Source organism: Stegodyphus dumicola, chromosome 5, assembly GCF_044657685.1.
Source record: "Stegodyphus dumicola isolate Sdum_Otavi_A_Nest chromosome 5, ASM4465768v1".
Classification (NCBI taxonomy): domain Eukaryota; kingdom Metazoa; phylum Arthropoda; class Arachnida; order Araneae; family Eresidae; genus Stegodyphus; species Stegodyphus dumicola.
The window spans coordinates 82819729-82941624 of NC_140772.1; the positions used below are offsets into that span (position 1 = coordinate 82819729).

Consider the following 121896-nt stretch of genomic DNA (forward strand, 5'->3'; position numbering starts at 1 on the left):
CTGGATATTCCCGTGTCGACCAGAACCATGTCCTGTCAATTGGTTGAACGTGGCCTGCACTCACGGCATCCGTTAAGAAGACTGCCATTGATCCCACAGCATAGACGCCAACGTTTAGAATGGTGCCCGACTGGAGCGATGGGGATGACAGAATGGCGAAACGTCGTGTTCTCAGATGAGTCACACTTCTGTTTATCCAGTGACAGTCGCCGCATACGTGTGTGGAGTCGACGTGGAGACAGATCTAATCCGACAGTAACTGTGGAACGCCTCACCGAGCGACAACGTAGCATAATGGTTTGGGCCGCTATTGCCTACGATTCCAGGTCACCTCTAGTTCGTATTCAGGGCACTACGACGGCCCAACGATACTTGGATAATGTACTGCGGCCGGTGGCAATCCCCTACCTTCAGGGGCTGCCTAATGCAATTTTTCAGCAGGATAACGCCCGACCACACAGTGCTCGCATCTGCCAACATGCTCTGCAAGGTATACAGATGCTTCTCTGGCCACCGTACTCTCCTGACCTGTCACCAATCGAACATGTGTGGGATGGGATTGGACGCCATTTGCAGACTCTGCCCCTGCCTCGTTCAGAAGACGAACTGTGGCAAATGGTTGAAAGGGAATGGAAAGCCATCCCTCAGGACACCATCCGCGCTCTTATTGACTTTAACCCTAGACGTGTTTCTTCGTGCATCGCTGTCCGCTGTGGTCCTGCATCCTACTGAGTCGACGCCGTTCTCGCTTTGTATTCTGACTATCATTTTGAAATAAAGATCACTTATTGCTGCTTGCTGTCTCTGTCTTTTTTCCTAATTTCATCACTTTCTGACCATTCCTTCTTGGTGTTGCATTTTCAATGTCGAGCAGTACAAAGTATTCTGAAATAAAAAATTGACCATCTTTCGAATTTTAGCTATGCGGAAAACCAAAGGAAAATTTTTCGTTATTTCACCAAGTCTTAAATACATACTTTAAATTTCATTTATTTACTTTAATAAACAAAAGAGTACCACCACTTCCTTGTATTATTTGGTTTTGATCTAGCAGTTCATATATTTTGAAAGTAATGGTTTAAGACATATTAACTTTTTCAGAAGAAAGGTAAAATATTTCAAGCAGTGACTTTCCGAGTGTTTTAAAGAAGAAGTGTTTTACACGATAGTTTTTATAATAGTTATTTTATTTTTACTTCCACTTTTTCCGTTTTCATTTTTCCCTAGATGTCGAAAAAAAAAAAAAAAACTATTTGAGTATCAGAATGTAATGAAAAGAAAGTGAGAGGAATATTTAATGAACCAGAACTTTAAAATTACTCAGTTTTTCCACAACCCCAAGAATACCCAAGCTTACACTTCTAGCACTAGTTGACCATCAACGTCTCAGCTACCATTGAAATTAGCAAAATAACTTAATAATCAGAAAGAGTTAAAGGTGGTTTGCATTCGTTAGTGGTCAGTTGTTAGCGGTAATGACAAGTAACCTCGTTTGCGAAAATTTTTCAAGAAAACGTTTTAGTGTCTGTGTTGTGTGGGATACTGATTAATAATTTTCGAATAAATTATATTATTAGAAAGAATATTTTAATGATATTTATTTTGCAACAGGCAAGGCTTAAAATAGAGCCAACATAGTATGTTATAAAAAAATTGAGGTCTATATGTTTCAGTTTTCAGTAGATGGTCTATGCCAATAACGTCTCCTTTCTGCAGGGCTAACGCTTCACGCATGCGCAATGATAAGGCCCGTCCACACGAGGACGCTCCCGACGTAGTTGACGTAACTTTTTTGACGTCCACAGCCAACTCTATAATGGCCTTGAAGCGCAAAAGTCACGTGATCAAGATGGTCGATGTATTTTTGTGGTAGTGTGTGGTTGTGAACCCGTGGTCGTAGATTTTTTTGGATGTATATTTTGCTATTAAGTGATTTTAAATCACTTATGCTAAGGTAAATAATATTTTTATCTATACTTTGTTTTATACTTTTTTAATTTTTAGATTTATTTGGGAAAATTTGTAACTATTCTCAATCCTATTCAAGTATTTCGTTGTAACATAACATCGAATACATTAGTTTGGACGTTTCGCGTAGTGTTGTTTTGAATATTTGTTTGGAATAGTACATTAGGAATTCCTTGTTTTGATTATTTCTTTCTAATAGCATATTTGACATTCTGTCCCAATAAAAGAAACTTTATCACCACAAACATTTCAGGCATTAATAACAACTACAGATGCATTCAATTGATTCCATGTTTGTTTCAAAAGTATGAAGCTGAATACATATTGTTAGGAAAATTTCAATGCTCCTGAATCACGTTTTGAAATGTATCGGCAAATGTCAGGTTCAGATTATCAAATAAATGACCTACAATTATTAGAAAATGAGAAGAAGCTTCGTTTTAAAAACAATATTATAATTTCATCATCAAACATGAATATCCCTTTTACCAGATTATGATAAGGATTCTATCTTTACTTTTGCGAATATTAATTGATTATTCAAATATACCAATTAATGATTTTTTTATAGAAAATGTTTCTTCTGATATTTTAGCAGTGCTAGTTTATGTTTCAGGTTATGATGCTATGAAAAAATTAAGGGTGATAAAATGCAATATTTGACAGGACTGGTTGCAAAGTATTCCTTCAGTAGATACAGCAGATGATATTCTTGGTTTTCTTAAAGAATTAGATAAGGGGGAAATTAAAATTTTTCCATCTGAAGTTACTCTATTAAAATCTTCAATTGTATATTTCTTGTTTGGTGAAATTCTTAAAAGCATGAAAAATACATTTCTTATGCCAGGAAAGCAAATGGATATTTTATATAAGTTATCTTGCATACAGTTAGTACACCATACAGTTACTTTAACAGATTCTTGCACTTGTGGGATGACTTTACAAACTCGGTTAGAAAATATGTTTGATAACTTGTAAAATAATGTTAAATAATTATGCAAAATATAAAAATGACAAAAATCAATATAAAATGTTCATATAAAAATGTTAAAATATTTAATTAATTTCAGTTAATGACTCAGTTGTTTATTTTGATTTATGCTTTGTTTTTGCATAGATTATGTATAATATGTAGCATGTATGTATATGGTACAGCTTCAAGTTTCATGAATTTATTTTTAATAGCGGAATAGACCTGTAATTTGGAGAAATCACTTTAAAAAAACCAAGCCTAATCACTTACCTCTTGGATGGTTTGGAAAAAGTAATTTTAATTGGAATTTGATTTAAATTGGAACTAGTACAAATAGATGGCTGTCCTTTTTTATGAATGCAATTAGCATTTAGTTCTTTGATATTATCTTGAAAGATTTATTTATAGTACAGCATGCATGTAAGTTCATCTTTATATTCAAATTTTCTAGCATTTAAGGAATTTTAATTCATTTGCCTGTTTTGATAAAATTGAGATATGCAGATTTTATTAGTGAATGGAAAGAAGAGAGATGACTATGGGTATTTGTCTTTTAAAAATTTATATAGCTGATGTGATGGTAGCGGCATGGAGTTTTACAAAATAATTCTTCCCTTAATATTTATTTTACTAGTATGAGAAATCTAAAATTTACATTCATAAATCTATTGAATTCCCCCTTATGTGGATTTTATATTATTTTGACAATAAATTTGATTCAGATTACATAAATGGATTTCATTTTTATCAAAATTACATAAATAAAGTTCGCATGTGGTGATTCTCAATGATATTTTTAGTTACGTAAGCGAAGTACAAATTGTTTTAAAAATTATTGAAGATATACATTTTTACCGCCTTTAAAAATATTGCAGTATGAAAAATTAAATGTAAATCATACGACCTACTCACGTTTATTAATTTATATTTATTTTAAGACAAACTATTATTTTCGGTAAACTCTAACTCCGGGATTATGGTAAAGAGAAAGAGATCGACTATTTCGATCACGTGACCTTTCGAAACTGATTTCGCTTCAAGGCCATGATACAGTCGGCTGTGTTTGACGCCGGCGTAAATTCGCAGGACGCAGAAGACGTTAAAACTGAGTACGCTCCTGTTCAGCTTTTTCGCCCGCGACTCGCGCGTATAGCCAATAGCCGACCCGAGTTCTTATCACGTGTCATAATCAGAAAACCTTCTTGCTTACCCGTTTCAATATAGCGTCAGAGCCACACAGAGATGAGTTTTTGCTTAGAAATATAACTGTATACAGCAATAAAATAATCAGCATTGTTCACGCCATCTTCAGATTTCTCAAACCGTACATATAGGTATACATTTAAAATTCTCATTAAAGGGGAATACTGTATACTTATTAAGCAATGATCCGACCAGTATATCCATATGCTTCACCTATTTATAACAACGTAAGTAATAGGAACCTAAATAAATTACAGTTTCTACGAAATCAAAGTTTCTGCCTTACAAAATTCTCCTTAATTATTATAAATATTGGCTATATCATGTGTAATAAAAAGCTCTATAAATATCCAAATATTAAATACACCAAAAACTAACTTCAGCAATATAATAACTTCTAAAATAAAGCAGTTGACTGTGAAAGAGTATTCAATATAATACAATTATGAAATTTTGGAGGAAAGTTACAACTTGTGTCATACAGCAATCATTTATTGAAGTTTAATTAAATTACCTTTGCAGCTATTTCTACTTGTTACATTATTTTTCACAAGCACAGTTATCACAGATAGCTGAGTGGTTAGCGCGCTCCTTTGGTGGCGGGGGAAGGGAAAGGTGGCGAGTTCGAACTTCACCCGTAGACGGTATGTAATTCAATTAGCTTTTCTCATTTTGAAACGTGTTTCTTATATTTAATCGTGAATCATTATATTCTTATTTTACCTATTATTATTGTTTTCATTTCTTATTTTATTCATTACTATTATTGTTTTTAATTTAGTTTAAAAATGTGCAGTGCAAATAGAAATCCTTATGTAGTAATATAGCTGCATCTCTTTATCATATATCATCTATAAATTCTCTCTTTATTTTTACTTTATTGCATATTTTATCATGCACATAATTTCTCATAAACTGTCCAAAGTTTGAACCTCATTCTAAATTAAATAAAAAGAAAAAGAAAAACAAAAGACCAAGGGAGAGCGAGTTAAAAAAATATGAAGTTGGTTTTATTATATGGTGGATGGTGTATATAAAGAGAATTACGTACGATATAGAATCTGCAAGTCTGTCAAATTGGTCCATACTCATGCCTGAAGGAATTAAAAAACAAGTAATATACCCCCCCCAAAAAAAAATTAAGTCAATTCCTACTTAGGTCCACAAAGAAAAGTTTAAAAATACAAAAATAAATAAATAAAAATACAAAAAGAATTTTTTTTAATTAAAAATTAAAGAAATTTTAATATGTGAAAAAGCTATATTAACATGAAGTGTCATTCAGTACAAGTTTAAAAAATTGTATTTGAACTTGAGTGGATGAATAAAAAGCATTTTATGTACTGAAAATTTGAACAAGATATAACGAGAGTGTGAGCTAATAGTAGGAATTTAATAATTCCCGATATTCCTTTCGCAAACAAGGCAGTAAAAAAAAAATCTCTTTGAACAGGTCGCTCTAAATAAATCTTTCGGACCCATTCTTGCCATTTTTTGCGGTTTTGCCTCTGCTTAATAATTGTACATAATAGTAAAGTTTCAGCTATAAAAAAAATCATCTGATTCGGACAACTTGCCGCAAACATACAGAAGAACAGCGAAGTAATAAGATACGGCTCTGTTGACGCTATATTACAGCGTCACGTGATTTTTGCCCAAAATAATTCTATTGGTTAAACGCACTCTTCGCAAGCGTACGTGTTTGGACGCTTTTACGCTAGTAACGTAAAAGCGCGTTCGTCAGTTACGTTTCGAGCGTACTCGTGTGCCTATATGATTCACTAGCGTAATAGGCTGGCATCTGTTATACACTATTGGCGATGTATCATAATATTGCGATTAAAGTTATTGGCGATTAATGTTGTTCCGTTAAATATTGTCACCGCTAGAGTTATCCCTGACTTACCGGTTTACTTGTGTCTTGTATTTAGTGTGATTATTATTTATAAATTTGAGTCACTAAACTAAAAGATTTTTGTAAATTTGTATATGTAGACTGAAAAGTTCTTCAACATAAACAACACTCATTTTCTTTCGCTACTTCCAGCTATTGACAGAATACTTCAAATTTTATTTCATAAGAGCATTTTGAAGGGATGACAAAAAAAATTGTATTGAAATGTACTATTTATGATTTGTACAAGGGCAACTCACATTATTTAACAAAGTTATGTTGATTACGGAAAGTACAAAACCAAGTGCTATTGTCAATGAAATTTAAAAAATTGTGAAGAAAAATGGATGCAACATTTCAGTCATTTCAAAGAAAACACATTTCATTGCACAGGGCCACTTAAATGATAGAATACATTTTCAAGCATGCGATACACACTGGCAGCAATCAAAAGAATATTGCCAATTGTGGGCATCATAAAAGAATTGAAGAAAGAGGTAAACTGGTTGAATAAACAGTAAAAGCTTTGATAATCTGCAAAATTAATAGCCATTTAAATTGCAGTGAATTTTTTCGATACTGTTAAAATTAGCAAAGTTCACACTAGCGTTAAAAACACTAGACACTAATAGTAAATACTAATGAATAATATATTGAGTTACTAAATATTTATTTTAACTCGTTGTTATTTTTTGTTAATAACTTCTTTATTTAGGCTTTTCAATCCTTCTTTATTTTCCTTTTTTCTTAGTAGTTGCTTTTTCCGGTTTCATTATCTGTGCAAGTATTTTCTCAAAATTCTTCTGGTTTGAGCAAAAAATATCATGGTAAGCCTAGCCATTACAGGAATACTTCCATAGCTTCGTTATTTTCGTCAAGAGTTTCAAAACTGTTATTTTGGGGAACATCTGGTGGTAATTTTTGGCTGTTTCCTTTGGAGTTTGCCAATCCTTCTGATTTATTTTTGCTTTATCATCTGTTTTAGAATTTGCGAGCTTCGGGGTGTTCTGAATGATTGCTAAAATGAACTGATTTTGTTGAATTTCTTCTTGTAACTTTGAACGCATTTCTATCGCTGGTGGGGAGGTTAATGTCTTCATAGACTCAATACAGTTTAATTTATCGGCGATTTCGTTTTCTAATTTGAGTGAGAGATCTTTTGGGTTAGTCGGAAGCTGAGTATTAAGATATTCTTGCGAGATAGCTTCTGTTAAATTAGGAAAAACCTTTCTGTGTTTGTAAACTACTGCTTCAAAATTTGAAGAGGAGAGTTTGAATTTTTTAGTATTATCGGCTATTTTCTTAGGACTTCCTGCGGGGTTCTTTTCTTTTCTCTGGGATTTACTTTTCTTAGCAGAAATTAGAGCAGCAATTATGCTTTGAAGTGCCGGGTCATCTGAAGCAATTACAGGCATCTCTTTGGATGTAGTCGATTTTCTTGGATCATTCGAATAAGTAGAATCATTATCGCTATCATAATCGCTGAAAATAGCACCCCCAAAGAATTTTGCCTCTATCAGGTGGTTCTCTATTACTGGCAATATCGAGAAGAATAAGCAAAAATGATATTTACCGAAAATCAAGAAGAGCAGTCGTCATCGCAAGAAAGAAACTACCTCATGATGACTTTTTCTCGTTCATTTTTTAACTCATAATCTCATATTGTAACTCAGAATGCGTCCCATTTTTTAACTCAGAATGCACAAAATTTCTCTCATATTATAAATCAGAATCTCATTTTTTAACTCAGAATCTCATGAATACAATTGAACATTTATCGAAGCAATTTATAATGCGTACCTGAAGTCTACATTCGTCGCCAATCCACGGAGGTCGCCGTGCTGAAAAAAAAATATGTGTATTGCGCGTGCGTGGAGTGTTAGGCTCGCAGAACGGAGACGCTACTGCCTATGCCAGCGGTTCTCGACCTTCTTTTTGCCCCATGCACCCCTTTTACCATTGCTGAAAGATTATTTCGCTCTTTCCCTACCAAAACTTGAAAAATACTCGTACACATTTATTTAGATTTAAATTATTTTATAACACGTTTTATAAATTAAACAACACAAAGTATAAAAAATGCTGGCAAATACCAAATCTTGAAAAAAGGTAGTTTTGTATATTATTCATAAATTAAAATTAAATACTTCATAGATAAACATCCCTTGGGGAGAATTCTTTGATTTGATACGAAAGTGATTATGCAAGGTTTCTACTGCGGCAGCAGTACTTCCCTGCAACCTGAGATGTTTCCACAATTCATTCGAAAAATCACGGAAGTGCCCTGGTTGATGAGGATTTACACATCTAAAATTGGAAGAAATCAAAACGCACATCGGACATATTAACAATAACTTTTTCAATAAAGCGATTAGCAACGACACAGTTCATATTGTCGATAACTTTAATTATAAGTATGAACTCTTAGTAACACCCTCACATCTCCTGCAACACAATAATTACAGGCAAGGGCCTATATTTTTTCTCCTCCACCTAGTTCAACCCATTAGTGGCAATCCGAATAAGGTCTCGTACAGTTGGAATCCCTGTTAAGGGGGCACCTGAGGTGCTGGAAGTTCGCGCTGAGACAGTACCTCCTACAGACCAGCCTAAGTAACAGTATCATAGTACAGTTTCCACAATGGGCATGGTGATGAAGTTTACATGAGTAGAACCCAAGATGGGACATCAGCATTCAAAAGAAAGAAAATGACCCAAAAACATAGCTTGGGGAAGTGAACAATCTGCTGGAGATCCTAGAGAAGACCAGTACTTCCAAAAAGTCGTTACCCACTGAATATCGAACTGACGATCTGCGGATCTGTATGTCTATGCTCTATCCGTTCGGTATTCTGTTGATGCTCGATGCTTGTGAAAATATGAAGTGACTAAGAAGCAGATCAGGAACTTGTGTGGAGAAAGCGTCCAAAGTCCGACGTGGGATGAGAAAGTTTTAGCTGTTTTGACTTAACATATTAAAAACATGAGCTGTGAAGGGCCGAGCAAAGTAGTCATCATCGATTATTACACAGTTTAACACGTCAGAAAAATCAGCAAAGTGGTTATGAATGGCTTTTTTGATAGAAACTTTCGTTCAATTTGTTGAGGTGGGTCTTAACGTAGTCGATGTTCAGATCTCTATGAAGATTTTTGTTCCTGATGAAGTAGGGTGCTTCAATAATTAGTCGTAAAAATTTATTTTGAATGGTTTGCAGTTCTTTAATTTCGTTGCGTTTTGCATTTGCCCAGACAGGCGAGGCATAAGAAAAGATGGGACGGAGGATAGTGGTATAAATACGCTTTTTCCTGGTCATGCTGAGTCCTGAATTTTCTGAGAGTAGAAAATAAAGTTTCCGCATGATAGCGTAGATTTTTCCCATGGTAGTAATGATGTCCGCTGACCAAGTGAAGGATCTATTAAAGGTGACTCCCAGATATTTGGCAGTGTTTACAAAAGGAACTTGTTTTCCGAAGAGATAAACAGACTTATCAATAGTATCCCTGAGCTTGTATCTTCTGATGAGCAGGATCTGTGACTTACCAGGAAAATTTGGTACGATTTATGTTTTTGGTAGGATTTATGTGTGTATTCTCCACGTCCGACACCAATTTTCTACTTCTGCTATTTTTCGTTGTAACTGAAGGATTGCGTTGTCCGGTTTTCTTGATTTTTGGATGAGCGCAGTGTCATCTGCGTAGCATGCGAGCAGGAAATTGTGATTACTGGGAAACTTAGGAAAGTCGTGCACATACAATCCTACAATGCAACTTGCTGAAACAAATTTGGTCCGCTGTAGAATTGCGATGTAAGAAACTAAATATTGTTCGTTCTTAAAACAGTTTAGATTGAACGAAAAGTAGAACATTAAAAATAGAATGAAGTCTTTTACATTATTATATCTATTTCTATAATTTCATTATTGTAATATGGATTTTTTTTTGTAAATCAATAAAAAATCAATGCGTGAATAAGAGGACGAGCGTCTTGGTTACACGAATGGCGGCATACACATGTTGGCAAGATGTGCTTGAGGATATTACAAACCGGTGTAGGAAAGCGAAATCGCTCTTACGGTTTTCTAAATTAAAGAATCATGAAGACAGGGTTGAATTTTGCTTGAGAGATGATATTATTCGGTAATTTAAAGTTCTGTTTTATATGTTTAATTTTTCATGTAAATACACTGTCAACTGTTATTTCTGTGCTCTGCAGAGAATAATTACATTCAGAAATCATTTTAAAATTTCTGATTTATGCTGATGTAGTTTGAGTTTTCGTTATTTCTTTTAGACCATGTAGTTTCCTATGTATTTCTGAAGTAAATCTTTCGGGTGAACATTCATCCCCTTTATAATAGAATGTAACTAAAATTTGACGTAACGTAAATTTTCTGTTGATCCATTGTCTTGTTTTCAGGTAGAAATATAGGACAAAACTGATCGATACTGCGTTTCAAATTGTTGTTTATTAATGAAATATAGTTTAAAATTGGATTTGCTGAGTTCTGTTACATTTATTGTTATGCTTTGAGTAGTTTAGGTTATATTTGTTGCATCTTTCTAAAATAAATAAAAAGTTACTTTAATTTTAAAAAATTGTGCATTTTTATTGCAAAAATGGGAATTTAAAGTTCATTTATTGGAAATCATCTCAATACATTGATGATCTTAAAAGCACTAGAATGTAACATAATTTCAATTCTTAAAATCATTTTTATCATTTGGAATATCTTACTCATTAGATATTCTGATTGAGAAAAATGGTTAAAAAACATTTTCATGCATCAAAATAAATATGCTAGAAATTATTTTTTATTTAATGTAAAACATTTTATTTATTTGCACTCAAACATTTTATAGATTGAAAAAAGAAAATTTAAGCCAGTGGAATGAAAATGACTACTTTTCTTTTATTGGGATGGGATTCTGAAATGTGTGTATGTGTATACATGCATACCTACCTACATACATATACACATTTGCATTATGTATGTGTAAACTGTGCTCATATCTACCTACCTACATACACATGTGTACATTGATGCATTTCTGAATCCGATCATGATAACAGAAAAGTACATGAAATGTACAGTGGCTCACATTTATTTTCAAACACTTAGGTTTTCTACAGTGGTGTAGCGAGGGGGGGAAAGGAGGTGTATGATGCCCGGACGCCATTCGCAGAAGGGCGCCAAATGGTCTTCAAATCACATTTTCATCATATCACTGTGTTTTTTCGGGGGCAGGGGCGCCAAAAAGGTATTTTGCCCCGGGCGCCAGTTATCCTTGCTACTCCACTGGTTTTCCAGTTTTGTTTGCAGATATCTATTATTAAATACTAACTAAATAACATTATATTTTTCCCACGTATGCTACTGATTATCTTTTTTTAAAACTTACTTGGGGGAAAGTGCAGAATCACCCACTGGCTTGGCACGTTTTTAAGAATTTCGCAAACTTGGTATCCATGAACACATCGACCTATTTTCACTTAAAAAAAAATCACAGAATTGCCCAAATTTGGCATTGTGCACTCCCTTGACTATGTCCATGTACACATCGATGTATTTTCACTGTACCCATCCCTTTGCAATTTTTCATTTAATATATACTTTAAAAACTTTTGATTTACTCATATAACTTTCAACTTATTCCATGAATTCAGAAAGTTGGTTCCTATACAAAAATTACCAATTCTTGAAATTCCAAGCTTGATTATCATTATCCTGACACTTCAAGACTGTTGATTTAATCTTTCATATAACCTTTTTCCATTTATCCTCCTGTGTTGTAGAGATGAATGAAATGGATATAATTAATTGAATCATCAGCCCTGGAGATGTTGATAGTGGGTTTGATGTTGATTTTGCTATCTCTATCAACACCCCAGTGGGTGTTGATAGAGATAGCAAAATATGCTCTGTGAGAGAAGAAAAAGCACACAAATGAATTAGCAGAAGTCAAATGTCACTTTATTACCTTATTTACTTTCAGTGACTAGTATCAGTAGGCTACTACAGGTATTAAAAATGTAATCTTCTTCCTCCATAGATTCTTTTAAAATTCATTATTATGATCATTAAATGGTAATAAGAATTTGCAGATTAAGTACGATCATGTAACTTAATGAGAAATTTTACTTTTATTCCTAATGCAAGCGATGGATAACAACTTTTAGTGTAATAAAAATACCGTAATTTCCGGAAGAAAGGCCGCATCAGCGTAAACGCCGCACTCGAGAAAAATGGCGGGAAAAAAATTAAAATTACACAGAAACGCCGCATCAGCGTAAACGCCGCAATAGATTAAATTGCGCGTGACATCGTCGTGGGGGTATAGATGCAAAAACTCAACCTAAGTCCTGATATATGACATACCAGTTAAGAAAAATGCATGAAATGAAACCATAACTAAAAAATAAAGGTAAGAAATGTATAGCTTCTGTGCCGTTTAGAGACATTTTCAAAAATTTTCCGCTCCCTTCTTACTTAAAAACTATCCAACAAGTACTTGTACCCAAACTGATGGGATCTGTATTTGGCAGAATGCCAAGAAAAATCCATTCATGCTGAAGGGGAAATACGTCAGAGTTCGTTATTGCGAGGCAGGTGGAATCGTGTCCGCCTTTGAAAAAAATTGCAGAAAAGGCAGGGGTGGGGAGAGGATGGGTCCTGGAAGATTCATCGAATGGCAGAGGAGAGAGACTATTCGAACTGATGAGAATGTTGATTTGAAAGGGGGAAGAATGTTATTGTTCTGAGATCTCGTTTAGGGTGAATAAGGCATGTAGGTCCGTTCAAGGAAAGAATGTAAACAAAATAACGTTCGCAAAAAGCAACTGAGTGGTCTTTTGTGTGGGAACAGCACCAGTCTATGCACAATGACAAGGCCATCCAAACTATGTACAATGACCATCATAGGAAATATTTTATTTTTAGTGCACCTAAACGCCGCATGGGTAGAAACGCCGCACCCGCTGAAAATTTAAGTTTTAAACACGTAAACGCCGCGGCGTTTCTTTTGGAAATTACGGTATATATACATATATATATATATATAATTTATTTCCTAAACAGTATTGATTAATTGATTATATTATCTCCTAAATATTATTCTTCGTGATGATTTAACTCCAGTCCCCGTTAAAACATTATTAACATTTTGCTTTCAAATTATTTCAAAACATCTTTCAAAATATAACTTACCAGTATGGATGCACACTTTTAAAATAATTCTACTTTAATTAAACTTAGGAGATAATATAATCAATTAATCAATACTGTTTAGGAAATAAATTATTATTAACTAACTTTGCAGCAATTGCGCAAGTAATAATAACTTGTATTCGCACTAAATGGATTTAAGTTCATACAACATATATATATATATATATATATATAAAAGAATATTGGAGCAGTAACTAATGGTAATATCAATATATCCAAATTAATGCATGTTTAAATATAAAACTTTTTCCTTCACATCTCATGCAACATTGGTATACATTGCTTAATATTCCCCTCTTCATTTTCAAATGGTACATATTAGTGGGAAAATTATGCATGTATGGTAAGTTTTAGTAACAAAGGTTTTCTTTTGATAGTTAGTTGTAAATAGTGCCTTCTTAATATTATTTCGCAATGGATTTTTGAAGTCATGCATGTATTGGTAAATAATGCTTTCTTAATATTATTTTACTATGAATTTTTGGTAATCATGTGTGTATGAACTTCAATTTTTATTTATTTTTTAGATGGTAGCACTAAAATTGATTGTTATTTTAATAATTTATTTTTCCTGCCAGTTTATTGTGCATTTGAATTAGAAAATGATTTAATATAATATAATGGCACCATCTGAGAAGTAACTAGCTAATTAAAAGTGGTAGATTGCATGATTACTGAATTTTTTATCGCCATATCATTACTGTTCCTGCAAGGCTAAGCAAGAGAGTCTAGCTTCCCCACCTCTATAAAGGAAAGAAAGCACTTGAAAGGAATTAGAGAAGTCATTAGAAGGAATGCAGGTGCAACATATTTTTTCTGAATTTCTGAAGTAGATTATGTTGGAAAAGATACTAGGATTTCAGCCACATTGATCCATAAATCATGAAGATAAATATATTCAGAAATTAGCCTTGATTCTTTTAGAAGCCCACCATGGTTTGAGAGGAATTTTAATCCTTGTTCAGAAGTGAGCAGAGATGCTTGTACATTTAAAAATCATGTATAATCACGGGGGATTTTGCCAGAATGCTGTGTTAACATGAAAGAGCTCAGTGCATCCTAAAACTTTAAGAAGATTCTGTACATTGTATGCAGACAGATCCAAGAGCAGATTGTCATCTCATTAGGATATCTTTCTTTGACTATTATTAAGAGTGGCAAATGATAAGTGGCAGTTCATCTACCACAGTATGTCACTTTTATTATGCTGTGGATTATAATGTATTAACCACTTTTTAAGTTGCCTTTGACACATTAGTAACATACTGCCAGATTATAATGGTACACTGGATATCATTTATAGCAGAGTGATTAGCATGATACTGTTTTTTCTGATGGAATCATGATTATGTTTAAGCAAAAACAATGGTAGCAAATATGTTCAATGCAGTTGGGAAGATGATTATTCATGCATGTCATACTATGTCAATGTGGAACGTTCTTATGTGAGTTGCCATTGGATCTTCTGAGTAGATCACTTCTCATAAGAGAGTTTGAGCCTCTGTAAAGAGAGCTAGATACTGCATCAGTGACATTCTGTGACTAGTTACACTTATGTATTTGCAGCGTCTCTCTAACTTTAATTTTCTAGTAGGACGGTGCTACTTGTATTGCAGCAATTGTGGGAACCTCTTTGGTTACCTTTACCAGCTGATATGTCCTCCATCAAGAATGTGCCCTTTTCTTACTACATAAGAACAGGAGGAATTTGCTTTTCTTATGTAAGAATAGTAAGAAGAGGAAGATAATCCATTTTGGCAGTCTTCTAGCAAATCTTGAATTCTGGTGACAGTGCTGCTTGGATGGTTATTCCTATGGCACCATTAAAACTTTCATAGCATGTTGAGCTAGCAGTATGATGTTTGCTTACCTGCCATTGCATTGAATGAATATAGAATACTGGAGTAGATAGAATACCAGAAGTGGTGCATAGAATATTAACTATCAGTGCACATAAATTTTTTTTGAAATATTAATAATTTGTTCTGTATTGTTTACATATCTTAGAAAAATTAAAATTTTAATTTCACTTCTTCCAAATGTTCTGTTTTATAAGATCAGTTCTCTGTTTTATGAAACAAGTTCTAAAAATTTCACATTAAAATGCTAGTGTAGTGATATCATTAAAACAGTATGTATATCGAAGTAGATCTAGAATTTCTTGCATATGAAAGAAAGTGCATTTAATGATCATTGAAAATAATCTTTTCATTAATTTAATTGCATTTTTAGAACTTTCAAGTGATAAGGTAATTATATTAAAATTTTAATATTTATATTTGATAAATTTAGGAATAAAGTGCAGCAATGGCTGAATATAATGTGCTCATCCCGCCATAAGAAGTACTGGGAGAAAGCTTCCGAGTTAAGAGCCGAAGGGAATCTGTGTTTTCAAGAAAAAGAATATACAAAAGCTGTTGAGTTCTATACACAGGTTTGATAATTTGTATGACATTATCATGTGATTCTTTGTATTATTTTCTAAATTCATTTTCACTTGTTTTTATTTATTGTATTTTAATTTCATAAATTTTGATCATCTCACCTTGTGCTTGGTGCATCATCATCACCTTTGGTTTTGCGCCAAAAACCCCACTCACTCACTCTAAATTCATTTTAAAACTATAATTTTTCAGTGTTGTTTAATAATAGTTTTGTTTCATTTTCTCTTAAAAAAGTATTTCTTCTATAATCAATTTATGATTCTTCTATAATGTAATCAGCATAATAACATATAATTGTTATATTAAGTGTAAATGTTTTTAGAGATAATGGAAATAAAGCAGTGGTTCAGTTTTTCTTGAATTATATTATTCTCATTAACATGTTTTGTTTCTCATCAGCTACAGCGATATGGGTTTGTGACTGCTTTTCTGAGTTGTTGCTGTTATTAACATTGATGATATTATTATAAATTTGCTTCAAACACAATGATAAAAATTTAAAGTATAATAGGGTTTTATCAACTTTACTTAGCAAAAAAATATGTTACATTAAAATTTGTGGCAGTCTTAACTCAGCTATTGTCAATAAAATTTTACTAAATTTATGTCTACTTGCAATGCTACCACATAAATTCTGCATGGTACGAGTCCAAGTGATGTTTCATAGTGCATCTATGCTTCTTATTTCACAGATTCCCAGAGTCTATCTATGGTTTGCATATGAGCCCCAGTTTTGAGATCCACAAAGTAATGCTGATAGTTCAATTTCATTTATAATATCAGCAGCCAGTATAAGCCACAGTATTTTAAAACATTGCCACCTATTTATAATATCAGCTGTCAACATAAGCCAGAATTTGGTGTGGTGCATAAGTGTTGCCATATTTGGCTTTATGACTGATAAGTACCCACATTTTTACCCCTCAATTTAACTGCTTCCCTTACACATTTTTTTGAAAAACAAATTGCAAAAAATCATCAATTTTTTTTATTTTATTATTAAATACAAGGAAATGAAACACAACAAAATATGTAGGTTTTAAGTGGAATTTTAAATTTTTTTACAGGTGTAAAAGCATTTAGTTTTAATTAATAGGTGTAAAAGCATTGTTTACTATCCCAAGTTATCTCGGGCAAATGGAAGAAAGTTAACTATTAGTCTTTGTATGATAGTTTTTGAAACAAGGGACAACACAAAATGATTTTTGAAACAAGGGCAACACAAAATGATACCTGACATTCTGTACACTGGTATCTGGTCTCTTTTTCTTACTGGTTTACCTCTGGAATCTCTTTTATGGGAGCACACAGTAACACTGTCTCGTTGGATTTGATTTTTTTTTTCAGTAGCAAGAATAACATTTGGAAAATGCTGAGGTTAACCTGAGTGGTGAAGGACTAATGCTGGGTCTTCCTGATGTCGCAGAAAACCCGTCATGATGATTTTTCTGAAATTAGTTTTTCAATCAGTTCCATTCGAAATTGTTTAGGTGATCGTGAACCTCCTGCTTTACAGTACAAGATGTAGGAATTCCACAAGCCAAAAAATCGCCAAGTTACCATAATCCAAAGATTAACCTTAGTTCCCTTCTCATTGTATATAATGGCATTCCACACGTACCCACTCTTAGATTTGCATAGTAAAAATTTTATTCCAAATCGCACTCTCTTCAAAGAGATGTACTGCACCCACCCGAGTCTTCATTATAAAGAAATAAACTTTCATCTATAGTTATATCTCATTCAGGTATAATCAAACTCTGAAAATTCTCAAGTAAATGTTGCAGAATTGGCCATAACTTTAGTTTTGGACAAGGATGTGTACTTGCATCATATGCCTCATTGTTGCTGAAGTACAAGTTTTGCTTTATCTGACAAAATCGTCTGTATGACATTGTTTATGCAAAAAAATGGTGTATTCAGCAACTGATTTTTACTCCAATAATCTTGCAGATCTGGTTTTATTTATAACACCTTGGAGAACAGTTATTCCCGAAAAAACTCTTTTTAATTTTGAGAAGTAAAACACCATGGTTTTGAATGCAATCTACGAGCACGCTCTTCCACATATAGCTTTTTTTCTGTTGTAATAATGCCAATCAATTCATTATAAAAATATTTATAGAAAAATTCCAAAACATTACGGATATCAATATTGAAATTCATACCTGTGTTGGCAGTAAAAAGCAAAATGAGCAGGTGCATGTGGCAACTTCGTTTTTTGAATTGTACACCATTGACGAGCTGTTGGCAAATCGTCTGAATCCAAATCATTTGAACTGTCGTCTTTAGTAAGGCTACATACAGAAGAATCTTTTCCTATATTTTCAATGTCCACCTCTTCATAATCACTATCTGAAAAATCGTTGCTTTCGCTATCTTGCATCATCGCCATTATTTTACTTTTCTTCAATGCAACCATCCTTCTTTGTACATTACTAACCCACAAGCTGCCGTATACTATATGATAGGGAAACATGTGACCAATCCCGCCAAAAGAACCGCAAAACCAATGAAACTTGGCAAACTGCTAGTTAAAGCTGAATATTTCCTTTCATTTCTTCCAGGCCGAGTAAAACCTTGATAAAACAAATTGTACTGACAAATTCTGCTTCACCCGAGTTTTCTCGGGATAATAATTAGCTGCAATATATACGAACATAAGCATTTTATTAGGAAAACAGAATTGTGTGTAATTAATATTTGTATCTTATATAGCTGGTGGATACTGTTTAATGAAATTACCATTAAATATAAAGCATGTAAATTCACCTACTCAAAAACATGTATGTGTTACACGCACATATAGGTTATTTATTGTCGTATGCATACTTAGAAATATGTTAGAAATGGGTAATTTATTTGACCGAAAGTTTAAAGGAAGGGAGATAATCATAAAGTATCATAATTTTTTTCACTGCTCGAGCACTTGTCGAAGAATATTGGAAACCAAACGCTCTTTCGGTCATGCAAGAATGACTTCTTCCACAGTTGCGTTTGAAATGCATTTCTGTTGTCTTCCTGGAGGTACACACAACTTCCCTAGCTTTTTCAAATTCAGTAATCATCTTTTGCAAACCCTGCCTTGATGTAGGCCCTTTTTCTAAGCCTTTCAAATGCCAATATTCTCTGTGCAATTTGAAAATTACTGCCTATTCTGATAAAACTGCTTGGTCAGTAAAGCTTTATGTTTCTCTAAAGACATAGTGAAGAATGATTTAATGGCACTGAATACTAGCTTTTTAAAATGCTCTAATTTTCATAATTTCATTTATGCATTGCATGAAAAGTGTGATCTAGTGGTTGAAATTTGAACAATTAGTTTTTATTGCAGATGTCTTTTCTTTGCAGTCCATATACCATATATAAATAAGTTTCAACAAAATAGGTTTACCAGGGTGGGATCTATGCAATTCTAAATAGGGTAACTTGAGTTATGTATATTTTGAGGTTACACACACATATATATACATATTAAATGCACAGACGTGTGTGTGTACATATAGGCAATATGGTGAAAACAAATTTAGAGAAGTACTCATGTAGGAACACTGCGATGTAGAAACGCCGAAATTATGATTATGAAGCACGTAGATGGGATATTGAAGAGGAAGAATTTTGATTGTGTAGAATGTGAATCCAGAATGAATAGGAAACTTGGCAGTTGAGATAGATTAAATTTCATTTTTATTTAAATTGACATTTGTGGCCACATTTGACTTGTCACTCTAATCGTGCCTATTTCCAGAACATTTACATTTTTTAATGCTATTGCAATAGGAAGAGAGCATAATGAAATGGCATCCAAGCAGCAGCAGAGATACAAGTAAATTGTGCTTTTATCCAATATGGAAGATCGCCAAGAGGAAGGTTTAGTTAGAAATGTTTTCGTGTTCAAAATTTTGAGTTTAGGTTCTGAATTGCCTATGTCACAGATTTTATGGAAGTATTCCTAATAATCTGTTAGTATCAGGAAACATCATGATGCATTCAGCTGCAATTATAACATATAGTAGATGGACAGCATAGTATATTATAGCCTTTGAATGCACAGATATGTTATGAAAGTGGAAAAAATATTATATATGCAAATGTGTGTTGCTTTTTTAAATATGTAAAAAAACCAGTGTTCTTATAACAGATGACCTATTCTGTATTTGCTTTTTGTTATTGTATATGAGTCACATGATGCATTCACCTGACAGTAAATCATCAAATGAATTTTATAGATTCTGCTGTGGTGCTAACGCTCAGATCTTAGAATCTCTGCGGGGTCATCTTAAATAAATAATTGTATGGAATATAAGAGAAAAAGCATCCTTGATGTTGCATCATCTGGGTGAATTGTGAAGGTGATCTGTCAATAATGGTGACTAATTTTTTTACCATGTTGAGAGACATTAGGCAATGTTTTATGAGAATGAAAAATAGAGATTACTATCAGTGCTGTTTTATATCTGATTATAATAAATTGAAATAATTGAAAATATTATAATAATTGAAAATAAGGACCATTAAAAAATGTGAAGGAGGATCTCTTCAAATTGGGAGATGCCAAATGGGATTGTCTGGACTTTCCTTTTAAGCTCTGACTAGCAAGACCATACATATATGACACAGAATATTTTAAAGAAAATATATGTTCATACATCTTGAAATATGTCCAAGAAATTAAGGCAATTTTAGAAAAACCTTGTGTTGATCTTCCCCATGTGTAATGTGTATGCAAGCAGTTTCTTTTAGAAAAACCTCCACAAAAGCAACCCTTCCCTTAGGCAGATAGCCCTAGTATGCTTTGCCATAATCTACCAAAACAAAAAACTAAAAAACCCTGTGCTGATCAGAGGGTTAACAATGCACAAATAAAATGATAATCATCAAGGCATATGATAAATTCTCACCAGGATCATATCAGTGCATTCTTCTAATAATGTTATGTAATAGATACTTTAATTAGAATTACCATATGCTTTATTACACTCACTTTCAAAAGTTAAGCACGGAGAGAAAAATGCTAATTTCCAGAAGCCAATCAGAATTGAAGAGGATGCAATTCACTGCAGAGGTAGATGGAAGTATGCAAATATGTAATCCAATCGCGCTTTTGTGTCAAGAAATGTGCAAAAAAGGCAGTCTTATAAGAAGCCAGCTTTATGAAGGGTTACAGAAGTTGATTGTAAGTTCTGATAGAAGGTGTTTAAAACTTTCGTACAATTTGTTTTCAAGACATACGTGTTTCTATGACTTCCAGAAGACAAATGGAAGATTCTGAGCACTGGCGTGCTGTGGGGTGCATTGAAGGAGGACAGTCGATCACAGATGTTTCTCTTTTCTTCGGCGTTCATTATTATGTAATTTCACGTTTATGGAAACAATTCCAAACCACACAGACAGTTGTCTGATGGTCCGTAGTCAGTCGCCTAAGGGTTACAACCCCCGCGGAAGATCGATATATTGCTATTGTAGCCAAGCGGAATCTATGGTTAGAGTGTCCATTGGTAAGGCGATATCTGCAGCTACTGTACAGCGAAGATTACATATGAGTGAACTGTACTCCCAGGTACCTCGAGTTTGTGTTCCTCTATCCGTCCAATCAGAGGGGCACGATTACAGTGGTGCCAGGAACATGTCAATTGAAATGTGTCTGACTAGGGCAATGTCATGTTTACTGATGAGTCAAGATTTGCTCTGGAGCCAGATGACAAGCATATAAGGATATGGCGTGAACAAGGAACATGCAATCAGTTCCAAAACATCACCGAACATCACGCATTTCAAGGTGGAAGTATTATGGTGTGGGCAGGGTTGATTTTTTTAGTCTTATTTTGCCACATACTTGCTCAGTCTAGAAGTGTAGTAAATACCTAATAAAATTAGGTATTAAATAACCTTATCATTATAGATTTACATGGCCACTACAGTATAAAGGTCCTCAGGGGCTCACTTTTGTGAGTACGGGTGTGGCAATCCCGAGGTACCCTAGCCCTTCAAGGGATCACTTTCTTGGTGAGACGGGGGTCACGATCCTGGGGCCCTTAGTGATCTTTCCTCCCTTCCTTTTCATCTCTTCTTCTCTCTACTATATTCATTTTTTTCTGCCCTTGTGGTTTTCCTTTTCGGAGGTTCGGGCTCAAAGTGGGATCCTGTCACATCTCTATGTTTACAGCTTCTCACAGAGAGAAAACTACCTACGCGTTTGCCGTGCATTGTGACCCGTAAGGCTGGAAAGGAGGGTCCTGGTAGTTGAGGGGCAAGGTACTTTCCCCAACACACTGCTGTGGCCTCTGCTTCAGATTGAAACGGGAGGTACTTAGTTGTCCCCACTAGTGTCAATCGGCTGGTCACTTGTCCTTAGGGTCAGTGGCTTGGAGATAAGCTTTCGGGAGAGCTGACTGTGGGGGCTTCAGATTGCGTATAGACCCGGTTAATCCTGGCGCAGGTTTCTGCGTTCCCTTGTTGGGCTCCGTGGTGGATGGGGCTGCCGGGTCCGAATCATTTTTCATCTTCAATATGGCTCTCTCAAATTTTCAAACTTCATGAGAACATAGTTATGCATCAAAAAGAGTGAAAACAAATGAAAATGCCAATGCTATTCAATCCAAGATTCAACCACGTTTTGTTGTTATTAACGATCCAACAGGCGAACTGAAAAAAATGTCACCATTTCTAATAAATAAATATATTCAAGGAATTGCTGGAGAACCAAAGTTTATGAAGTGGCTACGATCCAGTGATCTTTTAATAGAAACTATATCTCCTATTCAGGCTGTAACACTTCTTGGCATAACAAGACTTGGAAATCTAGATGTTAGTGCTTCAGCGCACAAAACTCTAAATCACTGTCGTGGAATTATCTTGGAACTGGATCTTCTCTCTGTTTCAGAGGAAGAATTCGCCACAGAACTCTCCAGTCAGAATGTCTGTGCTGCTAAGAGGATTAAAATGTGTAAAGACGATCAGTTGATATATACCAAACACGTTATCCTGACCTTCAGTTCGGCTGATCTGCCCAAAAGTGTCAAGGCCGGGTATCTTCATTGTCCAGTAAGACCGTACATCCCGAACCCCATGCAATGTTTCCAGTGCCAGCGCTTTGGTCACTCCAAAATATCTTGTTGAGGTAAGCCCACGTGTGCACGCTGCTCTGTGGAGGGCCCTTGGACAGTGATAACTGTAACGCTGCACCACTGTGTATCAACTGTAAGGGGGAGCCTACAGCATATTCACATTCATGCCCAAAATGGAAAGCCGAGAAAGAAGTACAGGCATTGAAAGTTACTAGAAACATCACCTATGCAGAGGCTAGAAAAATTATTGCTAGTACACAGCCACATTCCAATGTCTCTTATGCTAATGTTGCTGCAAAATCCATTAAATCTGTTGCAATACAAACCAATCTAAAAAAGAAAATAGTGAACCAGTAAACTCAGATAAAAACAAACCTATACAGACAAATTATTAAATATTAAATAAAAAAATACAACTATGGAAAACCTTTCTATTACAAAGAAAAAACAGGAAGATATTCAAAACATTGAACCTGGGAATCAAAGTTACACCTCCCTCGAAAGTATGAGCTCGGATTGTGATGATATGGAAGTTGAGGCGGGATTGGAACTTCCAAAGAATCTCCTTCCGCGACAGACAAAGAAGCAGCATAGGCAAGACAGACATTCATAATGGCCACCCTTATTTCATGGAATTGTCGTGGTTTCCTCCAGGGTCTCCTGAACATCAAGAACATGATCAATATTTATCAACCAGTCGGCTTCACTTTACAGGAAACGTTTCTAAAACCTGATAACCAAGTCAGGCTTAGGAGGTATTCCTTTATGAGAAAGGACAATGTTGTTAGTGAACGCGCCTGTGGTGGTGTAGGTCTTCTCACCTCACATGACTATCCGTCAACTGTCCTTCTGTTAGCAACATCCCTTCAAGTGGCTGCTATACAGGTTAATATCAAAGGATTAGTTTCCATCTATCTGCCTCCAAATGAAGCCATTGATCAGAAAGAGCTGGATGAGTTGGTAGACCAGCTGCCAGAGCCGTTTATTATTATTATTGGAGACTTTAATGGACATAGTCAGCTTTGGGGAAGTAGTGATACAAATCCTCGAGGTAGACAAATTGAGCAGTTGATCGACAATCATTGCCTTTGTCTCCTCAATAATGGTCAGGATACATACTTCCATGAGCTGACAAGGACCTTTCATGCCCTTGACCTTGCCATTTGCTCACCATCTCTGTTGCTCTTCTGTACGTTTAGTGTTGGAGATGATCGTCACAATAGTGATCATTTCCCTATATTTGTTACATTTACAAGTGAAGGAATGAATCCCGTCATAAGACCCTCACGTTTTATATTTGAAAGGGTGGACTGGGAACTTTTCTCCTCTCTTGCCCACATTACAGAAGAAGTTGTGAATGATGTGCCGGTCGAGAACGCAGTGAAAGCCGTTACTGACATTATCATCCAAGCGGCCACAGCCTCTATACCTTTGAGCTCTCCAAAACCCCCAAAATACCCAAAACCATGGTGGAACCATGAATGCCAGGAAACTGAGAACACAGAGGAAAGCCTAGAGACATTTTCAAGGATGCCCCACTCTATCAAATCTTATTGCTTTCAAAAAAGGTAAAGCAAACGCCCGAAGAGTGCGATGGCAGAGTAAGAGGGATTCCTGCATATCGTATGTGTCTGGTATAATGCTTTCAACACCCAGTAAACGAGTATGGGAAAGAGTAAGAAAAGCATGTGGAATAAATAATGAGCACTCATTTTCCATCCTGGAAAAAGATGGCCAAGCGATCAGCACTGCGGAAGAAATTGCCAACACACTTGGTGAAACATTTGCTGCAATTTCTAATGGAAGCAATTATTCCCAATCATTTCTGTCTGCTAAGCAGCGCGCTGAAAAGATCCACATCAAGTTCAACTCTGACAACTGGGAACCTTATAACTGTGAATTTTCCCTCCTGGAATTAAGAAGAGCTTTGTTAGAGACACATCTGTCATGCCCTGGTCTAGACGGCGTTAGTTATGAAATGCTGAAGCATCTTTCCTGTAAATCATTGAATGCCCTTCTCGCTCTGTATAATCGGGTGTGGAAGGAGCATAATTTTCCCAATGTATGGAAGAAAGCTGTTGTCATTCCAATACCTAAGCCAGGGAAAGATTCGAAGAATCCTAATAACTACAGATCCATCGCCCTTACAAACTGCGTTTGCAAGCTTTTTGAGAAAATGGTGAACTGCCGCTTGGTCTATTATTTAGAAAAGAACAATGTAATTTCCCCCTATCAAAGTGGTTTCCGTAAAGGTAGAACGACTATTGACAATATGCTCCTTTTGGAAACCTCCATTCGTAAAGCCTTTGTCAAAAAGAACCATCTAGTATCTGTGTTTTTTGACATAGAAAAGGCATACGACAAGACATGGAGGCATGGGATTTTGCACCATTGGTTTACGCTGCAACTTGCCAATATATCTGCAAAATTTCTTGAAGGGTAGGAGTTTTCAGGTGAGAATTGGCTCTGTAGTTTCCATGGAGGTAGGAAGTAAGATGGAGTCGCCCTAAACAAGTTTCTCCCGTACCCTGGTCTGAAGCACCGGCGATCCCTACGTGGTGACCAAAACACTGGGTCATTTACCATTGAGTTCTATGGGATTTGACGTGTTCGGATGTAAATATTTTGTAATTACGTCGTAAACGTACATATAAATGTATATATTTTCTTTTTCTACAACACTTCAGAGTCCTAAGTATGTGAAAACAACATATTTTTAAACAACATTTCATTCTGAACGGAATTAAATGCTATACTTTTCACAGGACAGTTTTCTCAGAATGGTTTAATTTGAATGAAATACTTTCTCATGTTTTCGTTAATTACAGTAGCCAAAAAAAAAAAAAAAAAAAAAAAAAAAAAAGGTAATTCGATTTTATTCGGTTCATTTTAAATTAGAGAATTATTAGGAATTAGCGAAATACTTCTTTAATTAAATAGGTATTAAATAGTAATTGACTTTCTCTGAACATTTCTGAAAGGGAACAAAATAAGTTTTTTTTTTTTTTAAGTATTATTTAAAACTTGTAACTGAGTTATTATAAAATGTAAGGGGAATAATTCTTTTAATTATACTTATCAGATTTTTTTTTTACTCTTCATTTCAACAATACATATTCCAAAACTCTTTATTACGTTCTTAAGTGTGCATCTCATAGCATATGCTTTACAATACCTTTTAACAGATTGCTTTCCAATACGAACATTTCTTGCTTAAATAGTTTTATAACGTATTTGTCAACAGGATTTCAATTTATGTTTACAATTCAATATTAAGGTTATTATATATTTAGATAACATTTATAATCATTATAAATTAGATACATTTAATAATTAGATTTCTTCACAGTACTTTCACAGTTGTTTATAAGTGAATAAATTCTTCATTTCAAATACATTTATAAATAATTTAATGAATATTTAAGTATTTTGTCAAAGGCAGATACATGCTTTTTGCAAGCACATGCATAAATACCCATACATATTTCCTATTTTTCATTTCCGGCATGTGAAAATCTTTAATTTCTGTGCATTCACTATATTTTTCATGTAAAGTAATTTACACTAATTTAACATACACCCGAAAGTTTTACATAAAAAATATATATGAATATAATTTGAATGAAAATTATAAGTATTATTTTTAATACCCACTCAAAGGTCAGTTTTCTTCAAAATTCCTCCACGATGGCATCTCTCTCTTTAAGCAAATAGTCCTTGCATGCGTTACTCTACTTAATAAAAACTTAATCTGACCTATGTGCCTAATTACAAATATTTTAACATACATAATTTTATATTTATAAAACGTGTAAGCCCAAAGTGATTATTTTTCAGATATATAAAATTAAAACGATGGGTTTAAAATGAGCAGCAGTAAAGCCTCTCCTCTAAAAAATTTTAAAAGGTACATGTTATAATAATATATGGATATGAAAAAATTTTGTTTTATTTAAAACATTTTGACGTTTGGAAAATAAAATTAAAGTAGCGAATACTCTATCAAGGGTATCGAAAGACGTATACAATTTTAAATCCACCGTAAGGTATTTTTCATTCTTTAAGCATAACATTTTTCTTAAAATCTATACTTTTGTAGTGCAACAGCTTATAATTTTATAAAACAAATTCATAATCAAAATCGCTGTTGTTAGTTATCGAAAAATAACCAAGATGTGATTTTTGCGTAAATGTCACTAAACTATACAAATTGCTATTATCCATCACACTATGAATGTTTCTTTAATGCGAAAGTGTCCCTTTTTTTATTTCTATGGAAATGTCGTGTGTCGAAATACTATCAGAATCTTGTCAAGCGAGCTTCTGAATGTAAACAAAGAACACCCCATCTGGTGACCCAAGCTTCAAAGCAGTGCTTCACTTTTAGCGCAGATTGGCCCCTCCTCCCTTTCCTACCTCCATGGTAGTTTCAGATGTATTCTCTCAAGAAAAGGGTGTGCCTCAAGGCTGTGTGCTAAGTGTTACTTTGTTTAGCTTAAAAATTAATTCTGTTCTGAAAGAACTTCCTCCTACGATTTCAGGTTCTTTATATGTTGATGACCTCCATATATGCTGTCAAGGTGCAGACATGAGATATATAGAGAGGCAGCTGCAAATCACTCTTAATAGAATCGATCATTGGTCAAAAAAAGAAGGATTTATTTTTTCAAAACAGAAGACTGTATGTGTCCATTTTTGCAGAAAGCGTAACCTTCACCCTGACACTGAACTATATATTGGAGAATCAGTGATTCCAGTGGAATCTAAAGTAAAATTTTTAGGAGTGATGTTTGACCGAAAATTGACCTTCCTTCCACACATCTTATAACTAAGGAAGTAGTGTTTGAAGAGACTGAATCTTTTAAAAGTCCTGGCGAACGCCTCCTGGGACACGGACCGTTGCTCGTTACTCTGGGTTTATAGAGCACCTATGCGCTCTAAACTTGATTACGGGTCAGTTGTTTATGGTTCTGCAAGGCCTTCCATATTACTAAAACTAGATCCCGTTCATCATCAGGCACTACGTATATCTTCTGGTGCGTTTAGAACATCTCCAGTCCAGAGTCTCTATGTCCAGAGTCTCCAGTCCAGAGACTGCCACGAACCTTCGCTTCGGTTAAGATTTGAGCAGTTGTCTCTCTGCTACTATTTCAATGTTACGTCACTTTCTGACCATCCAAACTATATTTCTTCCTTCGATGACAGTTACAAACTCTTGTTTGAGGCTAGACCATCCCATATGCCTTATTTCTCACTTAGGGTTAACTCTCTAATTGAGAAATACCACATGACAGATCTCTCTACCCAGGCAGTAAAGCATTTCGAAATCTCACCTTGGGAGGATGCTCGGATTTCACTCTTAGACCTTTTCCAGCATTTTGGCAAGCAAGATACTAACGAGTTTGTGTACAGACAACTTTTTTCTGACCACAGGTGCAAATACAATAGTTACGTCCCTGTATACACAGACGGATCAAAAGCAGCAGGACATGTTGGTGCATCCTTTATTATTGAAGACCACATTGATGGTAAAAGACTGCATGACGCCTGCTCGGTCTTCACCTCAGAATTAAATGCTATATATTATGCTCTTTTGTTTATTTCTAAGCAATATCGAAGACAATTTATTATATATACAGACTCGTTTAGTGCTTTGAAATCCTTAAATTCAAGTTATAAGGCTCAGAATACCAATGTTGTTGATATTTTGAGCCTTAACCTCAAATTAAGAAGCCGTGGGTATGATATTCTTTACTGTTGGGTTCCAGGACATGTGGGTATTAAAGGGAACGAGCTAGCAGACATCACAGCCAAATCTGCTGTTCATCTTGCGCATCACCTCGTCCTGTTTAATGACATCCGTAAAGTCATCAAGGACAAGTTGTTGTTTAAATGGCAGGAAATCTGGAATAATCAGCCAGCAAATAAGCTGAAAAGTATCAAACCAAAAATTGAATGCTGGGAGCCAACTAGGAACTGGAAGGAGGAAGTTTTGCTGACCCGTCTGAGAATCAGTCACTCATATATTACCCATAGTTATCTGTTAAAAGGTGAGAGTGAACTGGCGTGTCCAAACTGTTCTGCTGTAATGTCAGTTCGTCATTTCTTATTAAAATGTCCAAATTTTAAAAATCTTCGTTTGAAACATTTTAAGAAACGTGACTTGCCTCTTGACCATATCATTGGAAAAGAGGTCAATCCAAATTTGTTTCAGTACCTGAAAGACACAAGCATGTTTTATTTAATATAATTTGATTTTGTTGTATTACCTTAGTGTTTTTAATAAGAAGTTTTTTTAATAAATCTCATGTCAATGATTTTAGTCTTGTTTTTGTAATTGAAATAATTATGTGATGTGTGTAATAATTTATTTCAAACATTTTATCATTGTATTCATTAGCATTGTAGATAACCCCATCATTGTATTTTAAGCTATTCTTGTGGTTTTTATGTTATCTGTTTGTGTATATGTCTGTTGGTGTTAAAAAGTTTCTTGACATGTGTTCCGGCGCAGATAACCATTGAGGTTTTGCGCCAAGAAACCCACCATCACCACTACAGTATAAAGTCTTTAATCTGGACGTCCATAATCTGGAATGACCTATAATCCAGACCTCAAAGCTGCAAACTTTCTGCGCATGTGTAAACACATAATGCGTTTACACATAATACGTTTACGCATGCGGGTTTAATCTATAACGGACGGTATTAGGTAGTTAGCTAGGCTAAAATTATCTAATTATCTATTTCAGCTAATGTTGTAGATTGAGTTGTTCCTTAATCTTCTAATTGGATTCGGCTTGTTATTTTTTGCAGAGTGTTAGAGCAATTTTATAAAAAGTAAGCTTGAACTTTCGATCATGTTAAAAAGAGTTTCCAATTCTGGAGCTGCCAAAGGATCTACAAAGCAAAAGCATGTTTCGATGTCCATTAAACAAAAAGTGGAATTGCTGCAAAAAATGGATAAAGGCATGAAGAAAGTGACAGAGAGGTGATTTGTTTCTCTAACCATTCCGAAATCTGTTTATCAATTTCACGCTGCTCTGCGGAAGGGGGAGGGATGTTGCAGCGAGCAATTAACTGGAAGTTGACCTGTCAGCACTATTCTCATCTTCAGCGTAGATGTTTTTATTTTATTCAGCTTATAATTCCTTACTAAATGTAGTGTTTCATCTCGATGTACTCCGATATGATTTAAATCAATTTTATCGTCATTATAAATATCAAGAATATACATCAAATAGTTTTCTGGTTGCAATTTTCTAATTTCGACTATGTGTAATGTATGCTTTACACATGCGCGTGTTGAAAGAAATGTTTAATAAAGTAAACAAATAAATATTAAGCTTTTTTTTTTTTTTTTTTTTTTTTTGTAAATTTTAGTACCCTTTAGATGATAATTGCTCTTTATTTCATAAATTATGGTTTCATATTTTTAAGTGTATAATTTTTGCATGCCATCTTACCAGATTTAAATTGATGATCTATAATCCGGAAAAACCCCTAATCTGGAATTGCCGAAGTCCCGACGAGTCCGGATTAAAGACATTGTACTGTATCTTGAAATATACAATACAATACATTAATATGATCAGCAGTGAGCTCAAAACAAGAATTCCATTGTGCTGGTTAAAAGTACTGTGAAAAGTTAGATTCTTTTTCAATTCAGTTTGTTAACAACAATAAAAAGATTAAATGTTCCTTTTTAATTTTATTCTTTTAGGGTAATAAAGTGAGTTTAGTACTTTAATTTTTTTCTTTTGTATTTTCTTTTACAGAGTATTTTGGCTGCTCCTTTTCCAAAAAGTGAAGAAGCTATTAATCATGTTGAAGAACTAGCCCTAGGCTATGGGAACAGATCTGCTGCTCTATTTCATCTACTCAAAAATAAGGTAATAGAATTTTTTCATGCTTCATTTGTTTGTTATCTCTTCATTATATCTCAAAATGTTGTTAATAATATTCTAGTTGCGTGAAATATTCTATGTTTCTATGAAATGTATTTTTTAATTATTATTTATATGCTCACATTATTATTAGTTATTACTCATAATTATTATTACACTAGTTATTTGCTCATTTTCTCACTCTTTAAGATTCTCCCTTTTTTCATGTGTACTTCTATTATATGTTAATAAAGTAAAAATTCTGCAAAATCACCTCTAGCTATAATTTTTCTGGAAACATCTGGAAAGTCAGAGAAATATAAATTGGTGAAATAAAATTGGACCCCCCCCCCAAAAAGAAAAACATCAGCAGAATTTAAGGAAAAATAGTTCAATCTTCTGGAATAAATGTTTTGTTTCAAACAGCAGATAAAAATTCAATAAACAAAACAAAAATTGCTCTCTATGAAGCAAATGAAGGGTTATTGTAAACTTTTAAGTTTTCCTTGCAAAAATATATCATATTTGATGTAATTTTATCAACCCATATCAACCTGTCCACCATTCTCTTTAGAAATGTAACTATTCATTGACTTAATGAATGTAATTTCATTAACTGTAATTCTTTAACTTAATTAATCTAACTTTTCTTTAAGACTTTGTTTAATTTGGTGTGATTCTTAATTCCCTTTTTATTTTAAAACATCATAGGAATAATGTTTATAATGAGTGATATATTGTTATAAATTTCTTTTATAGTATGAAAGTTTTTTTCTATATTTATTTTTCTAGTATTTTGTTTTGTTTTTGTTAGTCCAAAAGGGGCTTTGTCCCTGAAAGATTATTGTTTTCGTTTTGCGATTTTGCGTTGAATGACTATAAATGTCCGTTTCACTTTTCAAACTGTTGCCCCAAATGGTAGAGTCCTGCATTATATTTGAAGAAATTAAATAATGAAGTATCTGCATAAATATATGTATTTTTCTCCCATTGTGATAAAAAAATGGTACATTCAAGTTTTGAACGATGTAATCCTACTACGAATACGGGCATATAGAAGCCCAAATTTAAAATTTGGAATTTGTTTTATTATCAATTTCATATTTTGTAAAACTTTAACAAATTTTTGAGTAACAAACTCAACGATTTGAAAGCGAGCAATGGCAACACTCTTCTGGGGAGGGGGAACCTTTTTATCCCCAGCGCCCGGAACTGTATATCCGGAAATTCTAAAGACTTGCTCATTTTAAAATTGTTTTGCGATATTGCTGTTAAATTGAATTTTATGGGTTAAGTGCAAAGAACATTTAATAGATAAAGGTAACACACAAAAGGTTTAAAAAAATGTTCCTTTGGGCGTAATGTAAAACCTGAAAGATTTCAGATTTAAAAAAAAAAATGTTTTTAGTTATTTTGATATATTTATAGTTAAAAGCATGAAAGTGTTGTTAACACGTAATTTGATTACTAGTTGGCCATGTTTGATCAGGGAAATTCAAAATGGAATTTTAGTGAAAAACCTGAAAAATTTTTTGTTTATATTGATAATCTTTTCATATTAATTGAAATTAATATGAAAATGAGCAAGCATTTAAGTAAAATTACTTTGCATTTTGTTAGTTATGGGAGAAAAATAAATTTAAGCAGTCATTAGTTGAGCATTTATTTGGAAGGAAAAGTTGTGAAAATCAGATCCAAATTGTATGCTATTTTTGGGAGTTAATCACCTTCATTTTCTACTGTGAGCCTTTGGATTTCTGAATTTAACCATGGCCACATTCGCACTACTCAAAATGTCAAGAACTGGCTACTAGACTAGAAATTGTGGATTAAGTCCATAAGTATGTTTATAGTACGCTCTTGTATAAATGTTTATGAAATTGAAGAAGCTGTGGCATCTAATATGTATGAGTAGTTCACTGTTTACATAAAGACTTAGACTGAAAAAATGCTTTTTGCAAGATGCATTTCATATTTGCTCATTCTCGAGCAAAAATGCATTCGAGTCTAAATTTCAGCCAAATATTTGGCAATTTTTAAAAGGAATCCCACAGGTGCATCAAAAATAAACTGCAGTATTTTGGTCTGATCTGCAGTTGCTTTTGTCCCGTCCTTCTTGGAAATGTTTAAACCACTCACACATGCACTTCAAGGTAACAGCACATTCTTTGTAAACAATTGTCAGCATTTCATGAATCTCTTACTGATTTTCCAAGTTTGAAACAGAACAGCATATTCATTTGCTTATCCAGTTTGAGTTTTGACCACAGGCACAGTGAGCAGATGGCAGTTTTCATGTGGAGATGTTTTTGGTTAACCCCTTAACTGCCGCGGGCGTATGTATACGCCTTGCTCAGCCGATGCGTTAACTGCCCCAGATGCGCAGCCGATGCGTTAACTTTGCGAATAATTTTAGGTGTAAAGCAAAGCAAAGGATAGCAGTTTGGAAGAACGTATATATACGCCTGGGGCAGTTAACGCATCGGCTGAGCAAGGTGTATATATATACGCCCGCGGCAGTTAAGGGGTTAATAATTGTTTCCTATACAGGATCGATTGATCAATTAAGTGGTTCAGTGGTCATTATGTCAAATTATTAGTATTAGTCACAATCAGTATTAATAAAATTAATAATCCACATGTTACAATCTGATGATCTATTTGTTTCCTCAGTCATGTCTCACATCAGTCTGCACGAACACACATAATAGTACCTTCTAGGAATGAACAGGTTTATCCATTCTCCTCACTTAAACTCCCATGGAGTTTCTTTCAAATATTCAGATAATAAATTTAAATTCAATAAAATTATATTACATAAATAATAATCATTAAACTTCTTAAAATATATAAAATAAAATTTATTCAAATTCATATTAGTCATAGTTCGTGAAATGCCAATGGCACAACTTCGTTGATGGCTTGCCTAAAAACACCTGTAGATGACTTGACTGCTACAACTCTCACAAGTCCATCTTTACCAGGATACACTTCTTAGATGCAACCCAGAAGCCAGTTTAAGAAATTGGAGTTGCAGTTCTTCAACAGTACCAGTTGACCAACTTTCAAATTTGGTCGTGAAGTTTTCCATTTAGCATGAGTCTGGAGTTGATTCCGATATTCTGAATGCCATCAGTTCCAAAATTTTGCTTAGATTTTCTTGGAATTGATTCCTACTTGGAATGAAAATCCAAAGTAGTATGTGGTTCAGGAAAAGATATAGCATTTCCTGTCAAAAATGTCCTGAAATTAAAGGTTGTAAGTCATTCAGATCAGAAGAAAGCAGTAATGAGCGGAAATTAGAATGGCTTCTATTTGAGTAATTAAAATGGTTAACTATTCAAAATTCAGGATAGCTGATCTTGTTACCTTTAACAAAATTATTTTTACTGATTCTATGTTTGCTTCCCACAATCTGTCAAAATATGGAGAAGCTGGTGGCATAAAGTTCCATTGGATGCCTTCTTCTGCACCAAGTCCTTGAATTAGGTTAGATTTACAAATTTCATTCCATGCATTGAAAATGCTTCTCATACCTTTGAAATTCGTGGCGTTGTTGCTCCAGATGGCAAATGGTGTGGACCTTCTTGCAATAAATCGTCATATACATGGTATAAAATTAGAAACGACTTCTAAGTACATGGCCTTAATGCAGAAACAGATAAATAATGCAGTATAAGATTTTTAAGACACTTTTGACCTTTTCAAATCAGGTTTTGTGATTATGGGTCCTGCGAAGGCTTTGGAAGGAATCCAAACTTTTCGAAGGCTCTGGAAGGTGTGACTTTGTCTCTAGGTAGATCACCCATGATCTGATTTATCGTTTGATTCTTCATTCGAAAGCAAGTGATGCACTTATTTAGTACTCTTGTAACTCGATCTTGACCAGAGAGTATCCAATATGACTGTCTTATTAAAGATAATGTAGTTTGTATACTAGAATGCAAGGATTTTCTGTGATAATGTTCAATAATTAAAAAAGTGAAATGATGAGCTTTTGGCAAGAGTGTTTGATGTTTCTGAAATTCAGAACTAGCAGAATACTTCAATCTCCCTCTCAATAGTTCATTTTTGTCTAGAAATATGTTCAAAAATGTTATTTTGCTATTTTTTTAATAGATTACCCGTTTTTAAGCCCTTTATTTCCATTCAAAATTTGGTTGATTGTGTGAGTTTTGCTAAAGCTTCAGTAACATGTCTTAATTCAGAAGCACAGATTAAGTCTGTTCTTAAGTCTGGATTCACTTAACAATTACTTATAAATCTTAAACATAAAGCAGTTATCCTAATAAATTTACTGAAAGAGGAGTATCTTGTGATCAAATAGTTTTCAGTTTGGCTATTTTCAGCTGTTGCATTTACAGCAACTGATTTCTTAATCTCTAACTTATTGGTATCTTTTTGGTTTTTTGTATTGATTCTAAGGAGGATGTTCATTCTGTATCATTCATTTTCAACTAACACGTTCAGTGCCACCAGAGCAGGTTAGTCTTGAGCTCATTTAAAGATAAACCCATAAAACATAATTTGGTGAGATTATCGTTTCCTATACAATGATGCCATTCCTTTGGGTTGCTGTTTTTTTGTGTTTCTTTTATTCTTCATGAATGCCTTACATCTATTTGAATTGCGTTATTATTGACGAGTCTGCTCAGAAATACTGAGTAATAGGAAAACTTGTAGCAATTACAATCTTATTGCTCATTCTTGCAGACGAAAGTGCACCTATGAGCTCCAGTCCAGGAAACAAAAATTTTTAATTACAAACCTAGAAATTATATTTCCACCCTTTAATTCTATACATAAGTCTGCAACCATACTTTAAACCTTCTTAGGTGCATCTGGGAAAAACAGTGTAATTGAATGGTAATTGTATCGCTGGGCAAAGAATTTTGAAATAAATATCAGTAAATAATTATTCCCTTTGCGTGTTGGATCTCGTTGAACCATTTATTCCAAGAAATTTCCCACTGTTTGGGCAATTTTTTCATTCTAGTCTAATCTAAATACCAAATTTCCTGTATCAAATATTTAGCTCTAATAGTTTACGGTCCTAAAAAACTTCAGTAGGTCAACTTTTTGATCCAAAAAGTTACTTAAAAACTCAATAGGTCATAAACTCAGTAGGTCAACTCAGTAAAAACTCAGTAGGTCAACTTTTTGGATCAAAAAGTTGACCTACTGCTTGTAACAGGTGCCCTTTTGTGTTAGTTCTTTCTAAAAAGAAATTCTTAGAGATTTCTGAAATCGAAATAAAAACGTACAAGTTCTTTCATCCCAACCAATTCCCAACACTTTTTAAGCTGTCAACTTTTTATCTAAAGTCACTTCAGCTTGATCTACGTGGAAGTTTAAAAGATCCATGCTTGCATCTTTTTGAATATATGCACTCTCTTTACAAGTCATTCGAATCTAACCTTCTGATCTACATTTCTACCTAATCTTATAAATTTCGGAAACTTAAAACATTATTATTATTTTTAATGTGTTAAATTCAGCAAATCGCTCAAATGAGTATTAATCAACATGTTTTTATTTCTGAATCTCAAGTGCTTTATCATAATTTTCATCACTGAAAGCAAATCCATTAATATGTGCTTAGCATTACCACCTAGATGCGACATCAAGTAGTTAAATTTATCAACTTTGCTGAATTTAGGATTGTTATGAATAGACCTTTGAAATGAATCATAAAAAATCTAACCAAACTGAATAATTTCCATAATATTTACTAATATGAAATTTTGACAATTTTACATTTGCACTTTCATTTTCATTATTAATCGAATATTTTATGAAACTATATCAACTTAAATAGAATTAAAATTCATTTTCTTAATTCTAGATTGAAGTTTTGATTTAAAAAAAAAAAAAAAAATTTTTTTTCTTTAATTGGTGAAGTGTAAGATATTTATTTTTCAAATTTAATCAAGAAAATCAGTCGCTTAAAAGAAATGCATTGTCACTGCCCAAAATAAAATGTTTTTAATCTTCCACGGACCAGTATGTTGCCATTCAGCAAGGAATAGGACATTTCAGTTTCCTTTCAAATTTAATCTCGTACTGATTAACAGTCTAAGCAATTTAAAAGCCTGTATTTTAGATAACCTCTATTATTATTAATTATTAGTAGATTTCTCAGTACTATTATATGTTGAAAAAAGTACAAGTTTTATTAAATTTGAAATTAAGTAATTTGAATTCTAGAATGCATATGAATGGTAAAATTTTAAGTTGTTTTAATAATTTGAAATTTTAGAGTCCATTTAAAAGTAATTTAAAACAGATGACGTGTAGTTTTCTACAGTGAAATTTGCATAATTTTGTTAGGAATTTATCGTGTAAAGTTTTGAATTCTAAATTTGTATTTCAGTATTCAGAATTATATTAACTGCATGTGTTGCTGTACATAACACTGCAAATTGTAGCAGTTTTGTAGAATTTAATTTTCAGTAGAATTTAATTCTAAAATATGTTTAGATTTCCTATGCTATCAGATTTTTTTGCTTACTTATTTTAATTTATTCATAGGAATGTTTAGAAGATATTGAAAGGGCAATTGAATTTGATTATCCTAGAGATTTAAGGTTTAAATTATTGCAAAGGAAAGGGCAGTGTCTCATGAAACTGAATCAGCCAGCATTAGCAGTTGAAGGTAATTTTATTTTACCATTATTACCAATAGTTTTAGATACTTAAATATTGTCCCATTGACTGTGAAATGATAACAAAGCAGTGCAGCTGTGGGACAGTTATAGATAGGCATAGCATAGCATGATGTTTATTACTTCTGCATTTTTATGTGATGCCTCTCCAATTGATTCTCAATAAGCCTCTTTGCATTTTTATTAATAAGGATATAAATTAACTACTCTTACTGTCATTCTCTCTTTATATTTAGAAAATTTCCATTTTGGAAAAAAAAAAAAAAAAATTAAAATTTGGGATCTGCCTTCTACAGAACAGCAAGCAGTGAATATTTTTAAAGATATGAAACTTACTATAAACAAAGTGTATATTAATGGACAAGATATGATAATCTGAATATGGCCAACAAAACAGTAAAAAATTGGAACATTTACCTGTGGGAAGTTTGCATTCATATTGTTCTGACTAGAGCTTCTTGTAAAATGGGAGGGCCTTACAAAATAGCAAAAATCATGAAAGCCTTTTTATTAAGAGCAAAAACAAAGTGGCCTAAATATTGATCATTTCTTAAATAAAAAGGCATTAGTTCCTTCAGAATTCTGAAAGAACAATTGGTGCAATCTCCATCAAATTTCATGATTTGATGGTAGCCAACTGTCATGATTGACAGGATAATTCATAAGTCCCTATTTTTAATTATTTTATATGCTTAAAAAAAAAAAAAAAAAAAAAAAAAACACTTACGATGAAATTTGCTCAGTTAGATGTGCTAGTGAACTATTGTAAAAAGAAACTTATTGAATAGCAGTAATAATATAGTTAATATTGTTCTGAATCAGAAAGGTATTTATGTTTATTATTATTTCATTTTAAATTTTGTCTGTTATATGAAAAAAGTCTTTCATATTTTTAAAATACTTATTTTGAAATACTTTTAATAGTTTAACACATTGACTGCCACTGCACTTTTCGGATTCCAGTCCAAGAAGCCAAATCGATTTAATCATATTATATTATTAAAAATTGTAATTATGATTCGTAACAGTCATTAAAAAGTTTACAGGATTTTTTATTTTTATTTTTATTTTTTATTTTTTAAAGGTTTTTACAAATTATCTTGTAGTCAGCTTATGTTAGACAAAGCTCTTCACAGAAGTCCACAACGAGTTGATTCGTACAGACATGCTTTGACTTGTTGCCTCAGTATAGCTAAAACAAGTGCTAAGCGAGTAAGTAACTTGTAGTGGAGCAAAAGTGGAAACTACGAGGTAAATCATATTGGGCGTCCTGAAGAAGAGCGCTAATACGAGTTACCTCGTGTTGGGCAGTCAACGTGTTAATAAAAAAAAAAATTATATAAAATTTACTTATTCTTTCACTAAGCATAATTTATTCAGCATTGTCATTTAATTTTAATATTTTCATCATATATTACAGAAGTTTTTCTGTTTTACACTGATAAGTAATTTAGATTTAAAAAATGTCTCGATAATTGTTTAACTGAAAATGCATACTTTATACTACTTATCATGAGCAGGAAATGTCTTACTTCATAAGATTCCTTTAGTTACTATGTTTATTTTGCTGTGCAAGAGTATAATATGAATGGAATAAACAGATGTGTGATGTTGTGTATTTAATTTGTATACCATATTTACAGGCGTGTTCCCCCTACTTTTTTAATAATTTTATTGCATGAAAATTGAGGAGGAATTATACGAATAATTTAATTTCTGAAGGATGTAGTTACAGTAAGAACATTAGAAATAGTATTCATAAATAAATAAACAGTAATTATCGCAATATTATTTATTTAAAGGAAGCTTGCATTCCAATTAGAATACACAGTATTCTTATTGGAACATTAATCACAGTATTATTAACATTGCAGTTATCTAATAAGATATCTTCTTTACTGCTTTCTTATATATTGAATCTCGGTTAATTTTATTGTTGCCCACTGCTACTCTCTAAGCCTAAAACCATTCAGTGCTGCTGGAACAGCTGTCTGTGTCATTTACTGCACTTTCCAAGTTGTCATCATCTTTTTTCATCATTGATTCTGTCTTCCCATATGCAATAATCTTCATAACTATCTAGACTGCATATGTTTTCTCAAAGCTCTTCGCTAATATACCCCGCCATTCTGATTACATGACTCAAAATCCACAAGCAAATCAGTTAGTTAAGCAAACATTGCTTTATCAGATCCATTTAAATTTTTTTTTTTTTCCAATTTTGCTTTTTAACACCTTGAGGAAGGGAAGCATTGTGTGACTAAAAGTGTTCAGAAATTTGTACTAAAATGCTAATGGGGAAGTACATGATAAAATACGGTATGTTACTAACAGTGTGTTACGCTGTGAATTCTAGAATCAAATAATTTATATTTTTTTTAATTGTAAAATTAATATTAATCAAGAAGCTTTTATATTACAGTGTTTCTATGTATTTAATGTGTTTATTTTGATAATATAAGGATATAATATGTATGGAATCTATATTATTAATATGTATATGCATTTTTTCATAGAATTAACAGTAATTAATTTACTGTTTTAATATTGTATCTTTAACTGAACAAAATCTTCAAGTTTTTTAAATTGGAGTAATCTTTTTTTTTTATTATTACAGTAGACCTTTATTCTACTTTTTCTGAGATGATAATCTCACCATTTTATATATACTATATTTATATTTACTGCATGTGTGTTATTTTCTGAATCAAATCAACTGAACTGTAAATGAATCTCACTTCTAATGTTTGTGCATAAATGATTTTCATCTGGAAATTTCTAGCTTTTGAAGAATCTTTAAAGCTTTTGGATGAAGCTCGATTAGATGTCCGAAGAATAGGTATGAAAATGTTTATGGACTTATGGGCTCATTTTAATGCTTCTTAATTCCTACATTTACGTTTATTAGAAAATGCAGTTTGATATGATATTAACATCTCTCTTAAATAAAATTCTAGTGCCTATTTTTTATATCAGCTATTGATTTTCAGCTCGTCAGAAGAAAGAAATTGAAGCACTCAAAACTGCAGCTGAAGAAATGAAGTTGTATGTTTTCATTTCCTGGCTATTCAAATTTGTGAAATAATAATAAAAGAAAAATTCATGGCACTTTTGCATATCAAACACATTTAATTTCTCAGCATTTATTTTGATTGGTTTGGTTTATTAGATTACGGCAAAGCACTCGAGGGCTATCTGCCTTAAGGGAGGGATGCCTTCGTGGAGGACTTTCTAAGGGAAACTGGCTCGTATACACGTTACACATGGGGAAAACCACGAAAACACCCATGCAGCCAGCCCGTTCGCGGGACTCGAACCTCGGACCGAACTACCAGTGTTCAGCGACGTTACCGCTCGGCCGCTGGTGGGCTCCATTTATTTTGAATGCATGTGCATGTAATAAATAATTTAGAATATTTCATATTTATTTGAATTCACTGCTGTTCCCCCTCCCAACTTTTTTTTTAAAGTCTTACAGATAAATTGAGAGTTACATATGCAGAGAATTTGAAACTTAAATTTCTTATTCATATTTGAATCAGTTTTTATTATCATTGCCATGATTTTTTTTCTCATATTCTGAAATGATTATGCATATTTTTTTATTTATTATATTATCAGCCAGTAGGTATTACTTGTGTTATTATTTTTAGGTAATGTAATTGAAACAGGTTAGGTTAGGTTATTTAATTATGGCAAAGCCTCGAGGGCTATCTGCCTAAGGGGAGGAATGCCTTTGTGGAGGATTTTCTAAGGGAAATTGGCTTATATACACATTACACATGGGGAAAACCACGAAAAACCTATGCAGCCAGTCCGTTCGCGGGATTCGAACCGCAGACCGAACTACCAGTGTTCAGCGACTTTACCGCTCGGCCTCTGGTGGGCCTAGTAATTGAAACAGCGTTTTGTTTATAAATTTATAATCCTTCTATCTGTTAAGGCAGTAACTATAATATTGTTTATGTGCTTTCACATTGTTACTTTTTTTACTTTGAGTAAAGCATGGTTTTTGTTGAAATCTTGTGTTAAGATTTTCGTAACTTCTTTGTTATAGATTCTTATTATTTACCATAAGTAAAGTTTCTGTGATAAATATATATGTACTAATAATTGTTTCTACATATTAAGCTACAAAACATGCAGTAATATCAATATGGGAAATAAATGTAATGTAAAATTAAGAGAATAGACATTAAATTGGCATGTATATATTTTATTTATTTATTTAATAAGTTGTATCAAAAGGCAAGAGTTTCATACTTACATTAATATGAGAAAAGCCGATACAGCCAACACATTCAGTTTCTGGAAAAGACCCTAAAACTTTAATGCACTTGGCTATTGATATTACTGAACTTGAACTAAATTTTTGTTAAAAATTGTTCTGTTTCAAAATGTGTTGCATAAGACATCTGATGTACATAATTATTTTGAGATGTATATGGGAACTCTCCACTAATTCAGCCGGCATTGTTGAAAAGTGGGGGGGCTTTTAAATATGGATTTGCCTATTTTTTTAGCATTTGGATAATCATAAAGCTTTAAAGATGTATATAACTTGCTAGATAATAGAATTAAATAGCGTACTTCCTGTATTACAGTACAATAAAATTAGATAAAGCTTACCTTTAAATTTATAAAGCATGGTAAAATGAATAGTTTGCATCAGATATATAGATTTTAATTATAAATGAAGTATTAGAGTGATTCTTCAAAAAGGCTAAGTAAAGCCTGCATATTTTTTATTTAATGTATATTTGATGACTGGACTTTACAGCTTCTTAAAATTTATAAAAGAGTATATAAGCCAAGATTGTGAATTTTATCTTGGTCTTCCATACCTGCATTCTGTATTTAAAACAGAATGCAGGTATGGAATGGGTTGGAATGAGTATGGGTTGTCTGTATTAAAAACTATTTCTTCTATTCATAGGCCTTCTCCTGGAGAAAATAATGTTGAGGAATCCTTTATCCTTCCCTTAAGTTATGGAGCTCATCCAGCTATAGATTGTGCTTCAGGTGCAATTGATATTAATCATGATAAACAGAAAGGGCGATATGTAGTGGTAAAGTTCCTGCATTTGCATTTTTTATATAACTCCTAAAAGAATTATATTGTAAATGTTATGTATGTCTCAGATATTTAGTGTCCCAAATATTATAATGTAAAATTAAGATTTTTTAATTGTATTTTATATGTATAACAGTTATTAATTAAATAAAAAATATTACAAGATTTAGCTTCCTAGTATTATGAATATCCTGTAAGCTCTTGAATGAGATAGAAAATAAGTTATTAAATAAATTGTTTATGAAAACCTCGGCAATAAGATTTTTCAAAATTGAACTCGCTTGTTAATTCTGCCATAATGTTCTGTGCATGTGCAGTTGGATTAATAATACTGAAAACATGCTAAAACTGAAATTTTGGATTTATTTCAAAGAAAATTTATCTGTTCTTTTGTCATCTTTTCTTTATCGCATTTTCCATTTTTAGTACCAGTAAAACCTTAACAAATATTGTTTGCAAGAATATAGCCTTATTTGCTACTGAAATAAACATGCTTACTCTTTGCAAAGAACATAAACAAATTATGCTTACTCTTTGCATAGAACATAAACTAGCTACAAGTAGCTTACTCTTTGCAAAGAACATAAACAAACTATGCTTACTCTTTGCATAGAATATAAACTAGCTACAAGTAGCTAAAATTGGAATATAGTGTTTGAAAAGCTGTGGACAAATAATTTCTTGAAACATGTTAACCATGTAAATTAAAAATTAATATTGAGGGACAGTGGGCCTCCAAATGTGGATTTATTAAAACCAAAATGCTTGTAGAGATTTATGATTCGTGTTTGCTATTCAAAAAAAAAAAAAAAAAAAAGCATTGGGGCTGGCACATAAAATGTTAAATAACTTAGTAATAAAATAGCTTCTTGAATCAAAATGAACTGGTGGGAAAAATTAAAAGAACTGAAAAAGGTACTTAATATTAATTCTGTTAAGTTGAGCCAAATGAAAAGTGGTTGGAAGCTTAAAATCAGCATTATCTTATAGTCTAGTGGGATTCAGCTTGTAGAGTCACTAGGATATTTTGAAGCAGGAGACATGAAAAAATGAGCAGCGCCCTCGCCAGGGCTCGAACCTGGACCTCTTAAATATATGCCGAGTGTGCTAACCATTACACCATGGAGGCATGCAGAAAGGAGAAAGAAAATACCTTATATGAATGAAGAATCATCATTTACCACCAGAATTCTTTTGGAATGTGTGGAAAGAAGTGCAAGGGAGGTGCTTCAAATTCTGATTTCAAGGATTGTACAAGGTAGTTTGATAAAATTTTCATGCCTGGAAAATAGAACATGTTTAGAAGACATCTGACAGATTGTGAGAAATGACGTGATTGGGAGAAAGGAAGCAGGATAGACATTGATACAAGTCTGGAAAGTAGTTAAAAGTATCATGTCAAGAATCTAGAAGGGTTTAAAGACATTGGTAATATATGCAGGCAATCAGGTCAATGTTAAACACATGTCAAACAGACTTGAGTTATTTGGCAACTATTGCTAGTAGAAATAGACAACTGATGTCAACTCAGACTGCAAGAGAGTTAGCTGCAATTATAAGAACTCAGCGATCCAGATATGTGAGTGATTGGCTGCATAAAATAGGATTGCCTGCAAGGAAACCTGTGGTTTGTGTCCCACTAACTTGGGCTGTGAAATGTGTCCATTTGCAGTAATACAAAATGCTACTGACTGGAGGCGAACTCTCCAATTAAAGAGTTGTATTTTCGTTTAGAAAATGATTTCAAATGTGTTACAATCTGGAGAGAAGAAAATATACACAGTAAGCCTGAAAACAATAATGAAAGGCATTGATATTAAGATGGTGGTTCATGGTATGGGTAGGTATTCTTTTAGAATGATTGCACTGGCCTACATATTTTTACCACTACAATTATGAAAGCTGAAATATGCAAAAATGAGGAACCTTGATCAATTTGTCAAATTGATTAGGGAGGCAATCGATAATAACTTAATTCTAATGGAAGGCAGTGCTTGTGCCCTGTCACACTGCCCTATTTACAGCAAAGAAATCCAGCAAATGGAGTGCCATCATGAATACTTTTTTGTTGCTTAAACGTGTGTATAATCTAATACACAACATGGAAAGTTACTGTAATGCTTGCTTTTTGCTCATACACCTCATCAGTGTTTTCTGTGTATCCCTAAAAGGTTTTAACACCAGTTTTTCCTTATCCAAATTTATATTTTGTTTTCTAGGTTCTTATTTAAATTATTATTATTTCTATAAATAGACAATTTTGCATTTTTAAGAATTGTCAGGCATATCAAAATAAAGGTCTTGCGGGAGTTTCAAATTCTTCACTTTAAAATCAGTCAAGTTACTGGATTTTGAATTTTCCTTTAATTTTTCTCACCAGTTTATGTTATAAATATAAAAAAGTTTCATTAAAAAGTTTGTTTACATATATATACATATAAGAAAAATTACCCTTAAGTTTTCATGCTGAATTTTCTGGAAATTGACGCTTTCTTTCTTTACATCCAAAATTGAGGGCAGATTACTAGAATTCTGCTGTTCTTTAGATATCATCTTTTGGGTCTAAAAATGATGTGGAAGTTTTAAAATTTTGATGAAATTAATTAAATTATTATAATGTTTGGTTTATGGTGTTAAATTGTGAATATATTTATGTATTTTTTAATCATAGAAGTAATATTTTAATATAATTTCTTGATGTTTGCTTTTCTTTTTATCATATATATTCAGGCTAACAGGCCTTTAGTAGCTGGTGACACACTTTTTGTTGAAGAAGCATATGCTTCAGTGCTTCTTCCTGGGCATTACATCACACACTGCCATCATTGTTATGCCAAAGCTCAAGCAGTTGTTCCGTAAGATATTTTTCTATATTTTCATTATGTAGTATCATATTTGTGTACCTTAACATTGTCATATCTGTTGTTTCAACTTGTAATACTTTTCTTAATAATCTTGTGTGTTCAGTATTTTTACATTACTGGCTAGCTACTGGCTAACATCATGAAGAATAAGACTCGTCAGACTGTAGTTGCTGGACAAATAATATAAGATACAGGAGTGAAGAGATTAAAATTACATTTGATATGTGGAACATGGAGAAATCGGTATTTTATATCCACCATCTTTAGCAGTAACTGTTGCGACATGTGTTGGCATTGAAAGAAAGAGGCTTTGTATGTGTGTTTGGGTATGTCAATTCATGATGTTTTCCCACATTTTCAAAGTACATCTGATGTAGCCACAGTTGTTTGCCGTTCATCAACCAGGCATGTTCAGTGAGCAACAAACGGGAGAATGAGTGGGTAAAGACAGCAGTGTTGTCTGAGGAGAGTAAAGAATTGTTGAATATTTTATGCCTCCTGCAATCTTACATTTTCCTATTAAACCTAGGGCCCAGGGCTTATTCTTGCAGTGAGAATAACAGGCTTCAACACTTAAGAGATGTGGTGGCTGTTGAGCGTACCAACAACATGTATTAGATGGATGGAGGAGTAAAATCCAATAGCACCTCAAATTGTTAACTTCAAATGACAAATATATATCACCATGTCATGGGGATATATAATGCAAAGGCTATGATGTCTTTCACTTGCACTCAAATATGATGATCGATGATAATCTAGACAGAATTAAGGTTCTTCTGAAAAGATGTATCATGCTATTTGTTTCAGCATGTCTAGCATTCAACATGCCATAACATATTGGGATAAAGAGTGGGATAATTACATTAATGATAAGGTTTCGTCTCTTTGCTGATACCAAATGATATGTACTGATAAAGGTGGTTGTACAATAGGCAATACAACAGATTGTAATTATTGTATTAGAGATTCTTCTTGTAGAAAACTAAAATTCTCATGATCCATCATTACCATGTGCCCAACATGCATGTCTTTTTGTTCACTGCCATGATCACCCTGGTACAATCCCTTCTCATCAACTGATTTATCCTTCTGAACTGACTAATTCCAAATTCAGATCACTGTAACTTAAGCATAATTACCAATTTCTCAGAAGGATAATCTATCATCTCTATAAGCTACAATTGTTTCTCTGTTAAGGTCAGAAAGCTGCTTTCGTTACCATTGTTTGATAAGACACACTGAAGCTTCCCATGCAAAAGAATAATGGGAAAACTTGCAGTTCTAGTACTTGAACAGCAATCTGTTCTCTCTTTTTATGGTGTTTCTAGGTGGTTTTTAAGATATTACATGATTTGTACATGTAGGTAATGCTCATTCGCATGTCCTATCAAAATTTATGCATGGCGCCAGTATCAAGCATGTCTGGATGTTTCCTTCTAGTTGCTGCATTTTGTATGGCTAGTATGAAATGCTTATTTCATTCTTACAAAATGTTTATTTCGGACAAAAATATTATTAGTTGTTTAGCTGCCTCTTGTATAAAGGAGAAAAGTTATCTATTCAAAGCTGTATCTATCAGTTCAAAACCACTTGCTGAAAAAGGAGGGGAGGAGGAATTCATTAACTCTGATAACCCATGATATATCATGTGAATTTTTTTTTCTTTTAATACTATAGAAAGTTCTTGGAAAATGTTAAAAAAAAAAAAAAATTGTTGGGAAAAAAGTGAATATGTTTGAGATCTGATTTTATGTTTATTTCAGAGTTTTGTAGATATCAGATCATGAATGAAAAATCTTTACCAAAAAAAGGAAGAATAAAATTAGAAAAAGATAGTAAAAGCCAATAATTCCTTTTTGACTTCTCTTATAAAGGAATACATATTAAAAATATTCTTTTATGCAAAAAGATATAAAGCATATAAAAATATTTTTGACGATTTTCAAACATCTGTTTTTAAGTAGTTTGTCTTAAGATGGTCTGATTTGAATCTCCTTTTTCCTTAAATTATACAGAATCATTACTTCTGGATCAGTCACGTAATTTTGTTGTTCTCTGTCCCTCCCTTTCCATCAATATTACTAGCAAGAAACTCATGAATTTATTTAGAATTTGCTACTTTAAAGTGCAAATACCTTATTATTTTTAGTTCTTGTCTTGATGAAAGTTAAAAATTGTGGTGCTTTTCTGTGTAAGGAGAATCAGTTATCGAATGTTAATACTGGCATAATATGTAGCTTAAAGCAGTAGCAGCAAACTAATGATACATTAGTGCACATTACTTCTTGAAAGTATGACTGGTCGAACTTCCTGTACTGCTATTAGAGGCTTAACAGGGCTTGGTGGAGTTATTTAATTAAAGAAACATTGAGATCTAAAACAAGGTCTAAATTAAGGCAATTAAGCAGTAGAACTACCGCCATACTACCTGAAATAACTTTAAATAGAATAAACAACTAAAATATGAACTTAAAGTCTAGGAGCTGGTGAGATTTACCAGGTACAGCAACAAAAGCACATTATTAAATACTTTGTAAAAGATAACATGTTACTTACATGCATAAAAATATGGTACTTACATGTACAAAGAAATAAAGTAACAGAATATCATAAACATTTTAATTTTTCTTAACCTATTAACCACTGGTGTTGCATTGATGCAACGGTCAAAATAAATGCATATATAAATATAACTACTTAGGATATTTTATACAAGCAGATGATTTTGTGTAGGGAATATTATGAATATTATTTCTGTAAAAAATATTTGCCATCAACAATCATTTTATTTATAATAATTAATGTCATACTTTAAGGAAAAATTTTCGACCGGGTATTTTTGCCGAAAATATTTAACGAAAGAATCGCCATCTTTATGAATGATCTATTTTTAGTCAAGGTCACCGTTTATCAGAACATTACATCAATCAGATGTTTATATTTGTGTTGGGAAGGAAGGGAAAACAGGCGTTGTGCTGACAAAACGTCAGCAGGAAAAGGGTAATCTCCTTTTTTACTCATTTCTTTCAATGTTCTGGTTCGTGATCTGGCTGCTTTAAAGATGCCTATAGCGAGGTATCTTACATTAGAAGAAACTCTTCTTCCAAGGTTTTTTGTTGAAGAAACAGATGATGATAATGTTAATAATGGCCAGAATGAAACTGATGTTGTTGTTCCCCCAGAAATTGCAGAAGCTAGTGATGAAGAAGAAGTGAATAACAACGTTTTAAATAATGATAATGATATTGCTGGGGAAGTTCAAATTCACGTAAGTAAATTTCAGCCTTCTAAAAGCAGTGGTAGTCATACAAAAAAGTTTAAAAAGCAGAAAACTTAAAACTTGAAATAGATAAAAAAGGAACCGTCAGTTATGTCTCAGGAAGAAAATAAAGAAAGAGATAGAAGAGAAACTACAAAAGACTAAATACAAGGTAAAACTAGTGGTGGAGAGATTTTTGATTTTCTTTTTGGTTTAGACATTTACTCTTTTCTCATTGAGCAATTACAGACAAATGTATACGCTCAGCAAAAAAAAAAAAAAAAAAAAAAAAAAAAAAAAAAAAAACTCCCAGAATTTATTGCCTATATGGGAAGATTGATTTATAGGAATATTAATGCTTACGGGCTATCCTTCTTTACCTCAAGAAGAAATGTATTGGTCTCTTGATAAGGACATTTCTGTTCCTATTGTACAAGAATCGATATAACATTTGCAGTATAGGAATATGAAGCAGAATTTGCATTTAGCTGACAGTAGTCAAATTGACAATGCTGATAAATTATGTAAGGTAAACTTACTAAATATCATGACTTTCTACTACTTGAAATAAAAAGTCTCTTTTAGATTTCAGGCACGAGATTGCATTATTCCTTTTGCAAATTCCTGTTGAGAGTGTAGAATTAGCCAGAAGTAGATCAGCAACAGGAGGATCTAGTAAATTCAGCATTCAAAAACCACTGCATGGAGATGGTAGATATTTTATCATAAAGTCCGATGATAACAAAAGACTTTGTAGTAAAGAGACCATAGCCAGACCGTTTATAGGTGCAAAGTATGTAATGTAGCTTTGATAGTAGTGAAGCTGTTCATGCTTGAATCTTTCAATTGAAATAATCTGTATTTGTAAAAGAAATATAATGTATATTTCAATATTAAATTAATTGCAAGTTAAAGGGATTTGTAGATTTATAAAACGTTAATACAGTTAAAAAGTAATCCAGTGCTCCACCCAAAGGAAAAATCGCATGAGTACAATCCTATTCACTAAACATCCGTAGTCTTATTCCGCTGACGTTGCGCAAACGCAACACTTGCTTTTTCCACAGGGAAGAGCATTATTTTTTTTTTTTTTAATTTTCAATGTAAATTTATGGTATAAATGCTTAATTTAATATTTGTTATTATTTTCATGAGAAAAGAATCATTCCTTGTAGTTTTGGCAGTTAATGGGTTAAAACAGACATGGAAATTTTAAACACAATCAATATAAAAATTCATTTCATTTACAGATACATATTTTATGAAATTTGACAATTTGAATTTAGTCACTGTATTTTTACTTAGATCCTTTAGAGTATTAAATTTAGCAATATTTGGAATAAATCTTAAAACAATATTTTTCATAGAAGAGCATCTAAACAACAGGTGCTCAATATCAACATTACTCATGCCACATGGACAGGCACAATTTTTAATCGAAAACCTAGTATAATAAAAGTTAAAGTGTCCATGATTAGTTAAAGCTTGATTTAGATACTTTTCACTTGGCATCTTCTCTCACTTACAGTTGAGATTACATTATATGTGAATCTTCCTTTAGAATCTGGGTCATTCCACTTTGCTTGCCATAGAGTCAAACTTTTTCTTTTCAAAAAGGATTTCAAACTGTCAAAGGAGTCTTTACTTCAAAATCAATAATTTGATTTTCAGTGGCAGCCTTTGCCAATCCATCTGCTAACTCGTTACCAATGGTACCAATATGACTCTTCGTACAAAAGAGTTAATTATCTTGATTTCTTGAAAGTATAATAAAGGTTATTTTGGGAAAGTTCTTAAGTGTAATTCTTTTCTCTGAAAGAATTTAATTCTAGATTCTTTATCATTTAGCAACTGCCAATAGATAAAAATCCACCAGTTCATCTGTCAAAATCTCATGCAAAAAGCATTTGTGGGTCAAGATGTTAAGAAATGCTGTTTGGCATATTGTGCAATGTAGAATTACTAATTTTATTAGGCATGTACACATTTTAGCTACTGTCTTATTAAAGGAAAATTGTTAACATTCCAGTTGCTGCTGTGTTACGTGATTAAAACAGGACAGATTTAATCTTTATAAGCACAATTGTATTTAATAACAGTTACAAAAATGATAAGTGACAGACTGTGGTATTTTGTTTCAATACTTAATTAAGAAACCTGTTGCTAATAATTTTGAAATGTTGGCAGTATTTCACAGATTTTACTGTTGACATCTAAGAGGCTGCACAAATTTTAGGTCTTCTAATGTCTTCATATATATTAGAGCAAACAAAATCTACTTGAGTTTTCTGAGGCTGAAGATATTGTGACTCCATTTTATTTTATATGCAGGTCACCAAGGTATTAGTATATAAAATTAAATTCAGTGGGATAAAAATGTTTAATAAAAAGCTCAGGATTTTTTTTTTTTTTTTTTTTTGGTTTGTTTTTGTTAAAATTTTTACCACATTTCTTCTTTATTTACATTGATGAGCCAAAACATTAACACCATCTTGACATTTTTCAGTGAACTCGTCTTGATGACGTGGAGGGCATGTAATTAAGTGGGTGTGGTATTTAACTGCTGCTGAAGAAGGTAAGGAATTATTCTTGCATTTATTTTTCTGAGTGATGGGCAAAGCTACTGATCTAAGGGAATTTGATAGAGAGCAGATTGTAATGGCCCGAAGACTCAGAACAAGTATCTCCAAAACTTCATGACTGGTAGGTTGTTCACGATCTGCCGTTGTTAGTATTTATGCAAAGTGGATAAATAATGGTGAAACCAGCAGTAAACACCAAGGTGTTGGACATCCACTCATCATCAAAGAAAAAGGATATCAGAAATTTCCTGCTTGGTGCAGCAATATTGGTGCCAGATAGTGGCTCAACTGAGAACCCAATATAGTGCAGGTTCAAGGTGCAAATGTTTCGGTACGGACCAAGTTCAGCAGGCACGCCCACGCCAAGCCTAATCGGTGCCATCGTGCAAATGTCTAGCGAGTGCCTTTATGCAGTGATAATATTAAAGGGACATTGCTTATGGTTAACATTTAAAATGAAGCATTATTAGCATAATAATGTGAAAAAACCCCAAAAAGTACATTTTATCTTTTAATTTGTCTAAATATGCAAAAGTTTTATGCTTTGTTAAAACCCACACTCAAACATATATATTGAAGAATTATACATATATTTATGTTATAAAAAGCCGCCCAACCGGTATAGTGGTTAGTGTTGCTGACTGCCGTGCCAAAGGATCCGGGTTCAAATTTCGGAGAAGGCATGGATGTTTGTAAATGTATTGTGTCCATGCGGCATGGGGGCACTCTAAATATGAGAGGCAAAATTCCTCTCGAAAGGTCAGTGGTAGGGGAAGAGGGGTGGAAGACACTCGAACCCGTCTCCCAGAATGCTCTCCATCAAAATTGGGGGCGAAACTGAGCTAAATCGCTCTGTCACCTGTGAGGTGCTCAAGGTTGTTGCCAACGACAAGCGTATCTTGCTTTCCTTGCCACGAGGAATTTTGTGAGCTTGGGATGACTATAGGTTAGACACATGAGCATTAGTCAGCAACAACAACAAAATGTTATGAAAACTCAACACTGTGAGAGAAGTGAAATAATACACTAAACGCATTGGATAGCAGATATATTGCTGAACATCTTTAAACATTAGTATCTTTAAATTAAAAACAAATTAATTTAGATGTCTAATAAGTTTGCATTGAATTGTTTTTCGCAGCGTAGTTTACGACTAGGTTCAAATTGTGATTTCAGCAGAGCATAAGAAATGCTCTACCGCTGATATCTAGGGATATATCCAAAATTCTTTTTTGCACACCGCTATGTTATTGACAACGATGTAGTTTAGAGTTTCAACTGGCAATGCTACATTACCTCCAAACATTTGCAAAAACAGCAGAAGATCTATAGTATTTATATTGCTTTGATTTTTATCAGTTGATGCTTTTTGCAGTTTTTGGCATAAGTTGAGCCGACTTGTAAATATATGTGAACAAAAATATGTGATGCCGATGCGTATGTAGGGGTACAGGCCGGCGCCGTAGACGTGATTGACAAATTGCTTAGTCCTTGTTTTGTGTCTAGTGTTGCAATCTTAGTAATTTGTGCAACATTTATCTTTTTTGTGATTTTTTTTGGGTGGGGGTGATTGATAGTTGTTATTGTTGTTCTACATAAAAAAGGTAAGTGCAGTTACATATTATGTTAAACTTAGGTTAGCTTTTTAATTCAGAAAAGCGACAATTTGTTTTTTTACATGAACCATTGGTTTATAAAGTAAAAATTATTATCTTTCGAGAAGAAAGGTTTGGCATATTTACAAAATACCACTGAATTTAAAATATACCTATCTGAGATTTGAAGAAGTAAAAATACACAAGGTATTCTGAAATCAAAAATTGGCCATTTTTCGATTTTCAGCTATATGGAAAATTGAAGGAAAATGTTCCGTTATTTCATTATGTCTTAAATACATACTTTAAATTTGATTTATTTACTTTACTAAACAAAAGAGTACCACTACCTCCTTGAATTATTTGCTATTGATCTAATTGTTCATATATTTTCCAAGCAATGGTTTAAGATATACTCAGTTTTTCAGAAGTAAAGCAAAATATTTCAAACAGTGACTTTTCGAATGTTAAGAAGTCCGAGTTCTTAAGAAGAAATGATTTACGCAGTAGTTCTTATAATAGTTATTTTCTACTTTTATTTTTACTTCCACTTTTTCTGTTTTTTATTTTCCCCAGATGTCGGAAGAAAACCAGAAAAAACTGTCTGAGGATCAGAATGCGATGAAAAAAAAGAAAGTGACAGGAAGACTTAATAAACCAAAACTTTAAAATTACTTGGTTTTTCCAAAACCCAGAGAATACCCAAGCTGATGCTACTAGTACTAGTTGTCCATCAATGTCTCAGCTGCCATTGAAATTGCCAAAAGAAACTAATAATCAGAAAGAGTTAGTGTTTTCACCCGAGAATAACCTTGAACTTCAATGCAGCTGGTCTAAAAAACACAGAAATACTAGTGAAATCTACACTTTCCGCAGTAGATATGTATTTTCCTGTGCCTGATGATTCCGGATTATGCCCAAGTCCATTATTGCTATCCCGAATGGTCCTGGATATCCTGGTTTCAAGTTTTGGTTTCTCAAAAGACAAAAAATGGACGTAAATTTTTTTAGATGTACTTTTGTCGAATCTTGCCAAACTACGAAAGACTTAAAAGGTTGCTAAATTCTGTTGGAAAAAATTATGTTTATTGTTTTTGTAGCAAAAATTTTAACAGTTTTAACAATGCAAAACTGAGTATTCTGAATTTAATGAATGGAACCACTTAAATGAGCACTTAAAATTTCATGAAAAAAATAAAATGCATTTCCAAAATCTACATCTTTGGTCCGATTTCTTAGAACGATTACGAAAGAATAAATCTGTTGATTCGGAATTTCAAAATTTATTTAAAAAAATAGACTAAGCATTGGCGCGATGTTATTGAAAGAATTATCTACACCATTCAGCCAAACAAAACTTAGCCTTCCGTGGTTCCAGTAACAAGTTATTTGAAAGAAGAAATGATTACAAAATTTGACCCCTATCATGTCTGTATATATTAATAATATCCAAATTTTAAAAAAATGCTTCTTTACCTTGAAGATAAAATTCGAAATGAAACAATTAGCTTATTAAGGGATAATATAAAGCAAAATATTTTAAGTAAGGTCAAACAGGCAAAGTATTTTTCTATTTTACTTGATTGTATCCCTGATGCCAGATATCAAGAGCGGATATTAATTTGTATGAGGTATCTTAATTTAGAAAATACAGACATGAGTATTGAAGAAAGGTTTTTGTATTTTATGTTACAACAGATACGACTGATGAAGGACGAACAACATTCTTATTAAAGAATTAAGAGGATAATGGTTTAGATATTAGTAATTTATGTGGCCAAAATTACGGCAATGGTTCAAACATGAGAGGTTAACAGTTTTCGAGTAATTATGCTCAAATCATTGCTTTTCCGAATTAAAAAGTTAACCTAAGTTTAACATAATATGGAACTGCACTTACCTTTTCTTTATGTAAAAAAAAAAATTACAACAAGCAATCACAAAAAAGATAAATGTTGCAACAAATTACTACTATTGCAGCAGTAGATACAAAATAAGAATTAAGCAATTTGTCGAATACCTCTATCGTTACATACACATGGACATCATGTATTTTCACATTCAAATAAGACAGAAGAGAACACCAGAGATGAGCTCCTGCCCTGGTTATAACTTTCGGTCAAATAAGACAGTGTGCTAGGAAGAAGGGGCACTCGAATCTGGCAATCTCGAGGCTGCCTTAACACAGTTAAACATCTTTCGAGATTCAAGAGGCCGTTAACCTATTGGTCGAGCCGACGAGCTAAGCCTAAGCTGAGTCGATAGGAATACTCAGCAACTCACATTCTACGTCCCTGTTCTGGAGGGATGGTAAAAAATCTGCTATCAACAAGGGCCCCACCCCAGACAGCAGAACAAAGTCATTTAAACACTCAGAGAGACCGGGCCACCAATCCGGCCTGCTAACACTATATCATTGTATATAGATATCGGCTTTAGGAGCCCCCAGGAGGGAACAAAGTAAGGATATGAATATGTAGTTTTGAGCCTCCAGGCGCCCACTGGAAAACACAATCAGTTTAAAGGCTCGTTGAATTCGTCAACTCCAACATCGCCAATAATCTTCCCAACTGGAAATGGAATCTTCACACAGGGCAACGCTCTATGTAACAAGGTCCGAATTATGAGTGGTTCGAGGAGCACAAGGATGAATTCCAATTAATGCCCCGGCCACCTAACTTGCTATATCTTAACCTGATAGAGCACATTTGGGATGTCATGGAGTGGCAGCTCAGAGCTCAAATATCACTATGTTAGAATATCTCAACTTTGCATGACTGCTGTTTAGACATTTGGTACAACCTGTCTTCAGTTATCCACCAAGAACTTGGCAAGGCAAGTAGCAGCTGTTTTGCAGGCCAATGATTGCGCAACTCGTTATTGAGTAGATGGTTTTAATGTTTTGGCTCTTCAGTGTATATTTGCTTATCCAAAGAAAAATGCCGTAAAGAGCACCTAATTTGTTCAACTTTAAATCCACTTCCTTTTATTTGCTAATTCAAAATTGGAACTTTTGCATTTATAATTCAGGTCTTCCATGTAAATTAATTCAAGTTGTTGATACTTTATATTTGTAATGTAAACTGATTGTAGTTTAATTTTTGCAAGACATGTACATATCTGAAGTGAATCTTAATACGTGTTTATCATGTAGTATTTCAAGTGTATATGTATTCTTATTTGCATACTTCTGTTTAAAGTAAAATCATATTTAATTTTAGTTGTCATCAATGTTCCCAAGTTCGCTATTGTAGCCAAAGCTGTGTTGATCAGTCATGGGAAAAATATCACAAATGGGAATGTGGAAATCTAGATTTGCTTCACTCTGTAAGTGTGTTTTTATAATGTTTTAGGATAAGCATCACTCGTTTTTTATTCTTTGGAAATGTAGCTGATTATGTTATGTACCCTGTAAATGTAAAAAATGTGTTGCTATGTAGTATGTTATGTATGTAAATGTATTCTGATCAAATACATCAGTTTTCTGCTAATCATGTATTCTAATTCAAGTTAAGATATAAATAAATTATATTATTTATAAACTAAAAATATTTATTAATATGTCATAAGCAGTTGAAGATGTAAGTAAACATTAAGCAACAGTGATCTTGGAGTACTGGTAGGAAAATCAATGACTGTTTAATATCTTTTGTATAAATCTTGAGATTTAATCTCACAAATATGAAATGAATATTAAGAAAAAGACTTATTTTTACTGTACTTTTTTTTAAACATAGGTTGGTATTGCACACCTCAGCTGCAGGGTTTTGTTGGTGACTGGGCTAGATCACCTTCAAGGTAAAGAATAAACTAAGAAAATATTTATGTCTGATACTGACATTTAAATTTTTGTTAAAACTTTAGGCAAGGACATTGTTGAATTAATTGAAGCTCAGTTATTAAAAGTAAATTTTAATATATATATATATATTTTGTAGATATGATCCTAATTTGTTATTTTAGTCCTAGTTTTGTTTCAGTATTCTTTTTTTGTATGTCTAAGTAGTATATTTTTTATCATTTGATTATTTATTCATTGAATTTGGAATTGTATAAATGTTGTATGTACAAAGAAAAATATGAAATAAATTTGTTTAATTAAAATATGATGGAAGTCCAGTAACCTGTACACATTGCAAGGGTTGTGCTGATTAACAAATTTTTCAGATTATAATAGGCCATGTCTTTCTGAGTTTTGTTTCCATTTTTCCTTTTATAACTTTTATATTAGATCTAGATTGTTTGCACATAAATGCATAACTAAAACACACTCATTTTAAGAATAGTGTCATCAGTGTTTACTGAAATAAAGCTCTGATGTTTTTTAAATATTTATTTGCAAAATAAATCATCTTGGTTCAAGGAAAAAACTTAAAAGTTTTCAAGGAAACAGTATAAACATGTCCAATATCTGCCACTGAAATTTCTCCTGAAGTGATTTGCTTCTGTTTTGATAAATGCTTATTGTGTGCATGCACAGCTGGATTAATAATGCTGCAAGTGCTAAAACTGAATTTTAGAGTAATTAAAATAAAATTTGAGAGCCTCTTTTCTTTATTATGCTTTCAATTTTTAATGCAGAAAGTTCTTTACAGTTTCTATTTTCAAGAATCATCCTATATTCAAAGCTTATGTAAATAAGCTTGCCCATTGTGCAGAATGTAAACACTAAGCAGTGCATTTTAATTTGAAGACAACATCTGAAAAGTTGTGGGCAAATATGTTTTTGGCACATTTTATATAATTTTAAAATTTATTATCCACGTTAATTCAGAATTAATTTTAAAAGAGTAGAATATTCACTCAGTGAGGATTTATATAAACAAAAGTGTTTGCTGATATTCAAGATTTTAGTTTAATATAAAGAAAGTGCTGATGTGGAAATTGCTTGTTTTAATAATAAGATAATTCTTTGCCTTTTTCAATCAAAATTTGTTATAAATATAGTGATTTTATGTTTAACAAGTTTATTTTCATATACATATAAGAATAGAAATATGCGTAGAAGGAAAACCATACTGAAAGTTCTTGGGGGGGGGGAACATTTTTTTGCAGCATTTCAATTTGAATGCAGATTGCAATCATTAATGTGAAGTACTCACAAATTAGATTTCTATTATAATGTTAATGGCCGCTTGCCAGCAAAAAGTATATTGTATGTTTCATGGATATCATGATTAACCTTTTCCCCAAAGCTAGGACATATGTGTCCCAAACTAAGTATACAGCAACTAGGGGCTCGGGACAATTTGTCATTAGTGGCAGGGGTAGGAATTCTAGCACTTGAGGCTTGATGACTATTTTATGACACCCAGTAGAGTGCGTTCTTTTGTGGGATTTCGCGAATGGATTGGGGAAAATTGTCCGTGTTTTGAATTGACATGTCTTGTTGGCAAATTTGGTATCTTCTAGGAAATATTTTGTTGAGAGGAGAAAATAAAAAGAATAATTTGTTACTTCGATTCATACGCATTTGCGTTTTCAGGTTTTTTCCTATGCAAATACGGCTTGGAGGTCAAATATCAAAGAAAAAAAATTTTTTTTGAAGTTCAGCTGCTAAAATTCTTCGGAAATTATTTTAAAAGCTTGAATGTTTTTAAAAATGCATAATTTTATTCAGTTATTTTTGATTAAATTCTTTTTAATTTGGTTTCAATTCGAATTTGAATTTTCTTTTGTTTCATTCTTTTTATAAGTGTTTTTATCACTTTATTCTAATTTTTAATGTGCATTTTAAGGCTGTGTAATAAATATAAATGTTTCAGGTGATGAAAATTTATTTGAATGTTATTTCTAAATGGCATACATTTCACGACTACTGCTTACTTGAGTGAAATTTTGGTTTGTCTGTTCTAAATGATAACTAGCGGTCTTTAATCTGGATTCAAATTCCGATGAACAGATTGACTGCATGAACTTTTCTTGTTCTCTCACATATATAAGGTACATCAGCCAATTTCCTTTGAAGATGCTCCACGATAGCCCCTTTCGCTTAGGTAGATAACACTTTCTTTAAACCGACAAGTAAAAATAAAATTATATTCGAAATAAGAAAGCTAAACTTGTGAGCATTTCATAACTATGTTTAGAAACTCTTCCTTTTATGAATAATTTTGATGACAAAATGAATTTTAATTGTGCGACAAATGAAATACAAATTTTTACTGAAGCAATTATTATGGAACATTTTTTAATTCAAAATTTAAAAAAGTTTCAACTTATTAATTTATCCGTTGTTATATGTTTGCGTCTATAATGTCATATCTATATCGATTCGTTCAAAAGTTAGATACCCTTTAGGTTAATTGAATATGGGAAAGCACACGGAGGCTGCCTACCTAAAGAAAAAGATGCCTTCGTGGAGATCTTTTAGAGGAAATTACTCATATTTACGTTTTACATGGGGGAAACAACGAAAACCGACCATGTGGTCATCTCGATCGCCTGATGTCGAACTAACAGCATTCAGCGGCCTTAACCACTCAGTTGCTAGTAGTGTTCAAAAAGTAATTAATTTTGCATGAGAATTGTGTTTTAGAGGGAATGAAATAAGATATTGGAATACTAAGCATGTATACAGGAATTCAGATGTGTATTACTTTTTAGTTCCCTGAATTTAATTCTCAGTGCGAATCTTCATTAATATTCATCAACTCAGTACGAATCATCATTCCCAGCTTCATTACTCCCAAAGAAAGCAATTGTAAATAGCTTGAAATCTGAAAATTTCGTATAACAATTTGATACCTCAAAGGTGATTTTAGCATTCTGGAAATGTAGATCATAAAAAAACTGAAGAAATATTTCGCTATTCGACAAAGATGTTTACTTTCTGAAATATCAATGTGTTCCTGTATATGCAATTTCGCAGTCAAAGAAAAAAAAATGGTGTAGCAACATAAATCATCGAACAACTATCATACAAAGTAATATCTTACATTGCTAAGTGAAAAAACTAAATTTTTGTTACTGAATACATAAAAACTCAACAAGGATTTTATTTTCTAAAGCTCCAGGGTTTGCATGTGCATTTCTTTCTTGAACCAAAAACTATGAAGCAGTTAAAAAAGATTAAACAACTTATATGTCTGATGTAAAGGCAGATCAACTCTGGGACTGCTTTTTGCAATGCCACATGGAAGAAAAATAAATAAAAAATTTCTTGGATCATGCATCGTAAATTTTTAGTGCAGTACAAACGCAGTGACCAATTTCTATTTCTCCAGAAATGAATATTACCAGAGGTGTAAAAGTAATAACACTCATTTTGGAATCCGGAAATGCTTTTTAGTAAAGTTTTTAGTTTCTTTGTAGTAAATAAACTCTATTTAATTTGCTCTTCAACATCAGAATAATAATACTATTAAAAATGAAAATGTATATATTGTTTGCAGGAAATGTTTGAATATTCTATCTCACTGAACTTTCAATAGGATGACAAGTGAATATATTTAACTTCAATTGCTTCGCTTATTTTTTAGTACATAATCTACATGCAAGTTTAAAAAGCTATTTTAATCATAAAATGGAACACTCTTTAGAACAAAATTTTCTAGTTGTAACATACATTTCATCTGAAGATAAAATAATATTTTTTTTTTTTTTTTCTCTTGGGAAACTGCATTCCTCTACCTGCAGTGTGAAAGCGATTAGAGTGCATCCCGCATTGTAACGCCTAGAGCATTGGAATTGGATTGAAAGGAAATCTGATTGTTAGTCCTCAAGACTCAATTCAATAATTTTTCTCCCTTTCCATAACCACTGAGCCAAGAGCCTCCGTTGAAGGTACACAACTGTTTTTCGAGCTGATGCGAAAAGCTTAACCATAATGATGTTTCAATAAAGCAATAAGAATTCTAGTTTGTGGATTAGTATTTAATTGTTTTAAATAAAATATGTTATTTACATATGTTTTAAATATGTTAAAATGCTGTAGAACTACAAGGATATATGCCTTTCTGTTCAGAATTTTCTATGGAAAACTAGCCGAAATTTAGTAATGCAAAGAATATTATAAAAACCGCTAATATTCTATACTACAAAAAGCATTCTCTTTATCAGGATTGAGATAAATATGCACATTTTGTGGCTTTAACCAATTTAGTCACTGTGGGCTTGTTTTATAATTTTGGATTTATTCTAATGTTTGTCCCAAATAAATAGGCACTATCCCAATTAACTAATGGTTATAGTTTCATAATTTTATATCATGATTTTTAAAGATGTATAAAAATTAAAATGTATATATTTATGTGAAGTTACCTGTCTCTTTCTTTTTTTTTTTTTTTTCCTTCTAAGCATATTCATTTAATATATATGGGTATTTTGTTTAGAATTACGTGAGGAGTTGACCAAATCAATGAATTCCGTATACCCATTTGATTTCCCAGATGGAAGGTATCGAAGCAATTACTTTTCTGTATATCATTTAGTGACACATGTAGAAGATATGAATGTTGAAGATACTTTTCAGTATGCATTAGTAAGTATTTTGTAAATTTGGTTTAATTTATCATGATGAAAATGTTCTGCAGTTTTGAAATACTGAATTGACAGTAGTGCAACTACCATATGTATTTGCATATAAGTCAATCTATAAACCTTCCAAAAACTGTGAATTTCAACTTATAGCACCTTAAAAAAATGCAGCAGTTAATTTTTTAATGTAATTTTAGATATAAGTAACCAGATTATATAGGTTATTATTATAGCTCTGGATGTAATTTCATAAAAGCAAAATGTTAGGTTTAAAACAAAAAGTTATATTTATTATAAATTAACTTTATAAAATGAGTAGAATGTAAACTTTATTTGTATGTGATTCACCACTTTTAGTTAGTTATTTCTTAAATGTAAATGTTATTCACCACTAGTGATGTAGTATGCGATTCATCGCTTTCAGTTAGTTATTTCTTAAATAGTGTCACTAAAATGCTCTTTTTAAACATGAAAATTAAAATAATAATAATAATAATAATAATAATGCAGAATACATAAAAAATTATTCTATTAATTAATTTAATGACCTATTAAATTTAAAAGTATTCCTTTTATGAGTCATTTCGACATATACTTAATGAATGTTGTGCAGCACAGCCAAAAAATAGTTATTACTTTTATTAATGGATTTCCACTGTGGTTCTGGAAGATAATGTGGAAGCATTTATGGTTTGGTGCTCTGTGTATTATGTAGAATCTTTAATTTCCAAATCCATCAGCTTAAGTTTTGTTTTAGTATTTGTACAATTTTCAGGTTTGACAAATTTCTTGTCAGTCCTGCAGATTGTCCTAGTACTAATGGACTGCATACTACTGAAAAAAATAATGTAAATGACAACCAATTTTAGTAACTTTATCTAAAAATAAATGAATAACTAAAAATGATGCATCACATACTACATCATTACCAATCGTATATTAGCAAAGAAATGAAAAGTAATCATCATTCAGAATTTTGTCTTCTTTTATCATTGAAGCCTTATTCTCTATTTTGTCATATGAGGGATCCCAAACATTCAGTGCAGATTTTTCAAATTACAGTTGTATGTCGAATACTATAAAATTTCATAAGCCACATAGTAAAATGCAGCATCAGCTTATATGTGAATATATGACATCTGAGACAAAGAATTCATTTCATGATTCTAATCATCTTTTGGAGTAACTAATTTTAATTCTGAAAAATCCCTTTTCTATGTGTACTGTAGGTTTAATTTGAAAAGCCATAGAAATATTAAAGAATAAAATTGCGTCTTCCATATACGTGACAAACATTTATTTAAGCTATGAAGACGTTGAACAGCAGAGAAGAAACATGATATTATACAGCGCTTAGCATTTCTCGCTTACATGTGATACACACCATTGACTTTGGCTAACTGCGTAGAAAAGTATTACGCAGCAGAGAACTTGCTTATCATGTGCATGTGCTAGTTGAATCAACGGCGGTTGCCAACATACCCCCTTTCGATGCTTATTCTCCTATTCCTGAAAAGTAAAAGAAAATGCATATTAAACAGTATTCAATCCTATAATTGTACAACACTTTTGATGTTTAACAGGAGTCAGGGGTTTGGTTAACACATCAGCTCCCATTTCACTAGTAGATTTGTACTGCACATCTAATTCACCGCATTCATATACTTCATGCACAAAATGATGGCAAATGTCTATGTGCTTTGCACGGGAGTGAAACACTGAGTTCTTCGTAATTTGAGCCCCTTGATTGTCGCAGTATATTGTTGTTGGGTTTTCTATGTTGTAACCCAGCTCTGTCAGGAAATGACGTAGGTAGACAGTTTCTTTGGCAGCCTCAGACAAAGCCATATATTCCGCCTCCGTTGAAGATAGAGCTGCACTGCGTTGTTTTCGTGATTCCCAGGTTATGGCTGAACCACTTAATATATATACAAAACCTGTGTAGGATTTTCGATCATCGACATTTGATGCCCAGTCTGCATCCACAAAGCCTATGAGTGGTTTTCCTGTTTTCGTATAAGTTAGTCCTTGATCTTGGGTTCCCTTTAGATATCAAAGTATTCTTTTCGCAGCATGCCAATGTTCTTTTCCGGGATTGTTGTTAAATTGACTTAAGAAATTCATAGCGTATGTGATATCTGGCCTAATAGCTACTGAAAGGTACATCGGTGATCCGATCAGATTTCTAAATGGAACATTTTTCATGTCAGCGATTTCGCTTTTGTTTTTAGGACTCATCTCTTTTGATAATTTTTTGCTATTATCTATAGGTGAAGACACAGATTTAGCATTTTGCATTTTATACCGATTTAAAATATCATCAACGTTTGAGAAATTTTAATTGAACTCTCATTTTGGTAAAATTCTATGCCTAAGCAATAATGTAATTTCTCCAAGTCTTTCATTTTGAAAGCAGAAGCTAAACTATCGTGAATTGTTTCATACGTTTGCTTAGAATCGGTAAAAACGATAACATCGTCTACATAAACGGTTATAATAGTTTCACTATTAGACGTCTTTTTAATACAGTCAAAAGTCGTTAATCCGGACTCGTCGGGACTTCGGCGATTCCAAATTATCGATTTTTCCAGATTATAGATCATCAGTTTAAATCTGGTAAGATGGCATGTAGAAATTACAAAATTAAAAATATGAAACCGTAATTTATGAAATAAAGAACAATTATGATCTAAAGGGTATCAAAATTTAAAAAAAGAAAAAGCTTAATATTTATTTGTTTACTTTATTAAACATTTCTTTCAATGTAAGTTGCTTCGTTTTATGTGATAGTACTTTCTCTTTAATTCTATTAAACAGACATAATTTCTTGTTTAGTTACAAAGTTTCGCTGTTCAAGTCCTATAATTGCTGTGTTGAGAATACCGACTAATTTGTCAATCGAAATGTTTTCGTTTTCAATAACCTCTGGGTCACTTTCTTCACTATCGGAAGCGAATTATAATGACGAGGAACTTGATTTAAATCATATCAAAGACGGAGTACATCGAGATGAAATACTACACTTGGGTAAGGAATTATAAGCCAAACAAAATAAAAACATCTGTCCGGAAGATAAGGATAGTGCTGACAGATCAACTTCCAATCCGCGGCGTGAAATTGATAAACAGATTTCGGATTTCGAAACATACTTTCGCTTTGTAGATACAAATTGCATATTAGTAAATATATATCGGAAATTCTATTTGACATAATTGAAAGTTCAAGCTTACTTTTATGAAATTGCTCTAACAGTCTGCAAAAAATAATAAGCCGGATCCAATTCATAGATTAAGGAACAACGCAATCTGCAACATTAACTGAATTAGATAATTTTAGCTTACCTCTGTTACACATTACACGCGCATGCGCACAAACATATTCGCAGCCGTAAAGGTCTTACGTGCACTCGTAAACGCCTGTGCGCATGCGTGAACGCAACGCATGCGCAGAAAGTTTGTAGCTTTGAGGGTCCGAATTAACGACTTCTGACTGTATAAACACAATTATCTGAATTAAGAGATTTAAATTTCATAGATTTTAATTTTTCATCCAACTTTTTATACCACTGACGTCCTGACTGTTTAACACAGTCAGGCCTGTTTAACACATCTAATTAGTCCTGACTGTTTAACACATAATGATCTCTTTAAAAGACACACTTTATCTGAATTAGTTTCATCGCGAAAACCTTTGGGAATTTCCATGTAGATTTCTTCAGCTAAATTTCCATTTACATAGGCCATTACAAAATCTAATTGGTAACCTTTGAGACTGTGTTCTACAGCGTAGGCTAAAACTGTTCTTATGGAACTTAATCTAGCAACAGGGTAAAGGTTTTCAGTGAAATCGAGACCAGGGATTTGAGCGCACCCTTTAGCAACTAGCCTAGCTTTGTATTTTTCGACAGTGCCGTCGTGATTGCATTTTAATTTAAGAACCCATTTACTACCAATAACTTTCTTGTGTTCAGGTCTTTTTACTAATTCCCAAGCCTTTTTTTGAACAAGTCAGTTATATTCTAACAGCATGGCATTATGCCAATTTTCAGCATATGGTCCATTTAATGCTTCTTGCACCGTAGGATTAATGTTTTCCTAAACAACATTTTGAGTTTGTTCATTTTTATTTACAACTGTATAGTGATATTCCTTTTTAGACCTTCCTGGCAAACCTGTTTTTATTTTCTTGGGTCGACCAGGCCCCCTTTTAATCAGGATAGGAAGCATTGATTTGCTATCTAAATCACTTCTGCTTTCCTTTTCAGAGTCAAGTGGCGACTCGCTGCCGTCCAGAGGTGATGATTCATCACAACATGTTTTATTTATAATTTTTTCCTCCTGAGCAAAAGGCAGATTTATTTCTTGCTCTGAGTCATAACTACAGCAGTTTTCAAACTCATTAATAAATTTTACGTCTCTGCTTATTATCACTTTACGTGCTTCGGGATCCAAAGATCCTCGCTTTTGATTCATCAAAATAGCCAATAAAAATACATTCTTTAGATCAAATATCAAATTTGCGTATTCCTGGCCTTTTATTTAGTGGAACTGCTTTTTGGACAAAGGTTCTGAAGTGAGAGACAGCTGGTACTCTGCTAAACATCACTTCATAAGGTATTTTTATTTCGTTTTTTAATCCTCGCATTGAGCAGCAATTTTGAATGTAAGCAGCCGTATTGATGGCTTCGGCACAGAATTTCTGAGGCAGATTAGATTGTAATAACAAACATTGTGCCGTTGAAACTAAAGTGTGATTTAATCTTTCCGTGACGCCATTCTGGGCTGGCATATAAGGAGTGCTCATTTCGTGTTTTATTCCCGCATCATTAAGAAATTTATTAAAGTCTTTCCCTAAATATTCTAGCCTGTTATCGGTTCGCATGATTCTGATTTTAGAGTTAAGTTTATTATCAAAAGATGCTTTAAATATTTTTGAAAGCTTCTTTGACCTCATCCTTAGATTTCAGAAAATAAACATGAACATATCGAGATTTATCATCGATAAATGTTGCGAAATAAAATGATCCACCTATTGATTCGGTTCTCATGGGACCACACAAATCAGAATGAATTAGATTTAACAATTCAGTACTTGTATATTCAGATTCTTTGGGAAGGGGGTTGCGGTTTGTTTACCCTGAATGCATACCTTACAAGTAGAAAGAGAGTCATTTTGAGAAAAAGAAAGACCTTTAACCCTGTTATTTATTTGAAGTTTTTAAAGATTTTTTTCATTTAAATGGCCAAATCTTATATGCCACTGATCTATTTCTTTAGCAATTGATACAGATTGAAATATTGGTAGGACAAAATAAAGATCATTTTCGCGTTTAGCTAAAATTACTGTTTCGTTATTAGAATTAATTATTTGGGCACATTTTTCTTTGAAAATTACTGAAAGATTATTTGCAGTTACTTTAGACATTAAGATTAAATTATTTTTCAAATCAGATACACACAATACATTTTTGAGTTCGATATTTTCGGTTTTAGAACCTATACAAACTTTAAATATAACAGTTCCTTCTCCAATAGCTTTAACTATTTTATCAGCAGCTAATTTAACATATGTATCACCTACCTCATGAATTTCTTGAAACAGTTCCTTGCTGTTACACATATGCGATGTTGCACCACTATCCAGACAAAAAATGTCTTTACTATTAGAGTCTTTACTATTTAGAGTTACTATTAGGGCATGCTACGGCTTTTTCTTGCTGCAGACATTGCAGTTTTTCTGATTTTCTTCTGCAGACATTGCAGTTTCACTAAGGTATTTGCTTTTAGTTTCTTTACATTTCTTCCTACATTCCGATGCTCTATGCCCATAAATATGGCAGAAGTTGCATCTTTAGTTAACTGGATACTGTCTTTGGTTTGCAGACTTTTGTGGTTTAGGTTTACGGTCGTTGAGTATACTTCCGATCTTTTGAATGGAACGCATGTTGTGATTCATAAAACGATGAATCTTTATTTTTGCGAGCGTTAGCTTCTTCCAAAAGTTTAATTTTCAGCATTTCTGGAGAAGGCAGTTCATCACGAGATTCGATGGCCATTCGAAAGCTTTCATAAGAGTTCAGTATGCTATATAAAAGCAATATTGTAAGCAGATCATCCGCAATGTTTATTTCCATTTCTTTCAGTTTGTCCACAAGAATGAAAAAATCATTTAGATGCTCAATCATTTGTTTAGAATCACTCATTTTTGTAAAAAGCAATTTTTTTAGAATTGTGGCCTTTCTAGCTGGTCCCTTCGATTCGTAAATAGAATGCAATTTACTCCACAGTTCGTGAGATGTTATACAATTCTTTACTTGTGGAATTTCACTGGGTAAAATGGATAGGATTATATCCGTTCGTGCTTTTTGGTCAGTAGTTTTCCATTTAGTAAATTCTTCATCACTAGGTTCTGGTTTCGGAATTTTCCCACTTACATAGTCCCAATGATAATTTTTAATCAGTATTGCTTCCACTTGCAACTTCCACGTGTCGAAGTTGTCTTTGTTTAGCTTTTCAATTGACACTGTATTAGTCGTCGTCATTTTCATTTCAGTCGACGCAGCTTGGCTTGCCGAAAGAATTTAACAATGGTGGTTGGACTGCACAGTTAAGCGCTGTCTGGGCCAGTAACCTATGAAGAATAAAATGACGTCTTCCATATACATGACAAACATTTATTTAAGCTATGAAGATGTTGAACAGAAGAGTAGAAACATGATATTACACAGCGCTTAGCACTTCTCGCAATACTCACCATTACATGCAATACTCACCATTGACTTTGGCCTACTGCGTAGAAAAGTATTACACAGCAGAGAACTTGCTTATCATGCGCATGCGCTAGGGGAATCAACGTCAGTTGCCAACAAATATATTGCTATTTAATACTTTTAAAGGAACTGATTTTGTAAAAAACTAATATATAAATTGGCTTGAAATATCTTTTGTAGTACAGGTTATTTGAAACTATAAAATACACTCATGATTTATAGATGTTACCAAATTTTTAAGTATGTATGTGTAGTTGTTTAAGTATAAAAAGGAAAATTTATTAAGTACCATCATGATTGCATTCAAAAGGCAAATTAAGATTAATTTAAGTTTATTCTTTGAAAAAGCATATTGTTTTGTATTGTAAAAAAAGTAAATGATATCTTGATTGATAAGAATGAGATTACTTTGTGCAGTAAACTGATTAATTAAATAATTGATTTAGTAACTCAATCTAATATTTTGTAATGTATTCTAAATGTTTTTAGACTGCTTTGCTGTTACTGATGCTGTTGGATCGATTAAATTATTTTGCAACTTTGGAAAGTCAGACTTTGAGGGAAAGGTTAATTAGCTGTAACTTGAATGCTAAAGTTGCATCTGCTCCTTCCACACCTACTCACAAATCTCGTAGTCCCGTCCATTCACGCCTGTCTGTAAACTCTGTCGAAGAAAATGATATGCCTTCAGGTCCTCCAACAATGGAGCTATTTATTGGCGGTCTACTTCTTCGACATATTTTACAGCTTGTATGCAATGCCAGTGCAATAACTGAATTGCAAACAGTGCCACAACCTGGAGGCACAGGTTCAGTTCTCAATCAGAGGCAAGCAAAAGTGGCCACGGGTATTTTTCCAACAGCTAGTCTCATGAACCATTCGTGCAATCCAACTGTTATTTCCAGGTAAAACATCCTTTGGTTTAAAATATTTTATTCTAATTATATTCAAATTTTGCATTTTTAATAATTGATTTTAAAGGTTATTTCTGAAAACCTAATGAGTGATACCTCTGATTAATAATAAAATGAGTGTTGAGTATGAATTTTATTCATATCATTTGAACATGTTTGCAACTACCATTTTAAATTCACCTCTTTTCTGTTAAGTTCCTTCCCTGTTTTCTCTCTTCCTTCAAGAAAAGAACAGTTTCACAATATAAGCATTTTAAATATTCCCGAATACTTTTTCTTAGCACAATATTATGTTTATTTTAGCGAGAAATTAAAAATATAAACTAAATTTGAAAGTATAACTTAATTTTGTGTAGTAATTTATTAATTTAGCAAAATGCTGTGTAAATTACAGGGTTTTTGTTGTTAGTTTTCTGTTTAAGTGCCCATAAGGAGAGTTTTCAAGAAACAGAAATTTTGAAGTCATGTACAAGATATTAAGTCACTTTTCTAAACTAAGTTTTGGAAACTGAACTTTTTTCATGAAAAGATGGATTGCAGTGGAGATTCTTTCAGATCAATAAAAAGGAAGTTTCAGTATCACATCTTGTTAATGTGATTTTGCTGAATCAATAATTTTCATAATAAATAAGCAGTATGAAAAGTAAAAATTCTCCTGAAAAATTATAAATATATCAGTCATGTATTTTTTCAGAAATTCAGATGCTAAATCCTGTATATACAATGGATCCTCTCATGACCATCACCTTGAAAAGTGGTCATTTCTGAGATTTCACTTATTTCTGAGAATATAGAAAACAACAGCATTGTTAATAATAACATTATAATTTGGTTGATACTATTAAATACATTTATTTAGAAATACTGTAATATCTTTATTTTATTAATTTTACTATCAACCTAAAATATTTCAGATATTGTGGAATTTAAGAAATTTGTCTTAATAGGAAAACTTTATTGTAAAAATTAGCACCAAAAGCAGTTCTTTTCTATTTTTGGAGTAACTGCGGTCAGTTATGCATATTTAAGCTTACAGCTCAAGCATGTAGCGTGTATACATCTGACATTCTATTTTAAATTTCATAAATCTGAAGTAATAAACTTATAAAGAAGGGGCTTAGATTAAGTGGCTTACAAAACATTAAAAAAAAAAATGTAATTCAGAAACATGATTAAAATCATTGTAAATACTATTAGGTATCTGTCAAAAGTAATTTAGCAGATATGTTCAACAGATGGATATGGTATTAATAAAATGGTTGATTTGCTCTGTGGAGTTCAAATTGCTTTAGAAAAGGAAATGAATTAAAAAAGAGAAAAATCAGGTTAGCAAACTTCACTGAATGATTATTTTAATGAGTTCACTGGAGGATAAGTCCACCAGCAGTTGAGCGGTAAAGTTGCTGAACACTGGTAGTTCCTCCATGAAGGCATCCCTCCCCTTAGGCTGATATCCCTTGCATGTTTTGCCATATTAAATAGACCAGTCACTGGATGATTATTTTGAGGAATACATGCTTGAAATTACTTCACAAAACTTATGTATTTTTTATTGGTCTTCCCTTTTCAGTTGAAGTTTGTTTTCTGTATTTTAAAACAGTATTTGCCTAAAATGCTTCAGAGAATTAAGTGCTAGATGAAATCTTTGAGTTTGTTTTGGGAGGAGGGCTATATTATTTGGGATATTAAAGAAATAAATTACAAGTAACAAATTATATTGTAGCCTGTACTAAAAATTACTACTAAAAGTAGAGATAACTGATAAATTAAAAATATGAAGCAAGGCTGTTGGATTAATTAAAATATAAATTTGTAAAACATTAATATGCATGCTTGCTTAAAAATGAAATGAAATAAGAGCAAAAATAAGACTTTTTTTATAGTAAAGGATTGCATAATAATGAGCGTATTGCCAGAGTCCAAAAATGTAAGAATTATATTGTCTAAAATTGATAGATAATTAGTAATAGTAATAAGTAAGAAAATAAGGAGCAAATTCCTGCCCTGTTGCACAGGATAGGATGGGTCTGAAGGTCTCCCACCTCTGTTCCCATAATAAATTAAAAATAAAGGCAAAATTATATGTAAATCTTAGGGGGACTAAGACTATAAATAAACTGATGTACTGCATTTCTATTTCAGTCCTTCTTTAATGATATTAAAACAGAAAGGCCTTAATAAACTAAATATGTTATGCAAATAAACTATTGCTATTACCAAGAGGTATCTGCTCTAAGATAATAGGACAGTTCCAGAGATGATTAAAATCCTCTGCAACTGTGAGTGGTTATTCCTCTGGAACTGTAAGTGGCTATCTTAAACTAGGGTTCACTGTGTTTTATTTATAGCATCTATATTCTTAAAGCAAGTTTTAATGTTATTTTTATACTTTTCATTTTTCTTAGTGTCCATTTCTTATTAGTGCAAAACTATCTTCTTGCTTCAACCGTTCAGCTGCTGACGTATACAGTACCACGATATTCAGGAATACTTGACCATTAATTAACATAGGCATAATATATTTCCATGGAATGATTTCTTATAAATCATAATTTAAGTTTCATGTACGTTTAGACAATTAATTATATTACATTATATTTCTGAATGTATGAGAAAAAATCTTTCTTTACATCAATCATATAAGACTTGGCTAAACTGATGTGCAAAGAAGGAGCAAGGAATATACATGTTTCATTTTTAGAAATTAAAATGCAATTTTTTGCATGCATTTAGTTCAAACAAGAAAACAATGTAATGAACTAATATAGGAATTCTTTACTAGAAACTAAATGCTTAGTTTCTCTCTCTCTCTCTCTCTCTCTCTATATATATATATATATATATATATAAGAAAAGTATAGAAGATTAAATTAACAATGTAAATTTCCTTTCTCTATTCTGAAAATAGTAACCCCTCTCTGCACTGCATCATTTCGAGAAAAATCTATGTCTTATGACTCTTACGTAATTATGATGATGTAAACAGAGCTAAAACTCTTAACAGCCAATAATAACTAATTCAGAAGTCAAACAACAAAAATCAGCGTTAAATTGTTGTTTGACTTCTGAATTAGTATTTATTCGGCGTGTTATTGTGTCTTAATTAGCCAATAATAATTTTACAGCAATATTAACCATCCAATCAGAATGCTTTGAGAACCAAAACTAAGTCAGTGTGACTTGAGATTTCATCCTGAACATTATGCACTTGCTTTCTGTGCTTTGGCCTCTCCGGACTGCAGTTTGTCTGCTTCTTCTTTTTGCTACAAAGTTACCAAAAATGTAAGCCTTTTGGATTTAATCTGTAGTTGCCACCAATTTCCTGGTCATTGCTTCTTCTCCTGAATATATTATATATATATATACATACAGGGTGCACACTACAGTCTGGTACCACCCATTTAACTGCCGAATGGCTGCAGCTGTAATCATAAAAGTGGTGTTCAGGTAAGGTGACTATGCGCTAATAGATGAGAAAACTTTCAGTGCCACCTAGTGGAAAACAGTGGAGTTAGCATCTCTATCTTAGAAACGATATCAGATAGAAAGAAAACGTGAATTACAAAGTTGTAGAGCATCGTCAGTTTAGTACGAAAAGATACCTTATGGACATAAATGCTATGAGCAGAACATTTTAAGCACATTAGTTTGTTCTCAATTTCCAAAACTTTGACATCATGAAATGATCTTAGAAAGAAAATAAACAACCAGTTATCACAAGCTACCTTTATTTTTGATGTTTTAAACTTCTCTCCAACAGCTGAAATGCACATCTGGACCCTTGTTAGAACTTCATGTTGCATGTTGTAGCATAGGGAGTGACACAAGCATCTGTAATATGTCACTGAAGGTCCTGCAATATTTGTGGAGGGATCGCATATACCTGCTGTTTGAGTTATTCGCACAGGAAAAAGTCCATTGCAGTCAGGTCAAATGAATGTGGAGGCCACTCTTCGAAACCATGGTACCCAATTATTCATTCTCCGAATTCCTCCATCACCTATTTCTTCATTTGCGACGTCATGTTGGAACCATCTATCCTGGAGTTGAAGAAACGGCAAATTCTCAATGAATACCAATATTACGTCTTGCAGAAGTTCAAATTTTGTGTGCCCTTTAACATACCCTGGCAAAATATTAAGCCAATTAACATGTTATTATAAATTCCACACCAAACATTAATCAAAAACCATATTTGATGTCAAACGTCAGCATAATTTGATGGATTTTCCAGTGTGTCTAATAATGGGTGTTCTGCTTATTGTATGTTACATTCTGCAAAAAGCATACCACATCTGCCCACACTATACCTGCAAAGAATGTTGGCTGGAGCTCTATCTGATTCAAAGCCAAGTTGATTCTTGACTAAATTGCACCATGCGAAACGTCTTTCAGCATCCCTTCCAGTAATGCCTGATTAGGTGTTGGTCGGTGTGGATAAGCACCTAATTCATTTAAAATTTTTCAAATGGGAGAGGCCACAGTTTTTTTTTTTTTTTTTTTTTTTTTTTTAATCTCTGTTGTGTTGCTGTTTGGATATGTCTCATCTCTATCCCTAAACTTTCTTGAGCCAGTGGCTCCCTCTAGTGTGCATCAAGTAATTCACTTATGCAAAATTTTTCTCATTTCTGCTCACTTTTAGTAATTCTGATGAGGAGGTAAATGGTTTTGAACCATAGGAACTCCGTAATTTTCAAATCATTGGCATTGGATATGTGAGTTGGATTGTTGGAATAGGTTTGAATACATCTCAGTCTTACTGCTGTCTGATCTGTGCTTAAGAGATGGAAACCAATCCCCTCTCCCTTGGAGACAAAACTGTTTTGAGACACTCGGCATATTGATTTGATAAACACTCGGTTTCTGATTTGCTTCAGAAACATTTTCACACAGTGGCATCAACCTTAATGTCTTTAACTTTGTAATTAAGCAAAAATTGGACAGTGGGAAGTTTGCAGTTTGGAAGGAATGTGCAACATCCAGTCTCCTTTTGGTATCATTTATCACTGAATAAGGTTTTCCTATTCTTTGCTCATGATGTTCATTTATTTCACACTAACTAAGCTTTTCACATATTGAACCCATTGGCAAATATTTTTCACATCTTTGAAGCAATTACCAATTTTGGGAACAACAAAAATTTGGACTATTCCAAACTTGGGCTGTAAGAAGAGGGAAGCATTTAGTGTTCTTTGGTCATCATGAATCACTGATGCAGGCTGTTCTAATCTTCGCTCATTAAATTTGATCATTTTATCTTTACTACAGCTTTGAAATCTTAAAACATATTTGCAGATTTTTATTACATCCGTACAACAATCATCATAAATTGCTACCATGTGTCTGTGAATTTCAAGTGGCATGCAACTAATTGTAATATTAAAATGTGTGTCTGAATGATGCTGTATGCATAATTCAGAGTGCTGATCATGATTAACCCGTTCATGACGGTGTATCAATGCTGCAGTACTTAGTGCTCTTACGTGACAGCATGCCATTTAGCGCAACTCCTCTTGGAGACGGCATTCTGTTGCAGTACTACGATCCCACAAGTTGAAGTTTTTTTTTTTTTTTTTTTTTTTTTTAATATAATCATTGATACAGAATATTGAGACATTCTGAAAAAATCTTAATTAAAATCTAAATGAAAAATAAAATATTTGACTCAGTTTGATTAAATATTGTACAAAACTCCTCTAAATCTGTATACCTAAACATATGTAAAAAATAATGAAATATATAATTAAATATTATAGCATAAATCATTCAGAAATGAGATAGTGAGTGATAGTCATTTCATTAGTTCTGAAATATATTTTGAGGTTGGGCTTTATAATTATTACCATTAGAATAATTAATGCTATGAATCCTCTCAAGCATATAGGAGTGAACTTTGTTGAATTTGGAGAAGGTGGTTTTTCTCTCATCTTTATCTTTTTGGTCATTGAAATTATTAGTTTCTTCAACTACTACATTCATTAGATCATCGTTAAAAAAAAGTGAAAAAAATCAATTTCAATAACATAGCTTTGAAATAATTTATTCCTGCAATTCCCATAAATTCATATGGCATCATTACTTAACAGGTGAAGTTCATGATGGGGTATCCAATGTTGTGCTGGGTTGTGAGATGGAGGCAAAACAAGCTTCCAGTTCAATCTCTGACAAAATTTTGGTATCTAAATCACTACCCTCACTTACATCTAGAGTGTCTTCTCTGCCAGAATAGGCACTCATGGGCTCATTTACCATTAAAATATACTCTTCTTCTGTTAAAAGTTTCTTTATCTTAAACATTGCAATCTTAAGTTTAATTCTCTTAACAAATTATTTCTCTTAGTATGATAAAAATGTGCATCTACTATCTAAAGAAAATGCAAACCAAATACAAATGGGAATTCCTAAACTACAGATCCAGTTCTGATCTACCCATAGGGAAAAGCAAAAAATTAATTTGAAGAATCCGGAACTGCTCAATATTTATATCACGAAAAGCCTCTTTTCTGTGCACCAGCTGTGTTTTGTTTACTTTATATCTCCCACTTTTACATCTAAACAAATCACTAGAATCAGAAATTACACTACAGACACAAGGTCAACAATGTGTAAGATCAAACTAATTAATTGTAATGGGCTCAAAGCACCATCTAATTATTTAAAAAAAATTTTTGAAAGAATGTGTATGTTTGAAAGTTCATACATGATACACCCGTCTAGTAGATCAATGTAAGCAGCAATGCACCAGTGCATCACCTGGCTGTTAGTGAAATTTGGGATTAATGCATATATGACACGCCCATCTCCAAGGAGTTTTCAGTTCAACAGCATGTCGTCGCAAATGGGTCAAAGAGCACTTTCACTGAAAAAGGTTAGTGAAGGCCTACTAAGCTAACAATGACATGAAACTAGGCTCAGCTAGACTTGACAGTTGCAGCTATCAAAAGCACATGTAGGTGATTTTTTAACTTATGTACTAGCCAGTCATATGGTAGAAGACCTTATGTATTTAAAAAGTGCAGAAAATCAGTAGTGTAGTTAACAAATTTGTTTGGTATTTTGCTGATTTATTACTTGATTGTTAAAGCTATTTAACTGTTTTTGTAATTTTAGTTTTTATAGGAATGTGCTAATAGTTCGTGCGATTCGGGATGTTGAAACAGGAGAAGAAATTTACAATTGTTATGGTAAGGATTTTGGTCTTGTGAGTTTTAATATTATTGATTAAATGCTTTTGATTTTTAATATTCTATCACATTTAATATATTTTTGATGAAATTTCCTTTTAGGTCCACATTTTCGAAGAATGCCTCGAGATGACAGACAGAGAGCTCTTTTAGAGCAGTATTTCTTTATATGTGAATGTGATGCTTGTGTTAATGAAGATGAGAGAGAACAAAGGTTCCAGGTAGATTTTTTAAACTTATTTTTCAGTGCATAATTTTGGAAGGAATATGTTACGTTTTAGGCTTTATTTATCTTTAATATGTTAGCAAAGAAAACTTGCTTCTATAGTGAGCCTGTGAAACAACTCTCATACACTCAGTACAGTTGGTGAAAGATAACTCCAGAGATATTGCCTGACAGTTATTCAAGAAAAGTAGCATGTTTAATTCCTATTCTAAAATTTGAGAATGACATCAAAATCACCTTGGTTTAATAAATCATGTCAGCAACAAGTTTTGCATATTATTCATTAGTATAGTATTTCTTAGTTGATCGTGAGGAATGGGGAAGTGTATTTGCATTTTGATAAGTAAATCCATGTGTGATCATTATTCAAAATGTACAGAGTATTCTATTTTAAATCGGTACAACTATAAAGTCATACTTTGTTTTATGTAATTTAACTAAGCTAGCATTTATTTATTTATATTGTTACATTATTTTCTTCCTTCACTTTCGTATGGGGTTCGTAGATTTGGAGTGAATAACGACGACACTTGGTGAAGTATCGAAAGACACTTTATTTACCAATATTAATCAGATAGCTCCAAAATCACTTTTACAGTCATCAAACTGTTATAAACACACTGACACGTTCAGCGACACAGCCTTCACAGTGTCAGGCAGTAACGGTGGAGACAGCTTCACTGCAAAGCACCAGAGTACAGCATCCGACTCTGCTTAGTCGTTCTCGTAACTCCACGTACTCTCGAGACTCTCCACGCTACAACTCGCAATGCACTCGATGGAACACAACAGTTATAGCGCTCGACTCAGCACAGTCTAAGACAAAACTCGATGATGCACTAATTCGCGATACACTAAAAGACTCGATGTACTTGACAACCAACTCGGCGCTAGACTCAAGACACTTGCTCAATGGCTGACTATCAACTCGCTAGACGAGGCACACACTAACTGACTGCAGACCAGCAGGGTTTATATACCTTTCGGCTTGTGTTCAAGAACATTCTGGGCTAAACCGGTAAGAATTCGTTCCAGAAGGTTCTCCATCCGTCCATGGTATATCGCCAATTTTGTCACCAAATGGTCGATTTCTCGCCAAATGTGGCAACCCTAAAACTGCTTTGCGGGGAAGCCGTCTTACCGCGCCTGTACATTTTGTAACACTGCCCCCTCCCAGAGACTGCACGTCCTGGGCAGTACAATCCTTGGTCAGAAGCATAATTCCATACAAACAAAAGGCAATAGAACAAACAAATAACATAACTAAAGAAACAAACTCTTACACTACATACAAACTTTACACAGAAACTAGGTAAGAAAACTCATGCACAAGAATTAAGGGTGCCACTAAGAATGAGAAGCACTAAGTACTATGGCCATGTTACGAAATGTACAGGTGCGATAAGATAGCTTTCCCGCAAAGCAATTTTAGAGTTGCTATAAAATGGCAAGGAAAGGCAGGGTTGCCATATTTTGCGACAAAATTGGCAATATACCATGGACGGATGGAGAACCTTCTGGAATGCATTCTTACTGGTTTAGCCCAGAATGTTCTCGAAAGCTATATAAACCCTGCTAGTCCGCAGTCAGTTAGTGTGTGCCTTGTCTAGCAAGCTGATAGTCAGTCATCGAGCAAGTGTCTCGAAGTGAAGCGCCAAGTTGGTCGTCGAGTGCATCGAGAGAGTCTTTTAGTGCATCGTCGAGTTTTGTCTTGGACTGTGCTGAGTTGAGAGCTATAACTGTTGTGTTTCGTCGAGTGCATCGCAAGTTGTAGCACGGAGAGTCTCGAGAGTACGTGGAGTTACGAGAACGACCAAGCAGAGTCGAGAGCTGTACTCTGGTGCTTTGCAGTGAAGCTGTCTCCACCGTTATTACCTGACAGTGGGAAGGATGTGTCGTTGAACATGTCAGCGTATTTAAAACAGTTCGACGACTGTAAAAGTAATTTTAGAGCTATCTGATTAATATTGGTAAATATAGTGTGTTTCGATACTTCATCAAGTGTCGTCGTTATTCACTCCAAATCTACGAACCCCGTACGAACGTGAAGGAAGAAAATAACGTAATAGCTGGTGTCAGAAGAAAAACGTAACAATATCCTAAAATTAGCAATATGACCTTTCTTTTATTTCACTGATATTTTCCAATAAAACTTTTTGGAGAACGTCTGGAAGAACAATGAAAACACAATATTTGAATGTTTTACTTCTGATACTAAAATCTTTTTCATAACATTTTTATCTTCCTTTTATTTTCTCTACTTTTCACTAGGCACAAGCATGGAAAACATCAAAAATGCTTCTAATCTTATCATATGGACAGGCAATTATAGAAAAGAATTTTTTTATTAATAAAGAAATTGAAAACTGACAGTTTAAAATATTCATCTAATATGTCTTAATGCATCATACACAGGGCTGGCGCTAGGCATTTCCCCACCTGATGCGATCTCTGTGGATCCTAAATTCTCCTGCCTGGTGCCTTTCTAAATTCTGCTTCCAGTGCCTGTTCTAAATTTTAAAAGTTTTGCCATTTCTAAATTATGTTGCTTGGTGTGTCACTAAATTCTAAAAATTCTGCCACACCAGCTCTGTAACCGAACCAGCTCTGTTACCAGCTCTGTAATCTGTCGGGGATATATATTTCATCTGAATGTTCATATTACTAAAGAAATAAAATTCTATACATTCAAAGAAATAAAATTTTATATACAGCTTTTCTATACATTCTAAATGCATTTAGTTTTTTTAGAAAAACAGAAATCATTAATTAAATCCAAAAATTCTAAATTGAAAAGGAAACGTCGAAGAAAGAAACTGAATACATAAAGAGAGAGAAAGTTATTCTTCAAAGATATGTACAGTTATTATTATGTAAATTACCCAGTTGTTTACAATTTCAGCCTTTACTATAATTTCCCATTTTTGTTTTCTCGCCAGAATGCAGATCACTTAGGCAGTTTTTAAACTGAGGTTTTTGGAGTGTAAGATAAGAGTGTGTTTCTGATCTCCACTTGCTGCCTGCATTAATTCCTGCCAGCTATGTTAATTTGTAATTATTCATATTTGCATTACTATTGCCGATATTTTAATCTGTTATGACAATAAAGTTACTGAGCCAGCTTAAAATGAAATTAAATTAAATTAAATAGTCTTTGACCACTAGTCCATATTTTTAGTTTGAATTTGACTCTTTTTGTTTAATTACATCATCACGAGGTGTAATTGACATTGTAACAATAAGAACATGCCTTTATATTTCAAGTTCTTTTTAAATAAGAAATGTATTTTAATGTTTGTCTGACTCTGTAGTTATTTTCAAACATAGTGATAATTGGCTTCACATCTGTCGGGGATTTTTGGACTATTTAACTTCAGATCAAGTAAACCCTCATAGGTACATTGTGGAGAGGTTGACAGGTTAGGAGATAAAACACACAGAAACTAGTGAGAACATTGTTTTGCGTATTGAGACAGATTTCCATTTGTTAGAAAAGATGCCTAAAAAGAAGGAAATTGACATAAATTAGCCAAAATGTCTGGGAAGGCTTCAATTTAAAAAGACTTATAAATATTTTGTTGAGTGTTGTTGCTACAAAAGATAAATATTTTCTAGCTTTTAATGTGTATCCTAATATCGTTTAAGAATCAGTGTCATAAATTACATGTATTTTAAACTGTGAAATTTAACTAGATTTTAATAGGGTTCTTTTAACAAATATTGTTAAAAAATAAATAAAATTTAATAAAGTCTTCAGTCCGGTTTCATCGGGACTTCAGCGATTCCGGATTATTGATTTTTCCGGATTATAGATCATTAGTTTAAATCTGGTAAGATGGCATGCAGAAATTATAAAATTAAAAATATGAAACCGGGATTTATGAAATAAAGAGCAATTATAATATAAAGAGTATCAAAATTTACAAAAAAAGCTTAATATTTATTTGTTTACTTTATTAAACATTTCTTTCAACACGTGCATGCATAAAGCATACATTATGCATAGACAAAATTAGAAAATTGCAACCAGAAAACTATTTTATATGTATTCGTGATATTTATAATGATGAGGAAATTGATTTAAATCATATCAGAGTACATCGAGATGAAACACTACATTTAGTAAGGAATTATAAGCTGAATAAAATAAAAACATCTGCCCTGAAGATGAGGATAGTGCTGACAGATCAACTTCCAGTTCATTGTGCACTGCGACGTCCCTCCCCCTTCCGCAGAGCAGAGTGAAATTGATAAACAGATTTCGGAGTGGTTAGAGAAACAAATCACCTCTCTGTCACTTTCTCCATGCCTTTATCCATTTTTTGCAGCAGTTCCACTTTTTGTTTAATAGACATCAAAACATGCTTTCGCTTTATAGATCCTTTGGCAGCTCCAGAATTGGAAACTCTTTTTAACATAATCGAAAGTTCAAGCTTACTTTTTGTAAAATTGCTCTAACAGTCTGCAAAAAATAATAAGCCAAATCCAATTAGAAGATTGGGCCCACCAGCGGCCGAGCGGTAATGTCGCTGAACACTGGTAGTTCGGTCCGAGGTTCGAATCCCGCAAACGGGCTGGCTGCATGGGCGTTTTCGTGGTTTCCCCATGTGTAACGTGTATACGAGCCAGTTTCCCTTAGAAAGTCCTTCACGAAAGGCATCCCTCCTCTTAGGCAGATAGCCCTCGTGTGCTTTGCCATAATTAAATACACCAACCAACACCAACACCAATTAGAAGATTAAGGAACAACGCAATCTGCAACATTAACTGAAATAGATAATTAGATAATTTTAGCCTAGCTTATACCGTCCATTATACATTAAACGCATTATGCGTTTATGCATGCGCAGAAAGTTTGCAGCTTTTAGGTCCGGATTATGGACGTCCAGATTAAAGACTTTATACTGTAGTGGCCATGTAAATCCATAATGACTAAGGTTATCTAATACCTAATTTTACTAGGTATTTACTACAAACTATTTACCACACCTCTAGACTGAGTATGTGACAAAATGAGATTTAAAAAAAAAATGAACATAAAGCTAACTGTTAGTAAAACCTAAATAAAATGTCACTTATCTTCTTTCAAATATGCCCAATTATTATAAGTATAAAATATTTAATTCTACTCATAAAGTTTATTTTATTCTCAAACTTAATAATTATGTTAATTAAGTTATGTTTAATAGCCATGCATCCTACTTACGGATCTATTGGGTTGGCAACTAAGTAATTGCACTCATAGATGGCTTCAGTTGAATTTTTAGGGTTGCAGACGTAGTACAAATGTAAAACACATTTTGTTATTTGATAGTTGGCAATTCAGCTGTCAATCAGTAAAAAACGTTTTTTGACCGGTTGCGTAGTTTTCGTTTGGCGTTTGTTGAAAAATGGAAAATCAAAAGGAACATTTTCGTCATATTTTACTTTTTTATTTCCACAAAGGGAAAAACGCATCGCAAGCTCATAAAAAGTTATGTGCTGTTTATGGTGATGAAGCCTTAAAAGAACAGCAGTGTCAAAATTGGTTTGCCAAATTTAGTTCTGGTGATTTTTCACTCAAAGATGAAAAACGCTCTGGTCGTCCAGTTGAAGTTGATGACGACCTAATCAAAGCAATAATCGATTCGGATCATCACAGTACAACACATGAGATTGCAGAGAAGCTTCATGTATCATATACATGCATTGAAAATCACTTAAAACAACTTGGCTGTGTTCAAAAACTCGATACACGGGTTCCTCACAAACTGAAAGAAACGCATTTAACGCAACGCATTAACTGCTGCGATTTGCTAACGAAACATAATGAAAATGATCCATTTTTTTTAAATGACTGATAACTGGCGATGGTTGTTTACAACAATATCAAGCGGAAAAGATCGTGGAGCAGGCCAGGTGAACCAACTCAAACAACATCAAAAGCTGATATTCATCAAAAGAAGGTTTTGTTATCAGTTTGGTGGGATTATAAAGGAATTGTCTACTTTGAACTCTTACCACCCAACCAAACGATCAATTCTGATGTCTACATTGAACAGCTAATGAAATTAAACAATGCAGTTGAAGAAAAGCGGCCCGAATTGACAAATCGAAAAGGTGTTGTATTCCATCATGACAATGCAAGGCCACACACATCTTTGGTCACTCGGCAAAAATTATTGGAACTTGGTTGGGATGTTTTGCCACATCCACCATATAGTCCTGACCTTGCACCATGTGATTACTTTTTGTTTCGATCTTTACAAAACTCCTTGAATGGTAAAAATCTCAATAATGATGATGATGTCAAATCGTACCTGACTCAGTTTTTTGCTAATAAAAACCAGAAGTTTTATGAACGTGGGATTATGATGCTGCCTGAAAGATGGCAAAAGGTCATTGATCAAAATGGGCAATACATTACAGAATAAAGTTATTTAGTTCCATGAAAAAATTGTCCTTGGTTTTCTAAAAAAAATCCGCAATTACTTAGTTGCCAACCCAATATTTTATTTTTAGGATAGTAAGTGAAGTTCAGGCATAGATGATATTTTTAATTGAATTTATTCAGTTCTCATTTGCTCATAGGTCCTTAATTTTTTGTGTTAATGTTCCTTAAAAGTACTTAATTTCCGTGTTCAGAAATGTGTACGAACCCTGGTTCATGAGACCAAGATTATTTATTATCTCGATGATGTATAAATTCAAACTTTATGTAGATGTTTGCTGTTCAGTTTCACAAGCATTAGCTGTCAAATGAAATCAAAATTTTGTGTATGGATGGGCAACTTATTAGAATAGGTGCCAGTTCTCCTTGTTTTTCATCACATCTTGCAGTGTCCTGGTTTTTAATTTTAGCTTTTTACCAAGGAAAATGTTTCCTAGCAATAAATGAAATTTATTCAGTTAATGGAATTTAAATTGTGCAAATTCAATTCTCCCACTTCTAATGATTTTGAGAATAAGTTTTTTTTATTAAATTTTATTTATCTTAATTATATTTTTTCTTATTACGTATTCCTGATCTTATTAAATGTTATTTGGTCTGTGTTTCTTAATCTATCCTAGATATTTTCAGATTTTTATATGAAGATTTAAAAGATCTTTAATCAGTCAATGTTTAATTTCTTTTTACTTCAATATTAGGTACATTACTAAGTTTATCCTCACAAGTACTGTGTACATTAATTATTAATTTTATTTTTATCCTATTGGAAAGTACTTTGCTAAGTAAAGTCTTCCCAGTTCAAGATTTCTCAGTATTAAAGTGTCAGAAAATGTATGAATTTAGCTGAAGAACATAAAATTTGAATATTGTATTAAATGCTAATATATTTTACATCAGAATTGAATAGCAAATAATTCAATAACTTGAACTGTACATAATTAAGTGAATTAAAGTCAGTTGGATATCCTTTGAAATGGTGTTTTCGTATGGTATGAAAACGTCCTGGCTTTCTTGCAAAAATCTCTTGGTTATCAAGCATCATGAATTTTAACTGTATTTGTGATGGATATCCGAAAAATAGTTCAGCCAATGATGCTAAGCATTGCTAGAAGTGTCCTTGAATTTTTAATTATAATAGCAAATGCTGCACATGTTTTATGGTTCATATTTACTCTGCATGTGGCTCCCAAGTTACAACAAATAAAATCATGTAATGCATTGGTTCTAGAGCTATAAATAGAATGGTTAAAAATTACGTTACTAATGAGTGGCAATCCCAAGAATTCAAAGAATATTTTTATTTTTGTTTACGACTAAGTTTGCATCTGTAAGTAATGTAGGAGAAAAAGTATTTTACATTTTGATTCATTTAGTAGTGATAAATCTTTGAAATACGTGGATTTTAAAATCCCAGTCATGTCTGAGATCTAAAAATCTGTGTTTTATAGATGTAATAAAGTTATTTGACAAAATTCTGTGTTGGTATTGGTTTATTAACATTGCAGCAAAATCTGCCCATGAAATATCTAGCCGACTTGTTCCTTATTAAGACATGGAAAATGTATCAAAGAGACTTGTTTAAATGACAGCTATAGTTTGAAATTGGATTGATATGATTTAAACAAGGGAAGAAAACTGAAATTTTAACAGAACCCAGCATGAGGAAATCAATTTACTTGCAGAATGGCCATTCTGTGCATTTACTATGAGAGTAGATTTCGTTTATCAGTAATATATGAGAGTTATCTTCTCATGCAACTGAATTTCATAGTTTTGAGATATTTTATTTTCATTCATTTAGTAATTACTCAGTATCCTAATGTAATCTGATTAGAAAAGAAACCTTTCCTAATCTCTTTACATTAAAAAAAATAATAATGTTTACATCTCGCTTTGTTTCTTTACTGCAGTACAAAGTCTTAAATCCAGATGTCCATAATCAGGAATGATCTATAATCCGGACCTCAAAGCTACAAACTTTCTGCGCATGCGCATAATACGTTTATGCATGCACGTTTAATGTATAACGGACGGTATAAGCTAGGCTAAAATTATCTAATTATCTATTTCGGTTAATGTTGCAGATTGCATTGTTTCTTAATTTTCTAACTGTATCCAGCTTATCATTTTTTGCAGACTGTTAGAGCAATTTTATAAAAAGTAAAGCTTGAAATTTCGATTATGTCAAAAAGAGTTTCCGATTCTGGATCTGCCAAAGGATCTACAAAGCGAAAGCATGTTTCGATGGCCACCAAACAAAAAGTGGAATTGCTGCAAAAAATGGATAAAGGCATGAAGAAAGTGACAGAGAGGTTAGTGAAAATGAAAAAATTTCGATTGACAAGTTAGTCGGCATTCTCGGCACAGCAATTACAGGACTTGAACAGCGAAACTTTGTAACTGAGCAAGAAATTATGTTTGTTTATAGATTTAAAGAGAAAGTATTAGCACATAAAACGAAGCAACTTAAACAACTTACATTGAAAAAAATGTTTACTAAAGTAAAAAAATAAATATTAAGCTTTTTTTTTCCTTGTAAATTTTAAAGATTATAATTGCTCTTTATTTCATAAATTACAGTTTCATATTTTTAATTTTATAATTTCTGTATGCCACTGTAACGAAAATATTATAAAAAAATATCAGAACTACACCGAGACTACCCGTCAATGGTTGTTCTGCACAGGTTCTTAATATATACGTATATAAACCTTAATAATAATTAGACACAGTGAGTCTACTATTAGAATATCTGTTTACAATTTCAATATTTATAGAAAAGGATTATAAGATTTATATCTTATCTACTTGAATTCTGCACGTTTCTTGACGAATAAACAACTTTGTTAACACTTGACATCAGTATTTTCACAGTAAAGCAGGAACTAGGATATTATTCGATAAACGGAACACAAATACAATATAATAATTCAATTCATATCAACATTAAATTCAAAAACACTTCTATCACTAAGCAAACACGGATCAGAAAGTGCATGGCAACGCCGAAAACTGATGCCATTCACAAAAAAAAAAGGATACATAAAACTCGCGCCATTAAACATTAATACATTAAAAGTCTCGTGTTCATTCAATAAAGTTATACATAAAACAGTCTCGTGGATATCTTCCGAAGTTTATTGACGGCATTACGTAACATCCTCTCACCTTGATTTGTCACCTTCGAGGTAAATCAACAAAGTTCAAAAGTTCAATAGCCCAGTCTCTTAGGTATCTTGATTACTCTGCCACTTCTTGATGCCCGAGGAGCTGCTGAAACATCCTTCTGAATTGGAATGTCATTCTGTGATGTTGCTGGTGGGTTATTAGTAGTATGTTGATCTGGTATAATGGGATCGCCAGAAGAATTAACTTCTAGAGGGTAAATTTTTGGACTGGACGAACGAGATGACCAAGTGGAGTTTTGACTTTGACGACTCTTAGATGGCCGTCTCTCCCTGGATACAGTTCTTCAATCACTGCAAGTGGCTAATTAAGTCTCTTTTGGTTTTCAGAACCAACAAGGATCACTTCTCCAACTTTGAAAATTTTGTCAGATGTGCCAGCTTTTTGCACCAACTGACCTAAGTATTCTTTCCGGAATCGTCGCCTGAATTGTTCATGCAGTTCTTGGCAATTACGTTCTCTCTTTACCAGTTTGTTCCTATACAAATGATCAAGATCAGCCGTTCCAATCTCTTTTACATCTCAGAGAAAGTTGGATGGTGTTAGAACCCTCAACTCATCTGCATCGTTGGAGATGTATGTTAACGGGCGGTTGTTAACGGTGGCTTCTGCGTCACAAAGATTTGTTCCTCATACGTAACAGATGACTTACCAAGAACTCGAACAAGTAGATTTTTCACTATGCGAATTAGTCTCTCCCACCACGCTGTGGTTGGGGAAATGAATTCCAGTTAATTGGATTTAGAGTTTCAAGAGCAGCTATCTTTTGCCACTCAATTTGGTTCAGTGCACTAGAGAGACCGATAAAGTTCGTGCCGTTGTCATTATAGATACTGTCGGATGGCCTCGTCGAGCGATGAATCTTCTCAACGCGAGTGCACAACAATCTGCACTTAAGAATGTCACGATCTCCAAATGTATTGCTCTGTAGACTGCACATGTGCAGTCTACAGAGCTTTATTCTTTCCTTAATTAGTCTTTTTCCTAAGAATAAGGGGACCACACAAGTCAATTCCGGTGACTTCGAAAGTTCGAGCGTCCCATACTCTGTCTAAAGGTAAATGAATAGGTATGGTTGAAGGTGACTTTGTTGTGAATCTCTTGCAGGTAATGCATTTCTTGATTATTGATCTAATTGTTTGTCTAGCTGAAATAATCCAATATTCTTCTCTAATCATTGACATGAGCATTTGAACACAGGCACGAGAATTCTTTTTATGGTATTCGAGCACTAGACTTTGCACAATATGATGCTTTGACAGAAGTAGAATTGGATATTTAAATCCAAATTCATCATCTCTTGCGAGAATCTTTGTTTTCACTCTTATCAGTCCTATTTCATCTCTGACAACTGAAAGACCATTTATTACATCTCCAGTCTGAGAAAAACTTTCACGTTAAATTAATAGACTCAAAGTGTTTTTTGAAGCTTTTAACTCGGCTGCACACAAGAATTTTGCTCTATTTACAGATTTTGCTTGACAGCTTCTAATAAATCTTAGAACCCATGCTAAAATTCTTACAATTGCTGAAAATTTAGAATATTTTTCATACCACTTAGACGTATCAGTACTCAAACTAACGTTTAAGACTACAGTTTTCTTTCTGATTTCGGAAGAAATTAATGCCTCATTGGGTTTAATTTTGGCCAACTATCCTTTGGCTTGTTTAACCAGTTAGGACCCTCCCACCATGAATTCTTTAGAATTTGATGAGGGGTACAACCACGAGATGGTATATCAGCTGGATTTAACTGGCTTGGCACGTAAGACCACTGATTATCCTCTGAAAGTGCACAAATCTCTCTGACTCAATTTCCTACAAAAGTTCCCCATTGATCATTGCGCTTGATCCATGACAGAGCTGTGGTGGAATCAGACCAGTAATGTTTTTCAATTTCGTCTAAGGATAATGCCTCTACAACATACTTCACTAGACGTACTCCTAAAACACAAGCTAAAAGTTCAAGACGTGGTATTGTCATCTTTTTTAAAGGTGCAACACAAGATTTTGCGATCAGAAAATTTACATATGTGTCACCATTGTTTTCGCAACGTAAGAAAATCACGGTCGCGTAAGCTCTCTGGTTCGAGTCACAAAAAACATGTAAAGTCCAAGTTTGTTTGTTTCCATATCCTGTTCTGCGGGATATTTTCAAATCTGATAAGATCTGTAATTCACAGTACCATTTCAAAAGTTTTGTTTGACCTCTTCTGACAGTAGAGAATCCCAATCTGCTTTAATAGACCAAACTTCTTGAATCAATAACTTAGCCGGTAATAATGCAGGAGCTAAGAACCCTAGCGGATCGAAAATCCCCTGTGTTAAGGACAAAATCTCTCTTTTTGACAGGTTGTCTAGATTTCGTACAGGCTTAACATGAATAGAAAAGCTATCATCCGTTCTATCCCATAGAATACCCAAGACTGAAATCTGATTCTCAGAAAGAGATTCCGAATTATCATTCCTCGAAATTTTATTAACGTCGTTTATAGGACCGAATGTCCACATCCGTAGGTCTATCTTAGCTTCTGCCAAAATGTCAATTGATTTATCCATAAAATCCTTCAACTCTTCCTCTGTGTCAAAAGACGTGACACAATTATCGACATAAAAAGAATTTCGAAGCTTTTCTGCTACGTGATTTCGCTCTTCATTTTTACCTAAGGAGCCTAAAAACTGTTCCCAAGCAATATCTTCTTCAGCGTTCTTTGTAGAATTACTGCTGGAATCTGAAATTCCTATTGTCTCTTAAGTTCCAATGATCGGATGCGTTTGGGTCCTGAAATGTCAGACTTGCATTCAGAGTAGATATACCACTACTTTGTGTTTCGGAATGCTTCTTAAGTGGACCACAAACAGTCCATCCTAATGTAGTGTCAATTGCAATCAAACCTCCATCAAGCTGTTTTACTTTCCCTGTAAGAATTAAACCGTAAATGTCACTGCCTATTAGCATCTCTATCTTCGGGCAACCTGTTCCTATGTCTGAAAGCCATATCTTTTTACACTTAAGTTCTTTTAAAATAGGGCCCTTAGATATGCATGCTATATTTTCACATATAGCTTCCTGATCCAAAAACACAAATTCCATTTCTTTTCTCATATATGGATTTAAAGAGCGTAGCTCAATCCGATGCTTTTTATGTACGTTCGGTTCAATTTTAACCCCTCCAAAAAGCGTGTGAGCTACAGTTTCCTCGGCAATGGGAGTTAGTCCTAATTCCTGTACCGTAGACTTCAAAATGTACGATTTTTGTGATCCGCAATCGAGAAGCGCTCGTACTTCTCTCGTGCCTGATTTTCCTAACACATTGACTTTAATTGTCATGAGAGCTACCTCCGTGGAACACATCTGTCCCGCCGTAGTTGCCTGAACGGTGTCTGGCTTTGTTGCCTTTTCCTGAGTTTCCTGCATCTGCAGATCCGGGCAGAGATAAATTGTGTGAGCCTTACCACACACATAGCAACGTACAAACTGTTTACATGACTTAGCAACATGTCCAGGCAAAAGACACTTTAGGCAACATCTCTTAAGCCTAATTTTATTCTTTTTCTCATCTAATGACAGAGAGCGGGCTTCGTAACAGTCCTTACTATCGTGTAGTTTATCGCAAAAAATACAATTATTATCTTTCATCGTAAGAAAACCTACCGGCGTAGGGACATTCGTTAACTGTTTCGATTTAAACTTGCTTTTTAACTCTCTTTTCGATTTATTTCAATACTTGTCTTTTTGCCCAAAAATTTCAAATCCACTCTGCGCTAACTTAAGTCTTTCCTCCCCTTCCACTTCGCATCTTAAAAATTTCATCAAATTAGTTAGGCGAGAAATATTCTGACTTTCCTTTATTTCTCCAAAAAGCGGACTTCTTTGCCAGGCTCTGAGGACTTCCTCCGAGAGGCATGATTCTACCATGGGATATAACCAACAAACATTGCTTTCCGTTTTAATATCTAAGGATTCGAGAACTCTTAGTTGTGCTTCAATCTTATCAAATAATTGCGGCAATGGTAATTTTTCACTACTGCCTGTCTTAACATTCGTTACAATCAACTTTATAAGCTTTCTCACATATACCTCAATTAATAAATCCTGATTCCCGAAACGTTCCTTGAGAGCACTAATAGCTTTTGAATAATTTTTCGCAGACATTGGGTAACTGTCAATAAAGTCTCTAGCACGTGTCCCTTGTTTCATGCTTTGCACAAGATACTGAAATTTGTCATTTTCGTGCAAATCAAGGTCCTCGTGTATTTTTTCGAACTGAGACCAAAACGGAAGCCAGTTCAATAATTCTCCATCAAACTTCTTAAGCTCTATTTTCGGGAGCTTCAACGATCTAGTATTAATTACGAGGTGAATTACTAGAAACACTACCTTGCGACCTAGTTTCTAAATTTATTTGTTCTAAGACACCTAACTTCTCACTAACTAAGCGAGAAATGGTAATAAAATCATTCTTATATATATCTCAGCTTTCCATTTCATCGTTAACTTTTTCAGGCATTACATCAGTCGAAATTATATAATTCAAAATCTGCTCATTGAGTTCCTCAATATCTTTCTGTAACATTTGCAACTTTGTAAATTTATCTTTAATTATACCTGCTGAAAAATCATCCTTACCAATTTCGCTTTTCAAAACATTAACAGTCTTGGTAAAGGAAGAACGCAATCCTCCGTGTTTTGCAGTTAAAGGATTCATAATAAAACGATGAATGAAACCAGCTTTACTTCACAAAATACCATTCAACAAAAGAATTCTAACAGAAACCTCACTGCGTCTTGTCGCGGACGCCACTTGTAATGAAAATATTATAAAAAAATATCAGAACTACGCCGAGACTACCCGTCAACGGTTGTTCTGCACAGGTTCTTAATATATGTATATAAACCTTAATAATAATTAGACACGATGAGTCTACTATTAGAATATCTGTTTACAATTTCAATATTTATAGAAAAAGAAATAAATCTTATCTACTTGAATTCTGCACATGTTTCTTGACGAATAAACAAATTTGTTAATACTTGACGTCAGTATTTTCACAGTAAAGCAGGAACTAGGATATTATTCAATAAACAGAACACAAATACAATATAATAATTCAATTCATATCAACATTAAATTCATAGAACACTTCTATCACTAAGCAAACACGGATCAGAAGGTGCATGGCAACGCCGAAAACTGATGCCATTCACAAAAAAAAAGGATACATAAAACTCGCGCCATTAAAACATTAATACATTAAAAGTCTCGTGTTCATTCAATAAAGTTATACATAAAACAGTCTCGTGGATATCTTCCGAAGTTTATTGACGGCATTACGTAACAGCCATCTTACCAGATTTAAATTGATGATCTATAATCCGGAAAACCCCTAAATCTCGCCGAAGTCTCGAGGAGTCCGGATTAAAGACTTTGTACTGTATAGAAACTTATTTATTTTAAATGTATTGTTCAGAATGTGGATGGATATGTTTCAATGATGTACAAGGGCTATCCAGAAAGTAGATTACGTTTTGGAATAAAAAAATAAACAAAGTATAGGAAACAAATTTTATTATATACAGATGAAAGCCACACTCAAATACTACTTTTCTACATAGTCACCATACAAATTAAGGCATTTATCGTAGCGATGTACGAGCTTGGAAATTCCTTCGTCGAAAAATTCGGCCGCCTGCGCCTTCAACCACTTCGTTACCTCTTCTTGCAGCTGTGTGTCGTCATCAAAACGCTGCATAGCCAGCCACTTCTTCATTGCTGGGAATAGGTGGAAGTCGCTCGGTGCCAGGTCGGGACTGTACGGCGGATGAGGAAACAACTCCCACTTAAAAGATTCAAGAACTTTACGAGTGACATTTGCCGTGTGGGGCCGGGCGTTGTCGTGAATCAACAAGATCTTAGAGCTCAACATTCCTCTGCGCTTGTTTTGAATTGCTCTTCTGAGTTTTTGGAGAGTTTGGCAATACCTTTGAGAGTTTATTGTAGTGCCTCTTTCCAGGAAGTCCACCAAAATTACACCTTTTCTGTCCCAAAAAACAGTCGCCATCATCTTCCTTGCCAACATTGTTTGCATGCATTTCTTGGGTTTTTGGAGAGAACTTGTGTGCCCCCACTGCATTGATTGCAATTTCGTTTCACAGTTCACATGTTTCACCCATGTTTCGTCACCAGTAACGATGCGATCGAGTAAAGAGTCACCATCCTTATGGTAAGCGTCCAAAAAGTTCAACGCTGCAGCCATTCGCTGATTTTTGTGGTCCTCTGTCAAGATTTTTGGAATCCATCTTGCACAAAACTTGTGGTAACGAAGCTTTTCGCTGATGATTTCGTGCAACAAACTTCGCGAAATTTGTGGAAAACTCAAAGAAAGTTCCGTTATTGTGAAATTTCGATTTTCACGGACTTTAGCATCGACTTTTTCGAGAAGTTCGGCGGTCACTATGCTGGGTCTCCCACTTCGATTTTCGTCGTGAACATTGGTTCGGCCATTTTGAAATCTTATGACCCACTGACGCACTCCACCTTCAGTGATAATGTTGTCCCCATACACTTCACGAAGCTGCCGATATATTTCTATCGGTTTACAGTTTTTTGCAGTCAGAAACCTTATTACTGAGCGCACCTCGCAGCTCGCGGGATTTTCAATTAACGCAGACATTTCAAACCGTCACAGTATCTGAACGGAGCACAGCACGAACCTCTCACTAGCACAGCTAGATGCAGACTCAGCTGCGCAACGCTCTGACCCCAAGATGGCCGCGCTAGCCCCGCCCCTAGCGGACACAGACGGAAACGTAATCTACTTCCTGGATGGCCCTCGTATCTCTTGTGAACATCAGGATGCTAGGTTTTATCTGTAGGTTTCATAATCATATATCTGTATGCATTCATAGTTTTAAATTTTAGTATTTATTTTCTCACTTCCATAAATACATTGTCATATCAACATTTTTTGTTTGTTTGTTTGTTCGTTTGTTTGTGGCTTTAAATCACTACTGTAGTTTAATATTTCCTCTTTATTTTATTTATTTATTTATTTATTTTATTGTTATTTTGTGTGTGTGTTTGTATGTCTATTGTGTTATGAAGATAGGCATGGTTAATTCATGCCAAAAACCAACCTTATTCCATTCAGCTTACTTGAATATACTCTTTGCTTAGTTGAGTTTTTAATGTTCTTTATTGCATTATATTGTTGTAATATGTTATTTGCTAGATAACTTTTTTTTTTTTTTTTTTTTTTTTTTTTTTAACTTATTAAGGCCCTTAAATGTTCATTCTGCAAAGGTCCTCTACGAGCTCCTGATAGTACAAACAGAGCATCATGCTTAGATTGTGATAAAAGTCAAGATTGTGCTGCTCAGTTACAAGTAAGCCAAAGTCTATGTTTGGAGTTGAAGATAATTTTTCTTTATTGCATTTTTTCTTGAATTGAATTTTGTTTCTTCTCTTCAGAAAGTGTTTACTGCTCATGATTTGTTTGTCCAAGGATTACAGCTTGCTGCCAAAGGAAGTTTCAAAGGTATGTGTTTTTTTATCTGAATGGTGTTCTGTTAAATTTAACTATTTTTAAATAATGAATTGGTTTATATGTGCAATTTAGTAACATCATTACTTAAAAGAAGGACTTCGTTTTTATGTAAAATTTGAATTTTGCCATTAGTTTGATCCAGAAAAGCACAGCTTTGTTACATCATTAATTATATAAATACTCTTAATTTAAAATATTTAGTATTTTAACATTTGCATTTGAGCTTTAATTTATACTCTTTATTTTATTATGATATGTTTATATCTAAGTGTTAACATTTTTAACTAAATTTTATAATTAAATTATTGTTATTAAAATATTATCATGATCTTTAAAATATTTGTTATATTATCCAATTAGTTTATTTGTGTTTGAAGCTACTTGCTCTGTTTTTTGGGATGGGGGGATTGCTAGCTTAATTTTGAACTTTCTGGACAAATGATGTAATGTGTTTTTCTTGTAGTTTTCACACTTCTTTCAGTTTTTATAATTTTTTGTGCATGTAATAAACACAATTTGATGAAGAATGTCAGAATATCTTGACATGTTGGCTTTCCTGAAAATAAGTAAAAAATTAATATGATACCGATCTGTTTTGAGCCACAGTAATAATTACTTCTGAATTAGGAAGACTAGCCTCCAGTTTTTGGAGGCCTGCATTGAAATTCAGTGCCATTCTTGCAAAAGAACAGTGTTGACATAGGTTGGTATGTCCAGGCTCATTCTTTAGATGCTGTCTAGGGTTGAAGGCAACAGATACTCAACTTCTTGACATTCAAGTTAGCAAAGCAATTCTGTATGGCTTGGAACAGGAGCATCATGGTGTTAAAATAGGAATAAGTCCACACTAAACAGTTGCTGTTATGCATTCAATGCGGAATTGTCTAATATATCGAGATAAGCCTGTCTGTTTCATAGAAAAGATATATTCCTGTGATGATGAGAAATAGCCCCAAGCTATTGCACCTCCAAACTTCGCAGTAACAACTTGTATGTAGCAGAGTAATTACAGATCATCTGGGATTTTCTAAACCTATAAGTTCGCACACATTTTTTCATTGGATGTTTTAGCGAGAACTGTTGCTTCATAGTACAAATTGCCATTGCTGAAAGATGCACTGCTAGGAAATATTAATCGCATTAAGCCTCATTTCCATTAGTGCATTACAAACGCATAGCATATTGGGAGGAGTGTATCACGCAAACGGACGACCATTTACACTATTGCATTGAATTTACGCTTACGGAAGTTCGGTGGTTAATTGCATTCATTGCCACTAGATATCTCTGATTTAACTTACAGGATTCAGACTCTTAAGATGCTTAAATTTGATGTTATTGGAAATTTTTATTTCTGCTTATGAACTGTGAAAATAAAGCAGGTTTGCAATTTTTAGATAAGTGAGGTTATAATGCACATTACAAGCATCTCTAATTGCATAGAAGCTGAAGTAATTTTTAAAAATTTCTTTGCATTTCTAGAAACCTTAAATATTAACAAAATAATATATCATTAAAACTAAAATGTACTGTTACTTCAAAACAAATAAAAAAGTTAAACACATTTAAAAATAGCTGGTACCTTAAAAATACAGAGTAATTGTAAAGAAAGGTTCGCAATATTTACACAAAATTTGCTATGCTCATATTCCATTCACCGATATGCGAGGTTGTATATTTTTAAAATATGCTCAAATTTGGGTAGAAAACAGTATATAACATTTTAGCATCAATTTCTTCTGTGTCATAGCAGGATAATTTATTAGAAATCTCATTTGTTTTAAAATGCACTATGCGCAGTTATATTTTATGCATAATCCACAAAATATTATTTTTAATTTATAAATTTAAAATTCATAGCTTTTTATAGAAGAAGTTATAAAGATAAGCTTTTTTTTTTTCTCTTTATATATATATGTATACATAAGGTAAATAAAATGAAAATATTTAATTAATTAATTTCTGTGCTTTAGCTGGAAAGGACTAAATTTTAAAGAAGTTATTATAATAAGTTTAAAAAAATGTTTTATTAAAAATGTTCAGGGCATTAATACTGTTTCATATTGATTGATATTGAAAGTTTAGAGCTGGAAACATCCCTAAATCTTGTCACATGTGTGTACATTCACATAAAAGTGAAACGAATTTTATATATATATATATACATGGAATATGCTTTAAATTCATATTATAACTTTCAAAATGAATTCTTGAGGGGAAAATTTAAATAAATAAGAGCATAAATAAAACATTATATTCAATGCACATAATAATAGAAATATATTATAAAACACAAATATAGATCATATTGGAACACAAAGCTAAGAAGTTGCAAACAGGGTGGGAAAAGAGTATGGGATTCGAACTCAAGATCCCAAAAGGTAAATTCGGTTACTGTCAGCTTTACCACTAATCTATCTTCATATGGGCGTGGCATGCAGTTTTGGCTTATATAACTTTGGCTTTTTCATCAAGTAAATTAATTCTTAAAACTAAATTTTTTGGTCCTGTTTCAGTGTGCTATCGTCTAAAAAATTCACCAGAGTTTGTTCTTCAGCTTCTAGGATATTTCTTACAAAAACATAATTTTAAAGTGGTGTTACAGTTGAAGTTACACTGACTGCTAAAAATATATTTTAAGTGAAAGATGTGCTTACAAATATGTGTTAGTCGAAAATGTATATTTATAAATAGAGAAATACAAATTTGAAATACTTTTTAATTCAAGTGAATATTTAAAAGGCTATCAAATTTAATTTATAAATAACATTATTAGTTTTTACCTGTTTCAAAAGAGGAAAAAAAAAAATAAATCTTTTAATGCCTTATCTGATTTGCTGTAGCAGTTTGATATAGTCAGATGTTCATTTTTATTAAAAGTATGAGTGTAAGTAAAAGTGTATGCAGAACTAGGAAATAATTGTCATTTCATGAACTTGGAATTATATTTTTTGTACCTGATACAAGCTAGAATTGTAGTTGCAGTTATTTTATTTTTCTTTTTTTTTTTTTTTTTTCTTTTAACTAAATTCAGTTAATTGCTGTCTTTTTTTAGTACACAGATTTCTCGCTATGATGTTAATTTAGAAATAAGTATTTTTTAGCAAAGCATTCTTTCCCTGATCCAGCATTCATTGCTACTTCTGTCGTTATGTTTTGGTGACAACACCTAATTGCTCCTTTTTTGTCATGTGACCCCAATGCTTCCACAGAGATACGGATAGATAGTTGAACTTTGTTGAACATTATCCGTTCCGTTATCTGTCGACGGACAACAGATGTCAATCAAAATGAATTTGGCCACGGATTGGAGAAACGCATACAGAGCGCGTTAATAATGCAGTAGTAGAAACGAATCTTTAATGTTTGGTTTACTTGCAACTCTTTAGACTTGACAACCCAATGTTCAGATCTCTTGGCAAATTATTAATTTTACCTGAGGAAAATTTCTTAGAATTTGGTGTGAATATTTTCTGTTGGTTCTATACAGCTGTGTTTTACAACCCCATTCAGCACCATGTCGTCTTTGAATGTGGTGTATTTAACCAGATCTTGATTACATGGTTCAAGTCCTGTGCATACCCACATTACTATGAAGTCATTTATCATAAAACAGGGAACATGTAACATATGAAAACATGTTTCCCCACTATTCTCTTTCTTGAATTGCAAGAACTTTGTGAAGTTAACATTCTATACCTATTTGATCGCATGTGATGCCAGCAATAAAATCCTATGTCATCTGTTGGAGGCATTTTTTTTTTTTTTTTTAATATTTTAGATCATATTATGTTTTTGAAAGAGGTGAAAGAGGAATCTTCCTATGATGGATAAGATTAATTTTAATGTAACCCTTCATGTAATCTAAAGCTGTCTCTCAAAAGATAATGGGATAAAATGGAAATATTTAATTAATTAATTTCTGTGCTTCAGCTGGAGAGGATTAAATTTTAAAGAAGTTATTATAATAAGATTTTTTTAAAAAATGTTTTATTAAAATGTTCATTACATTAATACTGTCTCATGTTGATTGATATTGAAAGTTTAGAGCTGGAAACATCCCAAAGTCTCATCACATGTGTGTATATTCACATAAAAGTCAAACAATAATATATATATATAAATGAAGAATGTAGTACAAAACAAAAGAGACCTGTGCGGTGAAGAATTTTGCGTATTAAGATGCAAAATTAGAAAATAGTAAAAAGGAAATTCTTAAAGCTAATTACTTAAAAGCAAATATGATACTTCTGTTCCTGTGCTGAACATCTTTAACAGTATGGAAATTCAAATTGTAATACAAAAAGTAATAAACAGGATGTATGAAATACAAAACAAGAAAAACCTAATAAATAAAAAGTAAATGAGAAATACAATTTAGTCAACATATACATTTTTTATTAAGGGAGATCCTACCAAGCTAGAAGAATTAAAACTTTGTAAATGAAAGGAGAAAAAAAAATTTAAAACTATATAGCAAATCAAATAGGGTCTTTCTAAGACCAAATAATTGCAAGGGAAAGAAATAACAAAGGCATATAAACATACTTGCATCCATTTCTTCTGTCTGTGAAAAGCAATGAGCTAAAATTTTCAGAAAGAGGTTGCCAAAATGAGAAGAATTTTAAAAGATTGCAACCATGGAAGATAAGAATCCAATTCAACAATTAGGTGAGACGATGCTAAAGGGTAAACAAACGTCATGAAGCTACAGCCAATGTAATGTGACAGAAGTGGGGGGGAAACAAGAGTAAAAAAGGTTGGGGGTTGAAGGAGGAAGATGATAGTATTTGTTTAAAAAATGGTGTCTTGCTCAAAGTAAATTTTTGAAAATACTTTTGAGGGCAAAAACAAAATGGCTAATTCTAAAAAATGTGTAGAACTGGCCAGAAAGCAGTGGATATTGAAAAAATATAATAATTTGTTAATTAGAAACGTAATTCTTCAAGCTAGAGGGCTGGCAAGCTACTTGCAATGAAATTGGCCCTTAAAATCAATAAAAGGAAAGGCATGGCCAGAAAAAAGACTTTAATTACAAATTTAAGAATATAATTAGAAGTTCTGTGCCAATAGTGGAGAGTAAAATTGAAGTGGTTAGAGGAATTTACTTTACATTTATACATTATATTACCTGAATTAGCCATCCATTATTTACCTTCCCTTGGGATTTATGTAAAAAATATCATTATCTAACCCAAATAATCTAAAAAAACAGGTAAATGCCAGCTTTTTTTAAGGAATTTTTAATGACAGTTTTTGGAATAAGATTTGCAATATTTTAACAAAGTAGAGTACTTCTTCTTGTAGGTGTTTTACATTATTACAGATTCTTTTAATTCTAAGTAGTTGTGCATTAATTGTATTGATAATGACCTTTTTAGAAATGTTTGAATTCCAGTTAGTTAGCTTAAGTGTATGAAAATTGAAATCTCTGCACTTGTCAGGTAAAAAATTTTAACAAGATTGTAATCTAGAATATGTAAATCAAGGTAAACTACATCATTTTGTAAAGTATTAGTGGTATTAAGCTTGAGGCAAGTAGGGAAAATATTTGCATTTTCTATTTTGTTGAAGTTATTAAAGGCAATAACATCATCTTTATAACGAAAAATGTGCTGGAAATACATGTGATCCTCAGGTATAAGTGAACGTACAAACTTAAATTCTTTGGTAAATAGGAACAGCTGACAAATTTCAGTAGAAAAGTTCCCGGCCATAGGTATTCCTTGTACTTGTGTAAAGATGTTGTTATTAAACTGAATATAATTGTTAAAAAGTACACTTAAAAGGAAGGGAATATGCTTTAAATTCGTATTATAACTTTTAAAATGAATTCTAAATTATAAACTTTTTTCTAAATCTTTCACACATTGGAATTTTGTATTATGAAGAAAAACAGACAGTGCAAGTTAGATGAAATAAACTGTTATATGTATAATTGTGTATTGGGCCTAAAATAGGAAGGGTTCTTATTTTAGGGGATTGATATTGATCCCTTCCTGTTAAGAGATTATATATAAGATAACCCTTGGATTTTTTAAGGGGTTTTCCAGTAGGAAAAAGTTCTTGGATATAAGGGAGTGTGCACAGTATCACAGTGACATAAGCAGAACTTCATTGCTAGGCTATTTGGCATCGTTGCTACATCAAGAAAAGTGATCCAGAATAACTAGGTTTAAAGCTTTAACGCTATCCTAAAGACTGGTATAAAGTAAAATCAACCAATAACAGTGAAATGGGTGACGTCATTTAGTGATCAGTGAAATAGGTGATGTCTATGAAGCATTTTTGTGTTACATGTACTTGAAATGTGCCATGCTGACAGAGAAATTTCTAACACTTTATGTTTATAAAATTTTTTAACTAATATTTTGCTGTAGTAATGAAGCATTTTTTCCACTAGAAAAAACCATGTGATTTTTTTTTAAAAAAGAGAGAAGTTTAAAACTGGCCAGTGAAGTATATAATGGGCAGAACTGATAATGGGTTATATAATAGGAACTGAAATTTTGGGTGGGATCAAATATGCATAAGGGTACTCTTTTCTGATTCACTGCAGCTTAGACCAGTGTCACCTAAAATTTCATCAGTTGTGAATATTCCTATAGCATATATGATTTTTAATAATTGCAAATAGGATGCTTATGTCATTTTGTGAATACTATAGCTTTATGCGACCTGCCATGCATGAACATGATACTTCGAGAATTAAAGAAGAAAGGTAATTAAATAGTGTAAATATCATACTTTGTGGTAAATTTCAGTAAAAATATTTTTTTTTCAATTAATTAATTCTTTTGTCGATTAATTAAGCATAATGCATGTATTGTTTTCATACATACATTTTAAGTGGGAAATCATTTTCTTATATTCAGTCCAACCAAAAATTAGAAAAAAAAAAAAATTACTGATTGCTGTTTATTTTGTAAAGTTTTGTCTGTTCTTCACACCCCAATTTATGTAGGCATATTGTTAAATTTATTTTGATAGCAAATAAATTTAGGATTAAAGTTTGCGATTAAATCAAAAATAAAATTGCTGAGAATATTTCAACATAATTGGAAGACTGTAAGCAGAATACTTTAGATATGATGCTTATTCTGATATTAAACAAACTGTAGATATGATGCAAATAGTTGTGTTGTTTGAATGCTTTTCATCTTGAATTATGCTTTCACATCAGGAAATTTAAGTGATATTTGAATGGGTTATGTGTTTGTTAGTAGAAAGCTGGAAGGTTAAATCTAAAAAACGGTTTCAAGCATATGTAAATAGTAGTAATGTATATTCATTTCTTTGGGGTAACTGAACTGATAACGTTATGTGTTCAAAATGGTACCAGTTGGTAAATTTTATAAAGCAGAGACAGATTAGAGCAAATACTTTTTTTTTCTTATTTGCAAGGTAATTCATCCATCACTATAAATAAGAAAGAACTAATCAAAATATTTTTTACCATATATAATTAATTAATTAGTGAATTTCTCATTTTCCTCCATCTATGTATATGCTGAAAAATTTTATTAATGTTTTAAGTCTTACTATTTGCACATTTATAAAAAAAAAAAAAATTTCTTGTATTTTTCTAGATGCCCTAGAGAGGCTAAAGAAATGTCACAAATTACGTGAAAAAGTAATGTATAAATACAATCGTCAGCTTTCAGAAGTACAGGATCAATTAGCATGCTGTTATGCATCATTAGGTATATTTTTAAATATTTCTAATACTATTTTGAATTATGTCACTTGTTCTTAGAAAATGATAAAATGTGATGCACATATTTATTAAAAATAGCTTTTTTCTCCTCTGCCACTTTCTGTTGCATTCCCCCCCCTTAACATGAGGTTTCCCACCTCTCACTTTTAAAAAACATAAATAATATAGTGTTAAAATTTATTTGTGTGTGGAAGAGAGTGTTTTTGTGAAATGTACAGTATAATTTTTAATTTTTGTCACATTATCCGAATGCATTTCAGGAAAACCTGTTTAAACAAATTTATTCATTCTCTGTTAAGTAAAACTGGTACTTCCTGATTATACACACCCCAATGGAAAGTTGCAAAACAGTATTCATGAGGCAACACAGTATGCTGCCAAAATAGTTATTTTTTTAATCCAAGATGTTGCCAAAAAGTATTTATGTGGCAGCCTAGGTATGCAATGCATGCATGCCTATGTACATGGATTTGCTGTTTTGAAATTCAGCCATTGTTTTTAGGAATTGTGTGCTTTTTTTGCACATGTTTGAGTTTTTATTGAAATTAATCCTAATGGGAATGTAGAGTTTTGCTGCGGTTAAAAAGAAAGCATGGCATTTCTGCAGAAATGCCCAATAATACAGAATACAAAATATCATTTTCTGTGAAGTTATACTTCCAAAACAATCGAATTTTATGGAAATGCAATATGAATAATTGCGAGCAAGTGTTAGGAAGCAAGTCAGAAGTTGGTCTGAAGATAGCTAGCTCTATGTCATTTACAAGAGCTGTTCTTTTTATTTGTTTTGTGTGCAATGCCATAGTTATGCATGGTGGTGTTTGTACAATTTTCTGATTGTTTTTAAATGAGACCTGTATACATGGGTACATTTTTTATGTCAGCAAGAGCACAAAAAATTATAGGATTTCTTCAAAAATGTGTTTTATTACTAATGTTTCTTGCTTTTTATATTTTACTGAGAGAGTATTATTTTATGGAATCCTTAATGCACTGCCACTTCTCTTGCCTTTGTGCATTAGTTTTGGGAAAAATTAGTCACCAATAAATTTGTTAATACTCTCCAAAAATCAATAATGAATTTGATTTCAAAAGTACCAAAAATTGTTTGGCAAAACTTCTCTTATTTATACGTGCATCTAAACAGGTACACTGCAGAAATAAAATTTTGTAACAATGAAATTTTAAAGATTCTGAATTAAAATGTGTATGAAAATGACAACTTGTAAAGAGGATAGCAGAAATTTGTTATGTGCTAGCATGCATTCCATTTGGGAGGGATTAACCCCCCAAATGGAATGCTAGCTAGCACACCCATTAAACCACATAGTTTTAAAATAATTAGCAATAACAAGACATTAACTAAAACATTATTAGTAATTAACAATAACATTATTAAAATTAATAATAACAGGACTGCTTCTGCGACAATGGTGTAAATAAGAATACTTGAAGACTTAAGACAACCAACTCTATCTTTGACAATGTTTACATCATTGATGTTCATTCATATTTACAGATCATGTGACATGTGAAGAGTGATGACTCATCTAAACAGTTTGTTCCCAGTGGTTCCGACAGGGCTCCAAACCCATCGTAAGTCTAATAATAGGCTTGGGAGAGCAACTGCTTGTAAAGATCATATGGTAATGATAACTGAAAGCTTTGTAAACTGCTTGTAAAGATTGTATGGTAATGATAACTGAAAGCTTTGTAAACTGCTTGTAAAGATTGTATGGTAATGATAACTGAAAGCTTTGTTATCTCCATTCTAAGTAGGATATCTGCTAGATAGTAAATATTCCAGCATTTCAGATTTAGCATTTGCTTTCTTTCAGGATTGTTTTTCATAAAGATAATTCTTTGTTTCACAGTTATAATTTTTTGCAACAAAATGGTCCTCTATTAAACTACTCAAAATATCATGGCAAAATGTTGCATTTATGTTGGAGCTTACGCGTACATTCTTCTTTCATGTCAAAAAGATTATTGCCATTATCTTTTCTGCTGTACTATTTTTCCGTAACATCTTTGGTTTCAAATCATTGGAAGTTTTTCATTGCAAGACCTATTCTTTATTTCACTGTTTTAGCTGTGACTCATATTTGTAACCTCAAACTGAGGTGTAAATTTTATCTATATGTCATACAAGACTAGACATGCTTCAATTATACTATACTCCAGTAAAGATTTAAATGCTGATATTAGTGTGTAAATTATCTATGTTGAATGGGATAGTGAATAGATTTATTTCAACCAATTTTATAAAATATGACCCCTTTAATCTTATTTCATATGAATCATTCTTGTATTAAGACCTGTAGTTATTTTTCTAGTATTGTATTTATCATGTTAATATGCTACTTTCTTCAAGTTATGTTCTGTTTTTTGATTATGTATATACAAACACGCACCCATATATATAATTCATTTACTAAATAAATATTGATTATATTATCTAATATAAATTTAGTATAATGTATCTAAATGAAGTAACCCAGATGTATGAAAATTTAATCCGGATTATATTTTCAAAGGAACTGGAATTTAAATCATGAAAAATAGAGATTTAAACTTTTAATATGAAAATTAATAAACCAAGTACTTATCATCATCAATTGGAAATTGGTTGAATTTTCAAGGGGAGCAAACCAAACCCGTTCAATTAGCAGTAATTAATAAATGCAAAGGTGTTTCGTCTTTTACTCAAGTAATAATGTTGATACTAAATTGGCAATTTTAGTTTGCACAAATTGTAGTTGAATTTTAATTCAAAAAGGGAGATTAAAGAGATGAATTAAGATGAAGTAGTTCCATTAAGTTAATGAATTTTTAGAAATCTTAAGATATATTAGCCAAATTAAGTAGAATGCTATAAAGAATTCATTTAGAATGTAGCATTTCCATTAATTTAATAGATTTTTTAGAATTCATTTAAGATGTAGCATTTTTGTTAATTTAATGGATTTTTTTTAGAAATTTTGAGTTAATAAAACTGAATTAAGTAATAAAAATAATTAATTATATACTTGAGTAAAGTGTCCTCCAACACCTTCGCTTTCATGCATGTTAATTCAAAACTATTTTCATCAATATAATAAATAGTAGTTAATCTTTGTTATATTTATGAAATAGAACTCAAAGTAATCGTAATAAACATGAGAAACATCAATATTTCTTTACAGTGGCGTAGCTAGAGTTTTCAGCGCCCGGGGACAACTGAAAATTTTGCGCCTCTTTCTGTGTGCTACGAATGGAAAATATTTCATTCTAAAATTTAGTACCATCAATTTGGCTCCCTCTGGATGCTGCGCCCGGGGACAGATGTCTCCGCTTGCTCCACCCTAGCTACGCCACTTACTTTACCTAAAAGCCTATAAAGATTCTTCAGTGTTTATAAATAAAGAATAATGTGCGTAAGATTGTGTGTTATTGAGGAAAGTTAGATGTTTTCATTTATATTTGTTGGAATTCCGTAAAAGTGAAAATAAAGTCTGTATATTTAGTTTAATAAGTATAATAAATCATTAATTAAAAAAAAGGAAAAAAAATCTAGTATCATAGAATTTTTCAAACATGCCATTGCTATATTGAATTTCATTGTTACCAGATTTTTCAATTATTATTTTTAACGATCACCATGAAACGCTAAATAAAAGCTGAAGCCGACTTTAGCGTTATAATATCGCCACTGTTGGCGACAACCGAATGAAGAAAATTTATTAAAAAAATTATAGACAGGCAAAGCAGATGACCACTTTTCCATAAAAAAAAGTTTCAGTGCTAGAAAATTTATTGCAACAATCTTGCGCAATAATTTAATGGTATATCTTGTCTAGCTCTTCTTTACATTTTTCTCTCCTGAATTCATTGTTTCTGTTCTAGTATTAAAATTTGTGTTTTATCTGTGCTTATTAGAATTGTTCATTGTATAGCATCTCTGCACACAATGAATTGAAAATTCTGTGTTTTCATTTCATCCATTATTATTATTTTTTTCACTTTTATCTTCTATTTTATTTTCATCCTTTCGTCATTCCGTATGCATCTGGAATAAAGTAGAATAAAATGTGAACTCCACGTTACAAATTTTGTTTTTGTAGCTTAACTTTTTTTTTTTTTTCAGTTCCCATTCGTATTCGGATCACTAATCGATGTCAATATAAATGAAGGATATTTCTCACTGTTTAGTGCATCCCCTACCCCAATCCATTGATTTTGCAGCTTTTGCTGGCTCAGTGACTGTGATACATGCAATGTCCAAAATAAAACTGAACTTTTTAAGGGAAACACAAACTATGTAACTTTTAAGTTATATAGTTTACTCTTTAACTCAACTTTTACCCAAACTCTTTATTCAAAACATGCTCCTTTAACATTAGTACAATGCTGGGCACCCTTAATCGATATGCGGATAGGTTTTTGCTAGTCCGCTTTTAGGATGGCCTTCATGAACCTAGTCCCAATCATTTGTTCGTATTGTTATTCATTTTCGTATACAGTTCCTTTCATATTCATTTTTGAAATTACAAAATAGTCACGTGGTACTAAATCTGGGGAATAAGATTAATACTCAAAGACAGAAACTCCTCTCTTTAAAATACCGTGCAGATAATACGGCTTCGGGACATTTATACCGTCTGAAAAAAATGACTGATGAATGACGAATTTCGAATTCTTAAAAAAAAATTTGCAAAAAAAGTAAAGATATTTTCATTTTCTATTTCTAAAAATGCAGTATTTTTTGGCTTCCCAAGAGGTTTTCGTGATGCTTGATTTGAAAGTGCCGTATCACCAGGGGTGATAGAATCTAAGAATTTAAATGCTCATTTGTTTGTTATACGAAATAGATAGCGGTTGCCATTCGTTTGGTACATCTATGCAAATGATTCTTCAGAATCTTTAATAATTCTTTTAAAAAAACTTAATGTTGGTGCTCTGCTTCATTTTAATTTTGTGATAGTGTGCCAAGCACTATCTGCCGTATGAGAGGTGCTGTGGTGGGAGATTTCCTGAGGAAACTACACTCGTGTGCAAAATTAAGAAAATTTGTACTTTGTGGCGAATTTCTGAAATATTAATGGACAGATTTTTAATGAAATTAAGTACAAATATACATTTATAACAGAGAAAATTATATACCATTCAAAAGTCATTTTATGTACGCATGATTATCAGTCTGATGATGTAGGAATGTCTAAAATCCACGTTGTGATATGTATGAAATTGAGTGTAATATGAGTTATGGAGTGTAATAGGGTACAGCATGGCAGCATACTGGACTGGAGGCAGTTGAGGAATTCCTGTGACAGTCGATCCTATTCCTACTACAAGCAGTTTTCAACTGGAGATGGTTCTTGGACAGGGATGGGGAGATGAATTTGCACTTTCCAAAGCGTCCCAGACATGCTGTATAGGGTTAAGGTTAGGAGATCTGGCTGGACAATTTGTGAAGCGAAATCTTCACTCTCCAGGCAATCGTCGACCAGTTGAGCCCTATGTGGACAAGTGTTGCTGTCCATTAACAAGGATCTAGGACCAACTGCGCCTCTAAAAAGTCGAACATAGGTCTCTAAGATCTCCTCTCTATCCCCATAGCACTCAAAGAGCCTTTATCAAGCACATTCAAGGGTGTTTATCCAACATAATGCCTGCCCAAACCATTATACCTCCATCACCGTAATGATCCTTTTTCTTGATGACGAAGGGATGGTATCGTTTTCCAGATTCTCACCAGAAACAGGTACGCTGAGAATGAGTCCAGATTGAAGTTCCACTGAAGTCTGGTCCAAGGCGAATGTTGTTTGCCCCATGCTAAATGCACTCTCTTTTGTGTTGCAGTGAGCTGGACGTAAATAGCGGGTCTTCTGGCATACAGACCTATCTCTTGAAGCCCTGGTCAATTGTAAACTGTGAAATTTGGGTTCCAGTGGCAGCATACAGCTCATCCGTGAGCTAAGAAGCTGTAGCAGTCTTGTGTCGCCGTGCTGAAAGTTCCAAAGAAGATCTTCATTCGTCGTTGTCGATCTTTTTCGATCTTATCCAGTTCTTCTCGATATGAATAAACAATTTCGTAGCATCAGTTTGGCGCCCCTTGGATGCTTCGCCCGGGGACAGATGTCCCCCCTTGCCCCACCCTAGCTACGCCACTGTTTCTTTAGTAAATAAATTATTATTATCTTACTTTGCAGCTATTGTGCAAGTATTAGGAAATTTATTTCAATTTCAATAAATTTCAGTTCATTAATTCAATATATACATGTAAGAATATGTAGAAGATTAAAGTAGCAACGTACATTAATTTTCCTTCTGTATTCTAAAAATCGTAACCTCTATGTGCACTGCATCATTTCGAGACTATTCTATGTCATATCACTCTTACATAATTCTGATGATGTAAATGGAAATAAAATTCTAACAGTCAACAGTAATTTTACTGCAATATTAACTATCCAATCAAACTGCACCGAGAACCTAAACTAACTCAGACTGAATTAAGGTTTCATCCTGAGCATAATGCACTTGCTTTCTATGCTTTGGCCTGGCTGGACTGCTGTCTTGTCTGCTTTTGCTATCTTACTACAAATTTATCTAAAAATGTAAGCTTTTTGGAATAGGCACAATTAATGTGCCAACTTGATGGCAGCCACAACATGTTTGCTGAAATAAAAAATGAAGATTTAATCTGCCTTCACCTCCAGTTTCTTATTCATTATAAATCAACACTTCTACGCCATCGAAATTCTGCTCATCATTACTTCTAAGTTTGCTTTTATCACACACACACATATATATAAAACAGACTGAGAGTACTAAGTAAAATCAATCTAGAATTCTTTTATTGCAGATAAAATGTTGCTTGCTGTTGAATACCTAAGGCCAACTTTGGTAACAACAGAACACATTTATGGAAAAAATAGCATTGAATATGGAAATGAGCTGCAGAAATATTCTGATCTTCTTCTCAACGCCATTGCTCAAACAAATCGTGAACATCTATGTAATGATCAAGAATACAGGTAAGAATTTTCATTAAAAATTACATAAGGCAAGACATTATACCGTATAAGTCTGTCTTTTTTTTTTTTTTTTTTCTGTGATGTAATGTAAATTAGCTAATATTATAAAACTTAAAATCTTTAATCGTTTTAAAATTTCCAGACAGTTTGGTCAAGATATACTAGAGAAAACTTGTAGCATAATAAACACAATAAACATCAATTCCTTAAAGTTCTGTGGCTATAAGAAACTTAATAAATATTAAATTACTAGCTGCTATATGGCCAGCCTAAGTCTGGTTTTTAAATGTATTGTAAAAATGCCTAAAGGGAATACCAAACATTAAATTAAAAACTGCACAGAATTTTACTCTGCAGAACAAACCTATAAAAAAATCAATAAAAATGTATCACATATTTAAAAAAATACAATGAAATAAGCAATATCTCTTAATACAAATAGTAATTATCCTAATAAATAAATTAACTAACTTCCTATTGAAAAATCTTAAGAATTCAAATGTGTAAAGGAAGTTAAGAACTTTGTTTCCTAAAAAGAAATCATGCAAAACTTTTTATATAATTAAAACATAATATAAAAAATTACAATGAAATAAGCAATAAATGTCATATTTTTCAAGAGAAAACAGTCAGCAGTATCAAAAACAATGAATGAAAAACTATCGCCAAAACCACATTTCTAAAAGAATGAAACTATCATCAGAAAGTAGTAACTAGTCAAAACTGTGCTTTGTGGTTGACATAATTCAAAATATACAAACCTCTTTGTCATTAGCTAATAAGGAGAGAGAGAGAAAAAGGAAATTCTTTCTGTTGTGCCTCGTGAGATGCATGTGCATCAGAATAAGATGTACATGTTGAGTGTGCAAAAATCAAAAGAAAATAAACAGCATGAAATAAGCATATTTTATCTCATATTTTCAACAGTCTGCAGTCCAGTATATAAAGCATTGAATGGAAAACTGTTGCCAAAACTATGTTTCTAAAAGAATGAAACTATTCAAAATGATGCCATTTCATCAAAAAAGACTAAATTAAAGAAAAAAATCTGATTTGAATTTTGAAAAAATCACTTCAGGGTGCACTGGCTCTTGTTTAGATGCACCCATGTACGAAATTTCATAGCCCTGGGTCTATTTATTAGCTTACGCCCAGCACGAACAAAAGATGCACACAGACGCTTTCTTTTATTATATGTAGAGATTGGTTGCAAGCAGCAAACTTTCTAACAAAAGATTGCAGCATTTGCAGTATTTCTAATACAGCTCTTTTCATAGGATATTATCATAAAAGTTAACAGTGGGTATTTTTATACAAATTGTTTTAAAATAAAAGAAACTGTTGTAGGGGAAGACTTAAAAACATAACTTTATTTCCTTTTTAGATGAGAAACTATCGTCTGTTAGAATATTCAGCTTACTGTAATATTTTTTTATTTGAGTAAATGACATCAGAGTTACTGAGAAATAAAATATTAAAAATAACTGAAAATAAAGTTTTATTTTTTAAGTTTTTTTTTTTTTTTTTTTTTTTTTTTTTTTTTTTTTTTTTACAATTTACCAAAGATGTTGTTGTGGATTATGGGTGATTATAGTGTTTTTTTATGTAAATCAATAAAAAATAGTGAAAGTATGGAAACACTTAATGCATCTAATTTTATATATTGGCAACTTAATTTTAAGATGTATTCTAGAAATTTTTATCACCAGTTAAGATGACTTATGAATGATTTATATCTGATTTATGAATATATAGAATATATATAATTTTTCTCTTCTTCCCCTCCACCAGAAAACAATCATTATTCCAAATTCATTATTTTTTCTCAGAAATGTAATTTCAGAAATTGCTGTTCTGTTTTAATTTCAGTAAATTATGCTACAAATAGTATATCTTTCAACATTTTTAAGTTCAGTTTAAACTAAACTTTGTACTTTTCTGTTGCAGAAGTAATTTTATGTGAATCTTGATTTAAATTATTGTTAGAATTTTCCATGGTGAATTTTGTAATTGTTGTCTTTTTCTTCTTTTCAAGGTAAAAAATAGTCAAAGACTTAATTTACCTTTTTTAGTATTTAGCATTGAAACATGTGAAGCATAAATTTCTGCATCTTTCACCGTTATTTTTTCAGTTTTTCACAATACAGATTATTGTTTATTTTAAAGAAAAATGATACAGCAGTTTTCTGACATTATCTTTTAGCCTTGTAATTAATAATTATATAAATTTTGTAGAGTTTTGAAACTCGCAGCTTGCTTCATCTATACTTCAATGTAATCACCCAGACACAAGTGACAACTGCACACATTTTTGATTGTCGTGCTTTCCTTGCTATTTGCTTGCTTTGCTAAATTTGGGTCTTGTTTAAGAGAATTGCAGCTCTATGATGATAACATTTTGCAGATTGCCAGGGTTGTCAACTTCGCCCATGTCACTATTGGGATGTCCTTTATCAGAGACACGACAACAACTACAGTCACCATTTCTGTGAGGTATTTCAGAATGGATCAGTCGACTGAACATTCAGAATATCTCATAATAAAAAGGAATGAGGAACTGCAGCAGAAATTTTCTTGTGGTTTCTATAAGAACTCTTATTTCTGCAGTTTTCTTTCCTTAATTTTTTTTTTTTCTTTTTTGAATGGATATTTTTTAGGTATTTTATTATTTTATCCTTTTTTCAGCTGTTGCTTCTTTCTGTGCATAATGGCCATTTCATGAAATTTTGTTGCAAATTAAATTTGAATTCGTCTTTAGTTTTTTCCAAATTCACAAGATCTTTCTAATGATGTTTTTCCTGTATTTAAAAGACTATTGCCATTTTAATGTTTTATTAATTTAGTATCAGTTATTTCTAAGGGGGGGGGACTATGTAAAATTATTTTTGCAAAACAATCAATAATTCTTAGTTCAAAGGTGCATTGACAGCATACTCATGTTGTTAACAATTTAACTATAATAACAAGACGAGATATTAAGAGTGGCATGCAATTCCACAAGCCTTGATCAATACTTTGATAAAGTCCCTGAAATCAAGATGTGAGGTATACATACATGTGCAAAATGAGCACACACCGTATTAAAGAAAAAATTGTCTACAAGAGGTGAATTAGTTTTTCCATCATTTTTTCAGTTTCCATAAATTTGAATTTAATTTCAATATTTTGTGAATAATCAACTGCCAGACATTGTAATTTATGTTAATTAATGCTTTTGTACAGATTTCTATTTATAATTTTTAATTTAGTCTCAGTTTTATTTTATTTCTGTAATTATCTTTTAATTTTGATGACCGGTAAAGCAGTTTCCGAAAATTATTATTGAATTAATTAGAAGTTATCCAATGAGAAATTTATTAGCTAAAACTTGATGTATCTTTATAAAAATAATGCTAATAGTATTTTTATAATATTTCTTTCTTTTCAGGGCTTAAATTCATAATTAAGAAATGTTGGGGAAAAGAAAGCTATATTTTTTATGAAAATATTTATGCACATTTTTTAGAATGTAGTTGTGATGTTTCAACTAGAACATCTTTAGTGTTATAGACTAAAAAAAGATGCTTATAATTTAATTTTAAATGTTTAGGTAGGAAAATGGTTTTAACAGTGTGTTTCCTCTGCAACATGAAGTACCTGAATCAGCAGCCAAAAAAAAAAAAAAAAAAAAGTGTAAATAATATTTTAGTGTTAAAAAAAAAGTTGGATTTTTAAAATGTGATTTATAACAAGTGGTAATGCATGATTTATTTTAACATTTCTGAAATTAAGACTACAAGAACATATAAAAAAAAAAAAACAATGAACTCATTATGTATTTCTGTGTGAGTTGACTCATTTGCATTTTTTCAGGAAAATTAAATGCTGCAAATTAAAAGATTATCGTTCTTAGACAATTCATCCAAAGGGCCCCTGTATAATGCTGTAGGGAAGTTGGCGCAGCCACAGTCTGTGGCCTGAGTTTGAATGCAAAGAAGGCATGGATGTTTGTAAATGAATGGTGTCTTTATGGCATGGGGACACAGAAAATGTTGTCATACGAGCTCTCTCGAAAGTTTGGTGGTAGGGGAAGAGGGCTTGGATACCATCAGATCAGTCTTGAAACAGTAATGGTGCATTTCCTTTCACATGGGTGTAATTCAATCAACCACTGCAGTACATCTTGAGCTACATTCTCAGTGATAAATAACCAACTGGTTCAGAATGCTGTCCAGTAGCAAGTTGTTTGGCTATTGAGTGGGTGAAGACAAACCCCCAAAAGGAGACAGCTGTTGCATGCGTTTTGCATGCTTTTCTTCCATACAAATGTAGTTTATTAGTAAAGATGAAAAAAGTTAAAAACAAAGATAAAAGATATAAGTAATATGATCATGTTTATAACCATGAAACTGGAAATATATATTATTTTCAAATTCTGAAAATGTATATTACTGTAGGCCGTAATATATTGTTTAATTTATTCTATATCTTGTAAATCTTATTTTATATTACTGTATGCCATAGTGTATTGTTTATTTTATTCTGTATCTTATGAATCTTATTTTCTATTTTATATTTCATTGCATAGGAATTTAATTGAAGAAACGCGATCTGTCCTTGAAAAGTCTTATCATATTTTCTCCATCCATTATGGTCCACATCATGAAGCACTAAAGGAACTGAAAGATAAGCAGAAACAGCTTGAAATGTTTGCTGAACAGTAGTTGAAACAAATATTGCATTTCAAATCCAAATTTCTGCAGCATCTTGCTTGAAGCCTTGATGCTGTTTTTGCTATGCTCAGTATTTTCAGCATGCAAGAGTTTTGGTCAAAGTTAACTTTTGTTGGATATCAATTAAGTGATGTGTGATATGTACAGGGTGTTTAAGAGAAGTTAAAATGATGTCTGATATTATTCATTACTTTTTTTTTTTTTTTTTTAATTTGCTACAAAAATGTATCAAACCTTGATTTGTGAATAACTAAAAACATGTAATGTTTGCTTGTTTAGTTTATTCTTTGTAAGCACCATGCTATCCACAAGCTAATCATTGCAATTGTTTATTGATCTTTTTTGGTTTGCTTCCTCATAAACAAATCATTATAGTAATTTTTTTTCAAAAGGGTAGTTTTTCAGCCCTAATAAATGTTTTCACTGCATGGGTAAATTAGTAATATTATGTGATTCTAATTCTTAACAAATAGCATAAATTTTGGCTTTTGTGACCTGGTTCCATCCATAGTGGTTAAAATAAACCACTTCTCATTCCTGAATATGAAATAAGTTTGGGTAATAAAATTTCTGAAATATTGGACTTTTGCAGTGACCAGTTGTACAGAACTGTATAGTTTCTTATAAGAAATATTATTTGTGATTATTTGTATATGAACAGGCTATTATGTAATTTAAATAAAATTGTATTGATACTTATTTTTATAACAGCAGGAAAGAGAAAAGCACAGCATGGCATTTTCTAATGAGAAGGAAAGTCAGATATTCTTTAAAATAGTTATTCAAATTTATTTTATTGTGACATTTTAAAGAAAGGAGGTGTAATCATTCTTCTGAATGTGTAGGGATAATTTTAGCTTTATATTTTGTGAACAGATTTTTGTATTTCCTTTTTTTAAAAACTATATTGATTAATCAAAATTCCACATAAATAAGTCTGGTTTCTTTTAATAGTTCTTTCTTTTCTTTTTCTTTCTTCCCCCCCCCCTTTTTTTAAATATTAATTTCCTGATTCTAAAATGTTAACTGTCTTACAAATTCTTTTGTGAAATTATAATAAATGATTTGCCATATTTGTGTTAAAATGACACTGTCAGGGTGAAATTATCTTTTAAACAAATTATCTGAACATACTATGGATTTTAAATACCTCAGTTGACTTAAAAGCATATGTATATAAAGTACGGAGTACAAGTCGTATTCTAGTTCCAACAAGAATTTTAGTCACTCTAGTAGTAGCTGACTAAAGAAGAAAATTTGGAATGGTAGGGAAGCTCCTGTATTACTACCGTGTTTGATCAGCAGATTCTGGTTATCGCCTAAGCCATCTGATTTAGGGAAGCCCTTAAGTCATCTTATAATTCCTTATAATACTGCTCTTGTCTTATAAAAACAAGTAAAATGGCCATTAGGAACCCGATAAAATACTCTGCATAGGGCATCAGATTGTCTTCTCTATTAGCCAAGTCAAACTCTATTAGCCAAGATAATACATATGAATATCTTGCCTGGCCTTTGTGTTAATTTTTAACTTTAAAACACACCAGCAAGCAGCATTTTTATAATATTTAAAAAAAAGATTTAACAATAATCCAAAAAGCAGAATAAGCTTCTCGTGTTAAAATTCTGTCTACTATATTGGTGACTGTTTTGTTTTTATAAATTTTCAATCTGTGCCGCTTGCTTTGTAAGCAGATTTTCTGTTTATAATTGCTTAGACAAAGTATCAGTATCTGTTTTATGCCATTCTATCATTTACCTTTTCCAGAAGAGTTTTACATTATGCAGTTCTTCCTCATTTTCATTTGTGCTATTTATTCTTTTTGAGAATAGTAAGTATATTGCTCTCATTTTGTTTCTTAATATTGCTACAAATCACCAGTCCCCCATTTTGGTATTTTATATTGGTATTTATGTTAAAGAATTTTCAGCCTAATTATAGATTAAAATATATAGAAGAAAGTTATCCTGAATCGAATAATCAAGCATCAGATATTCGAACATTGGTTTATCTGACATCCACTCGTTTTAAACTGCTTAAATCATTATTTAAAATATAAACAACAAAACATCAACAATTTAATCTAGATTATCTGAGTTAAAATATAAAAGCAATGTGAAAAGCATTATTCATTTGTAATATTTCACTAGTTTTCTGTTAACTCAGTTATTGGTGTATGATCTTCACACTATATAATTTAATAGTAATTTAGATAGTATAGGTAATAATCTATTTTTAAGGCATTCTGCAACATTATAATCTATTAAATAGCTTGTCAAAAAGTTCATTTGAATAATCAAATGGTGCTAAAAGAATATTTCATTTTTTAACCTCTTTCCTCTTGATGCAGAGAGAATGAATTCCTATGTAACTTTAGAGCGATGAACTGAGTGTATTTTGCATTTGAGTGCAACCCTCAAAGAAAGTCCTGTAAAATATGACTTTTATCAAAATACTTGGATCCTTGAATATTTATTATTTTTCAGTATAATAAAGTATTAATATTTAAAATTAAATTTTAAAATAAAGTGCAGCATTAATAATGATTATATTTACATATTTGAATTACTTCCATGCAGTAATGAAGGGGGGAAAATTAAGAATTTAACTATCCATATATATTATAGCCTGCCATGATATATATTTAAATTAAGCTGCCACACTGTATGAAACATTTCTGAACTCTGAATATGCATTGTACATTTTACATTGGTAGAAGAAAACAGTAAATAATACTCATAATAAAACAGTTAAAGACATTCCATGTAGTTAAGTTTCAGGCATATTGACATAATTTTTGTGCATTTAAAATGTCAAGTACCAGTTAAACTTCATTTCTGAATCATATCTGATAAGATGGGCTCAGGGAGGGAAGCTAAAGTGTAACATGTGATATGCTGTGAGCAAAAAAGTTATTTTGAATGTAATGTTAAAATATTTGAAACATTTCTGATTTAAAAATTATTAAAAGTAGATTTTGACTTGAAATGAGGGATTTCTTTTGAATACAGTTTTGTTGATTTATGCATGTATAATATATAATATTATATAATATTTATTTTATAAGATTTATTCAGGTATTATTTATGTGTATTTATTTTGAATAATGATTATTAAATTTTTTGCTATGTTAATAATGGCATCTTCTTTGCCAAAATATTAGTTTCTAGTTTGTAAAATTTAATGCCTTCAAAAATTGTCAATGCTTATCTCTAATTCCTGTTGAATATTTATTGTTCCTATCTTACCTCCTGTCCAGTAAATGTTGTTAAGAGAAACATTTTAATGTGAAGGCTTAAGACAATTAGTTTTTTCATTTAATTTCTTTCATAATGTATTTAAATATTTGTGCTAAAATGAAACTAATGCAAACAATTTTGTTAAAATCTGTTTTCAGTATATGAAGCCAGATCAAAATATCTATGTCTGCTCCCTTTTTCCTTTTCTTTATGAGTAATTAATTACATTTTGATCCTAAAAATTTCTACATTATCTGAATTAAGTTTTTTCCCCCCTATTTGCCTTTTTGTATGTATTATAAGTTGTATATATTTTTTAACATAATGTTTTAAGTTTTATGCAAAAATGAATATTGTGTTTGATAAATAAAAGAGATTAGATTCTTACATAAATTGTGTGTAATTAATAACTTTCATTTAACACCCTGTGTGTAACAGGATCACTTGTATAATATATATATATGATATACAATGCTGTATATAAAGGATCTCATGTTATGCTGTTTATATTCCATGTTTTAGAATGAGAGCCGTAGCTTTCTCAAGCTTTAGCACAAATATCTGTATATTTTTGTACAGTTAATATTGGAAAAGTTTATGATATGTTCTTGTAGCAGATATGAAGGTTCATGAATTGTAATGTGATATAATTGATGCCATTATACTGGTGCTGACTTGCATTTTGAAATTGAATTTTTGATCATGAGACAATATTATACAATGGTGCATTTTTATTTATCAACAGTAGCATTTATTTGGGAAATAAGTTAAATAAAAAGTATGGATTGGCAAAAATCCACAAATTTACTTTTGTATTATGTGCATAATTGTTGTGTTAATATATCTTCCTATAAAGCTGTAATTTACTGAATTATATTTTGCAGTCTGGGATATAAGAAGTGACACATTATCAAAAATAATGTCTTGATATCATTATGTATTCAATTTTTAATATGCAAGATCTTTTTCCTATTTCTCAGTACATTACAGTATGTGAACATTCATCTCTGTTTTCTGGCCTTTATAAAACTATGTTAATGTGAAGTGTTACTTTTCACATCTTAATGTTAAAGACAATCTGATTCTTCATTATAAGCATGCTTAATTTGTGTTCCATCTCTATTCTTTGATGTTTTTTAATAGTGTTATATTGAAGTGCTTGAATCTTTTTTCATGCATCATACTGCTAATGTTTTAGTTTTGTTTTCCTAGAATGTCCGTTATTCCGTCCTTTTGTCCAGATTTAATTCACAAATGAAAAACACATAATTTAAACATGGCATTTTAATTTTGCATGAGATGTATTGAAAAGGATGTAATCAAATTTGCTAAAACCTGTAGAATTTTATGTTTATAATTTTCTCAGTATAATTAAATGTTAATGTTGTGTAGTTCTTCTGTATGTAGCTTTAAAGGAATGAGATGTTTTAATGTATTTATTACAAAGTATTTTGGAAGAGGTTAAAACTGAAAATGTTGTCGTGTGGATTAATTTTGTATTAGTTTCATAACTTACAAAAGCTGCTAAAAATTCTTAAGAAACCGAAATAAGTTTCCAGTTTAATATGAATTTTTCACAAATTTAATAGGTTTCTAGATTTCTCAAGTTCTGTTTTATTCAGAATTTGATTGCATATTCTCTGTACCTTTGAATAAAAATTAATAATAAATCCAATTATGAGTTGGAAAACAACGCGAGAAGCCATAAATTGCTAAAACAAAGCAGGGAATTTTGCATACACTTTCACTTTTTTAGATTTGTAGCCTTATATGTTATGTCTGTTTTATTAGAAGCCTTAATATTTGTGTGAAAACCATATTTTTATAATTATGTTAATTTATTTATAATTATTATTTTTAAAAAAAGTATCTTTTGTCGTTATTGCCATTGATTATATTTCAGAGAAGTTGTGCAAGAAACCATTTCTTAATTTCATTTAATCTTTGTTATGAATGGTGATTAATTTTAAAATTAATTCACACAAATTAGCTTTTTATTATAGGTATATAAGGTAAAGATTACAAAAACAAAACAAACAAAAAATTGGCTCCAAAATTTTAATCCAAATAATGAATCTTCAATGAATTTTGTTTTAAAAGATACATATTTTCAAAGAAGTTTCACAAATTATAAACAAAAACACATGGTGACAAACATACAGTATGCAACCAGGAAAACAAAAAAAAAAAAAAAGTATTAATTCTAAAGAATAAATTTGCATTTCAGCAGTCATTAAAGAATCAAAAATGTAAACTATTTCTGTCATTATTTTTGTAAAGCTTTCACAAAATAAATATAAAACTATTTATTTAATAGATTTTGATGTTGAGAAATTGTCCATACATGCATCGTTCCATTAATATTCATAAATTTAGTCAACAAAATTATTACAGGTCTTAAGCTATGCAGCATATGTTTTAACATGATGCTTTTAATCAAAATGAATTTCTAAATTTGTGCATTTTAAAAACAGAGGATTTATGCATCTCCTTTTTTGAATTAATACTTCAAATTTTTAAATTGAGACACATTTGCTGTTTTTCTTTCTAAAATAAATATAAAAAAAAATAAATAAATAAAAAAAAATTTAAAAAAAAAATTTAAAAAAAAAAAAAAACAGTTTCTTTGTTAAATGCATATTCTTCCCCCTACCTCTTCTAAAATCAAAATTTCTTTGTACTTAAGCAAAACGTGCACATTTTTCATGCAAAGTTTAATACTGTGCCTTATAAGTAAAATGAAATTTCTTGCAGTGTTTCATGCTGTGAAATGTTTTATCATATTGCACCTTTACTGTGATGCAAATTTGCCTCCTATTTGTGAAAATTTCTTAGTAATCTCTGTGTTGCTTATTTTAAAATTTTATGAATATTTGATATAGTTTTTCAGTTGCGGTGATATTGTTATTCAGTTGAGTGTGGATTGCTGCATACTTGAAGTTGTAAAGCTACTGCTTATTGAATTCCAACCTTTGATCAAATTTTCTCATGAAATTTTGCATGCATTTTAATATTTGTAATGTTTTTATATATTTAAAAAATATGTTATATTTTTATCTATGTCTGTCAGCATGTTAATAATATGGCAACAGATCAACCGCATTTTTTTAAAATATGTCTGTATGTTCCACCAAGGTTTTAAATTTGTATGAAATAGCTACAGTAAAGAATGCAGTAAGAAATAAAAGGCTTCAATGATAACTTGTTGAAACATTTGTCTACCTGTAGTTAGTTATGTTTGTATTTTATTCTTCATGTATACATAAGTATTTTGTTGTATTCAGTTATATAAATTATGTTTGTTCTTGTTTGTTTAAAAACATGTATAATTTCAGCTAGTCTTGTTTAAATACCTGTAGTCACACCCTCATGTACACTCACACACAAATGTATTAATATGTTTTTTTATATATTAGAAGCACATTTTTTATGTTGTTATTTATTTATAAAAATTAGCTTAGCTGGTGTCATCCTTGCCAAGAGTTAAATTAATATACTTTTAACAGTTTTATGTTTTAAAACATTTAAATGTATATTAAGTACATTTCTAAAAGGTGGTATAGCTTTTGATTAACATTATAAGTTACATATTGCTTAATTTCCATACGTGTCCTATTAATTATTTTGATGAGGCCTTTAATGACATTTTGATTAGAACTCTTGATAAAAAAAATTTATAAATGGAGAATATTAATTTATATAGCATCTAATTCTATTATTAAGCCATGAATAACTTTTATGAGTTTTCATAGAAATGCTGCAGCAATGAATTTTATTATGTTAATTTATGTATATTTTAGCTCCACTTAAAATTAATCTCACTACTAACTAGCAGTTTGCTATATTTATTGTAAATATTATGCTAATGAACAAAACTTTAGAGCACGTCTGTCAAATCTGTAGTTAAATCTCTTTGAATTAAAATATAATATAGGAAATTATATTAAATAGTTTAGACATTCTCATAAGCTTAGACCTTTCCACAGAAATAAAGAAAATTAAGTAAATTCGGAGTTTTAGAATAATTTCTATTTGTGCTTAGCTTATTTCTTCAAATTTTCTCTATAATGATATTTAGAATTTCGAATGAGAATCTTAGTATAGAAAACTGAAATTTATGAGGTTGCTGCTGCCTGAATTTGCTAAATTTCGTTTTCTTTTTAATTCTAGTTTTAAAACACTTTTTGTTCTGAGTAAAAACTTTTATTTTGGATTTTGTGCAATAGGTAAGTTTACATGAACTTTAAAATGTTTGTTTGTGTATTTGTAAAGCTGTTTTATCAACATTTGTAAATAGTGTATTTAATAATATGTTTAAAAGAGGAATTTATATTTTATGAAAAAAGAATGTAAAATATAAAGAACTTTCATATGAAAACTATATGGTATAACTACAAACTGTGATGAATTGTATAGTATCAGAATGAAGGCAGTGTAAGATCAGTAAATGGATATTCTTTTTGGATTATAATAATATTATTTTGGAACTTGAGGATGTTTATTTCAATCCATATATTGTGAAACAGAGCTCATAATTTTATGAAATTGAATAAACTAATATTTAGTATATAATATGCACTTCTTAAAAGCAGAAACCTTCAGAATTGAAATTTTTAAATTTGTTATTTTTATAATAGTTTATTTACAATGTTCGTAAATGCTGAATTTAATTATAAAATTTGATCAGTAATCAATATATTTTTTTTTTTTTTTTAAGTTCTGAAAATTTAAGCATCTCCTTTCTTTACAGAAGGGAGAAATTTTTTTTTAATGTAATCAAATAATGATAGCATCAATTTCATATTATGTATAAAAAATTTTCATTTATAGCTTTCAGATTTGATTTATTTTCAAAGAAGATGGATCTCTTTTAAACAAATTATGTCCTTGATTCTTGTAACTGAAAACTGAAATTACTTTTTCAGTACAGTTGTAGTTTTTCCTTCAAAGTTGTGCTAAGTAAGAATTATTCACAAATTCACGTGCATTACATTCCTTGAATTTTACTAGCATTGCATTCTTCCCTATCTGTTAGTTGTAACTTATATACCTCCTCATAGGTTAAGATTAATTTGACATCATCCATAAATTATTTTCTCTGAATAAGTAGTAATTTGACCTATATATGATTTTATGTGTAAGGTATGAATCTTTTCAAAGGTTGCTATAGACTGTATTCTTTGCTCTTAATCTTTAAATATTCCAGCTTTCTGCGAGTATGCAGTACATTTATGTGAAAGGATTATCGCACATTTGTAAATAGTCTCTACTGTTCTCATTCTCTCTTATCCAAGTAAATCACAAGATTGTATCAGTCGCTTTTTATTGAATTTCCAAGATTGTAATTAACATCCACTGCTCAAATAAAATTGATCAACAGATAATTGTTGCTGTTTTTCTCCTCCTGTTGATACTATATATATACAAGGTGTTTCAGCAAATTGGTTGCAAACTTTCAGCAGAGATAGAGTACACCTAGTAATTCATGGCCGGAAACATTTTCCTGGCACGCTAGTGACAACACAAAAACAAGAAAGGAAGGACATGAATAGAGTGAGAATAATGTTTATTATAATTAGTGCTGCTGCGGAAACCAAGAAATAAGAACTAAAACAGATAATCGTCATCAAAGAAGGTGTTTGAAATTACGACCTGAACTATGATGCAGGAACCGTATGCCATGTATCTTTCATGTGAAAGAGATGTGATACCTGCATTGTGATCTGGGATCATAATTTTGAACACCTTTTTAATGACGATCATTGCCTGT

At 32.3% G+C, this 121896-nt stretch overlaps 1 protein-coding gene across 2 annotated transcripts; it reads left to right on the plus strand.

Annotated features, from left to right (window-relative positions):
* Window positions 1-9836: 9836 nt before the first annotated feature.
* LOC118189548 (protein-lysine N-methyltransferase SMYD4-like) lies at window positions 9837-121510 on the plus strand. 2 transcript variants are annotated; one of them, XM_085816808.1, is made up of 19 exons: window positions 9844-10175; window positions 15557-15698; window positions 30554-30667; window positions 37193-37316; window positions 40109-40165; window positions 40317-40371; window positions 42263-42395; window positions 45131-45255; window positions 55925-56030; window positions 56441-56501; window positions 61037-61185; window positions 68440-68855; window positions 75975-76048; window positions 76151-76269; window positions 93170-93277; window positions 93363-93429; window positions 101028-101141; window positions 108003-108174; window positions 112742-121510. In XM_085816808.1, exons 1-19 carry the CDS (start codon window positions 10036-10038, stop codon window positions 112875-112877), a joined length of 2412 nt encoding a protein of 803 aa, XP_085672934.1. In that variant the 5' UTR covers window positions 9844-10035; the 3' UTR covers window positions 112878-121510. The 2 variants fall into 2 exon arrangements, with proteins under 2 accessions (XP_085672935.1, XP_085672934.1); XM_085816809.1 differs by lacking the exons at window positions 108003-108174; window positions 112742-121510 and adding an exon at window positions 102675-102805 and having other exon boundaries at window positions 9837-10175.
* Window positions 121511-121896: the final 386 nt, after the last annotated feature.

Excerpts from the sequence above, each read along its gene's own strand:
- LOC118189548 (XM_085816808.1), top strand. The coding sequence starts at position 10,036 with ATGGCGGCATACACATGTTGGCAAGATGTGCTTGAGGATATTACAAAC. Across the intron at positions 15,699-30,553 it reads CTGTTGAGTTCTATACACAG|AGTATTTTGGCTGCTCCTTT; the intron begins GTTTGATAATTT and ends TTTCTTTTACAG. Across the intron at positions 42,396-45,130 it reads AGAAAGGGCGATATGTAGTG|GCTAACAGGCCTTTAGTAGC; the intron begins GTAAAGTTCCTG and ends ATATATATTCAG.